The 144,179-nt window shown below is 34.4% G+C and overlaps 1 protein-coding gene across 1 annotated transcript; it reads right to left on the reverse strand.

The window, feature by feature from the left end:
- Positions 1 to 10,440: 10,440 nt before the first annotated feature.
- On the reverse strand, positions 10,441 to 100,131 carry LOC133326458 (dystonin). The gene is made up of 31 exons (XM_061535092.1): positions 99,707 to 100,131; positions 85,155 to 85,216; positions 82,165 to 82,254; positions 81,920 to 82,090; positions 61,003 to 61,282; positions 59,644 to 60,926; positions 58,076 to 58,994; positions 56,927 to 57,557; positions 55,977 to 56,112; positions 54,457 to 54,540; positions 53,575 to 53,796; positions 41,885 to 42,015; positions 31,525 to 41,803; positions 29,453 to 29,599; positions 21,866 to 29,346; positions 21,044 to 21,269; positions 19,020 to 20,973; positions 18,779 to 18,953; positions 18,567 to 18,626; positions 17,897 to 17,941; positions 17,408 to 17,482; positions 17,102 to 17,276; positions 16,918 to 17,035; positions 16,537 to 16,766; positions 16,244 to 16,361; positions 14,504 to 14,649; positions 13,053 to 13,317; positions 12,803 to 12,989; positions 12,245 to 12,307; positions 11,863 to 11,979; positions 10,441 to 10,586 (listed from the first exon to the last, which is right to left on the reverse strand). Exons 1-31 carry the CDS (start codon positions 100,128 to 100,130, stop codon positions 10,442 to 10,444), a joined length of 26,439 nt encoding a protein of 8,812 aa, XP_061391076.1. The 5' UTR covers position 100,131; the 3' UTR covers position 10,441.
- Between the last annotated feature and the right edge of the window lie 44,048 nt (positions 100,132 to 144,179).

Consider the following 144,179-nt stretch of genomic DNA (forward strand, 5'->3'; position numbering starts at 1 on the left):
AACATGATCTGTGATAGCTGCCATGCACTTCTGTTCAGTGTTTCCATCTAATTTAAACATGTTATTCTCAAGTGTGGCAGTGGCTATCACTTTTCTGCCTCTTTTTATCATACACTTGTCATTCTGGAACTGAACTGTATAACCTCTGCTTATAATTTGGCTAACTGATAGCAGGTTCACTGACAGATTCGGTACATAAAGGACGTCGTAAAAAGTTGTGTCCATCTTTTTCCCATTCACAAAGAGTTTGAACTTTATGTCACCAATACCTTCAACAGACAGTTTCTCTTTGTTGGCCACGAAAACTTCCTTCACAGTAGATTGCCGAATATCACTGAACCACTCTTTCCGCATACACATGTGCAAACTCGCTCCAGAATCAATGAACCACTCTTTGTCATTGGTTGCTTTGGCCACATACACTGTGCAAAAACCACTCTCCTTTTTGTCTGGTTGTTTTTTACTGTGACAATCCGCTGCAATGTGACCAATGCGGTTACAATTAAAACATCGCATTCTTTTCTTTTGTTGCTTCTTCTTCCTTGTAAAAAACGCCGCATCACCGCTCTCGTTGGCCTTTTTAACATCTTGAAGTAGTTTGGTCTTGATGGAGTCGCAAGTAATTTTAACACCGGAACTTTCGATACCCATTATCATCGGTGCGTACTCCTCAGGCAACCCTGCTAAAAGTAGTGTTCCTATCCATTCATCACTCACGGGCATGTCAACTTCTTTCAACTTATGCGCCGTAGATACGATTTGACTTACGTACTCCTCAACACTTGCGCATGTTGCAAAATTTGTTGTAATGAGATGACGCAACAACCCAACTCTACGCGTAAGTCCAGAATCTTGGAAGGCAGACTTCAGCTTGTCCCATACCTCTTTTGATGTCTCGGCATCCTCAATATGAACATAGTTCACCTTGTCCACCAACAAAATGATTTTTGTTTTCGCCTTCATATCCACTTTTGGATTTAAACCAGTTGCCGGGTAACTACCTTGGACGGTTTCCCACAATTCTTCATGCTGTAGCAGATTTTTTACAGCGAACGCCCACGTTGTGTAGTTTTCTCTCCCGAGCAACTTTTCAATCACGAAATTCGTTGAAGCCGACATTATTTTTTAAACAAACTTTCTTCTCAACAATGTGCAGTCTAAGATAAATTGATCTCACAGACTCTGGGCCCATAACCTGTTGTGATGGCGAAAATAAAACCCAGATACAATTTATCTTAGACAGAAGAGATCTTTATTTCACGGAGGTTATAACGAGAAGAAGGAAGTAGTGGATGTAAAAGAGGAACATAAAAATACAGTGTTGCATTTCTCGCATATCTGAAAATGCAACCTTCAGGATATCTCAACAGTATTGCCAGATTTTCATATCAACATGAACTCTGCGAAACAAAAGCTGTGGTGCAAATCCCATTTGACACAGAATTCACTGAAGAATTTCTATACGAAAACTTAATTATAAAGCATAAAGCGGAATATGGACCCATATATGACAACATTACCATAAATGAAGTCAAACGCTTTACCAAACCTGACTTGGATGACAAAGATAAAAGAATTAATTCCGATGCTGTCCTTCTGACCTTCAGTGGGGATAAACTGCCTTCACACGTATGTATAAATAAGGTATTTTTCTTGGTAAAACCGTTCATAGAACGGATTCTTCAGTGTAAAAAATGCTGGAAGTTTGGACACTCAACCAGAGTTTGCAGCCGCTCCCGACAAGTTTGCCCGCGCTGTGGCTCGGCTCATGAGGGTACTTGTTTAACTATACCAAAGTGCATCAACTGTGACAAACCACATGATGCCAGGTCGAACCAGTGTGAACTGCGTACAATGCTTAGGAATAAAGCCAAAAAAGAAGCTGAGGAAAAAACGCCAAAGATCATACACAGTTACAATAATTTAATCAACAAGCCTCCTCTGCGGGATTTTTTTAATTTATCACAAGAAGACTTCCCGGAAATCAACGCAAAGAGGCCAAAATTAAGATCAAAATCTAAAATCAACATAAAAAGGAAGAAAAATCCTGTTTCCGACTCATTTACTGAAAATATTGATGAGAATTCTCATCAAGAAAACATTCAACAAACCCCTTCCAGCGCTGAAGTTTTGTCAGCTGCCATTGATTTAACTGAAGCCGTTACAAATTTCGACATTCAATCACCCAATGCTTTGGATACTCCGTCCATGGATCTCAGTCCAAAATCTTTGATCAATTCCAAAAGCATTGAAACCAACCAAAATAACTCTCAACCAGAATATGCTGAAAGCAAAAATGACACTACAAAACTCAATCAACCTATAACTAACACATTGAAAAATATCATCCGAACATCCACAATATCCGATAACGTGATCCGCACACCCTTATATCTTTTTGAATCATTTCAAAAAGAAAAAATGAATGTTCTTGATCATGATGAAGGTCCTACAGATTAACTTGAGAAGCATCAGAAATAAAAAAACACAGCTATGCCAATTCCTGAAAGAATCGGGGATTGACATAGCATGCATATCGGAAACCTATTTGGATACTACGGATCATTTTTCTATACCTAATTATGACATTTTAAGAAAAGATAGATTATCATATGGTGGCGGCGTTGCCATCCTTATAAAGAATACTATAAAATACACCAGCTTTGACATTCAAATTATCAACCGTAATATAGAAATAATTGCGTGCTGTATAAATAACGATTCCGGCCCTACAATTATAATATCTACATATATTCCACCCAACGTGACATTCAACACCGCTGACTTAATGAGTATTACCACACGCATTCCACAAAATGCTAAAATAATAATGTGCGGTGACTTTAACTGCCATCACCAAATATGGGGCTGTAGTAACACAGATATTCGTGGAGAAAATATGCTTCAATTTATAGAAGATAACGATCTTGTCCTTCTAAATGACGGCTCGTCAACCTATTTTGGTAGCAGCTTTCCTTCGGCGTTGGACTTATCTATATGTAGCCCTTCCATTGCTCTTATAACAACGTGGTCCACTTTAAATGAGTGTCTTGGTTCAGACCATTGCGCTATAATTATGGAGATTGACTTATATACAACATATTGTAAAAATAGCTACGGTATACCAAAAAACATAGCTCAAGATCGAATTAACGAGTGCATAATTCAAATACTTAACGACGACCAATATTTACAATGCCCGGAGTCATCAAAATTTGAACTTCTTTCTCAAAAATTTTACGAAATATTCAAAGCACCTGTTGGCAAAAAAGAGTATCCGGATAACAGTTGGTGGAGCTTGAAATGCAAAAAGGTAAGAGCAACTCTTATTAAAGCGCTAGCTCGATACAAAAAAACACCAAACAGGATCAACAACGAAAAATTAAAAATATGCCAAAAAGAGTATTTCTATACTCTCAGAGAAGAAAAACGGAAAGGATGGCAAGAAATGTGCGAAGGTATTAGTGCTGACATATCTTCCACAGAACTTTGGAATATTGTCAAAAAATTTAGAGGCAGACATGCAACCAAAAGCAAATATATGCCAGAAATGTGCGCAGATAAATTCTGCGACATAATTTCTGGCCCAATCGGTCCTATCAACGTACCACCTACTCTGAGCAACATTTCAAATGACACTGATTTTACTATGGATGAATTAAACGCGGCAATTAACACTTCAAAGGACACAACTGCAGGTATTGATGGCATTCGACACGGTCATATGAAAGGATTTAATAACGAGGTAAGAGGAAAACTTTTATCATTATATAACCATATATGGAGATCCGGAGACATTCCGACCTCATGGTTAAAATACAAAATATGTCCTATTCATAAAAAAGGCAAACCGCCTGATGACCCTCACTCATACCGATCAATCGCTATAATATCATGTTGGCGTAAAATATTTGAGAGAATGATATTTTTCCGAATTGACCACCAACTTGAATCATGTGATAAATTACACAACGCACAGTCTGGATTTCGAAAGAATAGATCAACTAGAGACAATGTTACGAGCATATGGTCTGCGGTACAGCTAGCAAAAAGAGAAGGTAAATTTCTCTTGGCAACATTCCTCGACATCAAAGGAGCATTTGATAATGTAAACATTGATATACTAATACAAAAATATAAAGAACTCGGAGTAAGTGATCATACCTCCTCGATTGTACACCTTCTTTTTCAATACAAGGAACTCATTATCGACACAGATACTGGTACATCTCGAAGGTCTTTTACGGTAACTCCTCAAGGTTCTGTTATGAGCCCACTGAGTTTCAACATATACATCAATGATGTATTCAAAGACCTGGATGTAGACATTTTAGGATATGCAGATGACTTGGTTGTATTTTGCGCTGAAAGAGACCTTAATGTGGCAAAAAGAAAGATGCAGCACGCACTTAACTGCATAGTTAACAAATTGGACGATATACAGTTGGAACTGTCCCCACAGAAATCGAAAGGCATGCTCTTCAATCCATCCACCCGAAATTCCATTCAAAACCACCCTGATTTATACATTAACAGCGAACGTATCGAATTTGTAAGCACATTTATTTTTTTGGGTTTCACGCTGGACTCAAAGTTAAGTCTAGCACCACATATTGATTACATACACAAAACAACATTTCAATTTATGAATATTATCCGGGCCCTTTGTGGGGTATCCTGGGGAGGCAACCCACATCAACTCATCCGTCTATACATTGGCGTAGTAAGACCCAAAATAGAGTATATGGGACATTTACTGCTTGATGTATCGCTAAACAAACTGCTTAAAATTCAACGGATACAATTTCGAGCGCTGAGAGCTGCCCTCGGAGCAATGATCTCCACGCATACACAATCTCTAGAAGTGGAAGCCAATGTAATGCCCCTGCCGGAAAGATTCAGATTGCTTGCCAATAATTATATAAACAATATGATTACCGACTGCAGAAACCCTGCCAATAAATATATTTTGGAATATAATGAGAAATTTCATGCTAGACCCTCGCTTTTCCAACTATACCAGGATAAAAGAACGCAACACAATCTCATCAGACTCCCCCGACCCGTTCAATACACATTTTCTCTTCAAGCCAACCTACTAGTTCCAAATGTAACTTTCCTCAATGTTTGTAAAAGTCGCACAACAGCAGCGGACGCTACCAATGAATTCAATATTACTGTGGAAACTGAATTTAGCAATTATACAAAAGTATTTACAGACGGTTCTAAAACTTCCGAGAAAACTAGCTGCGCCCTTTGGTTGTCATCGTTAGACATTGAAGCATCCTTCTCTCTGGATCAAGAAAGTTCTATATTTACCGCTGAAGCACATGCTATCTTAGAAGCACTACTCCTGATCAGAACATGTGGCTCTGATAAATACCTTATAATCACAGATAGTAAATCAGTCCTTCAGGCCATTCAATCTCAAAACAGCAAAAACACCCATCCTTCTATTTATGAGGTGTATCTTATGTCCAGAGAGGCCTTTACAATACACTTTCTCTGGGTGCCAAGTCATTGTGGCATCGAGGGAAATGAGTATGTGGACTCCATTGCCACCAGCCATATCCCCGTCGATTCATATCCGGCACTATTTCCATCAGACATAAAACAAAAAGACAGATCCACAGCTCTTGCATCATGGCAACAAAAATGGAACACCAGCATCTTTGGCAGAAGATTTTACTCTTTCTCGCCTAAAGTTAACTGTCAGCCCTGGTTCCGGTACGTTAAAATACCCCGGAGTGTTGCAACAACCATCACAAGACTCAGATTTGGCCATAACCAAACAAAACATCACCTCCATAAAATAAATATCTCCAGCTCCGACAGATGTGACTGCGGCGACGTCCAAACTATGGATCATATTACGTTCAAATGCCCGAATATCAACATCAACACACGTCTTTTCTTATTGCAAAAACTACAAAATCTTGACATACACCAAACATCAATCGACATCATATTAAAATCGAACAACGTCAAAGCTTACTTCGCTTTATGGAAATATTACAAAGATGCAGACATCAAAATCTAAAAATTAAAAAAAAAAAAAATCATAACTACAATTTTACCCGTGAAAAAGACCAAATTTACAATATTCACAAAAAAATATACATCAATACCCGTGAAAGTGGCAATATAGACCTAGTGTCTCGTTGTTGTGAAGGGATACTCTCAATAATATGGAATAGACTACGAAGAAACTTTCTCTCCGGTGGTGATGTATTCCTCAATACGTCCAATTTTAAGCTTGGCAGTTCAGCATAATCTTGACATAGACCAAATGGATGTAGTAACAGCTTTCCTACAGAGTGAATTGAGAGAGGAAATATATATGAAAATTCCAGAAGTCGTTATATGGCCTTAAACAAGCCAGCCGGATGTGGAATAATAAATTAGATGAAACTTAAAAAAAAATGGGCTAACACAATCTAAAACAGAACCCTGTGTATATTACAAATTGAACGGAACAGAAATAACATATGTCGCTATATATGTGGATGACATATTGATTTTTTCAAATAATCTTGAATTCAAAAAACATATTAAGGATTGTTTGTCAAAAAATTGTGGTTGGACCAGGAATTATACATTAAAGGTGTATTGAAAAGATTTAATATGCAAAATTTTAATTCTGTTTTTACACCATTAGATGTCAATAAAAAATTGACAAAATATATGGCATCTTCGAAAATGGACCATAAATTACCTTATCAAGAAGCTGTTGGAAGTTTATCTTATGCTGCTCAGGTCAGTCGCCCCAATATATCATATGCAGTGGGGGTTCTGTCAAAGTATAACAATGAACATGGAAAACCACAGTGGGAAGCTGTCAAACGGGTGTCAAACGGATGACACCGAATTTATAGAATGTTTTTCTGATGCTGACTGGGCAGGTGACCTTGATGATAGAAAATCTACTTCTGGGTATATTTTCAAATTTCAAAATGGCTGCATTTCATGAAACTCGAAGAAATATCAACAACGGCATTGTCTACTACTGAAGCCGAGCCAATAAGTTTGAGACATAACAACACATACCATGCACGATCAAAACATATTAATATATGACACCATTTTATCAGGGAATTGGTTGAAGATAAGAAATTATGTATCGAATACCTAAAGAAAACGAGATGATCGCCGATATTTTTACAAAGCCTTTATCAAGATTGAAACACCAGTATTGCTGCGAACTGATGGGATTAGGAGTTCAATCTAGTGGGGGTGTTGAAAACAAAGAATGAACTACCTAATACTACTACTTTGCATATTATATTTGCAAAATATCTAGTTAACATAGTTTTGTGTAAAGGGCCCCATACACTATAAATCATGCCGACATGCCGATGAACCCCTTTTTGTATATGTGAGATTGACTAGTGTATGGCAAACTCTTCAATCACTATTCCAAAAAATCGATTTTTGCATTTTGAGTCGTAAATTCAGTTGTTGTTTTATCCCTTCACAATTTTATTAATTTTGTACACAAAATTATTTATTGACAACTTTCAAAATTAATATTATTCACCAGATTGATAGGGGTTCATTTTCAAAATTAAAACTATTTTGATTTTCTTCATGCATTGTGTGTGTCACACATACATAAATAAACTTTCAAAAAATAACACATACTATGATAAATGCTGTACGGCATGATGTATAGTGTATGGGGCACTTAATTGTCATGTTATACAGAAAATTATAAAATAAATTTTCATTTATTGATAGACCTTTAAAGGGTCCCATACACTATACATCATGTCGTACAGCATTTATAATAGTATGTGTTATTTTTTGAAAGTTTATTTATGTATGTGTGACACCATGGTACAATTATAAAAGGTAACAGCAAATCCCAGCTGATTTGATTCCAACGTAATACTAGTGTCAATATAAATTTGACAAATTATGTTTTTAAAAATCACCCAACAGGAAAATTGGGAACGCATACTATTTGAAATTGTTCTTTATTAATGTGCTCCCGTATTCAATTTACTCAATCTGCCTGCTGGGAAAGTTTGAGGAAGCAAATCTTTCTTGAAGGAATTACTCGCTATTCCCAGCATTGTCATATGTGTTACACACATATATGGCAATGGCTCAATTAAAGGAAAGATGTGGAAGCGATAGAAATATAAATTTGATAGATTTTCATTCATGTTTTTCAATTTTTATTTTGAGGATTCGAAAATATTCCATTTTCAAAATAAAAATAATTTGATGATAATTTGTTTGTTTGTTTACATTTTTCTGTCAAATGAGTTGACACTAGTAGAACTTACAACAACAAATTTCCATGTGGTTGTTGTATCGTTTTTTGTACAACAACACTTGCTGTTACCTTTTATTATTATACCATGGTGTGACACACACAATGCATGAAGAAAATCAAAATAGTTTTGATTTTGAAAATGAACCCCTATCAATCTGGTGAATAATATTCATTTTGAAAGTTGTCAGTAAATAATGTTGTGTACAAAAATAATAAAATTGTGACGGAATAAAAAACAACTGAATTTACGACTCAAAATGCAATTTTTGGGACAAAAATCGATTTTTTGGAATAGTGATTGAAGAGTTTGCCATACACTAGTCAATCTCACATATACAAAAAGGGGTTCATCGGCATGACGGCATGATTTATAGTGTATGGGGCCCTTAATATAATAACAGCCCGACTATCAATTGTAGTGACCAATATTTAAGTCTTCCCTTAACGGTTGTTATAATCGATTTCGATTGTATTTGGCGGAAAAATCTATTTTGAAAGCGTTTGGATTGTAAGCCTTTATACGCAAGAGTATTTTATATCTCGCATTCCAATGGTTATCATAGCTACGGACAAACAATCATCTCGGGTACAGTGACCACCACATGCTACATTTCATTAATCTACGTTTAACCGTTTTGTATGGCCTTTGATTAGGCTCTCAATACTCTAAAATAAAAAATACAATAAAATCAACTGCAATGAAAATAGTTTGCGAATACCAACTTTAAGAATTATGTTTTTTTATACCTCAATTAAAAAAATTTACGCAAACTCTGTGTTTTTTTTTTAATTTGGGGCAGTTCTAATCAAAATCCAATAGCAAAATTCTCAAAATTTTCTTTCGTAAAAAACTCCCTATTGCAATTACATATAATAATTACAACTGGTCCAGTCGTTCTTAATTTATAAGTTATTTTGTACACCAAATTTATATATAAGATACATATTCTTGTGAAATCGTCGCCAAACCAAATCTATTTTGAATTATTACCAAATTTAAAAAGAAAAGATATCAGCAAATTGTTGGTTATTCATTTTTTATTTCAAATTTTGTGATTTATAAAAAATAAAAAATCAATTATTCATTTTTTTAATCGACAACATAATAATTTAGTATTAGTAATTTACAAATATTTAATTTAAATATATTATTACATAAAAAAACAAAAAAATAAGTTGTTATTTCTTAAATAGTATTAATAATATTAAACTTACAATAATGACTTTTAGTAAATTGTTTTGTTTTTCTTTAAATTATTAATTAATGATAGTATTATTAAATAAAATTAATTGGTATCTTAACGGAAAATTAAACAAAAACATTATATTTTCTATTCATACTTATTTGGAGAATTTTTGTTTTTTTTTCGGCACACTCGAGCAGAGAATCAAATCTGATATGGCCTTATTTGAACTGGCGATTTCAAATAAAATCATATCAGATTTTGCTACAACATAGAGAATACCTTTAATTCGATTATTATGTTTTTGTTTTGGTTGTTTATGGTTTTCATTTCGCAAAATTTTTGACTTAAAGCACTTGGAGTGTTGATCTATAATAGTTGTTGTTTATGTACAAAAATATTTTTTTTTCAAAAAAAGTAAAAGTTTTAACACAAAAATAAAGTAGGTGATAGATAGATTCAATTAAATACAAAACTTAGTAGTGATTGCAAATTAAAAATAGAACATAGTTTAAGTTTTAGTTAAAGTTAAATTAAATTTAGTTTAAAGTAAATATGTATGGGTCTATATACGTTTGTATAAACCGTAAAAAGTAGCAATAGGATTTTGTAGTACAAATTATTGAGGTTGATGTCTTTTTTTTATGAATTTGTGTGTTGGTTGATTGGTTTTCATTTGTTTATGTCTAACTATTAACTAGTTATTTTGAATGTCTATTTGGAAACCATTAATGTTTGGGGAAACATCTGGCGAAAATGGTTTCACCATAGAAGTCATTTTTGTTTTTGCATACATTTTAGACAATGTACGGCGATTAATTCCGTGGTGTGTGTGTTTGTTTTATATATAATATTTATAAAGAGATTGTGTGCTCATAGTTAACATATTTGTGTTATAAATTGTTAGCAGATTTTTTAGAATTTTCACATATTAAGTTGTGTGGAAATAGATAGTTGTGTATTTAGAAATTCAAATTTAGAGCCTAAATGGTTCCCGTTTTTCCACTGGCGTTGTTCCTCTTGATGTTCTGCTACGCATTGTCGAGCTAAATGTAGGTTCAGCCGAACTTTTTCTTGGTGTTTGCATGCCAGAAGGTGTCGATGTGCCACTGACATTGCGCCTATAAATTGAGAGTTTCAAAACAGGTAAGAAAAAAGAAAACATATAAATTAATATGTTTTATAAAAGATAAACATATAGGAAAACAGACAAACATATATAAATGGAGTAAACATGCAACGAACAATAAAGAATAATGCATAAAAATATATAACAATAATTATAAATTCATCATTAAGCTCCATAAATTCATCATTAAGAGAAAAGTCATTTAAAAATCTTACAATGATAATTTATCTTACATGCAATAACTCATATAAAAACACATTTATAACAATAAAATCAATCAAGAAAATATAAGATTAAATATGTTAACATATATTTGAAAAATTGAAGCGAAACTTAAATTTTTTTTTTTAAATTTTTTAGATATTGTAATTACATAAACAAAATCAATCGTATAAATATGAAAATTCGATATGTGCTAATAATTCGATTAAGATTTCTTACATGACAAAATAATAATAATTAGAAAAACTAAAAAATAAAACTATATAAATTATTTTTCGATGTCAATCGACCCTGTACTGCATTATGCGATTTAGGCTAAAATTTATTTTATTTTTTATGGCTTCAAATTACAATCCTAATAACTAAAATTGAAACGCAAATGTATTTGTATCAATTGCAAATGATATAAATTTTCAATATAATTTGACTCATTGATGTGAAACTAAATTTGTATCGAATCCCCGTCTCTATTCTTATTTTATTTTACCGCATTAGCTAATTACTACTGAAACCGATCACATGTTTGATTTTATAATATTATTATTACAAGCTGTAACGCATGCATACACACCCTATTATTTAATGGTACTTGATATTCAAACCTAGATTTATACGCGGCAATTTTAGTTTGTAGATAAGTTGGTGTAAATAGAAATCTCCCACTAAACACTAAAAAAGAGAATAGGCCTGCTAGAGCTGCAATTTACCGCATGTAAGCAAGGGTGAAAAATTGAGTATCAGAATTTAATAAGCTTTAATTCAATCTTTTCATAAGGCAAGCATTGCAAATTTCAAAATCAATAAAAGAAAGCCAAGACATTTCGATAAAACACATGTATATCGGGCAATTTGACAAGACACAAAGGAAACAATAATAAAACAAATAATAATTACTTTTAGGTTTTAAACGGAAAATTACAACAATGATTTCAGCCAATAGTCATATTTGTAACTAGAGCGTGTGAGCATATTTATAGAAAAAATATAGAATGTTGCTACAAAACAAAAATATTTTTATTGTTGTGGAATTATGTTGTTGGCTTTACCCCAAGCTAACATTAGGATTTAGACTGTTTACTGTTGAATTTGTGGGCGAACTGTTAGCACTTAACGACTTATCAAATGAATTTGATACTTTGACCGGTATCTTGGATGGACGATGGCTTAAATTGTAGGAAAGATAAAGAGAAATGTAGAGAAATATATATTATAGAATACATAATAATTATTACTTTTACTATACGACTAAATATTAAAAGCATAAAACATAATTGTATTAGTTTACTTTAAAAGAACAACTACTAAATCAACTAAAATAGAAGACATGGTGAGAGAGCGAGTTCTTAGGCATACTTATGAATATTTTGTTTGTTTGTCTATGTTGTATTAATATATATATTTTTTGTTGTATTACTAATGTATTTTTACCTAGGTTTGTAACCATAGCCTGTTAGTGCTGGTATGCTGGATGATCTACTCATGCCTCCGTTTCTTTGGTTTGTCAATTTGTATTTGGATTAATGGTTTATAGTTTGAATTAAGATTGATTTGTTTCGCATGATTTGTTTAGTTGTTTGTATGTGTTGCAGGAAATTATGGTGTAGTAGCAGGTGTAGGTGGTGATTTTGTTTGTTTGTTGGAGAAGGGAAGGCAGGTCAGGTCAGGGCAATTCAATTCAAATCAAATTTTATGATTGATGATGTTTGATTGTTAAATTGGTTTAATACAAATGTTATTGGTTTCAACATAGAGAGGAAACATGCCATGATGTGTTGGATTAAAATGTTTGTTCATCGAATTTTGAAATAAAAAATATAATAAAAAAAACATATTAAATAAATACGTATAATAATTGAAATAATTTATTTAAATCGGATTTCAATTTCAGCGCTTTATTTTATGTTAGAATTGGCCGACTCGTGGCCAAATGCATTTATATTCTAATGTTGTTCTTCTAAAAAATAGCTTTGATTACTCTAAACATACCTTGTGGGTGCGGGACTGGCAGATCCGGAAGCTGTTTTCCTTGTTATTGTTGTTGTGCCATTTGTTCGAGTCGTTGTAGTTGTCGATGGCACCGATAGCCTAGAGGGCCTTGGAGTTGTGCCAGTGCCAGAGATTGTACTGGCTGCAGACTGTTTACGTTGTGGAATGCGTGAGGGAGTGTGTTCGTCTATAACATGATCAGCGGTTAATGTATGTCGATGTCAAAATGTCTTCAAAATGTTATACATACCAGTGCTATCCAAGGATAGTGTTGAACCATGTCGCGATGGTGGCTTGGAGCCTTGCCTACTAAGTGGTCTTGAATTTGGTTTAGAACCAGCGCGTGAGCCACCTGGTGTTAGACCGGTACGTGTACTTGTATATGTTACCTTGCGTGGTGTATAACGTCCAGAGGCATTTCCATGACTTCCCTCATTGTCACTCAAGGAGTCGGGTGTTGTGGCAGATAACGATGAACGTGTTTGTTTGTTCATTGGTATGGAACGTTCACGTACCTAGACAAATAAAGATGGGTTAACATTCGAGCATTTAAAGTCGAGAAAAATCGAATTAAATAATGAATTCATGAATCTACTGTGGTTACACCCCAAATATTTCAGACTTTATGTAGACATGTCCTTTCAGTTTGCATAAAATGCTTCTTCGGTTATGTATCATTGAATTCGTAGACAGGAAATAGTTTTTTTTTTTCTCTAAAAAAAAGTAACTTACCCAATGTGTTGTTGGATGGCAATGCATTACATGTGGACTTAATGGTACTGAACGACTACTATTGCAACGTACAAATACGGTGCCACCGGCGCCCATATGTATTGGAAAGGCGCAAGGTACTTGCTCTTGTGCACGAATACGCTCAAAAATTGGCATAAGTTCTGCCAAATGTTCATCAGCTGTTTGTAATAATAATTTCACAGAAAATATACAAATTTTGTTGTTTTATTTCTTTTTTTACATTTTAATGGATAAATATAGAATTTAAAAAATTGCTGTAATGATCATTTAAGAAAACAACTCCATTGTAGATTGTAGGGGTCTTTTTGAAAACTTTTTATGACTTTTTTCATCATTTCTTGTCGTTGAGATGTGGGTTTCCAGTGATAAGTGATAGCTGAGTTTTGTTTTGAAATTTAACATAAAAATAACAAATAGAACAATTCGTGATCTTCAAAAGAAAGTGTACATTGTACAGTGCATTCAAAAACATAAATTGCTTTGCTGTGATAACCTTTTGCTTAAGCTTGTTTGTTTATGATATAGCCGCTTGAAAACATAATTTTTAGAGCTTTATCTTTACAAAAAATGATAAAATTAAAAGAAGAAAAAAAAACACATGCTGCCAGGATACGAGTATAAGTAATAAAATATAACAATAGAAGAACACACACAGACGGCATCTTTGGTAAAAATAACAATTGAGCCTTTGTTGCAATTCGAGTGCAAGCTAGAGTGCTTGGGATACGTATATATGTTTATATTCAAAATTCTAAAACTTACCTTACGCAACACACACATAACGCACATGGGAACAACACATGTATTTATGTACTAACATTCTAACCAGGAAAATTTTGGGGTGGTGTTAATAAAATGAGTTGGTTTTTTTGTGTATATTAGGTTCATATGAAATTCACTTTGCTTAGAGTCATTATGCTTGAATTATTCATCTTGAAAACTATTTACCTTAATTATGGGACCTTGTGAGCTCATGTAGGGCGGCGTGTTGCTGTTATTGTTACCACGTTTAGGCGTAAAGGAAGCCATGCTTTGCGAGACACCATCGGCCAATATAAATTGTTCGCGTAATTCAATATTAGTACGTCCTTTAGCTGAATTTCCATAATTTTTTGTATTCAGTTTGATTATCAATTTGTTCGTTTTGGTTGTTTTTTATTTTTTTTTTTTTGGCGGACGAATAACCCATTGTCAGACAAAGGGACATAACACAAAATAACAACAACAACGATATTCAATTTCATTAGCAGTCATCATGGCATATTTATAAACATGCACGAAAGCATGTTTAGAGGCAAATGCAGTTTTTTAGTTTCGAAAATAGAATACAGCAATAAATATTGCAGAGTTCATATTAAAGATGTAATAGAAATGTTTAGGATCAACATTTCATATATTTGCGATAGCAAAACAAGGAACGAACACGGGATTTAGAAAAAAAATATAAACAAAGAAAAAAAGAAGCCAAAAAGAAAATAAAATTATAAAATTATTTTATAACATAATTGCAATAAAAACAATTAAAATAATATGTAAATTAATTGTATAAAATGAATATATAAGGGACTACAACATATCTTACTATGGCGATATTAGGCAACAGATATTGTTAATATAAAAGTATACTCTCTTCTCAAATGTGATCTGCATTTTTTAAGATCTCTGTTTCGGTTACATCTCCTATGAAATGTGTTAGAAATTTCTTGTTTGCTTTAGATACCACTGTCCCTGAATTGATTGATGCATTATCCATAACAATTTATTAAATAAGAGAGTGTACTTATATATTATGTATATATATTTTTTAAAGCAATGCAGAAATGTTGTTGGTTAAAATGAAAGAAACAAATATACATAAATAAAGATGCGGCGGCTATATTTTTGTGTGTATGTGTGTGGTTGGTTATACATGAATAATAAATGACACATTTAATGAGTATGAAACATAAAAGTAGCATGCACTTGACAGGGTTAATAATGCTGGTAAAAACTACAATTGATGACAATATATTTGTTTTATTAAAAACAAAAGGACAAACAAATAAAGCTTTTATTCGAATATTAAATGATCACGACATTGATACCAATTAGAAAATGGTTGGAATGTATTTTATTTTGTTATATAACTATAGTGTGTGTATTAATGAAGACAAACCCGGTCCATTTGTTTTATTTATTTCTTTTTATTGACATTTAGTATTGATGTTTTATTACTCCTCATTAGGGCCAAGGATTGAAACTGTATAATTGTTTTCAAAAATGTTTTGTTAAATGACCATTTCCGCATTTTTGTAATAATTATTTTGAAACATTAGACAAAATTAATATAAATGATAATAATGGATATGTGATGGTGGCTGGTGATAAAGGTGATATTAACTATGACAATGACTTCCATTTGAACAAATTTATCATCGCATTTTAAATAGACAAATCAGTTCAATGGAACAATCTCATGATAGATTTCATCACGTCACAATCATAAAGAAGGTGTCGGATGATGATTACTACTATAATGACAATGTAGATTAGACTGTTAAATGTATTTTTAAATGCATTTTGGCTAAAATTGATAATGAAGCAATAATGTATTTTTTTTTTGTTTTTTAATGAAATTTTGTTCTATGAATATGCGTATCACCATTTGGAATTGTTTAATATAAATATAAGTGTTCACGAATAACTTACCGCGACAGGGATCGTTCTTCTGCAGGAATTCATCTAAGGCGACCCAGCCGCCACCGACACGTACCATAACGGTACTACGTAAGATGCGAACCAAACGTAATTTTTGAGAGTCGCCAAACTGAAAGACAATAAAAGTGAATTAAAACAAGTACATACAGGTTTGTGTAATAGTTGTAATGAAAGGCCGTGTTAAATTAGTCACGCTTCATGGTGTGACCATCATTGAATGATGAAAAATAGTGCTGAGAATTAGTGAAAGAAAATTAAAAACAACAAAAATAAACACAACATACACGGTATTTGCCTTCACCCACTTGGAAGACGCGGAATTTTTGGCGACATGTACATAGCATAACCAAACGCTTGACTTCATCGTGTATTTTGTCAGAATCAGTTTGTGGTTTACGTTCTTGCCAATCGGGACGGAGAGCTGCGATAAACTCTTGCCAGTCAATCAGGCCCTCGCCATTGCGGTCAAATAGATCAGCAACAGCTCCCATTTCCATGCGTGAGGTATCGAATTCTGTACAAATGAAAATATTAAATTACAAAAACATTTCAAATTTTATGAAAAAATAATAGATCTGGAAGTCCACAAATTCAACTATTCTCTATATGGTTGATGATTAGTAGACAAATATTCCAAAATAATTATGCGTTTTTGATAAACTTACTGGTACTCAAAATGCCATCGATGAATTCGCCTCTTGGTACTAGACCATTGTTGTCTTTGTCCATTTTACGGAACAAGTCCGTCAAACGAGATTTTTTGTGATTCATGTGCTTCAAGAACTAGTTATTAAAAAAAGTGTGATATTTAATAAATAACTCAAACAAAATGTTAATATTTTAACTAACTCTCTTTCTCCAGTCATCCCAACTGAAGTTGCGAACTCGTTCCAAATCTTTCAAATACATTAAGTGGTCATTCAGGCGACGTTGACGTTCCCATGATAGCATCCATACATGACGCCATTTGTCCCATAACAATTTGGCTCGGGTGGAACGGAATTCAAGTTCAGGACCCACAGAACTGAAAAATAGATTTGAATAATAACATGAAAATAAAATCACCGTAATAATAATAGGATATGTTTGGACAAACACTAAACACTACAAAGTTTAGGCTACGACAAGAACATGGTTAGCAACATGCTTACTTACCTGGGTGAGAAACGGGGGCCGTAGTGAGGCAAGCGATCTCTATCAGGTGTATCACGACTTGGTGTCATGCGACTACTGTATGTTGGAAAACATAGCATGAGCGAGCGGTAGCCGAGCAGTACGAAAAATGAATGCATACAGAAACAGTCAGACAAATTAAAAGCATACAAGGAACAAATAAAAGACAAAAAATGAAAGAAGCAAAATTTAAGAAAACAAACATAGAGCGAAATAAACAAAACAAATAAATCACAAGACACTATACGAAATTCTTGCGAAAAAATATAAAATAATATAAAATGAAATGTAATATAGTAACGTCGTAAAATTACTATTGTTTAAATAAAAATAATGATTTATATTTTTCGAAAAAAAAATGTGCGAGACGGCGAAAAACAAGTTTCATGTGCCTCCTTAAAAAAATGCTTAAAACGACGTTACTATCGAACATGCAATTAATGTACACACATTACTTTTAACATTACATACCTTGATTTACGATTATTAAGACCATGATCACGAGAACCTTTGAAGCTGTTAAAAATAAAAGAAAAAATTATTAGCAATAAGTTTACACTATGTATATATGTATGAACGTAACATAACGAGGGAAAAGCAGCAAATGGGTTAAGCTAAGAACGATGTGAGTAGTTTGTTATGATTAACGTGGACGTGGTAATTAATCTGTTCGCAAAAATAAATGACAAATTAATGTATTTTTGTAATGTTTTCATAAGATTTCCAACTATGTTGATATGATTGAGATTATTACTATTATTAGACTACTATTTAACTTCTGAGTCTATTATTACATTTTAGTTTTGTTAAAATTAATTTCCACCCGCTTTAAAACAAAACACGTTTAGGCACCATGCCAAACGATGTTATTAGGTTTCAGTATACTTTACTAGTAATGTAGTAATGTTTTTTTGTTATATTATTTAGTATTTTAGAATTTCAGGTTTATGTCGACTAGGGATAGGAATTTCGGGGGAATTTTCTGTAATGTATTCATGCTAAATGCTGTAAATGAATTAATGTATTAATGATAAGCAACGTTTGCGGAATTGAAGGGACGATTAAATTTCTTTTTCGAATCAAGCATTATGAATGAGTTTTTGTTGTGTAATTTCTTTTTGTCAGAAATAATAGAACGAACCTTTGTCGTCTCAAAGTACCATCGGGTGACTGTTCACGTATATCATGACTTGAGCCACGACTTTTTTATTTGAAATTATGATATAGATTTGAATTGTAGGGGGGAACGAAAAAAAAAGAACAAAATAGAAAATAAAATAAAAATAAACAAAAACAAAAGAAAAAGGGCAAACAAAAGGGTGATTCATTCGCATATTCAGTGTCTCCACTTACACAGGGGTTTTGGCAGTTCTTGACATTTTACGAGCACCGGGTGGTAACTGCTTTGGTTTACAAGCCCGATCAACTTCGGTTTGTCGTCTAGCAGTGTTCTCCATGAATTCTTTGTGATCTTCAATAAGTTTTTCTAATACGGGGATTTCATCTGGCAGTGATTCACGTTCCAGGTCTATAAAAAATTACACAATACATCATGATATCTGCGTGATTGTAAAAAAGCTACACTTTTTCTTACTCAGTAAGGTTGCCTCTAATCCGCTCAACCAGGCAAGTAGTTCTTCAATGGTGTCATCCAAATCTTTGAGCGATTGTAAATGTTGTTCCAATTTAGCTTCACGGTTAATGGCCCATTGTTTAACTTCTTCCCAGCGTTCTTCAATAATACTCAACCAGTTCTTGATTATAGGTATGGCGTCGGGATATGCCTTGCCAATAATGTCCTCAGCGAACTCGAATGTTTCGTGTTTCTGTTGTTCTCGCACATGGAGATCTTTCATAAATTCAATGTGCATATCCATCATTTCACGGGATATTTTCTCGTCGTCCGGTGCATTCTTGGCGTAACGTAATTTGTGCTCGGCATGATCTAACCAATCGAAAAGTGCTTGAATGCTGCCATTCAGTTTTTCGGCATCTTTAAGGGCTATTTGCAAACGATCACCTCGCTTAGCTGTAGCACTTTTCACTTCATCCCATACGGTTTGTAATTCGTCCAATTGACGACCAACTTCAGGATTAGTACGTTCCAGATCACGGCCGGTCTTAAGCACGCCTTGCATTTGAGCGGCACGCTTTTGCAAGTCCTGTTCAATGTGTTTATGGTGTTCGCACAAACCTTGAACAGTTTCCAGATCACCGTGAACGGGACCATCTTCATTTAGACGTTGTTTGGCCTTCTTCAACCATTCCAAAAGTTCACCTAGGGCATCCGAGAACTGGCCAGATAATAACAGGGCCTCTTCTAATTTTCGCTGACGTTCGATGCTCTTCGACAATACACGAGTCCATTGATCTTTCAGTTCACATAACATTTTGCCGAGTACAGCTTCGTCCGTTTTGGGAGCACGTTCCATGAGATTCTTGCCATTACGCATTGTGGAATCGTACAGGGTTTGTTTGCCGGTCAACTGACGGTGGGTATCCTTTAACCTAGCAATGCATTTCTTGATCTTCTGAGGATCTTGGGACGATGTGGCTTCTTCGATTATTTGATCGAGCACGGTTTCCGTTTCTTGCAAATATTGCATCATATTGTTCCAGGCATCATTGAATTCGCGAGCCTCTTTGTATCCATGATCTAAGGCACGAGTACGTTCGGCAGCCTTGCTGACAATGCGCTCCCAGCGATGTTGTACTGATACTAGAAGATTTTTGATCAAGATCACATCTTGTTTCTGACTGAAGTATTTCAGATGAGTTCCCTTCTTGTCCAGAAGTAGCATAGCCTCACGGTGTGTACTGACGTCCTTTTGCAGTATCTTGTGTTCTTCCATTTGCGCTTGGATGGTTTCTAGTACCCTTGAAACTGGTTGGGCATTGGCCAATTGCTTTTCGGCTTGATTTAACCATTCAACAAAGGCCTGTAGAGTTTCGTGGAATTCAGTGGCTTCCTTCAGAGCGATTTCCAATTTAATTTTCTTGTCTGAAGCTCTCGATACTACAGCGTCCCAACGTTGTTTAAGGGTACGCAAAGTATGCTGCAAGTTACTGGACGAAACTTTCATTTGATTTTGACGTTTGATGTATTCTTGGCCCTGAGCTTGAATAGTTTCAACCTTTGGACGGTTTTCTTCTAGTTCATTATATACCTCCATGAAACGCTCTAATTGTTCGGTAGCCGTTTCTGGCAAACCACCAACTGGTTTACTAGCTCCAATTATTGCATCTACATCTCCCAACCATCCAAGAATATCCTGAACTTCGGCGATATAGCCTTGAGCCTCACGTAACGATTCTTCCAATTCGTGTTGCCTGTCCGATGCTTTCTGTAACAACATTTTCCATTCCTGGTTTAGCTTCCTCAGTTTTTCCTGTGTTGTTGAAGCTTCCAACGAACCCTTTTCGGATTCGATCAATTGACGACCTGCATCATTCAATGTGTCAACGGAGTTTTGATGTGCTTGGATATCATTGGCCAAGACCTTTAATTTTGCCAATTCAACTTCTAGTAGCTGAGGATCGCCAGGTATCTGTTGTAAAATAAAAATAAAATGTATTATATCTAACAGAACGGCGCATTTCCCCTTCGGCAATACTTACGGGCTTCAATTGATCCAAGGTACCATCTGTTTTGCTTATCCATACCAAAAGTTCATTGAGGGCATGTTGGAATTGACCCAAATGCAACAAAGCGTGCTCCAGTTGTTTTTGACGTTCGACCATGCCACGTAATAGAGCTTCCCATCGACGATTGACCACTGCTAATGGTTCGCGAATTGATGCCGCTTGTTCAGGAGAAGTTCTTTCCGTTAATTCAACAGCTTGTCTGTAAATATATTCAATTATTAGAAAATAAACACAAAAACAATGAAGTACAAGAAAAGCGGAAAATCATGCATAAGAATAACAGCAAATATAGCAACTATTTATTGGATATATTTTTTGGAGCCACAATTCGGAGAATAATAATTTCGCCAGCATAAGAAGTTGTACATGAAAAAATTATAAAAAATGTTTTTAATTTGCCCGTTTTTTGTTTTTGTTTTCAAATTCTTGGTTTACGCGTCGATACATCAGTGATCATTTTTAAGTATTTTCGATACGCTTTAAACTTTTTTTTGTTATGTTTAATGATATAGCGCCGAAAGTTTTTTTCACTTGCATGTATGTGGTAAAGATTAAAACGGATACTAAGCATTCTGGAATTGCAAAACAAAGAAACGTGATCATGCAGAAAAGAACAACAACTATAACGAACGAATTAATAAACAACAAAATTAATTTTTATTGAACGTATGTTTCTTGCCTTTCTAAACCTCTGCCAATTCAGAATTTATACCAAATAAATCGGAAATCGAAGATAGATTGTACGGTTAATTAAATTATTTCGGTCATTAATGATTTTATAGAGTACCAACATACCTGTTTAATGCTTCTACTTCCACCATGTGGGGGTCCACATCGTCCTTGAATGACTTCAACTGTTCGATTTGTTTCTTCACGGCGTCGATGTCTGAACCCACTGGTCCCAGATGGGCAAACTTGTCCTCGGCCTTTGTTAGGAATTTCAAGAGATTTTGTAATGTTTCATGGAATTCCATGGCCTTCTCCATGGCATCAATGAGATTCTCTTCCCGTTTGGCATACAGAGCGGTAATATTATCCCAGGCATTGTCTAAGTCTTCGATGTGCTTCTTGACTTCCGGTTTGTCGGGCTCTCCGCAAAGGTTCATCAGATTGCTACCATGACGTCTAACTTGCTCAACCTCGGGCTTCGTCTGATCGATTTCGTGACGAATTTCTTGCAAAGCTACTTGTTGCTTTTGGATTTCTTGAGGTTGTGCAGCTGGAGGTTCTTGTGAGGACAAGGTCTCTTCGAGATCCTTCAGCGTTTTCATGACACTTTGAAGCTGATTCCAGAATGGTTCGGCGACGTTGAGAATATCATCGAGCGAGCTGCCACGTTTCTTAGTTGCTTTTTGAACATCGTTCCAAAGGTTGTTCAGTTTCTCCAATTTGCTCTTGATATCCCGCACAGCAGGATCTGATTTATTGCCGGCCTTGGCAATGACATCACTGGCGGCACGTTGAACGGCACTGAATGCATCTGTACGTTTGTCCAAATCATCCATAATAGCATCATTGTCTTCGATTTGTTCACGTATTTTTTGTGGCAGGGCCGACAATGGATCCAATTGGTTGACTTGATCCACGGTATTGGCCAAGGCCCGTAACATACCCTCGAGTTTATCTGAAAATTGGCTAGATTCTTGTAGGGCATTGTCAAGAGCTTGCTGGCGCTCTCTCAACTCTAAGCGCAAGGCAGCATAGCGGGCGTTATCTGAGTCAAGGATCTCATTAATTCTTGCGCTATCGTCATCAGCCACCAACGCGCCCAAAGCTTCACCGGTCTTGTTCAGCTTATCGAGTAAAGGTTTGTGCTCTGCAATAGATTGCAATAACCGCTCGTTCTTATCCTGTTGTTGGGTTATTTGATCGGGCCGGAGGGCTGGCATGCTCAGTCTAGATATTTGTTGTTCCATATCATCTAACCAAGTGGTAAGGCCGGCATGTGAGTCAGCAAAATGTTCGGAAAGAGGCAATGCTTGCTCGAGAACTCCTAAGCGTTCGCTGCACAGTTGTGCAACAGTATCAACGATTTCCTTGAGATCATCCAATTTTTCACGCAATGTAGCTGTGTTTTCGCTCTGTGGAGATTCGCGCAAGACCTTCTTTGATGCGGCAGTTACGTCGCGCACCCTACCCTTCTGACTGGAAATTTCATCGTTGACTGAACGATGCTCTTGCAATTGGGCACGCACCAATTTTGGTTCTATGGCTGGTGGATCGGCCTCACGCAAACTAGCATCCATATCACGGAACCAATCCAGAAGTTCATCGATATCACCGGTTACTTCTTTAGCACGTTGATTGCTCAAATGAAGACGTTCTGCTTTGCGCTGAATTTGCTCCACAATCGCATCGAAGCGACGGTTGTCGCGTGTAACTATTGTTTCAATTGTGGAAGCACCTTCGCCGGGTGAAATCTGGCACAGTTTGGGTCCAACTAAATTAACACTGTCAAGCGTGGGACGCATTTCCACCAGTTCGGCTTCTAGGCGCAAAACGTCAGATTGACGTGGTTCACTTGTGGAAAGGGCGCTCTCCGCAACTTGCATCCATTCAATCAGACGATTGTGAGCTTCGTGGAATTGTTTAACCAGCGGAAGGGCATTTTGGGCACTGTTCAACAAGTCACCACCACGATTTGCCAATTCGCCATAGCGACGCTGCAAAGAGTCTAATTTATCCTTCAATTGAATAGCCTCGTCGTTTGATATGTGTTTCATGAGTTCGGCTCCGGAGTCCACGGTTGATTCAACATTGGGGGCATGGTTGGCAATATTTTCATTCAATTCAACCAAAACATCCATTTGTTCCAACAATTTTTCTGCAAAGACTGGAACTGATCGGAATCGTTTCAATTCGCTCTCCATGCGTTCCATCCAAGCCACCAATTCTTGATAAGTCAATACCAAATGTCTAAGGTCTTGGCGGGAGTCTGCCAATAGGGCACCGATTTTGTCGCTGGCATCCACCAATCCTGTATAGCGGTCTGTAATGGTGCGTACCTTTTCGCCCAAATTTACTGCTTCTTCGTCACTCACCAAGTGCATTAGCTGGCCAGCTACATCTGCCAAATCAGAGAAATCGGGTTTCTTTCCCAAAATTTCATCATGTAGTCTGCCGTGTTCCCGGATACGTTGCTGGATTTTCTCTTCGTCTGTTGGAATGAGTTCCATTCCCTTCACAGATCGCTCAGTGTTGTCCAACCACAACTCCAATGGCGTGATCTTGTCGTGGAAGCGTTTGGCAACTTCCATTGCTTCCTCCAGATCCTTTTCCCGTTGTTCGGCACCGTCAGTCAAGGCATCAAAGCGCTTCATGAGATCATGCAGTTGTTTCTCAATAGCGTTTCTTTCGGAGGGTTCACAGTGATTAGCAACCTCTTTACCCAAAGACGACAACGATGACATGGAATTCTGACGATCCAGAAGCATTCTCTTGAGGAATTTCTGTTCTTGTAATTGGGCCTTCACTACCTTGTAGTCAGAGCTTGGTGCTTTTTGATTGGCTACCATCTCTTCCGTATCGGACAGCCATTTGGAGAGACCGGCCAAAGCTTCTTGGAACTTGCCTGATTGCAAGAGGGCAACATCAAGGCGTCGGTCGCGCTCATTCATACGTTCTTTAAGATCGTTCCATCTATCATTCAACTTCTCAAGATCTTTTTCGATTTGAGTGGTGGACACGCCACTTGCAGCCGATCTGACCAAATCGCGTCCGGCCATGTTAACTTTCTCGATGTTTTGGGCCAATGGGTCAATTTTATTGTCCCTGAAATTTCGGAAGTCTTCCTGTTGGCGGCGGATTTGTTCAAGTTCGGAGCCCACAGGCTTCATGCGACGGAACTCTTCACTTATATCTTGGATGTCGTCCATAGTTTGCGATTCCATGTCATAGAATTCTTGTAGGGAGCGTAGTGTGTCTTCCAAAAGTTGACTGTGATCACGCACACGGTTGTCCAGGCGTGCCAATGTCTTGCGCAGTGTGGATATTTGTTCGCGGGTCTGAGCAGTATCTGGTGAGAATCCGGCATCAACTAAGGCATCAGCAGCTCGTTCGCCATCTTCAATCCGTTCGACAATTCGTTCAAGTTTTGTCTGAAGTTTGTAGGTATCGTCAATTTGACCTTGAACTCGTTTTATTTCACGTGCTGGCGGAGAAAGTTTCTCAACTTCGTTTTCAAGTTCGTTCAGATCAATTCCCAAATTCTTTATTTGTTCATTAAATTGCGAAACAGCGGTCGCTGCGGATTGTAATTCACCCAAACGGTCATCCAAACGACTTTGCAATTCGCCAATGCGGTCAGCAATACCATCGACATCATCGGTCAGATGATCTGCATCTCCACCGGCAGCACGAGCTTCGGCGCAAATATCCTTAGCCATTCCCTTGAGCGATTGCAGAGGTTTCTGCAAATTCGTTAATTCTTCGCGTATAGCTTTGACTCGATCCAACAGCTTTGGATCTTTGGCAGCTCCACCGAGCGCATCATGAGCGGCCAGCCGATCTTCGCATCTGCCTACAGCATGGTCTAAATTGCGAAGTTCATCATTGAAGTCACCCAGGCGACGAGAGCAGTTCTCAATTTCCTGAGCTCTTGCAATCAAGTCATTATTGAGACGTTCCCAGCGTTCACGGATATCTTGTAATTCGCTCTTGATGGGTTCCTTATCAACGTCACAGCTGCTTAGGAATGTTTCGCCTAATCCTTTAGTGTTCTCGTATTCACCCGAATGTTTCCACACCTCACTGCGGAATGTGTGCAGATCATGCAAACGTGTATCCAATTTGGATTTTGACAGTACGCCCGGGGTCAAATCCACCAGCTTATCCTCCGCAGTTCTTAGCCATGCCAAAAATACTTCGGATGTTGAGACATATTTCTTGCAGTGTTCCATGCATGTCTGAAGGCGAGTGTGACGATCAACAGCTTCACGGCGAAGTTTCTCCCACTGTTGTTGGATGCGTTCCAGATCGCGCTTAACACTACGATCTTGTTGGCGATCGGTAAGATCCTTGCCCTTGTTGATGAGCATGATGACTTCGTGTTCACGGGCCATAACTTCTCGGTAGATAGGTTCATGTGTGTCAATTTGATGTTGTAATGTCGGCTTATGAGCGGATACCAGCAAACGTTCGGCCAAATTGGAGAGCTCAGCAGAAAGCCAACCCAACGTTTTGGAACAGTTTTCGGCAAAGTGACGTCCATCTCTGAGTGTAGCTTCTGTTTCGGCTTTCTTGGTATCGAGTTTCTTTTGCAAGGCCTGATATTGTTTCTCTAAAGCAGCAACGCGAGAATTGACATCTGCACGAGATGCTGGGTCACCGAGAATATTACACAATGCTGCAGCAGATTGTTCCGCGTCAGCCAATAGTGGTCGCTGTCCTTCCAGTTGACGTTCCAAGTTTTCGATCTTTCTCAAATTCTCTTGATGATCTCCATCCGAAGGTAGGCCATCAAGATTATCGCTAATTTGCTGAAGGGCTTCACGAAGTCTGTTTACAGCAGCATCGAATTCCTTGCTGCTATCAGCTGCACCACCCAGGCTGTTTGCACGTTCATCCAGGCGACCAACTAAGTCTTCCCATTTGCTGTTGACATCCTGTAGTTTCTTGTTGACAGATGAGGCGTCGGGGGAGTCTGCTTCTAAATGATCAAGAACATCGTGGCCGATTTCTTGGAAGTGCTTGAGTTGCGGTTGTTGTGTGCGGAACTCTTCGCGCAGTACTTGAACTTGTTGTACTTGACTTTGAACCATACGAGGATCTGATGAAATTGGACCCAACACAGTTAGCATGCGTTCTTTGCTGTCTAACCAGTTCTTCAAGTTGTTATGGGTGTCCAGGAAGTCGCGTAATTTCTCAGAGAAATTAATACGATTCTTGCATATGTCGCTCAGTTGCTTCCACTTTTCGACAATGTTGTCGTTTTCTACGCGTAATTGATCAGCACCAGGAACGTCTGACTTACGTCTCAATATATCCTTAATTTGGGTTTTTGTCGTGTCCAACAGACTCTGTTTCTCGTACATGTCTTCAAGGATTTTGCGTGCCTGTTTGATGCAACGATCTGCCTCGTCCTTATTCGACACAGACTCCTTGGGCAATTGGCGTTGAATGCGCTCCAAGAAGGTAGCCAGATTCTTCAGGTTTTCAAATTGTTTGCGCACCTCTTCGTTCATGTTGTCGAGCTCGTTTTGACGATCGTTGATTCGGACGCCAATCAGAGTGTAACGGTTATTGATTTCGCTTAGTTGCTGCTGAACTGGAGATAGTTCTGAAAGTTGGAAACCATCTTGAGAGGATCTGCGGCTACCAAATCCACTGGAACCAGTCGATAGTGGCGACAGAATACCCCCCTTCGTGGGGCTAGGACTACGAGCATCTCCAGACATGCGGCGCAAAGGACTGACGCGTTTAATAGGACTGAATGTCGAGCGTTTACGTCCAGGACTTTCAGGGCGGATCAGAGCATCGTACTGCGAACCGATGTCGTTGATTTTATCAATGGTGGACGCATAATCTCTATAGTCTTTGTAAATGGGCTTGAGTTCGTCATTTTGTTGGCGTATTTTCTCCAAATCAACAGCCACTGGAGCTAGGCCTGTTATGCGAGCTTCCGTGCTTGCTAACCACGACAACACTTGGTCTTTAAGGCTCTCGTATGCCACTTGGTGTTCGGCCTTCTGTTTGGACAATTTTGCTTTTTCGTCCAAGCTGACATTGATGTTACGCCACTGCGACTCGAGGGCCTTAATGCGATCTCTCAATGCACTTGTATCCGTAACATCACGAATACTGATTAGATCCTTGCCATTGCGAATGCAATCTTCATAGGCCGGAGTTAGAGATTCTTTACGATTGGAAAGTTCTTGCATGCGACGTGCCAGTTCTTCGGCTGACAGTAGACTTGTGTCACGACTGTCGAGAGCATCTTGCAGCGTTACAATTTCCTGTTCGACTCCACTGATTTCGTCCAAATATTTGCACAAACGATTAAAAACATCGTCAAGGAATTCACCACGCTTAACGACCTTGTCGAACAATTTTTCAAATTTGCTTGTTACGTCATTGAGGTTTGTTTCAACCTTTTTGGCAATGCGAGCATTGGAAGCCGTGCTCATCAGATGCTTGGCGGACGATTCTACACTGTCGATACTGGCCTGGTGGGATTGCATGTCTGCCAACAACGCTTTGTGTTCTCTTATTTGTTCTTGCAGGCGTTCCTTAATCAATGAAGCTGGTCTCAACTGAAGTTTGTATTTATCTTCGGCCTGATTAACCCAATTGCCCAGATTGTCAAGAGCCTCTTGTACACCCTGAGACTGTACCAAAGTCTTGTCCAATGTTTTACAGTGTTCACCCAATGAATCGAGGAGCTTTTGATATTTATCCTTGAGATCTGCAATGGGAACTTCTAACTGATTTATTTCCATGGGACTAAGTTGTCCACCCAGGGTATATAGTAAACTTTCTAGGGCTTGTTGAGCATTGTCAACAAGACGGCCATTTGAGAGTAGTTCATTGTGCAAGGCCTTGGCTTCATTCATTTGTTCTTGGACCGATTTGGGATCACCAGCAATGGGTTCAGCAATAATACGACTCACACGAGGTTGGGTGCTTCGCAACCATTCATTAGCCTTATCTAAGGCATCTTGATATTCTCGTTGACGGCCACCGAGGCCAGATATACGATCTTGCAGAGCATTGACGCGATTCATGAGGTCCTTATATTGGGCCGAGACCAGAGATACTTCCTGGCGGATGGGACTTTCAGAACTTGCCAAAGGTTCAACATGAGGCAAGCGTTCAGGCAGCGATGTTCTGAAATCATTAAGAATGGCCAAGAATTCTTTGCCTTCGTCAACGAACTTTTGAGCAGCCATGGTAATGAAACGAAGATCTGCCTGATGGCCAATAACGTCGCTGACAAATTCTCTTACAGATTCAGCCTGGGACGAGAGACGTGTCAGATCAGATAATGCACGTTCCTTATCTTCCAAGGTGCGGCGTGCAGTTTGTAGCCATTCCGAGAAAATATCCAATTCGCTACGCAATTTTGTGAGTTCGTCACGGCCAGCTTCAAGGCGACGCAAAAGGCGAACTGTGCGATCGTTAACACGATCCACACGGGAACGCAATTCCCTGCCGGCATTTTCCAGTGTTGTAACTTCTGGTGCAGATAACACATCACCGCCAGTTAACACAATCTGACGAATCTGTTCAAGGCATGTTGCAACTGGACGCTGTTGGGTTTCGATTTCGTCCTTAATTTGCTGTTTAACAAGAAAAGAAGAAAATAATTATGTATTTTATGATATCGGTATGTGAACCAGTTTGCAGCAGAGAAGAATAAGGAGATAAGCGGTGTTAATTATTTACCTTCAGAGCATTGATTTGATTACGCAGTTCATCGATTTTCTCCCTGGGACCGCCAACAGTAGCAATTTTGTGTTCAATGTTGTAGACCCATTTGAGCAATTCATTGACGTTCTCTTCGCAAATGTTGAACTTTTCAAATACGGCTTGCTGTATATATGTATAAAAGTGTGATAATAATAATAGATTAGTAAAATCTCAATAAAATATCAGTATTACCTAGAGAGTGAAAAAATTATAAAAAAGTGTTTTTTTTTTAATGCAATAGGAAGAATAGCTAATAAATAAAATAACATATTGTCCTAAATATAATTTGCAAACTTTTGAACACAAAATATATATGTATGTAATATATTTGTATATAAAAGAAATGCGGAGTATGAAGCGCGTTTAAGCCAAAATGTATGTATGTACAAAAGCATTTATCTTCTCCCATTGGATATGCTAAGCACAGGCCTTCATTGCCAAAGTAAAATATAAAGCATTTAACACAAAATAAAATAAAAAAAAAACATTGAGTAAATCACCACAATAATAACAGCAATATATGAAATATACATTTAGACTATCAACTACAACAAAACCATTAAATATAATAACTACAACTACTTTACGTCATTTTACTAACTACATTTATGCTATGAGGTTAAGACACCAAACTACCATTTTTTGTTTTGGATTTGTTAAGTTAGAAGTTGCTTGGTTAGCTCGGTTGGAGTTATTATTAAGCACTTAAATTACAAAATAATAAAGAGAACAACAAATATTTGAAACTGGAAAATAAAATCTGAAAAATTAGAAAATCAATTTGAATGAAATTATATAGAGAATAGATATAAAAAATCAATATAAATGATGAATATACTTATGCTAGGATATTTCTTAACCAAAAATAGAATATGGAAAACTGTATTGAAAAAGATGAAGAAGTAGAAAACTTATGGGGGTGGGGTGGTCTAAATCTAAATATACCAAAACAATGCTAGTATGAAGATCTTCTTCTTTCAAGAAGAAAGTGGGATATTCCAGGATAGTGTTATAGCAAATTCCATTTCACATGCCAGGGGACCATATAGAGGAAGAGGAGACTTATTTGTTTTCAAAGAGAGATTATGTCTTCTCACATCGGGACCAAAAGATATCTTAGTTCAAGAAAGGGAATGTTGAGGGGGAAATATGAGAAAATACCTGGCCTGGTTACAATAAATATGTGTGGTTTTATATTACTTTTTGTTTATATACTATTCGTATATGCATGTTGTATGTATGTAGAACCAGAAATAGACACACTTTGTGTATTTTTATTCGATCAAATAAAAAACGACACAAAATGTTCCCGTATATATAATTGGTTTGGTTTTGTTCATCTTTGCCGACGACATTTATGTTGGAGAATGTATGATACGCACAGCATCCAAGGAGGCATATGACAATGATGTGATCAAATTTGTGTAAAGTATATAGAGTAGGTCTGATGCATGTGATTCTGATTGCTATACGGACGCTGATGTAGTAGTGATTGTTTGACTGATTTGTGTGATATTGGTTTCATCTTAATTAAAAAAAAGAAGAAATGCAGAGAAACACATTTTAAGAACACCATGCTCTGACATCAGTTGGTAAGGTAGGAAATGATACAAATCAAGAAAATCATGAAGTGATAGGGGAAATATTCCAAAATAATTTTGTAGTTTCCATTAAAACATAGGATCTTTTTTTGAATGAGCCAATTAATAATTGATTAATATTCAGTAGTAGATATAATAAATAAAAAACAAAAAAGATTGAAAGGGAGAAATAAACATCGAGAAAAAAAGAAATAGAAATAACAGTAAACATGCCAAAAATAAATAACAATATCAAATACAAGCTGAATACATTTAGAAAATTTCGACTTTTGTAGGTTTATGAAGAAAATGAAAATAATAAAAAATATATGTATATACTGAGCATACACGTAGTAAAAATAGCATAAAGACAGAAAGCATTTGTTTTTGGGAGCATGGTGGACATTGCTTAGAGAGTGAGAGAGAGAACGGGGGACTGAGAGCAAGAAAGCCCAACTCAAAACTTACCCTTTGCTCAGCGGCCAACAGAAAACCTTTTTCGGATGCCTTCACCAAATCCATATTATTTTTACTATCGGCTGGATCACATATACGTCCATCATGGGCGTCAATTAGACCATTTTGTATGGCCCCTGTTAATGGTATTATTTCACCGGTTGATGGATTTCTTACCACTGTCGACGAAGGATCAATGAGGCCAGCTGTTATTGCCTCGGCCAAAGTGAATTTTTTACGTTTTATAATATCCGGATTCATTTGGAAGGGATCAACGAAGCATCCATTAGTGGGATTGTATAGATTAAAAGCTATGGCTTCCAGTAAGCCAAATGAACGTTTCGGGGTAACAATCAATCCACTTTCATAGGCTTCTTTCAGAGTGCACAGTTTTGATGTTTTTGTATTCAAAACATTTGCCTTGTTGGCATCCATTAGTCCCTTGCGGAATGCCTCTGGCAATCGTACCAATTTGGATTTCACCAAATCCTTGACCAATGCTGAATCAGGATCAATTATGCCCAATGTGGTAGCATCTTTAAGAGTATATATTACAGATTCCGTGTCATTTGTTCCCTCACTATTCACATCCACATCGTTGTCAGGTGTTTGTAGCGTTTTGGTGGCTGGATCGTGGTATGTTAACATACCGGTTTCCAAATCGAGACATTTAACTTCGGCAGCATGCTCAAATTGTATAGGTTCTCTTACATATATCACCAAAGTGGGATCAAATACAAAGTACAAAGCTTTTGGATCTACTAAAGTACGTTTGTTCAAATCGACAATACCTTTCTGTTGTGCAACTTCGAAAGGTACAAATTTAAATGTGTCAAAATCGCGAACCAAGGCCGTTTTTGGATCGATTATATTATACTTGATGGCTTCCTCTAATGACATTTCACGTGGCTTACTAACGACAATGCTCACCGGCGTTTGGCCCAACAATTCTACACTCTCCTTAACTACGTCAGTAGTTCGTTCAGTCAACGGTTTCGCAACTGTAACTAAAATTCCACGAGCTAATGCTACGTCATAATTGTAAGCTGATTTAGATTTGGGATCAAAGACGCGACCCTTGGCTACGTCAACATCGCCATTGGCAATGGCCTCATTAAGTGGAGTTTCTTTGCCAGTCACGTGATTCTTGAAAACAGTTGTTGCGGGATCTATGAAACCATTTTGTATGGCATCGGCTAAATCGTAATATTCACCAGTGGTGGGATCGCAGAATTTACCAGTTTCTGGTCTAAACAATTGCATGCGCATAACTAGTTCTAAGCAAAGCAGACGGCGGTTTGAAACAATGAGACCACGAGCACGGGCCTCCTGTAAATCTATTTGTTCAATGGCGCTGAGGTTGTAGCTACCGTTTGTGTCGTCAATAATTTGTTCCTTGATGGCCTGTGCCAAACGAACATACTTTCCTGTTTTAACATTCTTTACTAGACTAGATGATAAACTAACTACATCTTCTACGCAGGCTTCATTCAAATTCAATTTTCGTCCGGTAACCGGATGTAAAACCTTTCCTGTACTCTTATCGTAGAAACCCATCGCTAGCAGTTCATACAGACCAAAGCTGGCATTTTCAATGTCGACTATTAGACCTAAATTCAAAGCTTCGTTTAATGAGACAAATGTATTACTGCCCGGCTCACGGAAAACCCCCTCGCGTCGATTTATGATGCCCATGCGACAGGTATCTGTCAAGCTGTGCATTTGTTCTTGAATTTCATTGAAATAGCAGGGCAATTGTGGGTTGATGACAAAGCTGCGAATGCTCTCGAGTAAAGTAATTTTGCGTCCACTCTTGGGGTCGATCAACTTGCCGGACTTTTCGTCGAAAAGCCCTTGATGTAAGGCTCTTTGTAAACTAATTGGAGCCTGGGTATCCATTAGGATGCCAACATCAAAAGCATGTTTAATGGTAATCTTTTGATTGTTGTAGACCAATTTGGCGTTGTTGCCATCAATGACACCGGTATCGGCGGCGTGGGCCAAGTTCAATTGCTTGTACAGGCCGGTATTGAAGTCTCTTATTTGAACACTGTCCTCATCGAGAAGATTACTATCAACCGCTTGGGCAAATGAGAGTTTTTGTCCCGTCTTGGGATCCATAAAGCTGCCATCAGCTTCGTCGTACACATTTTTAATGACCGCCTCGATAAGACGCAAAGGTTTCTTTGCTTCGAGCAGCACACCGCGATCAAAGGCTTCTTTGAAGTCGATTTCCTTGTCGTCGTCATCTTTTACCGTGCCTCTGTGACTATCCACGATGCCAACCTGAGCAGCTTTCTCGAATGGAATGACTTCGCCAGCTACACTGACAATGGTCGAGTCCGGATCTAAAATGCCTCTGCGAATAGCACGTTCAGTTGAGAGTTTTTCACGGGTTATGGTGTTGCTGAATTCACCAGTCTTGGGGTCATACAGGCCACGGTACACAGCATCGGGAAGACTGCGTTTACGTTTCGGTGGAATCAGTACTCGGTTTTCAAGTGCCTCATTCAGCGACAGTTTGGTGCCGGTGTATGGGTTAATAACGAATCCATTGATCGGATCAATGTAACCCTTCGAAATAGCTTCGGTAAGCGAAATGATCGACTCTGTTTTGGGATCGAGTAGCACCAGTTCATCGGAATTTATCAATTTCAAGGCAATAGCAGATTTCAAATCAACCTTCTTATTGTCGATTGTAAACTTAGCTGTTTCGGAATCGTACAGACCTCTTAGCAAACAATCGACTAGAGACAGCGGTTTCTTTGTGCTAATTAAATAGCCCTTGACAAAAGCTTCGTCCAACTTGATATTGGGACTGCTGAGACAGCCTCTGACAGTGTCAAGTAGACCTTCCTTGGCGGCTTGTTTGCCCGGAACAATGACATTCTTGTCATCATCCTTAACCAGACATGAATCTAACTCAACGAAACCCAATTCTATGGCTTGTTGTAGGAGAATTTCTTCACCGGTGGAAGGATTCAAAATTTTACCCGTCTTCGGAGAGTAATATTCACGTTGCAATACCTCAGGTAAGCTCCACGTAATGCTATCGGTTTTTACCAAATTTTTCTTTAAGCCAACATCGAATGGAACCAATGTATTGGTTTCGGTGTCCTTAATTTGGCCTGTCTCCGTTACAACCAGTTCATCTTCAATGGCGCAGTCCAATTTAATTGCCTTCTGCGATTTGGCATCAACGATCAGAGATATTTTCGGATCAACCAGACCAATTTCAATGGATTTCTGAACATCAACTTGATTGTCGGATTCGGAGTCGTAGAGTTTTCCCGTGTCGGGATCATAAAGTCCTTTGCGCACTGCAGCCTCCAATGAAATGGGCTTGCGCGAACCGGGCACAAGAAAACCGAGTTTAAAAGCATCTTCCATGGGAATTTCTTTCAATGTCTGAATGTCAATTACCGTACCAGCCTGCATGTCCACAACTCCCAACTCAATTGCCATACGCAGTGGAATCACCTCACCGCTAACGGGATCACGAACAGATATCGATTGGATATCCAGCATACCATTGTTGATGGCGTCAACAATGGAACAAACTCGACCATCGCCCAGTATAACTTTGCCACTTTCGGGGTCAATGACATTTTCAATAGCTGCTGGTTTCTCCTTTTCAGGATTGGCACGAATAATCCAATTGCGGGAAACACATTCGAAGAATGGAATCTTTTTACCAGTCTTTGGATCGACCATATGACCAGTGTGTCTGTCAAGTAGTGGTCGTTCCAGAGCATCGGTTAATGTTTCGTATTTACCACTGCTGAAATTCTTCACTAGTATTGTCTCCGGATTAAAGACATTCATGTCGAACACTAATGTCTGGAATGAAATCTTCAAACCGGTGGAGGGATCTGTGAAGTATTGATTTACGGGGTCGTATATATTCAATTCGCTCAAGTGTTCTGGAGTTAAGTCATCGTTGGCGTCAATAAGGTAGGTCATGGGTTGTAAAACGACCAGTTTGTCATCTAATACCTGTACTTCGTCCAGCGGACTTAGTTGTTCGTCTTTCAAGAGTTCGGTTACACTTTGATCTTGCTCCTCCCCGCCTACTAAAACCTTACATTCATCGGGTGATATAAGTTTTTGTGAAATAGCATCACCCAAGGCTAATGTTTTGGGTGGTGTTACACCTCTGTGTGTTTGATTTTCACCTGGAGTTTCTCCACCCTGCATTACCTTTATAGGTTTTGTAGTTATTATCGAGGTATTTAACGTTGCATTTGTAGTGGAATCTTTTGGCTTCTCGTCCTGTTTAAGGGCATCGACAATAGCTTTTCCAGCCAAAACGGGAGCGCCAACTATAGCAAGGGCTCCAAGTTTGGCAACATCTTTGACATTTTGCAAAATATTACTGCTCGATTCATTGGGTTGAACTTGATTGCCCTTTTCGGCTTGAATGAAATCAACCATGTTTTGGTGCTTCACTTGTTGGTCTGCGACTATACTATGTGGTTCGCTTAAGTCTGTGGTCACTTTGTCAATTGTTTTCCTTTCGGCAGGTATGGGTGCAACCGTTGCATCAGCTGCTTCGATTATTTCACCACTTGGTTCTTTAGAAAATTCAATTTGACTTTCCTTTACCAATGACAATTCATCAGTTTTGGGGGCTTTGCAACTATTTTCTACATTATCAACCATTGGTTTAGATTCTGATTCAATTGTTGTAGTTATTTCCGTTGTAGTCTGATTCAAGTATTCAGGCTCTGTTTGTTTAACGTTACTGTCATTCGACACATGGCTCGACTGGACTTGGCCAGCTGGTGACGATGATTCAATTACCTTGGGTTTAGCACTTTCGTTCATTTCATGTTTCATGAAATCTGTGATTACACTATATTTTTCAGATTGTTTGTCCTCTGTAACGGGTTGGCTTTCCTTGATATTGTTGAGTGCATTGGGGGTTTGTGGAGTTGGTTCCTCTGTTTCCGTGATATCTCCCAATGTTTTGGTTGTAACAAGTGTCGAAGTAGAAGTTGAAGTAACTGTTGTTGTTGCTGTAGCAGCAGTAGTTGTGGAAACTTCAGTATCTGAATCCTCAAAGCTAACAACATATTGAGGTTGATCACCTACTTCAGTTACCTCCATAATTTCATTTATAGGATCTGTTGTCTTTGTAGTCGTTTCAGTCGTTATAACCACCTGCGATGGAAGTTTATTTTTATTTGCACTGTCTATGCTAACATTCGGTACTGTTTCGATGGTAGGTTGTGTTTCCCGAGGGACGGTTGTAGCTGCAGTTACCTTTGTCGTTGTAATTTCCGTATTTACATTTTGTGGCTGTTTGGTACTCTCCGGATCTTGGGGCGGAGTTGTTGGCTGTGCATCAGCTGTCTTTTCTTGTTTAATAAAATTAGCTGTCGTTGTACTAATGAAATCCTCTGTTTCCCTGACAAGATTATCGACAAAGTCAACGCCTTGAGGTCCATTCTTTTTCTGGGCTTCATCTTTAGACTTCACCAAATTATCAAGAACTTGAGGTTCTGTATTTTTAGGTGGCACATCTTTAGGCAATGCAACATTTTCAGTTTCACTAGTTGGATGGGAATCGCCATCAGGTTTCACAACCACACTGTGAGTTTCAATTGTCTGATGTTGAGGTTCATCGGTTTTTGTCACAATTGTAGTAGTTTTTGTTGTGGTGGTAGTTGTGGATGTGGTGGTTAGTACATCAGGATACGTTTCCACGTTCGACACATTCACAGATAATTGAGGTTGAGTTTTCGCTGGCAATGTTTCACCAATTCCAATCGAGGTACTTAATGTTGGTTTTGGTTCTTCAGTGGGTGTAGTTGCTGATTTTACCAATTGTTTGATTCCACTAACAACGGCACTGCCAGCCAAAACTGGGGCAGCCACAATACCTATGGCACCCATTTTTGCTGCCTCTTTAGCAGTGTTCAATGCTGATGCCAGCTTATTATCCTTTGTGGGAACTTGTTGACTCGTCGTTGTCGAGTCGCATGTCTCCATTGGTGTTTGAATTTCGGTTGTGATAACTGATGTTTGTATTATTTGGCGTTGGCTTCCATCGGTTGGTGTGGGTGTTGTCGTTTGTGGCTGCGCAATGGGCTGCTGTGGCTGTATATCATCAATATGTTCCTTATTACCTGTTACGGAACGAGTTTCCTTGGATGTTTCCTCCTCCCTTAAAATACCCATAGCCTTTGCTTCTTCGACAGTGCAAACTTCACCTGTTTGTACATTTTGAACTTCGTTGTTCGAGATTAGGACATAACCCTGGATGAGCTCAATAGTCTTGGTGGTTACTGTATGTACAGCTGTGATTGTTTCCATGACCTCTGTTCGGGGCACTGGTTTTTGTGTAACAACAAAATCGCTCATGGGTTTAACAACTAAACGTCCATTTTCCAAGGCTTGGCGAATAGGCATTGATGGACCAACGTCCTTGGGATGTTTAAATGTTTGATCTACCACGTTTATTAGTCCTTGTTGTACGGCATGGTGAACGTCTAAGGCATCGGCTTGTGGTGGATATGGTATGGACATTATAAATCCTTCTTCAATTGCCTTCTGCAAAGGTATTTCTTTTCTATTTTCAGGATGCACAACCGATACCTTTTCAGGTTTTAGTAATCCCTTTTCAACAACTACTGGGAATGTCATACCAACGGGAGGAATTGTTATTACAGTACTCTCAGTATCGTACGTCTTATCAAATATGTCAGCCGTTAGGGCTTGAGACAATGTTAGCACCTTTCCATTCACCTTGAATGTGGACTCTTCTGGGTCTACAATATGTTTCTCAATGGCTTCCTCTAGAGTACAGTGAATGGGGAGTTTAATTTTCGAGTATGGATCCAAGACGTCACACACAATAGCCTCGCGAATATTTAATCCATAACCGCTTTCTGGGTGAATAATGGTTTGGCTTTGACTATCAATCAAACCTTGTTCCATTAATCGGGGAACTGACAGCGACTGAGCCAAAGGTATAAGAATGTGGTTGGTTTGTTCGGGATCTAGAATGCGTTCCCGGACAGCTTCATTAATATTCAAATAACGATTACGCTGTGGATCGGCAATTTTGCCTCGCTTGCCATCGATTAGACCTCGTTCTAGCGCCTCCGTAATATTTAGTACTTCATTATTTTCTCCCAAGAAGTTTTGTTTATTCTCCAGTATATCGCAGGTTTCTTCGTCTATGATACCCTTTTTGAGAGCATCACTGGGCTTTAGGATAATTTTGCGCATCTTTTGCAAAACCACCACCTTATCTTCACATGTGTCGCTCTCAAATGATTTTGATTTCTTTAATTGATCTCGGGACACAATACCCCGCTCGTACGCTACTTCGACAGGAATTTGTTCTCCAGTTCGCGGGTCGGTCACAAAGCGAATTGTGCGTAATGCACCTTCGGCTGCTACCAAGGGAGCTCCAGATACAATTATTAGACCCTTCTGGATTGCAGTAAGAATATCTACGGGATACCCTTCTTGTGTTACAATTGTCGCATTTTGCGGATCGTAGATTTTGCGAGACACAGCTTCATTTATTGTAATAGATTCACCAGTTTGAGGATCAACAATTCTAATGAGACTTTCGTCTATCAATCCATGTCGAGCGGCGTCGAAAATATTTTCAGTCTGTCCGTTATGTGTGAATATAACCAATGCTGTGGATGGATCATAAATGGCGCCTGGTGCAATTTGCAGAGGCTCCGGAGAAGTCAATTCCCTTTGTACAGTGTGCACTTCCACGAATTTCGGTGAAGCATCCGATGATAGTGGTGTGGATATCTCAATGATTTCGGCTAAATTATTTAGCTTACTAATGCGCAGTATACATTGTTCTCTGGCCGTGGTTTTTGTTATTGGCACGGGTTCCAAAATTATTTTGCCTTCGTTAATGGCCGATCGCATCGTTTCAACTTCACCGTTCTTGTTGGTATAGCTACCATACGAGTCTATTATGTCCCTTTCGAATGCATTGCGTGGTGACAGCTTGTCACCTGTTGTGGGATCTATGACCGACACTGACAAACTATTGATTATATACTTATTAATGCACTCTTCAAAGGTGACCACACGTTCCGTACCTTTGACTTGAAATACGCCGCTGTCAGGATTGAAAAACTGTTGTTCGATTGCGTCTTTTAGTGGCCAACCGCCGGGTGGCAATTCGATAATTTGCCTTTCTTGTACGTTATGTTCGATATATGTTGTTTTCTCGCTGTGGATGAAATCCGTATTGATTTTGCCGGACTTGATTACTTCCTCGGCTATGGGAATTTCCACCGACTTCTCTACATAATTTTGAGTATTCAGCTTTATGGGTTCCGATTCAGGCACTATTTGCTTCGTTACAATTGTTATGGTCGATTTGGTCTTTTTGCGATTCGTTGGTTCGGGAACCGTGTCATTTGCATCCGGCTGCAAAAGACCAAAGTTGAGGGCTTGTTGCACCGAATAAATTTTACCTGTCTTCGGGTCTTTAAACAACTGTCTTTCCTCGTCTATGAAACCTTGGCGAACAGCTTCGGTAAACGTAAGAACCACATGGTGCTCTTGTGGCTCCTGAGAGCCTGCACGTATTGTAACATAACGATTGATAGTTCTAGTTACCGTTTCTGTTGTCAGGGTTATGTTCAAGAGACTGCTCAGTAACAGAGCACCCTCTGGAGTTATGAATTTACGTTCGATGGCTAAGTCAAGGGGAACAGTCTCTTCAGTCTTGGGATCTAGGAGATAACCTGTCTTGGGGTCAATTAAATTATGATAACACAAATCAAATACACTCAATTCCTTGCCACTGGCATTGTGTACACCAATACCCTTGCTAAACATTTCATATACCTCGGGACGAATGAGTCCCTCCTTCATGGCTACTTCTAAAGGCACGTGTGAATCACGACTAGTTTCTAGGGCAAATCCAGTACTCTTTCTACGTAGAATGCCCCGAGATAAGGCTACGTTGAAACTAACAAAATCGTTACTGCGCATATCTTTGAAACCATCGATATCGAAGATGGACTTTTGAGCAACGCTGCTGATGAGGCCGCGTTCTACAGCCTCGGGTATTGAAAGAATCTCGCCAGTCATGAAGTCCCTATACTTGGATTCGGCTGGCAAGACAATACCATCGGCTATGGCCTCCTGCAGTGTTACCAGTTCACCTTTACGCTTCGTTATACACTTCAAATTATTGCCATCTAATACCCCCGATTCTATGGCCTGCATTATACTTAGCTTTTCACGTCGCATGGGACTTGTGATCTTCGATTGTTTGTCTAACAGATTCAAGTCACAAATATCCTTTAGGGTGTAGGGCTTAACGATGAGTTGTCGATTTTTGGCCTCGATAAATGTCAGTTTCTCTTTGGTAACTTCGTTCCAATAACGACCGGTTTTTGGATTTAATATACCCGCTTTAAGAGCTTCGGTTAGTGTAATCTTTGTATCTTTTTTGGCATCTACAACTTCGCGTACATTAGGATCAATTAGTTGATTTGCAATTGCCGAGTCAAGTCTAAATTTATCACCGGAATTACGATCAGCAATCCAGCCAGCAGTATCCACTAAGCCATGGGCAATGGCATCACTCAGACACAAGGCATTCGATTTTATAGTAACTGATTCATGTCGTATGAGGTAGCCACGTTCATAGGCCTCAGCTAAGGTTATAGTTTTGCCCGATTTTACTCTGTACAGGCCCGTTTTTGTATCAACATTTCCAGCAGAAATGGCATCGGCAATATTTTTGGGATTTTCAGCTTCGGGAGAATCGTCGACAGTTACCTTTATACGCTTCTCGGCCGTTTCATAGCCCGACTCGGCTTCGAATATTTCACGCTGAATCACTTCCAAAAGTGACAGTTCACGGCCACTGCCATCGCGTGCAGCTCCAGGCTGTAGTAGCTGATGTGCCAACTTGGCATCGATCAGACCCTGTTTAACAGCTTCCTCCAGAGAAATGCGCTTGTCGCCAATAAGCATTTCCCCAGTGCGCACATCAAGCAGGCGCATTTGTATGGCATCCCCGATTGTTAGCACACGCCCGGTTCGGGGATCTCTAATACCAGTAATATCCAACAAATGTTTGATACCTGTATCGCCGCCAGTTCCAACATTTTCGTTTCTTGTCTGAACTCTTTTCAGGCTGTGAATTTCGTTGAACTGTATTTGCGACTGTTTCGAGGTGCCGGGAATGCAACCACCACCAGCAGCAGCTCCATTCGTGGTAGTTGTCGTTGTGTGTACATAGTCGGTAGCGTCATAAACACTCTTTGTGGTCTTTGTTGTGCTAAATCTGAAATGTGAAAAAATGTGTAAGTTGCTTTCGTTTCTCACATGTGTACATACATCGATATCGTAAAACAAATTCACTTACTGTGTTGTGCTGTATGTTGTCGTAAAAAGATCTTCATCGCGTGCAACGTAGCCTTCGCCAGTCGGTACGTTGTTGGCGCTGAAATCTACGCGGAAGGTTTTCAGTGGTTTCTGCAAACTTTCAGCGTATTGCTATAAATGAAAACGAAAAAAAAAATCGAAAATTGAATGAGTTAACGAAAAAATACGACGACGACAAGTTATGAAATGCAAGTTGATGGTTGGTGTTTGCAATGTTCGAAAAATAAAATGCACGTTTACCTGAAATTCAAATGCAAAATCATATTCACGTTCTTCTGCCATTTGATTAGCAAACACTGTTAAAATACCAAAAGTGTTGGGCTTTGTTACGTTTTATTTTTCAATATTTTTTGTTTTTTATTTCTTTCGAGGCGTTTTGTGCTTTTCTAGGAATTTTTTTTTGTGCAGCTTAGCTTAACCAGTATTTTAAGCGTTACTCGCAGGTGATGATTTTCTTATAAAATCATATTAATCTAATGTTAATTATTGCCATATCGATGGCAAATCACATAAAAAATCTACAAATTCAAATATTTGAAATCGGGGTTTTATTTTACGGAATTGAGGTAGTTGGGAATTTAGTTTGCGTAGAATGTGTGTTTATGTTTATTTAAAATAGGCCCGCTAGAATGTCGATTATAGTCTCATTACTGAGACTAAAACTTTATGACTAAACCTGCTGTCGTCGTGATCAATAAGTTGGCTTTAGAAATAGTCTATTGAAAATAGGATATTTTCACTATAAATAAACCACATCACATAAACCAAAAAGGGGAGGGACGGGGGACGTTTTACTGTATGACATATTCATCTTAATTACAAACAGGGTATGCCATAAGTGAATGTCTGAATAAAAACAAAAATTAGCTAAACATATAAACAAAATAATTCTTGGGTAAACATCTTGCGATGTAAGGAATTTAGGCCGAGATAACAACTATGAGAACGAGGCTAATAAACTATGAGAAAAGGCTAATATATTTAAAAAATATGAAGCTAATTTCCAATTAAATTTGAAGTTAAATTTGAATCTAAGTTTCATTTACTGCAGTTTTATTTTTGGCGCCTTATTTCTATCCCAAGTAAATCTGCTGCAAAAAAAAAAAAAAAAAAAAAAAAAAACAAAAAATGACGTGATACTATTTAAAGACGTATGCAAACAATTTTGAACTTGCACTTCAGTAAATTGTTTTTCATTTGCTTTTTTTGTGGTGGCTAACTTAATTTCTGAGAAGTGACTTCATTTTTTGCTCAGGGCTCTATTTATAAAAAAAATGTTAATTAAAAAAACAAAAACGTGTTGATAAGACGAAAGACCCAAGATCTAAGCAAATGCCAATAGTTAATGAGTGAATGGAGTACAGGCAATAAAAAGTAAAAAAAAATCACACACACACATACTCAGAGAACAGCAAAAAAACCGGCATTTTTCAAGACTAATGATGAATGTTTTTTCTGATTTTTTTTCAATTACTAAAGCTTCAATTGTTTGCGATATGAAAGCAGGCAAACATCTAGAAATCTGGCAAAATGTTTTTTCTAAGATAATTTTGGTCTTTTACACAGTGAGTTAAGAAGATGAAATAGCAATTCCTTGCATTCTCCTGCATTGTGGACTAAAGAGTAACATTTTTTCGCGCAATTTTCCATAAATCGAATTTTAGAGCAACAATATGTGCACCATTGCGTCCCTGAAAAGGAAAAAATGCCTAAAAATATATTCCTTTCCTAATAAAAGATATCTTGCCTTTAATTATTTTAACAAAGAAAGCAAGAAACACCAGACGACATCAATCGAAAAGTTCTTTGTTGTTAAGTAGAAGAAGAAAGGCAATGGCGAACAATTGAAAGTTTACTATCAGTACAAGAAATTACATTTTACTATTTACCAGACCAGCAGACCGTACAGGTTTTTGAATCGATGAGGTCATCAAAGGCAAAACTCACTCATTGTTCGAGAGTTGTTGTTGTTGCATTAAACATGAAATTGATTATATTTTCCCATGAAATTATTATTTGTATATAACATTGTTTTATTTTTTTTTTTTTAATGAAAATCACAATAACAATAAAACATTAGCAACCAACAAGATAATAAGAAATATGCCATAAAAATAAAATGGTTAATTAAAAAAAATAAGGAATCATAAAATTCTGCTATCTAATTAAACATTTCTAAGATGAAGTTGATTGGGAATTAACAATTGATATTGAATATAAAAACATGATATCATTAAAAAAATTGTAATAATGTATTTTTGAGATAGATTCCACAGCGGGATGTCTTGCTACCGGTGGTGTCACAATGTTACAAAAAAAAAAAAATAAATAAAATAAATTGTTTCTCATGACCACAAATGTTACATTCCTCATATTATTTCTACTTGAAAAGAACAAATGAATTTGTGGAAAGAGTTGCATGCAAAATTTGGTCAAATAAAAGGTAATTAAAGAAATGTATTGTGCCAAAAACAGTCACGAAAATATTGATGAGCAATGGTAGAAGTCTAATGTTATAGATAAATTGCTTATAGCAGAATAAAATAATAAAAATGTTTACACTGGGTAGAAAATACTAATATTTTAACGGTTAAACATTAAAAAAAATAATAATAACAATAATCCCTTTAAGAACTCCAGAAAATAGCATGAATTTTGTACAATAAATTCTTCAAATTCTAGCCGTATATAAAATTTTAAAAATTAAGTTAATATCTTTAGACGACAACCAAGGGTAATATCAATGATAAATTTATGGAAAGACATATCAACAACAAAATTTATTGTCATAAAAAATACAAAAAAAAAAAAAAAAAAAAAAAAAAAAAAACAATAACAAACAGCAAAAGACAAAAAGCAATGTATTAAAAGTGGAACTTAAAGCAAAGGCAAACGAATACGAATAAAATATTTAAATATATTTGTTGGTGCGTAGGTACTATTCTGTTGTACCTTTGTATAAGTATAACAATATAACGAATACAGACAGTCAGACAACAAGTCAAAATAAAATAAAAAAAACCAGAACAACGACAAACAGTCAAAGCAAAACGTCGACGACAGGCAACGTAACAAATATTAAAAATAAAAGCAAATGATGTCATCGCATATTAATGATGATGTTGTTGCTGTTGTTGATGGTGGTGATGATGATTTTTTTAGAGAAGAACACATAACAACAATAACACAGCTGCTAAAAAAATATGAAATAAAATAAAACATGTTAAAAAATTAATAAATTTCAGGAAAACTCTTTCGGAGAAACATAAGGAAGGAAATGAAAAAAATCTAATTTATTTGTTGTTATTGCAACTGCTCTGAATACTTAGCCAAATCCATTATCAGTAGAATGAAGTAAATGTGCATAAATAGCTATCAAATGTTTGCAACAACATTGGATGGGGGTGCGAAATAAGAATAACATGAAATCACATTTTCTAACAAACATGTTGATAAAGAATTGGTCAACATTTTGCATGTCCCATACAAGGTTCCTCAACGTGTTTGATATAAACACTATACTAAAATATGTACAGGGGCATATATATTAAAAAAATTGTTTAGAGTAAGCAAATTTGTGATCATTTCAATAAAAGAATATTCAATGTTCCGTTGTCTAGTTTTTCTATTCCAAATATTCAGTTACACCCTTTCGGTAAAAAAATCCTTTAAAATATCTAAAATCGCGCGGAACAATTATATGGATGCCAACTGAGAAAATAATACTTTGTGATCTTCATTAACTTAAAATTGTTAAGTTTTCGGCAAATAATTTTGTAATATTTACAAAAAATATATATTATTAGCTGTAGACTAGTGTCTAATACCAAATCTTTTGTTAAGCTAGTGTGTGAAAACAAAAAAACTATTCAAAAATTTGGCAATCATAAATATATATTATTATTCACGCTATAATGTTAGGATGCTACAAACACAGGCAGAAGAAGAAACGAAAAAAAAAAAATAGAAAGGAAAAGTGACTAATTGCCTTGAAACGTGTGTGTTAAAAACGAACGATTTTTTTCACAATATTATGGAAAATGTATGGAAGGGAAATATCTAAAAGGGCTAGTGGCAAAATGGTAATTCATTTAACAAACGAATTCTGTTCTGTTCTTTGATATCGAAAATATATACACATGTTCTTTTTTTACTTGCAAAATGCTCATAAATAAAACAAATGTGGATCACAAGAAAGCCTACACCCGCCGCCATCACATGTTTTTTTCGTCGTCTTTCCGAATTGGTGAGTGAATGCAGTGTGTTTGAAATTTCAATTAAATCGTCAACACAACATTAACAAAAAAAAAATATTGTCTGACCGCATTTTGTGACAACAACAGTGACAAGAACAAGAAGAGAAGTAGTAAAAAAGATGGTATTAAATGTTGAGCAGAGAAAGAACGACAAGTATGTTGGGTTTGTTAAATCGATAGAAGAAATAAAAGTCTAACATTGCAATAAATCTATTCTCGCCATTGATACTGAACTAAGAATGATACTCATAAAAGAGAATGCACATGCAGCAACATATAACCATACAACAGAATGTGTCAGAACAGGAACAAAAACATGACTCTGTACAATTTTACTCCCTCTCTTAGAAATTTCCGTTTCGACCTTTCATCTCTAGCAATTGTAAAAAAAAATATGACACGTAATACCATATGGATGTTGAAATTTAGTTTTCTCTTGAAAATGTTGTTTTATATTTTGGGGGTAAAATGTACGTTGATCTCAAAATTGTCTATCATGAAAATTGTCATTTTTTATTTTGAGGAAACTTTTGCTTTAATTTTGTAATTGCTTTTTTTGGGAAGCATAAACTGTAATTAACTATTATGTGTGTGTGATGTTCACATAAATTATTTTAAAACTTGTATTTTATTTTTTTCTTTTCCTCCCATTTTTTTGTTTGTTACTTCTTTCTTTGTGGGAAAACATTAACCTACGAAGCGGATATATTTAATATTTCTTCAAGGTTATTTGTGTTCTTTCTTTTGTTTCTTAAGACTTAGAGGGCATTGCGAGTTTATAAGTGTGTATATAAACAATGAAAATGGTGGGAAATATAACAAAAATTATTTTTATAATTATAAACAACACTTTTTGTTTAATAAAAAATGGAATAAATAAAAATGCAACAATATTGGACCCCACAGAATCTGGTGAGAATGTTAGTGCAGATTTATCAACTAAACAAAATTCTCTATATACTTTTTGGCCAAATTGTACTGAACTATTTTTTTGTAAATATAAGTTCCATATTAAAAGGGATCACATACTTTGTAAAGGTATATTTAACGTGATTAGCATTTTTTTTTAACTTTGTGTGAAGTAATACGTCGTGCAGAAGCAAAGGTTTAAAAATGTAAATCTACAAATATACTTTAATTAGGACTAAAACATATCTAGTTATAAAATTTAAAATTTTTATTCGGAACTTTTTATTTCCAAATATATTTAGATATGATTTTTAACTTTAAAAATGTATACATTTTTGAAAATAAGTGGGTTGTAGTAGGTATTAAATATTTGTGGTGAATTCTACCGTCTAGGAGACCTTAATCAAGGTAAAATACCTCAATACTCTAATACATTGGACAAAATGATAACAATTTATATGAGATCAAAAGAATTCTAGTACTCAAAACTAGACTAGATAACGCTTTAGAATAAATATTGAGATTGTAGTGGACAAAAAGTACATTGTAAAATAAAGTTAACATTTCATGATTAATTCCATACGTATGCCAAGGACAACTCCCCTACAATATTTTAAAATAAAGAGGTGACCGATCAAAAAAGTCTAATTTTAATTAAGAAATTCATAAAAAAGTTAGTGCCAGAATTTGTGGTATTAATTTTTGCTAATATTCAGATTCGAAACTATTTTAAATTATAAATATAGGGAATGACTTTGTAACAACATATTCGAATTAATTTTGAAATTAGTTTTTAACAATATTCGCTCAATTACACTTAACAAAAAGCCTACAACAACATTTTTGTTTATTATTAATATTAATTTGGCCTTTCATTTACAGTTCAAGGTTGAAATCTATAAAAAAAACAACAACCAAACAAACCAATGACACTTTCCAAGAATTTAAATGAAACGCACCAACGTTTGGCTTTCGTCATGTTTGCTTGTGTTGTTCATTTTGTTATTTTTTCTTGACCACTTAAATTATTCATTCAGTCATTTAAGAACATATGGAAAGAAGGAAATTCTATGGCATTTTAAATATTTTTAAATAAATTGTATTGGTTGCTTACGCGCACAAAGCTGAATAAAAATTAAAAAAATATATTTTTTTAAGCGTCTGTGGTTTATCCTCACATTTCACGAATTTGAATTAGTTTCAATTTAGTTTTAGAATTCATTAACTCTTAAAAAACATGGTAAACAAAGGCACGTTGAAAGAATAACAACAATGACATCATATTGACATTTATAGCATCACATGGCGTATACGTAACAGAGGATGGTTGCTGCAAAGGACTCAACAATACGCATACGCCTACATAAACATAAACACACACACTTTAGGCTTGGCCAATTTGCAGTTTCACGCGTTCATTTATTTTTTTTTTGTTTAAACTAAATTCAGCTGTCAATTAAGACACACACGCACACATACACTTGTATTTGTTTATTTTTTTATTTAGCACTTCATTTTGTGTATCATTACACGTTAATTCACAATGTAGTCTTGCAACTTTTTTTCTGATTTCTTTTTGTTTCCCGTATACTATTTCTTTTGATTGTGATTACTTCTTCTTCTTCTTCTTCTTGTACTTTTTTCGATTTCTTGCAATACTAAAACTACACAAATATTTCTTTATTATTAAGTTAAGCCAAATTTTGTTTCTCGATTAGATTCTTTTTGTGATAGCAGTCATATTTTTTTATTATATTTCAAATTTCTCTCTCACACTACGTGGGGAGAGAGTAGACTATTAGAAAGCACACACAACAAATGACGATAGGCAGGCAAAAACGACAAATGTACACGTAGAGTGAGTGTCAGCAGACAAGAATAAAATAGAAAAATAAACGTCGTTACACAACCACGTCGATATGTAGACTGACTAAAAAATTGGCAATTTTGGGGTCTCTGTTAGTTTCCAAACAACTTTGCCATGCCATGCTAGCCAGCCAACACACACATGACAGTCTAACAGGGCCCCAACAACACAAGAGTACGAACAACGCACAGTGCTCTTATTGGAGTGTGAACGTGTTAAGAACCACCAAGCAATCTCACAAAGAGAAACAATAACAGAGAGAATAAAAGTTAACAGAGTTCTGTTAATAGGGCGACCTCATGAGAATCTGCTGCTTTTCATTCATCTGCCATGGTGAATGAGTGGCTGTGTGTGTGTACTAATTGGGGGGAAATAAACAATAACAACAACAAAAGCACCGAGAAAACAAATGCCGGTTGCTCTCTAAATGACTACGAGACATGTCATTGTCCTCCTCTTCTCTTGCATTAGTTGCTTGGTTATTAGCCGTATTTTCTAACAACATTTTGGCATTTGTTTCATAGAGTATTTAAAGAAAACAAATACAACAACAACACAATCAGCATTAAACAAGAAAAAATGAAGGAAGTTTAGTTGTTTTTGGTTGTCATGAGATACGTCATGCTTATTGTTATTGTGCTTCAGTAATAAACAATTATAATTTCGAAAAGCAGCTCAATGATGTACTAATGGCTGGCGGGTTGGCTGGCTTAGAACACCAAACAGGTTGGTTACTTTATCTTTAAACAAAAATAAAAACAACAACATTGTTTGTGGCAAATACCACACACACTCACAAACATTTAAACAAAAATTCAACCACAGGCCATGGCCACTGTTAAGCTTGAATTAAATTCGATGTCTTCATCAGAGTGAGAACGAACCTACATACCTAGGTATTTCAAAATGAAATAGAAATGTAATGATGTCATTTCGTGTGAAGTGAAACTAGCCGACAATAAAACAAACATGCGGGTTGGATTTACAAGTCGCTAACAAGTTTAAAGCCTACCGATTTTATTCTTTCTTCTTAGCCACATATCCATATAGCAGCATAGTAACTTGAGGCCACAGTAATTTGCCTTTTCGGCAATTTAATGAAATTAATTTTTTGTTATTTATTTGGAAATTGTAATAAAATGTGTCGAAATCGTTATGAAAGTAAAATTTGAGTGTGTGTTTGGTTATACACCATTAACCATAGATGGTAACCTGTTTTTGTTGTTGTTGAGTTCTAAAATAAAAGAGGTTTGTAAGGTTATACGCCTATGCAATATTAATAAGTCTAAGGTAAAAAAGAGGAATGTTTGACAATAGGGGTAATATAACCGTGTCACAGCTGTTGAAGTAAATTTACACCTACAGACATTTTTTTTATTGAAACCAGAGGTGTTAATAAAATGATTTTAAATTAAAGAATTTGTAACCAATTATCTTGGTAGAATACATTGAAAATTTATTTTAATGCTAAATGCGGCAAAAATTAACCTTTTGGTATAATATATTCGAAAGCAATATTGAAACTAATAGCGGCAAAAGGTATACTACAGCCGACTAAAGTGTATACAAATGAATTTTCAAGAAAAAAAAAATGTAGAATAATGGTGGTCACTATATAAAAAACAACTTGAAAATCAACATCCCGAAACATTACCAAACCCTTAAGGGGGTTTAGTAATGTTATAAATTTTGAATGAAAGTTGTCAGCCCTATTGTGCTTTTATTTACAAACTCAATCAACCAAATATTGAGTTTAAATATTTAATGCAAATTCTCTCATACCATTGCAAATACCAATAGCGGTATCTTATGAAATTAAAAAATACTAATAAAATAATATAAAAAATAAATTATATTGTTTACGATTATTAAATTAACCTTGAACAAAAATATAACAATAACAAACAAAAAATATGTAAATTAAGGAAATAACTCTCCTTTTCAATTGATGTTGTTCGTCTGTCGTCGTATTGTGTGTAAAAATAACAACAACAATAAAGCATTTATCAAACAAATGTGAGAACATTGAATCGAGGAGAATGAATGAAGGGTGTGTAAGAGAAGTATGTGTCATGACGTCGCCTAATACACCATGCATATGCGTGTGTGATGATGATCACTTGAATGACGACATCACAACAATATCACTTGGATCTGAGATCTTGGTACGTGCGAATAGCAAAATATTGTCATCGAATCGTAAACAAAAAGCAAACGAATCATTTTTTATATCTCTAACAAGCCGTAAGGCCATAAAGATTAATCTACTTCTTTTGAAGTTTATAACAAAAATGTGAATAATAAATTAAATAAAACACAACACCAGCAACCAGTGAAATATATAGTTTATAGTTTTAGAGTTATATTAATGAGATGCAAAAGATATGGCGCTTCAATATATAACAGATGTATCTCATATATGGAATATTAAATCAATAAATTTTGGGCGATCAAAAAATATATGTATTAGGGTGTCACGTAAAAGTGGTCTCATGTAGTATATTTTATATTAACTTATTTGGTCATTCAGATGTAAATTGTGTAAAAATTAATATACTCAAGTATTAAATATATATTTAGGTTTTAAAACCATCTATTAGTGTTGGAAAAAAATGAGCATTGATAATCTATGGTTTGATAAAACATCTTACTTATAGAAGAGGCAGATATTTTCTTGTTGTTGTTCTTTTTGGGATTGTGAAATGCTCTCATAGCTAAAATATTTCCATTTAATTCTATAGTTTAATTTAGAAATTACTTAAATAACATATCACATAGACAACGATGTGTCCAAAATTATTTAATTAATTAGAATTCTGACAAATATGATTTAGAATGAGGCGAGCATTTAAAGTATTTCTTTTTTGAACATGAAATCATAGCTTTGATAAAAAAAAATCAATCGCTATTTAGAATACAAAATCCGAATGGCAATGACAAATTCAAACTGAGTTCAATCGTGATTGTTATTGTTCCAAAAACAATAATTCATCAATTACAAAAATTTAATTTAAAATAATAAAACTATTTTGCATCATGATGTTATGTTATACTAAACATTTATGCGTAAACAACAATTTCAATACCCAATGAAATCATTGTCAACAAGATTTAGCTGAAGCTAAACAACATTCATAAACAATTAATATTCTAAAGTAGCAAACAGAGCTGCAAAATAAAAAAAATATGCTACTAATGGACGAGGCTTACTACTGTTGTGGGTATTTTTAACTCTGACATAAACAGATGTGAAAAAGTGGGTGACAAAGAATCAATACAAGTTTTCAATTCACAATCTATTTGTTAATACATAAAAGTATTCGATTGGAGGTGACAAATTAATCGCCTAAGAACGGAAACTATATAATTTGGATAAATTAATTTTAGACATTGCTACGAGGGATGATGATAAACGATCTCAGCCTTAAACTTTAGTTTTAAAATGCAGTCATAATTCGTTTTGTTTTCGATTTTGCACAGATATCACGTCATCATCTGAAAAGTTATTTTTTGTTTATTTTTTTAATTTATCGCTTGTATAAACAAATTTATTTGAAGATTGAAATTTATTGTTTCGTTAATGCAGTTGTACGGTTGTTGTGATCATTTACTCGCTTAAAACAGGTTTAAAGAAAAAATAATGGATAAAATAGATTGAATATAGCAGGTTGGTGGCAAAAATCTCCTCTATATTTGCTGTTGGTTTGCCTTCAGGACCCATACTCTGATTTCTTGTTTGGTCACAGAATATTTTCATGAATTGATTTATAAAATAAAAATCGTATTCTATTTCAAAAAAAAAAAAAATGTTTTTTTTTAAATTTTTGGCTAATTAGTTAGATATGTAAATAGAAAAATCTAATTTTGGAATTAATTCTATTCAAACTGCCCACACAGAAAATTAATGACACTGACTGACAGTGGCAACAAATAAAATAAAGATGTGAATTCACGTTTGGTAATTTTGTAACTCTTTTGAAGTTAAAACCAGTTGAAGTGTTTACAAATGGTCGAGATGTCTAGCTAAGTCAAATATTTAAATAATATCAGTATTGTTGTTCTTGTTGTTTTTTTTGTCGAGTTTTTTTTTAAACCAGTCTAAAAAAAATAATATTCAACATTTGTGTGCTGCCAAGAATAATGTTTTGTTTGCATTTAAATAAAAAACGAACTCACATCATAATAACAAAAATACCAAACTGATTAAAAAAAGCCAAAATTAATATTCACAGCCATTTAGGAAACGATTCTAAAGTTTAATTAATTTTCAAATACGATACGTTTTTTTAAGGAATGCAAAACAAATTTAAATAGCTGTCAGTGGTATATTGTTTATGGACATAAAAACGAGAAGTGGATTTTGTGAAAGCGAATTATAAAAAAAAATCTATTAAAAAATAGGAAATTGATTTATATTGGAGCATCAGACAAATAATAAAAATACATTACGAAAAATATGCTATAATGAAATTTGTAATTCACAATAAATACGCCCTTTTTATGTGGGATATCTGGAAAATTTCATTTTCAATAAATTCGTATTTAAAACATCAGCATTTTTTTTGCAAACACACAACTTGCTTATATATCGAATTAAAAATAAATGTAAAAAAAAGAATTTTTTTAATGAAAACTTACCAAACCATCGCTACCGTTCACTTCGATAGCCGTCTTAAGACGCTGTGATAATTGTTCCAATAATCGATCGTATTTCGTATTTAAAATATCCAAACGTTGGCTGTAATACTGTGTTGCTCCGGGATCACTATCCGCGGGACGTAAATCACGACGCGGCGGTGAAAACGAGGGACGTGCTTCCAATAGCCAATCGATGAAGCGCAGACATTTACCATCGTAAATCTTTACAATTTTAACGCCGAGGAATTTTGTTGTATATATTGGTAGTTTGTTTATTTGATTGTGGTTTATATTGTTTGTTTGTTCGTTTTTAAGGGGGTTGATTGGTTGGTTGAGGGGTTAAGGTTAAAAGTTAAATTGATTTGTTTTGGTTAGTAATTGTATTGTTGTTTTTTTTCATTGATAAGTAAAAAAAGTTACAAAAAATTGGTAAGGAATTAGAATTTCGGTACGAAAAATATTTAGTGCTTTTTTAATACAGTTGATTTTGGGTTTTAAAATTAAAATTGGTTGGTTTTAAAATTAATAAAAATAGAATTTTGTTGGTCAAATTCAAGTTATTTACACACCACCAAAACAAAATTATTAATACTTAAATTTTTAATACTTTATCCTTGAGTTATCTTTTGAAAAAGCAATAAATACGAGTATACCTTTGGAATTTGTTTCCGAACAAAAAATAATGTACACGCAGAACTAAATTGCATATATGTAGTAATTGAACATGGTCATTTTCGAAATACTCTTACCCGTAGAATTTCGAAATAAAACCAGTATTTTCTTTACAACAATAAAAAAAACAGACGCGATATAGATAGTATAGGACATGAATAGTGTATAGGAAAAGTGTGGAATGTTTCAAGTAATTTCATCATCATTTACCTTTGCTTCTCTTATAAGTTTGCCTCCAGCCAAGTTGACATTTTCGATTTTAGGTTTTCGTTCGATAGCAGCTCCCAGCAATTTCTTTTGTAATTTGATGGTAAAGGATATTTTTTTATAACAAATAGATGTGTATTTGTTTCCCGTTGGTCACGTTGTGTGTTTAACCGAACAACGACATTTATGGTCGGAAAGTTACATTATTTTGTGACAATTTTAGTTTGTTTAAATTGTGTTTTTGGTAAGATAGTACATAGTATTTATGTGTATTTTTTGGTATTGGTTTTTGTTTGTTTGTTTTTGGGTGAAAAATACAAAAAATTAGACAAAAATACAATTAGTTTCAAATTTTTCTACAATAGTATATATTGCGGGGTAATTTTAATTTATTTTCGACACAAACACTTTAGTAATTCATTGCTCCATTTTGTGTCATAATTTAATTAAAAGAACCCTTAATCATTTAGTGCAACAATATAACAAAATATAAAAAAAATAATCAAAACATTATTGTATACATTTCAAAAAACCACTACAAAATAAAATATTTCTACAACGTTAGGGGGAGAGAATATAACATTTGGATTATGAAAAGTAAATTGGGAGTGACAGTTGTGGTGTTGGTGTGACTTATTTATTTTGGAATTTCAATTTTGCGATTTACTTTTGATAAAATATTTTTGGTATGGGGGAGCGGGTAATGTGTGTGCCAGTGTGTATTTTTGTACATGACCAATTTAAAATTTGTCATATAAATGTGTATGTATGTGTGTGTGTGGATGTTTGATATTGATTTCTAAGTGAGCACAAAAATGTATCAATCACAGGTTTATCAAATTAATTTCTAAATATTTTGTTGTTTTTTGTATAAAAATTAATAATACATTAAACTACCACCCTTAACCCTAGAGAACAATTCAATTCTACTTTGGCTCTTATTGTTGTTGGCAATAGCTGCAATTCTACAAAATAATATGAATGTACACTTTGTTGTTGTACACAATAATGTAATAAAGGACAAAACAATGTGTAATTTTCAACGACATATTAACACACAATAAAAAAAACAACAACATTGAGATACGTACTATTATAATCATAAACTCTATGGGGAAAACAACACACATTTAATCCAAAAAATATATGGGAATGTATGGGAAACAGGTGGCAAGGACACAACAAGATATAATAACACAAGACAAAATAAATTTAACCAACACCAATAAAAAAATTCTCAAAAGATTGCAATTGCAAATTATTTAAAGGGGATTTTTCGACAAGAAAAATATATACTTTGTGTTTTCCTTCTTTTTTACTAAGAAAATTTGGATTTGGTATTCAGTGAAACTTACTTAAAAAAATAATAAAAAAATGCTTTTGAAATTCAAATAACCTACTCTAAATGAAAATAAACTGGAGAAAAAAAACTTGTCCTAACTGTAGACTAACTAAATTGATAATCATAATATATAATAAAAAATAATAAGACTAACAAATGTTCTTCGTTTTTCTATACTCACATCCAATTCATAAGCTGAGGTAGCTGTAGGCATGGCGGACAATCTTTCCGTTGTGCCATCTACCCATGATTCTTCGACTTGTACGCTTGATTGGAGATTCTTCATAAGGCCAATGGCGTTTTCGCATGAACGCATTCTGTAAAAGGGAGACACAAATCATTAAATTAACATTTAACAAATATTGTAAAACAAATGAGTACAAATGTCTACATTTGCGGTATCACACAAAATGTGTCTGATTGTCTTTAGTGACGTGTTAAGGTGTCAGGTAATTGGAAATGCTTTGAATGTACGTACAGGTGGTACAATTGGATGTCATTGAAGTATAACCAAGTAAGAAGGTGTGCTCGGTATCATTTAAGAACTGTAAAAGGGGGGTACCTTTAACATGGGAATAATTGTCAGCACTGTTAAACGTGTATAACAACACACGTAGGTTTTATTATCATAATATACAAGGCAATGTGGAGTAGTAAAATATTTAATAAAACTATAAATACTTATCTTCTATATAAGGAATATGTTCACCAAAAAATAGAGGGGATTTATGATGTAGTGAAATAAGACAGTAAGGCGTTTGGAATGTCACAAGTTCTACACGTTAACAGAGCAAAAATGTTGACAACTCTTAGTTACAACAGAAAAATATTTTAAAGAATTATTTTATTATTTAAATGATCACTATCCCGCTTCTGTTGATATAAACAGATGTTACATTTTAAAGTTTTCTCAAATAATTAAAGTCAGTTTTCCAAAAGCTTGAAATGTGTTGCGGATAATATCGCGAGAATATCATCTAATTTTAGTTAAAAACTACAGATATTAAAACAAAACATTTTTGAAATTTAACACAAACAATTCCTATTCAACCCAAAGACATTTCTCATTAGTCGGTACTATTATGTGACACCCGCAGTAGCATTGCTATCTTCCTCTTCTCTCATACATACCTCTCTGCCAATTGATTGCATATTGCACTCCAACGAGTATTTAAACGTTCAACATTTGCATGCAAACGTTTCAAATCACCCAATACTTGTGTTGGTACACCCATACGACCCAATTGATCAGCGGCATCGGTCATTTTATCCATTTGTGGCTGCTGTTGTGTGATCAAGTCTTGCATATGTGTCAATTGTTTGAACACCATTTCTAAACGTTCCGGTGTAGAGGGAAGATCTTGATGTTTGGCCAGTTGATTTTCAATTTCCGATATAAAATGTTCATTATCCTCTAGACCAGCCAGAGAAGCTTCCAATAGTTTTAGGCGATCCTTGTGCAAATTGCTAAGGGTATTCAATTCTTTCCACAACACCATCAAGTTGTCCAGACTCTTTTTGAGAGCTGGTGTTTTCAATGCAATGGTGCGGAAAGTTTCTTGCAGATGTTGTAATTCTGGTTCCAAGAGTTGTAGACGTCGCTCATAATCGGAATGGATTTCCAAAACATGTTCCAGGGAATCCAAATCACGTGGCAAGGGAGCACTGATAATTTGCTGCAATTCACGGGCCATATCTTCCAATTTACCCTTGATGGCAATGCATTCTTCGGTGAAGATGCGACTGGCTTGTTTGCTTTCCTCTGCAATAGACAAATTCGTTAGTAGTGTACTTAAAAAATTATTGAAAGGCAAAGGAATGAAAGGGGAAAAAGAAGAAAATCATGCTCCTTCATAGTACCCCTTGTTTTTCGGCTAGCGAATAAATTTTTCATTTTGATATTGAACTTTTTGCTTCCACTGCATTGGCAGAACTAACTTAGTATCGACAATAAAACACATTGATGACAAATGTTCAAAATTGCCCCAATGTTGTGGCCAGATGTTCTTAAGGCATCCAATTCTTCTTCAATTAAACGTTAATTGAAACGGCGTTTTCCAGACATAAAGACCCACGCGGTTACCTTCAAATTTATTACATTTCAAGTGCGTGGCGACAAATATATATTCAGGGGTATTCTGGATAGTAATCACGCCCACGGTTTTCAGTAACTTCCAACAAATTGTTTGTTTCAATTATCTTTGAGGCTTAGTATTGAGCAATTGTTGATCACTTTTTTTCCTTTACATTACCTTCATATAAATCGATCTATAAACCTACCTTCTGCTCTAGCTCTCTTCTCGAATTCATCAAATAGACGATTGACTTCATCCATTTCGCGTCTCAAACGCCTCAATTGTGGATCGTTGGGATCGCCTTCACTAAGTAGTTTGTCGGCATCATCATTCAATGCTCTACGTATAGCGGTACGCTGTTCCGGTCCCATGGCCAAGAATTGATCAAAGTCCCAATCCTTGACAACACGTATGGTGGCAAATATCATATTTTGTCTCAGACGTAAATGTTTCTTTTGCCACAGACTGACAGAACGATCGAACAAACGTTTTAGACGTTCAGCAGCATCAATAGCTTCTTTGTCTGGTGGAGGCATCAGTAGGCAAGCACTTGGTACCAAGCCTTCTTGACCCTTTGCGGTGCGAATGCGCCATTTGACACGTCCTGAATTATCAAGGAGGGTACATGTTTCTCCCTTTTCGACGGGTATTTGACCTTGCTGGTTGTAGGCACATATGGCCTGAACGGGACTTTGACGATTCACTGGTTGACGTCGCTTATTTAAAGGTACAATAGTTTGGGCTCGGTGTTGCAGTTGGGCAACAGTCTCACCAAAGGCATTCAATTCTTCGCGCAAATCTTGCATGCCACGCAACAATGCTTCGCCTTGATCTAGGCCAAATTCTGATTTGGAATATTCACTGTTGAGAATTTCATCTCGCTTGGTAAGCCACTGTTCGGCATCTTTGATTTCGTCAAAGAATTGGTGATATTCTGTGGAATGCTTCAAGTGTACCTCCAAACAGAGCGTCAGTTGTAAAAGCCATGCCCATTGTTGCTGCAAGGCTGTTAGATGGGCTTCAATACACTTGGAGGCGGGATGTTGCTGTCTGAGGAGCGTCTCACCACGATCCAATATGGTACCAAAGTGTAATTCACGTTTTTCCAATTCGGACATTAGATTCTGTGGAAACAAAGATTTGCGATTAGTAAAATCAAGTCGATAATATGAAAAATAGAAAAAAAGCCAATATCAAAGAACAAAAAATAAAAGAAAGTAAAAGAAAATATTAATAAGCGATTGGAGAAAATTAAAAAAGAACACAAATACGTCTGCAAAATAATATTTAGTAAGGACCGTATAAATAAGCTTTGGCCTCAATTAAAAAGCTTAAAAGGCATATTGATTGAGAATAAAATTCGAGAAACACTCTTGCCAACGAATAATTTCAAAATATGAAACTCTTTAAAATATTGGTTCAATAAATTAATGCACTTGGTAAGAGATACAAACATAATCTAATTAAACAAAAAATCGAATTGAAAAGATAACATTTTCATTAAAAAATTAAGATGAAAAATACAACAATAATAAATATCTAATCAAATTACAAACTCAATTGAAGAATCGTCATTTCTCTATCTCACCTCTTCTCCATTACCAAATGCACGCTTGTTATGAAAATTGCAAGAATTAAATAAATATGAATAGAAAAAAGCTATGTGATTAGCATTGTTGTTTGAATAAATTTACATTTGGGATCAAGCGATATTTTAGTACAGCACAATTTATTTTTTTAGAGGATACTAATTATTAAATAATTCTAACTTACCTCGTAATATCTGTGCACAGAGGCCAAATCTAAATTCTTATCGGCCCAATCACGTGTTATTTCAATTTGTTCCTTTTCATTGAGCCACTGCAATTCAGCCGATGCCTGGGCCAGGAAATTCTCCAACGTATCCAAGTCGGATAGACGTTTTGTGGATGTGCTCAGTAGTTCGGCATACACCTTTTGCAATTGATTCAAGCGTTGTTGATAGAGGTTCAGTTCATCGCCAGAGAACTTGCTCTGTTGACGTTCGTCGTTGAGTATTTTAGCATGGAATTGATCGATAGCCTTGTGGGCATGTTGTTGGCGATCGCGTTCCTCCTTCACCGAGGGCAAATCGGAGCCATAATCGGCGGCAAGCATTTGTTTCAATTTGTTTTGGCACCATTCGATGTGTTCCAACAGGTCTTTGAAGAGGGGATTTGTTTCGATTTGGCGTGATTCGACTACAGTGCGATGTTGGCGTATTGTAGATTTTTCAAGGACGGGGTATTTCAGTTCGGTCAATTTTTGTACCAGAACTGTATGGAATGTAGTTTGCAGCTGAACCCAGCGTTGGTGCAGCTTAGTGACCTTTTTGTGTAGCTCAGCGGCGTGTGGATAGCGTCCTTCGTTGAGAACATGGCAATCCTGATTCATATCTTGTAGAGGCTCCTCGAGAAGACGGATTTCCGTTTCCAAAGATTCTACAATATTTTTAGCATTGACAGGATGCAGAGTTTCAATGTGCCTTGCCTCCTCGATGATGCGTGTTTCCAAATCGGTAATTTTCATGTCAACGTGTTTAATTTCACGCTGTACCTTATCGGCAAGACGTTGCAAACGTTCCAAACGTTCGATTTCTTGTTGCAGAATCATATCACGATCCTGCATGGCGGTTTGCATGCGATACCATGCTTTTTCGATGGCCTCGGGACGCAAATCGGCTTCTACATCAATTTCGCCGATACTTTCAAAGTAACGTTCGAGCTCTTTGTAGATTTGTATCAATTTCGACTTTTCACGTTTGCGAGCCGATACCTCCTCATTGCGGAAGGTATGTAGGTCATTCAACAAACGTTTCAGCTCAATTAGAGAGGGCGGGAAGGAGCGATCTTGCAAGTATGCGGTCTTTTCCCGGCACCAATAGATAAACTGTTGGGCCAGATCACGATATTCATGGACACGTCGTTGTGATTCCATATCAAAGAGTGGATGGATGGCAGGTGGTTCTGGGAATACATCATACAATGATGATATATAGGTAATTAAAGATTTCTCATCGGGTTCGTTGGTGTCAACATCTAGGGGAGGAGTAAAAAAAAAGAAAATTAATTTTATTTCAAAGCTTATGTGCATATATAGTTCGATGGTACTTACCCTCAGGATCTAATAGACGTGTAACACCATATTCTTTTTCGACAATATGGAATGCATTCTCCAAACGTTCTCTTGGTCGATCGTTTCTTGCCTTTCGCCAGTCAAGCAAGTCCGGTCGATTACGATGAACCAGGGCTGAGAATGCCAAACCATCGCGCCATGACGATGTAAAATCGTTGACACGAACTCCCGGATACCGAGCAGTAGAGCGACGGGCCCAACGCAAAAGTGCCTCACGTGCTGATACATTGTCTTCTTTGCCAACAACAATATCGGAGATCTGTGCAGGAATACATAAGGGAATTATTGTTTAAATGTAATTAATAAAAGGTGTTGTTATTTTTTAGGGAAAAGGGAGTTTTTTTTAATATAGGTTGGTATGTATTTCTGTAGTTGTCCCATGAGCGCTGCACAATAATATTTCCAAAAAGGCAAAGGGCAGTTTAATAAATATTCGTAATTGGGTTGTATTAACCCCACATTTGGAGAAGAAAGAAATGTAAATATACAAATATATTTTGGCCGCTAAATTATTGTAATTGTTAGAAATAAAATGTCAAAAGTTTTTCGAATTTCTAAGATAATTTCCTTGACTTGGTTCGAATTTAAAGTAATTTAAATACTGTGCAGCATCATGCATTTTCAAGAATCATAAGACCCATTTATAAGCTTAGAATTACGCTGACATATTCTGAAATATGCTCGGCTTGTTACACTTTTGCGTGTTTCTCAATTGGTTTTGCTTTGATTTCCTTCTATTCGTTCTTCATCTACATCCGCCTAATTACCTTTGTGCGTCGAATGGTTGTGCTTGTCGATGATGCGGGCTCTATTGCCGGCATAGCAGTGGTTCTGGGCAATGTATGACGATATTCCAATTCACTGCTGCGCACCATTTTCGCTGGCGGCAACAAATCTTCTGGTGGTAATTGCTGCTCTTCCGCCCGACTTAGTGTGGTCACCTTACGCACAATGTGTGTTGTTATACGTCGATGGCCACTCGGACCCCGTTGCGAAGTTTTCGTACTCTCCACACTTGAACCTAATATTTCTGTGGAAATTCGCTTATTGCGTGTCACCTGTTGATATGATTCCTGCAGCTGATGGCGTTCATTGGCCGGACTAGAGGTGGTCATGGCCACAACCGTTTGTGTCACTGGCAAAGGATCACCGCCACCGTTACGAAAAGATTTACGCACAACCAGCGAACGATCATAAGACATGCGCTCATGGGGTGTGGCTGAGTCGGGAGCAACACCCGGATAATCTGTAATTACAGCTTCAATGGTTTTCTCATGTTTGAATTGATGCTGATATTGGGCACTTCTTTCATCGATATTGGTGGTAATGGGCGGACCACGAGATGGTACAATAGCCGTTGCAGAATTTCCATAACCTGCCGAGCCACGCTTTTTCATCAACGATGAAGAAGCGGTGGAGGTTGTAGTCGAATGCATATCTGTCCCTCGATTGTGATTGTGTGAAGCAGTGGTGTTGGCTATAGTACCTCCTCTAAGAGAAAATCGTTTATTGTGGCCCGTTCCAAATTCCTTGTCTATTCTATACATACAATATGTTGAATGTGTTGTGTTGATTTGGATGTTTGTGTTCGTTTTTTTTTTGTTTGTTCGTTGATTTCGCCTAAAAATCGTTTCGTCGTATGTATGTATGTATTTTGTTGTTACATTCGTAGCATATTTTAAATTTGTTTCGCCGGATCGGCTTTTAGTATTTTAAATTAAAAAAAACATCCGTCCATTCTGTAAAAATGGAGTAACAAAATCATTTCAGAATAGCAGTTTTTTGGAACCACTTTTTGTTGTTGCCGGTGATGAGGTTTTTTGTGCTTTTGATTTCCTCTTTGCATTGGTGTTGTGTTGAAGTGTTGCTACTGTTCCCGCAAACATTAACCGGATGTACTGGCTACTAATCAAGCCAAGGGGTTTATAATTCAATGCGCTAGGCCCATTGTGTGGTGACTGACTGAGAGAGAAGAAGAGCGACCGAGCGCGCACATGCGCATTGAAAGCGTTGCTGCTACCGTTAACGTCAACATCAACGGCGCTTGAACGATGATCAATGGAATGATGTCTGCGGTTCCGTTTAGTTAAAACCGTAAAATACCATGAACAATTTGTTGTTTTTGTTTATTTTTGGGGGGAACAAGTGATGTGTGTTGTTGAAGATTCCCTTATGCGGTGGTCTTGTGCCACCGCCAATGGGAGAATGTTTTTGTTCTTTTTTTTATAAATTTTGCAAAGACGATCATGACAAATGAATGAATGGATGAAGAGGAGCAGTGCAAAGAAAATAATTATGATTTTAATTCAAGGCAAAAGTTGTTACACGCAAGTGTACATACGCTAAGGTTCGACAAGTGCTTTAGTCATTCATATATATCTACATACAAAAGCAACAATATCAAGTACCCAACACAATATATTTTCAGCAGATAGATGTACATACAAAATGAGGGAATCTGTGTTTTTTTGCTATTATCATCAACAACAATGACTTAATTTTAAATTTTACATTTTCAGGGTAGAAGGAAATTCAAAAGAAAATGTGGAATTGGTAATGAATATGAAATTATGAATATGCTTGGAAAAACATGACATTCGATATTGGGTGACAATAGGGAAGATTGTCTATGAGGAGTAGGAAATCTTTAAATAGAAACGAAAGTTGTTTTTTTGGTTTGGAAGTTGAATATCCCAGACTTAATAATCGACACTTTTGCATTGTACGTCTTATGTATGCCCTGATTTTAAAGAATTTTTTGTAACTATCTTTGAATTATTTTATATTATGCTCTTGTTTTCCCACACAACAAAACAAACTAATTCGGTTTAATTAAATTTCTTGCTCAGCATGGCACAATTTCGGACTTGAAAAAAGGCCATTAACATCCAGTCCAAAAATGAAGAAATAGTAAACATTGTTAGTTTTTTAGAAAACAACAAAAACCCAACTCAAACGCAAAAACAACATTTCAAAATTCTGAAGATAAAAAACATGAAATTTTAAGCCATTAAAGCCTCTGATGTGCTGTGTAAGACTGATGCCACCGGCTTGCCTATTACCTGCCTGCCTGCCTGTTTCTCCAAAAATAGTCAAACAATGTAGATACGCATAGGTACGTATGTGTGTGACAAAAACATTAGTCATTTGGAGCAACAAACGCCGACGAACAAGTAACTCGCCAATATGAAATAACAATAGAGAGCCGGCAGAACCATCGGCCAGAGTTTTTTTTATGGTCAAAACAATCTAACAAAAAAACAAAGTAGTCAGCGCTATATTGCCCACAGCAGAACCGCGAACATCGAATATCGTACAAAAAAGTCATTTATGCGTTCATCGACATTATGAGAGTTGTTGGGCGCTCTTTAATCGAAAAGTTTACTCTCTCGGTCAGTAGACCGCGAAGAACTTTTTATTGCCCAGAAATGCATGCAGGTCTATGTTCTCATTTGTAATCAAAAAAAAAAATTATTGTTGTATGAAAGTTGTTAGAAATTTTCGAACTACAAAGGAAATACTGAATTCGGATTTAGCTGGACACAATTTTTTAGAAAAAAATAAATATTTAGGAATATATATACAGACGACGTATAAACATTCATGGGCTGCTGATAAATTTAAAGGATCATATGTTGAAATAGAGTTTAGCTATCTCGTTTATGGAACGGTTCGCTCCACAAAAGGTGCAAGGCAGTTCCTTTATTTCCTTCTAGTTCAATCGTTCATTGGTATACCTCATTTTATTCGAAAAATCTGGATTAACCTATTGGACCAAGAGGAACCAGGTAAAAGCAAGCGGATCTAGTCCCGATCGTTCCTTTTGTAGAATAGTTTCTTTGAACTAGTTCCTTCCGGAACAACTGAACTCTAGTTTGAATACTTGAATGAATATTAAAAAATTATATATGTAGAGATCCTAAATCTTTATTTTTCCGGTTTCTTCAATTTATGTTTTGGAATATTGTGTTATAATTTATTGAGGAAAAATTCAATAAAATATGACATTTGAAACATAGATTTGCAGAATTAGGACTTTTTCATGTTGAGGTTCTCGTTTCGTATTCTAACCTAAATATTGCAAATAATACAGCAGTGAAATTTTCTCACCCTAAAAGAGAGTGGGACAGAGAGACATCTAATGCTACATGAACTAATGGAGCCATAAGAGCTGGTGGAACGAGCGGGCAAAATGAACCAATTGACCGAGAGTCAAAGGGACTAATTTATTTTTCGGAATAGTTCATTTGAACTATTTCCTTTCGAAAAGACACTATTCTAGCCAATTAAGGTAACACCATTTAAAAATATAGAAAATATTTTCAAATGAGGACAATGATGTATTATTTACATCTTTTTTTGAATTTGTAAATAGAAATTTTTAAAAGAAATATATACAAAAACTTCGTATTTGATTTGAAAAGAGATTATCATCACGATCTCTGTTTATTTGTCGAATATTCTGAAATATTCTAAAATTTCAAAATGGCACACAACAACATCAACAAAAATATCAATAAAAATCCATATGACCATAAATGGTAAAAACTTGTATTCAAATGAGATAAATAGAGATTGAGCTCAGTGTGAACAACAACAACAATAAATTTCCAATTGCAACACCTACTCTTAAAAGTTATCGACAAGAATTTTGAAATATGAATTTTGTGAAAAAAATCATCAAAATCTTAGCTACAAAATTATATTCAATCTATGGAATCATGATAAAAATCGAACGAACTCAAATCAACGAGTTTTACATTGGACATTATTAAAGTCTAATTAAATTTAATGATCGTACAGATATACCGAGAAAAGTGTTAATATTTTGTTTTTTTCATCGCACAAAAATTTACATATCAAATGATAAGTACAACAGTAAAAAACAGTTGTGGGTAGCATCGTTAAATCCCTCAATTCATTCATCTTCAGTAGAATAGAATTCCAATACCCCTCATTTATCCCCCAATAAAAATATTCCTTTGGAATTTTAATTATTGTGCGGGCGGACATTACTCTTTTCAATACAATTCAATTGAATAGAATTCAAGTGCATGTATACAACGTACACACTACTCGGCCGCAGTAATTTATTGATAGTCATTTTAATGGAGCAGTAAATCAGAAACAACTGAACAAAAGGCAATGTCATTGCAAATTACAAAATAATATTGAACAAAAAAAATAAGAAAAAAATTAAAAAGAGACAAAGCCGCCAACAATTTGGAATGTCGGCCGCCTATCTCACTCGCTCATCTTTGAAACATTATTGTTGAAGAATTTTAATTGATTTCTAAATAAAAAATAGACTTCTTTTTGTGAAAATATCAATACAATATATGTAAATAAAGGTATAAGGTGTAAATTATTAGAAAATAATTTTAATATTTTTTACAAGAATATTTTACAATCAAACAAGAATATTGTATAATCCTTTTATAGGACTACAAAAACGTACAAGGTACCATTGGAGCGTATGACAATTGACAATAGTCATACGCACCCCAAAACATGTAAAAATATTTATATATTACGCCCTGAGAGATGTAAATTTTATTATTAAAATATTTCAAAAAATGTAATTTTTTAACAATTAAAATCCATATTTTTGAATATTGGTTTTACCCAAAATTGGTTAGTAGAATATTGTACGATCCTTTTATAGAACTACAAAAACGTTAAGGTATCATTGGAGCGTATGACAATTGACAATAGTCATACGCACCCGAAAATATGTAAAACAAATTTTTAAATTGCGCCATGAGAGATCTAAATTCTTAGAAAGTACTTTATTATTAAAATATTTAAAAAAGCGCATGCATTGTAACAATTAAAAAAAAAAAAATAATCATTTTTAATATTTTTACATGTTAGTTCAGTAAGTCCTAATTGTCAGGGCATGGTATATTATAACTTTGGTTTATTTATATGATTTAAAGATGTGCTGTATTTCATTTTCAATAAATTTCAAGTGAACAAAAACTGCTATTAGCCAATTTTAGATTTTTTTTGCTTGGCCATAATTAGGGGAATGATTAATGATGGATTTTATTGAAATTTTCTAAAACCTGATTAAAAAATATAAAGACTTGTGAAATAAGTATCACATCATTTCCATATTAAGGTAGATTATCAAATCCAAAATTCTCCCCGCTAATTCTCTTAAATTTCCAACAAAAATGAACAGTGAAAAATATTTTTTGTAGGACTAAAGGGACATGTTGTCTCTAATAAAAAATTTCTATGCTGTTTATTAGTTACGAAATTGAAGGTAGCGAATGATTTCAATTAGTATGAAGAATAATTTAAAAATTGAGGATTAATTTCAGTAGGGCGTTGATTAGCAAACGAGAAGATTTTTTTTCTTTCATTGGCCAATTCGGCCAAGGGAAGATCTAAATAAACGATTGGATCACCAGAAACGAGGAGACTGAGAGCAAAGTGGATCGACTGGTACAAAACGAATGTAACGGAACTCTCCAACTATAAAGGAGATCATACATCTACCAATATGCGACAAGTTTCGACATTCGCTAGAAATCTTCTTGCCTTTTCAAAAGGATGAACATTTGAAAAGAGACTTCTCCAATATGTCCCAATATAATTCTCCAAAGCCTATCCAGTATTTGCTTTAAACAAAAATTACTCTCAATTGTTCACGATCAATTCGTCCGGCTTATCGCAAGAGATACAAATACAGATTTTAATCTATTTTTTTTTAATTGAAACAAATTGAAATGATTTGAGCAATAAACAATAAAGCTGGCTGTTTAAAACTTAAAAGGGCAGATGACAAAGGAGTCATAGAGAAAATAAAACGAAGCAAAGATGAAAGAAATCATGTGGCATAAAGTAAATTTCTCAGACAATAACAACAACAAAAACATCACAAAAAAATGGAAATTGCATAAGTGCCTGCTCAATTGGTAGATCCCGGAATGGTGATGATCACATTTGTGTTGTGGTGCAATGTTTAAGTACTGCTGGTGGTGGTAGCACACTTCAATTACAGTTGGCGAGCAGAAAATGAAAAAACCCAACAACAACAACAAATGAAAATTGCACCACTTGCCATTCAAAGGCATTTCTACTGGGTGTGGGGGAGCTTTGCAGACAATGGAGCGAGCAACAACAGCTATGTCGACAACAATAACAGACGACTTCACAGTGACAATAGAGCGTAACAAGAAACAGCAACAAAAACAACAAAGAGCAGGCATAAATAAAAACAAAACTCGATGTTTATCTGACTGACATCACCAGCACTTTAATGACGTTTTCCAGGCCGGCAGGCAGGCAGACAGACAGGGAGACTAAATGAATACTCAGCTGTTAGGGTATTTTTCGGGCAGGGGAATTCAAAAGAAGTCACTTTGTTTTCTGGAATTAACATTAGAAGATCAGCAACTGGGGGAATCATCATCAGCAGCAACAACACCATACACAAGAGGAGATGATCATGAACCGAGATCCATTGATGAAAATCGTAAGCACTCAAAACTTATTCACACACACACACGTACAATCAGAATCTTTGTTCTTGGATTTCTTTCTATTTGGTAAGGATTTTTCTTTGATGGCTTTCCAAAATATACCAATATTTGCACTAACGATATTAATTTTTTGTGTGATTGTTTTTACAAAATAAATAAAAATTTTATTTTTTAAATTAGCACAACAACAATAATAAACAAAAAAGAGCGCGAGCGACTTGAATTATTATTTCCACCAAAATAGACGGCTTCTCGACAACGACTAACAATGATCGCTTCCACTGGCAACGCTTAAACTCTGTTGGCAAGACAAAGTGTTAACGTTGTGGACGTTAACGTTTGTCGTTTGTCATAGCCGTCGACGTCGTCTGACGTTGGCTGTCAACGCCAAAAGCTAGACCGTGAGTCTAATAGACCGGGAGAGAGCGAGAGCCATCGTCGTCATCGCCATCATAGCCATATAGTTGTTGGCCATATTATTACACAGGCGGAGAACCGAGATCTGACTTCAGACTTTTTACAGAGAGACCGGCGTTGGCGGTAGTCTTTCTTTTTGGCATTTTTGGTTTGGAACAACATTCAGCAGCATGGCCAACAACATACGCCACCACCGAAAACAACAAATCACAGGGGCAGCAACATTTCCCCAACCCTCTGCGCAGCAGCAGAGCAACAAATTCAAGTCTGGCATAAAACAACACCATCAACCCAACATTGCCGGTTATGGATTGTTGATTTTCAGCCACTGAGGCGGCCGACAAAAGAAAATATATTCTAAAATAACAGCGTTATCATCAGCAACATCGTCATAATCAAACCAGCCAACAAAAAATACAAATGGCCACAGGTTGCAGTTACAACAAAAAACACGGAATGTCTAATAAAATAAAAATTACAATAGCAACAAGTGCATAAAACGGCATTAAAAACGCTCACGCTATTCACAACACTCAAACAACAAACAAATGAAACACGAGTAACAAAAGAGCAGCATTTGGAGATGCGACAACGACGAGGAAACTCCAAATAAAAAAAAAACAACCCATAAACATTTCAATTAAGAATTCTAATGGCCCTACATTTTTCTTGTTGTTGTTATCGAGAAAAATGGCAACACTGTTAACATCATTATTAACGCCAACACTATTTTGGCTTAGTAAAATTCAGGCCAACAACAAAAAGTAACAGCAGCAAGTTATAATGTTCGCATGATGGATCGTAGCGTTACACATTTCGAAATTCTAAAACAAAACAACAACAAAAATAGTTTTGACATTGAATTTGTAATTTTGGTCTTAATAGAAACAAAAGTATGACAAACAATGTAATAAAGAAGAAGAAAAAAAGAAGAGGAAAACGCCTTGGCATTAGTCATGACGTTGTAACTGTGAAGAAGAAGTTCACCTGAGAAGTGGGTGAACAAAAATAAGTCATAAATATTTGGAAGAGAAGGTCATAGTTATTTTTTCTTCTTGTCTATGATCATGAAGGTAAGAAGTTGTAAAGTTTGTTATAATTTATTATTAATTATAATTTTTTGTTAAAGAAATGGTTTACATGAGGGTTGGGTATAGTGTCGAAATATATGTATGTGGGTTGGTGGTCTTAAAAAATCGTAATTCTTGTCATATTTGTGGAATACTTTTTTTCTTAATGAGTTTGAAGTTCCACGCTGTAAGATTTTTTTGTTGATCAGTAAAATATACAAATTAATTTGGTGGTTCAATGATACGATGGTTACTATGGCATATTTAATATTTGAATATTTTAAAATAAAAAAAATTTATTGTTTTTCAAAATATTCTCCAGCATTAATTATGCAAATACAGTCAAAAACATATCGGTTATAACGACTGTATGCAAAAGTTCCGAGAAGAGTTTTGCGCTTTATTTGATATCGTTTATAGCGATCGATCTTGCCGCTCCCTTGACTGTCGTTATAAGCGACCCATTGTCGAAGCACTTTTTATACTCCTATTGAGGCATTTCCAAATCTTGGTTATTGAACGCTTCACCAGTATTTGTATTTCCAGGTTTTGGCCGCTCAAAAGGCGCTGGTTTCAGTCTGGTCATTTTTTTTATTCGAATTTCGTCAGAGAGCTCAAGAAAATAAATTATGGTCAAATAACAAACAACTCTCGTAGAATTTGGCTCATGTTGTTTTGGACTCATGCGCGTAGATCCATGAATTCGTCACCTGAGCGTCTTAGCACCAATCGTCAGGAACCTTTTTTTGTCGCAAAACTTTGATGTCGTTTTTTTCTTTGAAATCGCAAATTATTAGAAATTCTTCACATTTTTGTTTACATTTTCGATTTGAACATTATCATGCATAGCGAAGACTAAAACAAGTTTGTATTATTAAAAAAATCGCTTTCTTTCACCTTCGAAATTCCAAGTAAAGTAAAACATTTCACAAATAATTATTGGTATTTGAAATAAATCATAAAGAATATCGTTTAAGCGAGGTCATCACAGTGGATGCTAATTACTTTAAAGACAACCGATTTGTTTAACCAGTTCGACAGTCATTGAAGGATAAAAAATAAATACACAAGAATATTGCCAAATGTTCTATGGCGCCTGACTAATTTCTCTCGCATGAAAGAGTGCAAACCGTTTTAATATAAGCTCAATAATGTAACACCTACAAATAACGTTTACAGGTTTATATTTTGCTTACACAAAAATGTCGTCAGCATTATTGAGAGGTATATCCACTGAAGAATATGTGATATGTTCGGATCAGGGTTTAATCCCATGACATTTTTCTGCTTGGTTACATTTTTATATTCATTAATTTAGTGATATTTACGACAAAATCTAATATAGACTAGAAACAAATTAAAGAAGTGCATAATGAAAATATTCTAGCATACTTTTAGGCGTTTGTTAGAAATCATTGACAAACATGTTTTCAAGGACATATCACTAATTATTTGACCTTTTAATATTCCAATTGACCCCATAAAATTAAACTGTTAATAAACAATCATCTCGTTTTTGTTTCACAAACCTATAAATCCCGCCTTTTTAATACTTCTGCTTACACCCTCACCCTCCAACATAAAATATGACAACATAACTAACACCATCACCAACACAAGACAACGATTGTTATGATTTAATATTAGACATCGTGGTGCTCTTTATCATTTATTTTATGAGCACGCCCGTCCATCTTAAATTACCACAAATACCAGAAATCTTTGTTTTATTTTTATGATGATTTTCTGGTTTTGCCTTTTTTTCTCTCTCTCCCCATATTATAACAATGTTGTTATTGTTGCTGCGGCCATTGTTATTTTTCATGTTTGGGCAATTTATTATGTGGCTATTGTTTTATGTTTCTTGGTCAAGAAAAAAACATATCTAGAGGTTATTAACTGGGTCTCTTTCTATGTAAATTTGTAGTATTCAATTCGGTTTTGCATAATGAAATGACAAACTGTTTTCAAATTGGAGTGTGAGAATTTCTTTCACTATTTGTTTATTTTTGATTTGAAATAGGGTTAATTTTATTTTTTTGAAATGAAATGTAAATAAAAAAAATTGTCTAAGTAATGCAAAAAAATTAACGAATTTCAAAAATTTATATAAAATATATAGTAACTTATCAACGGCTGATCGATTTGACTCAAAATTTCTTTCCATTTATTGTAACTGCAGTAGGAAATTTTTTGCAAATTTTGAGAAAAGTCGAAATATCGAAAATAGTTTTTTTGATATGGACTTATGTATAGAGTTATTCTGAAATGGATATTCGAATAAAAAAGAAGAAAATTCGTAGTGTTGCGGCACGAAGTTCGCCGGGCCCGTTACTATTTCTATTAATTTCATAATGAATCTTGTAAATCCCTTATTTTACTTATTTGTAATTATATTCATATTATTCCTTATATAACATAAATAGGGTACACTAAAAAAATTCAGATGAAAAAGGGGAAATTAAACCCAAATTTGCGTAAAAGAGTAAATTTTTCCAGAGGCCTTTTTATTTCAAATGGGGTTTCCCATAAGTTAGCCTTAAATGGTGCTACATAAATTGTATTTTTGGCATTGATTCGATTTTTTGTATTAAAATATTTATTATTGAAAAAATCTCAATATTAATTTAAATATTTTCACGGTAATTAAAAATTGTATCACTTCCAACGCACCCATTGTGAAATATCACAAATAACAACAAAAACAAGAACACATTAACAATGTCAATTAATAAAATGGTCATTAATAGACCACCACCACGCTCTAAAGTAGCTAGCTGGCTAACATTCATTATTGTCATTACAGGAATGCATTAGTAATGGGGTAAGTGGAAGGGCGGGGCGACAAGGGCAAACCGAACAAGGTAAAGTAAAAACAAAGGAAGGATGTTTCAAAGCTCAATAGCAAATGGATAGATTAGATGTTTGTACATCATCGTCTTTGTTCAAAAAAATATACTTATATATAGATCAAAGCAATAAAATGCTGTGTGTATGTCTGTGTGAGTTTCTCTCCCTTTGTGTTCTGATCCGATCAGATGGTATCTTGATTCGTTATATATACCGACAAATAATTAACATGTTGTTAGTTATTGTTGTTGTTGTCATTTTATTTAGAGGGAAATACCGATAAACTGTAACACAATTGCAATTATACAGCAGATCACAAAATAGTTGCAATTGAAATATGTGACACGAGTATTAAAATCCATTAAAAAGAGCATTTCAGTTAAGTGGAACTGCCGCCGGAGGGAGAGTGGTAAAATTAAAGTCGTGATCTATGGCAAGTATTCAATACCACAATGATGAATGCAAATTATGTGTAAACAGTTGCAAAACGTCGTCAACGCCAAAAGGTAAACACTCAATTCTAATTATTGTTATTAAAACAAAAACTATTCAGGGGTTTGAGTTGGTTTTTTGTTGTCGTTTGAGTGGAATGTCAGTAAGTGTTTGTGTGAAACAATTTAAAAGAAAAAAATATAAAATTTAATAAATAGAATTTAGTTCCAATGAAATGAATAAGAAATAGTTTACTTTGGAAAATATTTAAATTTGAACAAGAAAAAAATTGTATATTTCAAAAAATATTGTGGGAGAGGATATATAACTACTACCGGCTACTTTCTTCCATTTTCCCACAAGCTATTTCTTTGAAGAAATAATCTGTCTTTGTTAAAAAATCAATTTTAATTTTTGTAACTTCGAAGGACCAAAGTATATAATTGTATTGATTTAAAAATGCATGCATACTATTAGGCGTTCAATTTAAATATATGGAAATGTTTACTTGTGGTGGTTGTTATTCATTTCAATATATCCTAAAATAAGCATTTATTCCATGTGCCACCAAATTTGAAAAAAAGAAATATTTCAATACATTGTCAAAATATTCTTTTTTCATAACATTTTAAACTATAAATATATATAGCTCGAAGGACCAAAGTATTTTTTAATAATTTAAAAACACAAAAATGTTAGGCATTCAATTTAAATAAAGAAAAAGTATGGCCTCTTTTTATTTTATTTTATATTAATTTCAACATATCCAAAAATCGCTAAAATTTAAAATATATTTGAATACATTTTTAAAATATAGTTCTAATCTATTGTAAAATGCTATGGAAGGGCGAAATATTTAGATTCGTTTTAAAAATATAGAAATCAATACAGGTTCTAATTTTCATTTTAAAAAATATATGGCATTCTTTTAGGCGGATACAAAAAAGTGATTGATGGAAAATTGTCGGCTATTGTGTTCATTGTTGTTACGACTTTCTTCGTAAAAAAATTAAATCAATTGTTCAGTTTTATGGGAAGGTATTGTCATCTGAATTAATGAAGAAAAAACAAAATCAATTTTTATGAAAAAAAAAAAAATAATTAAATAAATTATTTGTGTGGGTTGAACATTTTAAAACCTATCAATACTGATAATACTGGTTGAGTTTGTTTATCGATCAACAATATGACATTTATTAGAATGGCATATTTTGTTTAAAAATTGTTTTTTTTTTAATTTATTTATGTGGAATTTAAAATAATGTCTCCATATAAATGTATATCATGTTTTTGTTTGTTTATTTAAAATGCATTCATTGATGAGAATGAGCCACAGCCCACACAAAATTTTGTTAATTCATAAAAAAGTGTCAGTTAAATAAATTCTGTATTCTCAACTGCATTCGAATCACGTTGGGCGTTATTCTCTAAATAGTTTTACATAGTGTGTTATTTGCGATATGTCGTTTTTAATTTTGTTTTTTTGGAATTCATTCACAAAAATTTAATTGGTCACAAATGAAATATATTGAAAACGAAATTAAACATGACGCACTACCAACACACACACATTCACCTGTATCTAAGTTAAAATTTCAATCAATATTTACTAAAAGAAAAAAATTAGCATATAAGCAAATAGAGAGGTGCGAAGGAAGGAAGAATAAAAAACAGTAACGTAACACTACTAATAATAATCGTGGTGGTGGTGTTGTTATTTCATGATTTAATTCAATTTAATTTGCGTGGAAGAAATATCAAAGTCAGACTATGCAAATAATAGCAAACTTTTTATTGCATCATCATCAGTTGTTGCTGTTGTTTTTTTTTATCCAATTAATTCGGTATTTGTTCTATTTAAATCAAAATAAAAACAAAAATGTTGAAAGTAACATTGGTATAATTTCAATAGTAAAATATATAAATTACCATTTAGATATCAGATTGAGAATTTGTATTTTTTGTTGTTGGCTACCATTTTTAGTCATAATGATGACGATATTTTTGATTGTCATCAACATCACATGTATTGCAGCCCACACACAACAACTTCTCTAAGCTGTGGATTTTAACACCTGACCTTAACATCACATCACAGTGTTTTGAATAATACAGGCTAGTAGGTGGGGAGAGAGAGCAGCGGGATCAATGTCATTAAAAGTGATCGTTATTTTTTCAAATAATAAATATGCATAATTTATCAAAAAACAACAACAACAACGTTGATTTCTGCAACTGTTTATTGCTTTGTTATTCGTCAAATAAGGAAAAGACTGCATTCCAAGGAAATAATTGAGAGACGTAGGTGGTTGCTTGTTTTTTTATTTCATTGAATAAAAACATTGTTAATAGGTTTTACATTTCCGGTAAAGGGCGCCGTAAAATTGACATTGATTTGATACTGCACCTACACAAAAGTTTATTGAATTAAAATCATATGGACATATGGAGCAAACGACCTTTACACCTTCAAAAATACTTGTTTTTTGAATGGGAAGCAATTTTTTCGAATAGGTTATAATTATAAAAAAAATCCGAGGTAATATGTAACAGCATGTTTTACAAATTTGTATTTATTAATTATTGTATTTTTCTTTTGAGACATTTTAAGCAAAATCTTTGGTTCAGCAATTTTTATATAAAATATATTTTTGACTAAAAGTATGCAATATTTTTCTCATAAATACATTTTTTTAAAATAATGAGAAATAAATACAATTTTTAAATCTTTTTTATTTTTATCACAGAGAACATATTGGATTACATTTTGCTGTAATTCTTCTCATTGTTTTTTGTTTTACTTCTTAATCGGTATAATAAAAGGAATGAAGTTCTTACGTCATTTATAAGAAATAAAGAAGTATGCATTAATTCATTAGGTCGCCTGATGTTAGGGATTTGAACATGAAAATCGCAATAGGTTTAATATTTGCTGACAACTTCCTATAGGAAAGGAATTAAAAAGTTGTATTGCATACTTTTAGGATTCAAAAAAGAATACGATTTTTTTAGCCCTTTATATGGAGAATATATACAAGTAGATGTCGAACAAGGACTACCAGCTTTGATCATTGTTAATCATTTTCTATGTGGAGGGAATTCCACCCCGTATCGTATACCTCATGAAAGCTATTATATTTCGTAAAATTGCAAAACATCTCAGGACTATACATTGAATATACACAAATGTGTATGTGTTTCGGACGAAACATGAAAATCTGCATTATAACCACTATTGATATAAGGTTCCAAGATAAGGAAAGGGGGTTTAAATTGTTTTCAAATTGCATACTTTGAGGGGTCAAAGTGAATGGAATTTGTTAATAACTCATTCACACCCAATGTGAAGATTATTCAGGAACTATCACCTTTGAAATTAATTAACTGTTTAGCGTCAGTATCCAAAAACAACATTATGTGTAACAAATTCCACTTTCTGTGAGGCCACTTAATGCAAATTTGAAAAAAAAACTACAAAGCCAGTCATTTAGTCGACAGGAAGATAGTAGGTAGGTAGATAAGTTATTTTAGCTAAGTAGATAGCTAAGTAGAATTAATACGCACACACACACACACACAAAATGTATGGAGTTTCATCCCATATAGAAAATATTACACACAATCCACCAGTCAGTCAGTCTTAGCAATAGTTGTTGTTTTCTTTTTCTGTTAACTTTATTTCTAATATTTTTGCTTTGGTTTTCTGTTTAGTTAGCCAATGTATTAGACGTGTTTTTTGTTTTGGGTTTTTTTCTTGCTGTTTTTGTTCTTGGCTTAAAACATGGCAAAACGACGATGATGTCATAACGACAACGGTGAGTTTTAGTTTCAAGTTTTTGTCATTTTGTTGTTGTTATTGTGATTTGCTGTTTTTTTCTTGTTAAAGATAAACAATTCAAGATCCCAATATCACTCGAATGGGCAGAATAACAAAAAATGATTCAATTGAAGGTTTTCAGATATATGTACATATGTATGTACATAGACAATAAAAGCCCTTTCCAAAACAATCCCAAAAATAATATTTTTCTGGTATTGTTTTTGTAGCAATCAAAAACAAAAAATATGATAAAAATACAACAAAGAAAAAAAACTAAAACAAACTATCAGATTCAGTAGTCACCATCATCAAGCAGCAACACCTGAAGTTATCAATCAGAAATAAATAAAACAATGACGACTACCAACCAACGAACTAGACGACAACAAACGATTGGCACAAATGTAATTTGAGAGTCAGACAAGGGAGGGTACAGCTACTTTAGATATTTTTTTCTGTTGTTAAGGAATTTTAATCAGCTTCAGCTTGGCTGACAGAACCCCACCAAAAATAATAACATTGTGTGAAATCGAGGAGGTAAAAAACGATTTTAAAGTTTACAAAAAATTTGAAAAACGAAAATCACAAACACACACAAATGTCAATAACAATGACTTTTCATATCGCCAGTCGTCTTTACTATTGGTCTGATATTAATTGCCAGTGGAAGATAAACGTTTAACCATAAAACTTGTATAAATCAAGTCATGTTTTTTTTTTGTGAGTGTGACGCGAAGCCGCCAAAAGCCACAATACTAAATCATTTTGAGAATAAATTGCTTACAATTAGAAAACAATAACATGCAATTATAATTTTTTTTTGTACTGGCTGGCGACCTTTTCAGAATATTAATTGTGATTTTTTTTCAATCCAACTCACAATATTACAGGGGTGGGGACCAGACAATGTAGCAATTTTCGTAATTATTTGCCCTTGAAAGTTTGTTTTTTTTTTTCAAATTCTCAACGACACTAATGAAATGAAAGACAGTCAAAAGTATTAGAATCACAAAAAGCACACATACATATATAATTAAAATTAAAATCTAACCAAATCTGGGAGAATTTTTTGCTCAAGATTTTCCGCAAATGTAGAAGCCAGTCTATGGTTACTACTGACAAAGTCATCATTTGAAGCGCATAATACCGGTATCGGTATTTGCAACCAATTTCCATTTCCCCTAAAATCCTAATGATTAAATTACATTAAATTCGTTAAAGAATGTGTAATGTCAGAGGGGCTAAACAAAGTTGTGGATCAGGTTATCCAAAAATATATATTATCTATTTAGTCGACGATTTACAAATTTAAATTGTAATCAAATTTGTTTTTATAGATAGCTACTTTCAGGCATAGGAAACAATAAGTTTTGTCTTATAGATAAATTCGGGTCAGAATTCGACGATGAAAAGGAGTATGCACAAACCACTGAGCTTAAATAGGATATATTGTAATTTTATCGCACTTCTTCTCAACTAACTATTTAATTACAAGAATTAACAGCCAAACTTTTTTTGCACTGCCTTAAAATTGATGAAACCTTAAATGAAATCCTTCATTGATTGAGAAATTAATGTACTTATTCTCTCTCTCTCCTTCAATTTAATTACTAAATTAAACTCTGTTGAAATCAAAATTCCCTAAATATTTTCACAACTATTGAATGTGGGTCAGTGGTGATTGAGGTCCAGTGTTGGGTTTTACATTGCAATACCATATTGGGAATTGTGAAACAAAATGAAAAAAAACACAAAATACAATAACCAAGGTTTTGAAATACTCAATTCCACCATTAAAACAAAACAATCAAGAGCAGTGTTGTCCTTTCCTTCAACGACTAACTGACTGTTACTGCTGCTGTCATCAACAATAACGGATGACACTTTTGTTGTGTAGCACACACAAAAAGTGATTTTAATGGGTAATTTGTTGTTATAATTTAAATTGAAGTGGAGATTGGAGACAATGCAGCAGACACACACACACACACCGCACAAAACAAAAGAAAACAAAAAATTAATTGAAGTCGAATAATCATAAATTTTGCAGTTTATACAAACCATACATATCTACAGCACAACAAACAAACAATTGATACAATGACATCATCGTTGTGTCTCACGTATGTGACAGCGGTGGCGGCGTTAAAATATGATCACAATCTTGTTGCCAACAACGTCCGTCCGTCATTGCCCATTGACATCAAAGATCAGCCAACAATTCACCCGCAATATTTATGCATTCATTCAATTGTTGTGTGGCGGCTGTCTTGTTTGTAATTCCCCATCAGCTGGCTAGCTAGCTACTACCTTGTCATATAACATGGAGGAACTGAAGGGGACTAAAACACACAAACTGATCGCCCGCCATACATTGATCATGTGTAACTAACAACAATTATAGTCTTAATAATTGTAATAAATCCTTGAGACAATGGAAGGCAAGCCTGTTACTGGATGATTATTGTTTTTTTTTTTTTTGATGTTTTTGTTATTTCAATGATGAAATGCCTGATGATGACACATTTCCAACTCCAGTTTCAACAAAGTTTCCATATTTCATGGCAACACGTTACCAACAGCAGCCAACCATATGGCATCATGTCGGGTAAATGCGGTGGCGTTGTTGAAGTCAGTATCACTACCCTCACTCTCCAACACAACCACCGCCTCACCGTTTTGTATCATTGCAAATCATTAAAACATTTTACGAATTGAAAAACAAACATAAAATATGTAAATTATCAAGAAATAAAAAGGCCAACAACAACATAAGCAGCAACAGCGGCAGCAGCAACAACAATATATGTTGGTATGATGCAATTCTTGAGATTTCAATCGAGTGCGTTTCTCGATATAATTGTCTGGCAATAACAAGACAAGTCAAGAAGTCAATGTGTGATCACAAGAGTTTGTGTAGGTGTATTGTTGCGCAGGCGCATTTCAATAGACGCCAACACTTAGAAAAAAAAACTATAAGTGCCATAAAAATTATAAAGTTAATTGATATATAGAGTTAATTGATCATTTTTAATTTGATGCCTTTTGCACCACTATACTTAATTTTAGCGGGATGATGTGAATGGAAAAACTATTCTAAATCAAATTTCACTATAGGCCACCGAAGAAAAGGCATCTCTACATATAACACATACACTTAAAATATTGGCAAACATATGGAAAATTAAATAAATAAACCGAAATTGGGTAATTTCGTTTCTTTTTTCAATTTGTTCCTTTTTCTTCCATAAGATATCATTTTAGGGGGTTGATGTCAATGGAAAAAATGGTCTTCCAAAAATGTCACTAGGGGTCACCGAACAAAATATTAACAAACAAAATAGGATAGCAACGAATTAAAATTAAATCAGCAAATTTCAATCATTTTCCAATTTTCACCAGGGGATTGATGTCATTAGGGGATTGATGTCAATGGAAAAAATATTCTACACTAAATTTCACTATAGGTCCCCAAATACACTAATCGCTGGTGATTACATTTACCATAAAAAAATGCATCAACAAATAAAATTTAATAATTTTTTGTTAATCTTCTTCAGGACTTTTGGATGCATTCGCAGTCTAGAAACTCTAAATTTTATAAAATCCTAAATACTGAAATTTATAGAATACTTTTAGGTGTTATTAATATTGAAGAGCAATAGGATCTTTTTTCACAAAAGTTTATCAAAAAAGGGAGTTTCAGAAGTGGACTTGTCAATTTTGAATTTGCAACTGCATAGCGAATTTCGCGGAGGCTTATACCATCAAATTGACCCGTATGAGAATTATTTGCAACCTCTATCGTAATCTTAAAATTCAATTTTTACTTCACTTTCTCATAACTTTTTAAATCTTTCAATTGGTCAAGTCTAATTTGAAAGTTGTTCTAATTTAACCACATTGAAATCATAACTATTCAGTGGGCGCATGATCAGAACAAGATATCCCGCGCTGTTGAAAATATCCGGTGGTGGTCAGAGCGTAGTTTTTTTTCAGTGTACAGGCAATCCAATCGATCATTGCAATCCACGCAAATATGTATGTCAGCAGAGCATAACGTCGTCGTTTAACTGTCGTCTTATTCTGTTAACTTCTGTTTGCTGTGCGAAGAGTGTGTGGCTGGCTGGCTGGCTGGGCCACCTACCTGCCATATTTGGCATTAGTTGTATGACAACAATCGATACTCGATATAGCACTTTTTCCATTTGTTGTTGGTATTATTGCTGACAAGACTTGTGCGAGATCAATGAAAACAAAATCTTAAGTTTCGTCAAAGCCAGGCATATTTCAGTTGGAGGCTGTATTACTAAAGTGGTTGGATGGATGGTTGACTGGCTGGCTGGCTGGATGTATGTTTTGGCGTCTGCGGCGGCATAATACATCACAAATGTGTGGGCAGCAGGCATCAAACAGCAACATCAGCAAGTGATAAGTGCTCCTGCTCTACTCAGCAAAATCGTTGCCATGGAACGAACAACGAATAGCACACGTCATCCATGGCTATGCATTGTAATAAACACCAGATATTATGTATCAAACTAGACGCGACACAGCAATCGGTATCTATGTATCTATTGCGATTGAATGCCAACATATTATCAAAATAATTTAGAAATCGAAAGTCTTGTAGGTTGTATTTCGAGAACAACATGAATGTTGTTTTAAACTAGAATTTCCAAATCCAAACAACTTCCACTTTTTGTGGGTGTATGGAAATGTCAAAGGAAAACTGCCGCAGAGCTACTCAGTGGGACAACATTTGAAGGAGTTTATTTTTTGTTCTTAGCTAAATCTACTCTTGATGGACTTACCTGGAAGTGTAAAATAATTGTCCAGATCAAACCGAGTGTCAATTTGGGATTTCCATCGACAATATCCTCTGCTCTAATGTTAACCAATTTAATTTTTTTGTAGCGTAGAAAATCCAATGCCATTTGGGCATTTTGCAGCATATGGAAACGCATTTTACCCTTTTCTCTGGGCTATAGAAAAATTGAGAAAAAAGGGGAAATAAATAAAATTGAAATACTCAAGAAAATTGAATTGCAAAACTTACCAAGTGTTCGCCAGAAAGCACTTCCAGAAGAGAGAGTAAATTGTGTCCATCACGTAAATCTTCAAATAAATCCTCAACACGTCGATTGGCCTGTGGGATTTTGGAAAAAGGCAAGAAAACAAAAAAATTAAATACATATGTATGTATGTGAAGATAATGAAAAATAGTTGAAAGGTTTTTAACAAAAAATGACATGCAAAATAAAAAAATAAACAAGAATGGAAAAATGAAAACATAAATATAAATGCCAGCAAAAATCAGGTATCAAACACGAAAAGTGTTATTTCACAAACTAAAGGAGTAGGATGGAATATTTGCTTATTGATTGCCTCTCCTCCTCTCTTTATCTTTCGGTGCCTGATTTCTAATTCCAAAGAACACAAAAATATTAAAATCTTCAATATCGGGTTAGGTTTTTGATTGTAGTTGCAATAGAGGTTTTTTAGCGCACAGTGGTCTATGTGTAGCAATAAATAAATGAATGTGTATCTTTTGGTATAATCATGAAAAGTAATGTTGAAAATTGCAAAATTCTCAATATTTTCAATTAAAAAAAAAAATATCATGCAACTCTTGCTTTGTACAAAAACTAACGTAAAAAAATTAGGCTGTATTCAATCTTTATCCCAAAACGGCTCATTTTAAGTGGACAACAAAGGAATAAGTGTATTCAAAACGGTTTGACGTACGAGCATGTGTTGTGTTGTTTAGAGTGACATGAAAAATCAAACTGCAAAAAAACTAAATGCATTAACCCGTGAACATTTTCGTTGGACCATTTTTCAAAACTTTCGACTTGGATTAGTACGATAAGAAATTTAAATATTTGTATTAGGATGAATGAATTGATATTGGGATAGCATTGTGAGAAGAGCTTTTTTCGATTTGTTAGAAAACAATTTTGAAAAAAAGATAGTCACTTTGCTTTAGCCGGAAACCCACCAATCGACTTTGGGCGGTGTGTAAAATCCAATGAAAATGGTTCAAGGAAGAAGCCCTTAGAATCAAGTAGTAGTAGAATCATTGCACAAAACGTGGAATCATCCACCATACAGCCCAGACTTCATTTTATTCCCGCACATCGTCAGAAAATGCTGCTGAAGAGTTCAAACTCCATGTTTTGGAGGCACCTCAATCGGAGTGAAATTTATGTTTCGACAATTGGTTAGAGAGCATTCAAGAAGTGTACAAATCGTGGTGTGTATATATATATATATATATATATATGACATTTTTGGATTGAGAGGGTTTGTGAGAGGGTTTCAAGAATTTAACTGATTTAAATGCCAAATATATTCTTGCAATATTACTCAACACAAAATTTGGTCTAAGAGTGCTCAGGTGGCTATAAAAGGTTTGAAAAAATAGATTTTATTTTTATAAAAACGGTGCTGATTGCGGAAGAATTTCTAAGCCGTGCTTGAACAGTAAAAACGTAGCTAAATCAGGTCAAGGTTATTAAAAAAATAAGCCGCTAAAAGTTCCAGGCGGGCGATTTGCTGATTTTTTAGAGAATTGATTCATAAATTAAAATAAAAAATTACGATAAACAACAAAATAGCGTTTGCAGTGCAAAATCGGAATTAGCTACTCAATTTAACTAAAAAATATTAAATTATAAAAAACAAAAACAATAATTTGAAAAAAATATATTAGCAGCCATTACAGACTAGCCTGGATATGAGGGAGAAAAGAAACTTACGGCCGACAGTGGACAACAGGGTACCCCATTTGTGTACACACAAACATGTAACATTGTGTATGTCTGGAATTTTAAGGGTGAATTGATGTTGGTTTTTATTTAAATTTCGATTAGATGTGTTTGATCAAAATAAATAATTAAAAACAGATAACCAATAAAATAAGAACTCAAAAAAGACATCTGACATTAAAATAACACATAACGCCTGCTAGAAGTTAAAAAATTGCCAAGTCCACTTATTAAAAATTTTCAGACACGAATTGTAATTGCTGTTTCACTGTTTCCATTTCCAGGGTTTTTTATTCACCAATTCCAGCGTCATTCAAAATACCTCTTGAAATTGTGTTGATATGGCTTTGGATTTTTAAACATATCATATTGAATACTCCATATCCATTTCTAGGGCCATTGATTATCCGATGAAACGTTGGTTAGTCCCTTCCCTTCAACATCCATTTCCAGGGCCATTGATTTTGTTGCTACGTCTTAATTTTGATCGAATTTAAATTTTCTTAATCGAATTCTAATAAAAAAGTGGACTTGCTGCCCTTTTCCCTTCAACATGGCGTTATATATTGTTAATCAGAAAAAACAGACAGACAGTAAATAACAACAATACCTTTGCATATTTCCAATGCTGCATGAAAAAGAATGTTTTGAGAAAAAAAGAAGAAGAAGAAGAAGACGAGAGATGAGAAGAAAAATATGAGATGAAAATGAAATAAACATGACTTTCTTTTTATCAGGTGCTCTACAATACTAAGTGTGATTTTTTTTTGTAATAGTAAAAGTTGGGTTCGTTGTTTGTGTCATTGTTTAGCATTTCTTTTAAAGGAAACAAAATGCTCAATGACATGACAGACAAACGGGCAGACAGTCGTACTTTACACCAACACCATAGACAACAGACATTGTTGGTGATGGCGGTGGTGTGATAGTGAAAGTCTAACAACAATTCCAACTAAGGCCCTAATAATCTTGCAACCATTTCTTTATCGCACTTCTCTTGGCCGGCAAGAAAATTGCCTTTCCTTTGTTTCCTTCTTTGTCTAGCTGGCATTTGTAAAGAGCTTGGTGATATCTGCTGAATAAAGTATGTTTTCACAATTATGACCATGATTTTGATGATGAGATGACAACCACAATTATTGTGAAGATGATGGGGTGCCAGTACCACCACCACCTTATAATAATTATTACCGATCTCCTTCGTGGCTTCCTCAGAGACTGAGGACTTTGTCTGTCTAAAAAAGAAATTTGATTTTCGCAATAATATTTTTTACATTACCTTTTTGAGATGTTTATTGACCCATTTTGTGAATGTCTTCTTTTGAATGGCATCGCGTTCATCTAGAAGCAGGGAAAAAATGGAAAGAAAAGAAAGAAGAAAAATATTTCATTAAAGCATTTCATGTTCAATTTATGTTGATTAATAAACAAAAATCATTGCAAAATTAATTTAACGAAAGAAAAAAACATGCAATCTAGATCTATGGCAGTATGTCATCCTATGTGGTGACCCCGTCACCACCACCCAATTTCCCAGAAGAAACATAAATCTTCATTTTTTTTTTAAATTTCGTTTATTAACAGCGACCCCGAAAAAACAACATTTTGGTAATGAACGTAAATTAATCAATTTGATTTTTAGAGAACCCCTCAATTTTCTTTAATGAAATAAACGAATTTTGTAGTTATTTTATTGGAACAAATGAAATCATGTTTATGATTTTCTTTGACCATGACATAATAAAATAGAGCTGGCAGATCAATAATGACGTGATTTTTTTCAGAATATTTTGTAGTTTTGAGAAATGCAATATTTTTCTCATAAAATACCCCCATTGGGATCATGAAAATTCATAGGTATCGTTGACATATTTTCAGCTAAAGGGAACAACTTTGAAGGCCTACTTAGGCTGAAATTGTATTTTATTTATTTTTTTTTCTAAAAAAAATACTTTATCCCAAAAATCCAATGAAATCCCATAATTATTAATCTGCCATCGTAAAAGAAAAAATTGAATTGACATTTCCATGAACTTGAACAAATTTTGGTTAAATTTGCAAAATGTTTGATTTTATTGACTTGACAGTTAACAAACAATGAAATAATACCGTCATGATGCATCACGAATGATGGCTAAGAGCGAACAGTAGATAAATGAGTCAGCAAACTGTATTCTAAGAAAAAAACATTTAAAATATCCGAAATGGGGTATATTGGGAATGCAAAAAAGATTAATTTTATTTTCAAAGAATTTTGGAATAAGCTTAATCGTACTCAGTACGTTCACCATGTGTTGTGTTGTTTACAGTGCGTTCACTTTGAATCACCATCCTATAGCACTGTGAAACCCAGAGATTTAATGGTGATCGTCTCTCGTTCGAAGAGGATGTAGTAGAATGATATAGGGACATCAGTTCAAACCAGAGAATTTTTCACAGATCAAAGAAATTAATTGATGAGTCAATCGCAATGAGTGATTAAAGATTTTCATAGCTCAAGATGCTGTCAAAGCGTAAAAAGTCTATGTTTTGAAGGTGTAAAAATTTTAGTGAAAAAAGTGCTTTGACAGTTGGTTCCGCTTTGAAAATCAATGAGACTATTTTTGATGAGAAATATTTCCATAATGGCAATTTTTTGTGAAGTTCAATATAAAAATGTTTCACTGTATTTTGCATTAATAATTAGTACACAAAAGTGAAATCCTGGCCATGCAAGTATTTTCGCCAATGGCTTTGCATTTCTCATGATGGCAAAGCCTATTACGAATTAATGTGGAACAATTTGTGTCAACTGAAAGAAATAATTGTGTAAACAAAAAATACAAACACTTAATGACTAATTGAGCATCATTACGGTTCAAAAGTCACATAGCACATACGTCACCCATCTACGAGTAGATGTTTGTAATAAATAATTTGATCTTCATCATCATGAAAATATGTGACTGAATTCCAATAGGGAGAGAGTGGAAACAATATGGCATAAAATTCATGCACTCATACACATTCCCCTCCCCAGCTGATTTATGACATTACACAAACGACATGTCCTATTTAAATATATTTCAATATTATTTTTAATTTTCAATAAATGAAATTATAAAAAATAATAAAAAAAAATGAAATAAATTTCATTACTATTTTTAATTTTAAATATATAAATTTATAAAAAAAAAAAATAAAATAAAAAATCGAGAAGTTTTTTCTCCATAAAAATTGTGCGTCAGCTATTTTGAAAACCGCAAAAAATATGTTTTTATTATTATTTGTTGGAAATTATTATTGTTATTGGTTTACAATGTTATTTATGATTAATTTTTTAACCATATAAACCAATTTGATAAGCTGTATATATAAATAAAAATAATGAATAAAGATCAATTTTTGCAATAAATAAAGTTGATCAAAAGTCAATGTCAATAAAAGTAAAACAAAAACACAAAAAAATCATTTTTTGTCCCTGATTTTACTTTTCTTTGTATAGCCACATAATTTCTGTTTTCAATTGAGTGCAGAAAAAAGTGAGATATAAATAAATATTAAAAATTTCTATTTAAGGGAACCCCCCATTTTCAATTTTTTATTTTTAAGGTTTTAAATGGGCTGGTAAATGAATACCAATGCTTGTTAAGGTTTGTAACTTTGCACATATATATTTGAAGATTTAAAAAGGAAGAAAAATAATTTACAAAAAATGTTTGTTGTTGTCTTGTTCTTGTTTTTTGTAATTAAAGAAAAGTCCTTATTTTTGATGGCGGGCATGATAACTCCTCACTGGAACATGCCCGCGTTTAAAGTTTGAGAAGCCCTTTAGCCGTCACTTGATGCTGACACAATAAATCGGCTATATCTTCAAGAGTTCTTGAGATTTTCACTTGAAACTTTTGAACTAGTGTAAATTCGAATTAAATCAAAAAATTTTTGAAAACAAAATGGTAAGAAATTTCATTAAAAAAAAAAAGCTGTAGATTACTAAACTGTTTGCTGAGTAATATTTCGTGGCGTTTAAAACGCTTAAAATATTTTATTGCGGTTTGTGGCAACATCGTCATCGGTGTAGTCTACTCAGTGAACGTAAACACACACGCAAGTTATGTTCGAACACAGTCATTTGTTGCAAAATTCAACATTTTGTTATCGATTTGCCGGCCGGTCGGTCGGCCAAACGATAGTGTCATCATCATCGTAACAAATATTTATATATGTAGATGGGTTGCATACCAAACGTGTACACATTGTGTACGATAAATTTAAATAAATAATGAAAACAAAATGATAAGAAATTTCATTGAAAAAAAAAACGGATGGGAAAATATTCAAAGAATTTCTTGTATGGATTATGGTGATATATAGGGGGAAAGAGCGAAATGGAAATAATCAGAAAAATATTTTTAAAGATAGGGGACTTAAATTTCTCCCTTACGAAAATAATAAGCAAAACCAATTACGAAAAGTCATGACCTTTGAAATTTGTCAACTTCAACGCTTTTTTTGAAGAGAGCTATTGATGTAAATGATTAATTAATGGTGCAATCGTAATTACTGGCACGGAAGTGCTCTATTTCATTATAATAACCAGTCAAAGCCTTAATGAAAAAATGCGTGGTCCATGACTCTCATCACTAGAAGATGCTGTTGAAGCATTCGTATACATGGTAAGCATATGAAAACCCAAGAAGGAAAAAATTAGCTGTAGGTCAAAGTTCGGAGATATGACGTGATTATTTTATTGCTATCGATCCTACTATATACATTAGAGATAGCTTCATATCTTGATTTGAAACTATTGTATGTATTTTTTTTTGATTACATTTCTTCAGTAAAATCGAATGAGGAATTGGAATATTCTAAAAAATTTTGCTCACAATATTTTAGAATATTGTCACTAAAACTATATATGTACATATTAAGTAGAACTGTCGGATTCGTCTGAATTATTTAAAAAAAAAAGTAATAATAAATTTCGAGGAAAAAGCCGGGCTTCTATTTTTTTGAACCGGATATTGAGATAATATAAAAAGTCCGTAACCTGCTCAATAAATGAGTAAAATATTCGTGTGTGTGCTCTTGAATCCAACAAAAGATAAAAACAAAAATATGGATCATACTACTCTCCGTGCTTATCTTCAATGAGAATAATATTTACTTTTGAAATTATGGCAAAAAAATAAAAATAGAAAAACAAAAATAAATATTTACAAACAATATGTTACGAACAATTTACACCAGACGTTTTATAAGTAGTTATAACTACTACCTCGCGCGCAATTATAATCGATTGTTTAGTTGTCAAAGTGCGAGAAGGAGAATAGAATGACAATGACAATAAAAATTACAAAAAAAAAAAAAGAAAAAAATACAGCCATGAGTTATGTGTGAACAAAAAAGCCAACAATGGGTCATTTACAGAAAAAATTAAAATTTTGTTCAAATTAAAAATATAGAAATTATCCACTAAACCTCATTGAAGGTGCATAATTAAATTATGCAATATTCAAATTAATTCAAATAAACTCAATAATATTTTAATACTTCCGGCACTGAAATTACCCCTAATTAGCAAAGTTTTACTATAAACGCTGAGGAGAAATAGTTTTTGTTGCCTATCTTTACCAGTGTCAAAACAAATTAGCAAAGTAGTTGTATGAAAACTTTGTTTTACTTAGCGGAAAACGAGCCCAATAACACCGTCTAATTTATCAGTTAACACAAATCTTTTAGACAAGCCAAAACAATTACCATCCAAATAAGATTGTTGTTGTTTACAATCACCCACCACAATATGTGACGCATGTTTTGAAAAACCCACTTTGAGGTGGGGGCGTTAAATGGAGCTTCAGCTGTTTAGACGATAATCATGATGTGTTTGAAGGAAATAATATGGTTCAAGGTTATCAACAATAAGTGGTTAGCTCACTTTCATGATTGGTTGGCATAATTGGCATGATGTAATAAAACAATCATAACACATGCATGTCTAGCGGATAAATCAACTTCCGGAGACAGAAATAAATAAAAATAATTATAAAAATGAAGAAAATCTTTTTTAAATGCTGACAAATTTAAACCTATCTTTACTATTAATAAAAGTTTTTTTTATTTCTCTCAAATAAAATATATATGATTGAATATGTGATGACTAACTTCTAAATATAACACTGACAAAAAAAAACACTAGCATATTTAATTAAATAATTATAACAAAAAAATGCATAACATAACACAACAAAATTAATGAAGGTCAAATAACGTTCCACATATTGAACGCAACACAAAAGGTCACTCATGCATCCATTGACATCATCATCGTCAGGAACTTAGAACGAACATCATCTAATTATTAATACAACAGCATTTATGGTGTTAAGAAAAAACGAGATTATCACTTCCCCTTCAAGAGCAACAACAAGGCATACGTTTTAGCCATATATACTAACCATAAACCTCCTCTAACCACCACTAATCGCCTTTTTTTGTATGTTTTTTAAAGAGTTTCACATGTTCTACACCTCGTCTTTAAAGAGGAAGAAATTAATTGCACACCAAAAAAAAGGTGATAACAAACTTGCTTTTATTGTTGCTATTATGACATAACAAGACCCATTGCAAAATGCTTGTTAAATAAATAAAAAAAACTCATTATGAAAATTTTTTGTTGTTTCTTGTGGGGGTAAATAAAAAAGCGAGTATATATCGTCCGTCGATCTAAACAAATTTATTCTATCATTGAAAATTTTGACTTGACTTCTATCCGCAATTAACAAAGAAAACATTCACAACAAGTAAATAGATGACAAATTATTGTTTATTATGGAGAGAAAAAGAAGCAAAACGAAAGAAAATTGCAATCAGCTGAAAAGAGAGGTACTGCCATCGATCAATAACCCCCTCTCTCTTCATTAACTTTGCGTTTCTCAGACATTGACTTTTAGTTTATAGTTCCGATCAATCACCTGTTAAACAATATTTTTAAATTGTTTCTTTTTTAACTCTTTTTGTTATCAATTTGTTCAAATAGAGAGAAAGAGTGGGAGAGAGTGAGCAATGTGTATACATTTATTCTCTTTCAATGCAAACATTGTGTGAATGTGTTACATGAACTTGGACTTGGATCACCTTTCTATTGCATTGAATAATATATAGATAAAACAATTGAATGAGACAAGAAGGCTTCTAAAACACCATTAAGCGGGAAAATCATACTCTCGTCTTTACAGATGTTTAATTACTATAAAATTAGATTCTAAAGCGATTAAGGAGTTAAATTCCCAGGGATTTTTACTGAAACAATAAAAAATAACACTAAAAATAGCTTGAGAGATCATTCTTACATTTTACGGATATGTATTGATTTATCCATCCCTGATATTTATATATTTGCAATACACTAGAGCCCCGATTTGCGTGGTTTACATTGACAATGGACTTCACCTTTGAAATGTCAATTCATAGATCAATTGAAATTGCAAAGAAGCAAATAGAAGTTCTTTGCAATTTCTAGTTGTATCGTTGCATTTGGTATAGAAAATGGTGATTCGATTTGCATCGATCTTCATTAAAGACGCAAGTCGGGGCTTCAGTGTATTGCTCTATAGAGTAAGCGACACAATATGAAGAACTATTTAAACAAAGGCAATAGCAATTAAAATAAAAGCGGTAAATATTGAATAAACAGAAATTAGTCATACAAACTATATATATATGAGGGTCGATAAATAAATCAGCGATATTTTCAACATCCCTATTTAATATATGAAATGCAACACTGCTTATATTCGTTATTGAAACGTGTCAAATGTTGTATTATACATTAGGGATTAGGGATAAGTAAATCTACTTTCGATTAATCGACTTTTTGCATTGAAAAGTCAAAATGTCGAAGTCGACTTTTGATCTCTGAGGAAATCGCAAAGTCGACTTTTCAAGATTGACTATCGATTTTCTTTATACAACAATTACACATTCCATTGCGAAGTCAACATTTAATCGTGAAACAAATTGCAATGTTGTCTTTTCATGGTAAATTTTCGGTTTTCTTTATATATTCTTTATTATCGCAAGAAGAGAATGAGAAATAATTTTCTTTAATTAGATTTGGGAAATGTCGTTATTCCTGAAGTGATTCTATCCATTTCGGTTTGCTTCACAAAACGAACTAGGTCATTAATTTAGTTCTATAGTTACTTTTAGTTCACATCTGTACGATTGTACGATTGGATCAAAAGGAACTAGGTGAACGAGGTCATTAAGATTTACGTGATTTACTTAACAAATATTCCAGGGAACTGGTGCTATTTAGATTTGGGAACGATTGGAACTAGTTGCTGCTATTTAATTTATATAATTCCTTTTTCTGATCTCCTTCATTGCACTCGTTAGATAGATAAAAAATAAACAAATATTTTGCGCTTATCGTTCTGCAGATTCAAAGGAACTATATTGAACAAAAACTATATGGAACAAGGAAACTATATTAAGCAATTAGTTCCTTTTTTAAAAAGGAAGAGAAAGATCGATCAGTTACGTGAACTAGATTGTCCACTCCAGTGCTATTACAATTGTCAATTTGGGTTTCTTTATAATGTCATTTAATTAGTATTGGGCAAAACTAAATATGTACGATTAAATCCTGCTGATTCTGAAAAAAGTCAGTTAATGTCGAAAATCGATTTTTGATTTGTTGAGTTAATCAGTGAAATTGGGAAATCGATTTTCAACAAACTTCAGTTTTAAAATTGTATCATTTCTCTCAAACATAAAAAGCATATGGAATACCTTTATCATAATTTACTTTGCATGATGTCACTATAAATTAAGTTTTTTGCAACTATTTTTAGGTTCTATTTTTTTTGTGCGTTCATTTTGAGTCAGCAATTTCAGATAATTGTATGCTACTGATAACCGATATTGTTTACCTATGTACTCGTATAAATATTATATATGTAAGTTTTGTGTATATATTGGTTGGTAGCATGTTCCTATGCCACGGTTATTAATAGATATAAGAACATATTGGATATTTAATAAACATTTTTTTTTTGGTGCAGGATATCAATTTAAAGGCTGAGTGTTAAGCAATTATTATGAAATTTTTTAATAAAATTTTAAAAAAATTATTTTACAATTAATTTTAATCGAGGACTTTATTCCAATATTTTTATTTTTAATTCCAAAACGCTTTAATCTTCCAGACAAACATATTTATTGCTAATTAAGACATGAGTTACTCGTATTATAATTGTAAAGGTATTTCAGTTTTTTGTCAAATAAAAATTAATTAAAATCTATTACCGTGAAAGTTGTTTGCATACTTTTATTTGGAGTTAGTTTAAAGAATTCACCCACAAACTGGTTTAGACAATAATGCCAAGAGCCATTTAAATGTGAAAGTAAAATCAAAAATTTATTTGTTTTCTTTTCTTCTTAAAAACAACGAAAAAATGAATTTAATTCCATTCATTTTAAATGAGTAATCAATTAAGTGATCGAAATCAAGATAAACTGAATCATTGAGGGGAATGTTTTGCATAGAAACTTTATTACCTCAAATTTAGACAATTATATTGAATGGTTAACATTTCCCAGTCTTAAGATAGACAACACATGTTACAAGAACTAAATGAACTATTGGAACGAGGGGAAAAATGAACGTCTGGAGCAAAAGGAAATACGTGAACCAGAAGAAATTTGAACGATTGGAGCAAAAGGAACGATCTTACCTAGTACCGATCGTTCCTTTTGCGGAATATTTTCTATGGAACTATTTCGTTCCGGAACAATGCAACTCTATTTTGAGAGAAATAGTAGGTCGAATTGCAAGCAGTTTTTGAAAAAAAGTACAAGAACGTCTGGAGCAAAAAGGAATTAGGTGAACTAGAGGAAATTGTAACGATTGGAGTAAAATGAACGACCAGACATAGTACAGTTCGTTCCTTTTCGGAACGATGCAAATTGAGTTTGTAAACAGTAGTAGGTCGAATTGCAAGCAGTTGAGTTCCGAAAAGTACATTATAAATCCAGTATTTGATACTGAGATATCAATAGTTAATATTATTGTTTGACAAAAATTAAAAAAGGAATCTAAAGATTGAAAAATTAAAATTGTTTTCTGAATTGAATTACAATTGTTTTCTAATCTTTTCTTTTTATTGATTACTTGTAATTCTATGCCCTATTGTGTTTCTGAATAAATGCATTCTAATTCCAATTATAGATTACCTATATTTCTATTTTTATATTGTTGGCATCATTTGTGACTTCCGGCAATTGGCTGCTTGCTATCATATAAAATATAAAAAATATATTTGCATTTTTAATTCAATGTTTGCAGGGCACCCACTCCCTTCCACTTTTGTTTGTCATCACACAAAAAAGAATTTAAATATTCAGCTAACGGAAGTATTACAGCGTGGTGTCTACGAAAATTTTATGGTGGGTTTTTTCTCAAATTAAACCGACAAAAAATTCTAGTAACTTGGTGTCAAGTCTTTACTGATTATTATCGAAAATCATTAAGACAATAGACGAAAAAAATTCGGAATTATTTTTCGTATTTATTCGTGATGTATTGAACAAATATTCCAGGGAGCTGGTGCTATTTTAATTTAAAATTCTATAGAAAATCTTATGAATCATTTATATGCAAATTATTTATTGTATTGTCATCACTTTGTCATACACCACCACCACCACCAACAACAATAACAACAAAGCGTGTAATAATAACAGTTAATCATATTTTTTGCTTAAATGGGGATTTAAATAGCCATAGTCATAATGAGCATGCGCAGCTGGCTGTTGTCTGTCTCTCTTTATATGGAAATTAATTTAGAAGGGCCTTGTAGGCCACCAGGGAAATAAAAAAAATGCCTAAATATTTCTATTGGCTAATTAATTATCCAAGAATGTTGTTGTTGTTTATTCTCAAATTAGTAGACATAAGAAATATGAAAAATTCAAAATTCAACAAATTAAAAACTAGTTACCAGCTCACGTAGCGTAAGCGGCATTTTTTGTTTTATGACCCTCTCCCTGTATGAATGTCCCCCAACCTCCCGTACTACCACCCATCTAGTCATAAAAAAATTATCATATATATTTGTTTATTGTTAACAAATTATTTATGGCTTATTCACCGATATTTTTAACTAACAAAACAAGACAAAAAATAAATATTTACCTATCGATCGATTATAACGCCATTTAATTAATGCAAAAAATGAAACCCACCACTTGTATAATTAAAAAAAAATACAAAATGACAATTTTTCTCATAACTCAACGAACTAGTGGCACAGTGGCTTGATGCGCAACAAAGTGTGAAAGGGGAGTCTTTGCAAAATTGCAATTAAAATGAAAATCAATCTTCGTTTTAAAAAAGGCGTGGCTTTCAGGATAGCCAACATGTCAGTTGTTAGGGATATATAAGTCGACTTTTGCCTGATCGACTTATTGTATTGAAAGGTCAAAAAGACAAGTTAGACTTTATTATAATTTCCTATATTTTCTTTTAACCGTTGAAAATTCATATAAACCCCTAGATCGATTCGATCTCTTTGAATATAAAAAATATACTTTTTAGTCGATTTGCGTTATTCATTAAAAGTCGAAAAGAGATTTTTAACAGATAGGACAAGATCGAAAAGTCGACTTTTTCAAAAATCTAAAAGTTGACTAATGTAATATAATAACAAATTACCAATTTATTCCATTGACAAGAGGATAGGTAAGTTGACTTTGGACTAATGAAATTTTTGTGGATTATTTGGTACTACGGGTTTCTACCATTGACAATGCAGAATATATTAGGTGCGTAATGTTTTACAAATTCATAGATACGAATATGAGTATAATTTAAGTGACCTAGGAAATCGCGTTAGCATTGAAGTAGTCTTTGAATTCCTAAGCTTACAATTCAGTTAATTAGTAATGAGTTGTTTTTTATTTTTTTGTAGACGAGGCCACTGTGTCTCTTCTAATCCCTTTTCAATTGAAGGGTAGTTGGTAATAAAATTTAGGTGTTTATTGATTACTAGTTCCATTGTTGTTCTTTTAAATATTTATTAACAACAAAAAAGTAGGAAAAAACAATTAATAATTAACATTGTCATTGGCGTGTATATTGAACTTTGGTGTATTGTTGTTGTTTTGGTTCGAGGGAACTAGACCCTAAATATGGATAACAATATCGATCGGTCATATTTCAACCATTTTTAAGGTAGTAGGTATATATGTGTTACTGTAAAATATTAACATATTGTCATGCAAATTTTTTTTTTATTTTATTCATAATTTTTTTCTTTCTCGTTTTTTGTTGCTATTTTGTCATATTTAAGTTGTTGGTGCTGTTGATACCTAATTTCGGTCCGCCGCCATTCATATTCAGGGTCAATGTTAATAACGGTTTAAGTGGCAATATATTTATAAAAAAAATGAGACAAGTCGTTCAAACACTTATCTGGCTATTTGCTAGGTATAGGGAGGTTTATTGATTGCTTCGTTCGTGAGTTCGTTCGTTGGACAGATGACCGAATAAGGAAATGCCAAAAATAAATTTGTTAAATCACAATTTATGACAAAAATTGATATGTGTGCGGGTTCATGTCAAATTTATTCAAATTAATTAACTAACTCTGAGCGTGTTTCAATATTAAGTCATAACTCGAAGCTTAGCATTTTAAACTCATAGATCAAAATATTGAATCAATCGATACACCCTGTCAAAAAGTAAAATTTTAGTATTTAATATTTTTTTATTAATATTCAAAATCTGTTATTTTCCCTAAGAGAATGACAGAAAAACAAATGCCTTTTGTTTCTTTCTAAAATGACGGCTGTTAGTTGAAATGGCTAATTAAAATGCATATGGTATGGAGCTCATAAAAATTATTAAAAGCAAAAAACCCACATTTTCCCATTCATCATTGCAGGGATTCTTTACAAATAACAGCTGTGGTTTGGTTTTTGATTCATTATACATTCTGTCCTCAAAATATGGGAATAAATTTTTTGAGTCACCACTAGGAGACATTTAATATTAAAACAATATTCCAAATTATAAATGAAATATCATTTATTATATTGCAATGGCAGGGTAGTTCGGCCTCTGGAGCGACCAGAAAAACCGACAAAATTAGGAATTTGATCGATGTCATCCACTAAATATTAACCGATCTTTACCAACACAATAGGGGTCTTCTCTGGCCAGAACCCATCCAACAACACATGCAAAATTTCGTGAAGATTAGTCCATAACTGTGGCCTGGACAGACGGACGGGCACACATGTCTAGATGGGCTCAGCTAGTCGAGATATGATATCGATATACTAGGACAATATTTCGCGGCGTTACAAACTCTAGGGGCTGCACAAAACCATAATACCCTAACAACAAAGTTGTGAGGGTATAATAATATACAAAAAATTGTTTATGCCCAAAACTGAAATATTATTTTATGAGTATCCGCGATTCGGTCTTTTTTCAAATTTTATAAAAAAAACAAAAATTAAAATATAAATCCAATTTATAAAAAATAATCAACAACATATTTGATAATGATATTTAATATTTCCGACTGGCCCAATGGCCATCGTCAAGCCAATTAAGCCTATATTTTGTAGAAAAAAAAAACAAAAATTCCAGAAATGCTTGTTCGCATAATATTCAAAGAAATTCAAAACGGTAATTAATTAACATAATTGTGATTTTATTTTTAAATTATACAAATCTACAGAGAAACTGACATTTTGGCTTTTCAAAAAAACATTTGTCAAGTGAAAAAAAACTGTTGAAGGAATCGTTGAAAACTATGAAATTCTAGCACATTTAAGCTTCTTAGTTAGTTTTTTATTTTAAATAAAATATTTCTAATTTTTTATTTTCATGTGATATTTATTCGACAGTCAAACGAGTTATTTAGCATAGATTTGTGATAAAAAAGGTAAATTAGTTATTTTTCATGTTTGTATGTATGTAGCGGTGTAGATTGTTTGTTTGTGTAAAATTATAAATAACAAACGTAAATATTATTTTCAATCGTAGAGTAGTAGAGTAACATAGCGCAAGGTCGTATCTCAAAAAAAAAAATTGACTACTGAGTGCGGTAACTTCCTCGTTTTCTACCTCCCCAACCCAGACGAGGAGTTGTACACATTCAGTCAAGTCACACATTCTCTCTATTAAAAAAAAAAAACATTTTCAATTCAATCAATCCGAAACTTTCGTTCGTTACCACCACTCTGATTGATAAGCGTTAACGTAACATAAAGTGTTGTAGTAGCGTTTCTATCAGTATCTCCTCCTGCTGTATAAATGTGTGAATGCCGATTTTTTTTATCATTTTTTTTTTGTTGTTTAGTGCAAATAAATTAAAACGTGCAGAAAGCAAAATAAAAACGAAAAAGAAAGAAAGCAAACAATAGTAACAAAAGTAAAAAAGGCAACAAAAACATTTAAAAAGGATTGAACGTTGTTAAATAATTTCATTTGAACCACAAAAACGAAATGAAATTAAATTAAATCAAGAGGCGGTAGCTGGCGCCGCAGCACGTACGTCGTCACCATCGTCATCAAGCGAACGAACGTACGCGGCGTTTGAATTAGTTGAGCGCGATAAGTGAAACATTCATTACAACTGGAGCAATATTATGGCACAGTGGAAAGTCGCTTCTGATTTCTATTAAAACAAAAATAAATAAAAACAAACAAATTAACGCCCCCAAAAAGACTACCAAAAACAACGTGAGAAAACTCTAAAAAAAGCTTCAAGGTGTTTGGAATGGATGATTGTGTGGAAATACAAACTAGACAAAAATATGAAAAATACTTTCAATTGGCAATAGAAATTTATTGAGAAATTTTCGGAACACATTAATTTATGATAGTGTGGTTAAATACATCGGTATAGATCAGTGTTTGGCCACTAAGATTGGGTTTTATGAAAAAAAAACCCGAAGGACAAACTGTTAAAAATTTATTTGCTATTTGCAAATTAAATTTAAATACATATCTTTGAATCGGATTAAATTTTGAGCATTAAAAAAATAATTTCCAGTCGCTCCGATTCGAATATGCCACATAGCAGGATAAAGGGGTTTAAATCCTTTAATATTGCCAGGTATTGATCAAAAGTGAGACCTATTCTAAAAACAAATTCAAACTATGGATAAGTAAATCGACTTTTGCGTTCGACTAAGTATCCATACTTTATTTTCACTTTATATTTTGAGACTGATTCCTTCTAAATTGGCGGATATTTTGAGGTCTGTTGCAAAGCGTGTAGGAAATGCGGGTGGTTTATACCACCAAAAACCCCGACGAATATTTCTCAAACTGAATGAACGTAGGTCAATTAAGAGGTCTGTGGTCAAAATTTTCATATTTGGCGATCCTGAAGCGATTCCATGAAGTATCCTTTCCTAAACCAAATACCCAAAAACGTCAATTAGCATGCAATTTCCACTGTGCTACAGTTGTAATTATAATTCAATAATATTGCGCAAACATTTAACATCGAAGCTTAAACTCTTTCCGCAAAGCTCTCTAGCCAATTTTAGTTTTTGGTTACAGACAAAGAGAGCGAGCGATCGAAAGAATGCGTTGAGAGTTGCGAGAGCATTTCATGCAGCAAATTGCACAGCAATGCAAAAACAACAACTCAAATAAATTTGAAGCAAAAAAGGGAAGGGGCCGACATTATTCCCCCGAAATCATTCCGCTTGGGGGTGTCAAGGCTCGGCCGCCCCACTTTTTCTTTTGTGGGGGCTGGCTCTAAAACCACTTACGTATTATATCCCAATTTTCTATAAAATATTCCCATATAGACATGGTACCTTTGAATTGTGTCAATGCATCTTCATAGCCACCCTGGGGCTGTTGCAGCGCTGATGCTGATGTATGTTTCGGTTTCTTGGCCGGACTAATGTCGGCATATTGATCTAGTGAAGCACCACCGGGTGATATCGAGATTCGGGCTGGTGAAGCCGAGGATTGATGATGATGATGGGTCAATGTCGATGAGCCGCCAACATGGTGATGGTGGGGATGGTGGCTGCTGCGTGGATAAGTATGATTTTGATGCTCCCGCTGCTGCGTATGATGATGGTGGCCGCTGCTGCTGGTGGTGCTATTCAGCTGCGTATGATGATTACTGCTGCTGCTGCGACTGGCATTGCGACGCGTAGTTGTTGAAGATTCGTATTGTGCTTCGTTGGGGTCAAACCCCAAACGATCCTTATAGTAGGAGTGCGATGTCATGGTGACGCCGTTTGTGTCGCCAGCCAACTAAATCGCAATCCACAAATTATGGTGACAACGTTGTTTGTTGTTGTTTGCGTTTAAACAATTTGAAGATTTTTTTGGGGGGTTGTCAAGGTGGAGTTTATCTTTTTGGTTACACCAACATAAGAACAGTTGTGATTTTGGAATGTTTTATTTAAAATTGAGATTGGCAAAATGTTTTTCTTTTTCGTTGTTTTGTAAGAACACTTTTCTTTGTATAAAATTAAATTTAAAGCGGCTATATTTGTTTTCTCTTTCTTCTGTGGAATGGCACTTGTTTTCTTTACTTTTTTTGATATTCGTTGTAAAGTTTTTTTCTTGGTTTCAGATTTTTTTCGGTTTCCTTTATTTGGAAGGATTACTTTTTGGCAATAATCACTTTTTTAAATTCCAAAACTACAACAAATCAAAGACAATTAAACATTTTTCATCCGATTAGTTATTTCTTTTGTAACAATTTCGTTAAAAGCAAAATTCCGAACAACCAAACCCAACTGTTGGAATAAATGGCTACACCGGCTACAAATGCCGGGCGGGCCTCGTCGTCGTGCTAGTTTTACTCGAAATGGCACACTTTTCGTTGCATCTAAGGAATTTTTACAAAACAATTTTTTTAGGCTGTCATAGCTGTGGGAATAGAAATAGAAATGACACTCTGTGTGTGTGTGAGTGTGAGTATTGGTGTGTGGTGGCAGGCAGCATTCACGACATATTTTATTTCGATTTTTATTATTTTACTGCAATTCACCAGCAGTTCACTTTTATTGCAAAACCGAATGAGTTCACTAATTTGTCATAGATATTTGGTTGTTATGTTGTTGCTGTTGGGATATTGTTGTTGTTGTTATAACGCAATATGTAAAACAAACAACGAGAGGGGTGAAATGTTGTTGATGATGATGATGAGGTGCTGGCTAAGTGGAGAAACGTTTCGTTAAGCATGTGGCCGGTCAGCCGGCCAACTAAACCGAAGCCAACAAAATGAAAACTGTTGTTGTTTTTGTATTTCTCTTTTCAATAAATAGTCCGCCAGAGAGTCATTGGTCTCAAAACAATAGCACCAGCAAATGATTGTATTTTCCCATTTAATATCTGTCCGTCTGTCTGTTTGTTGTGTTTATTTTTATTTCTATTTCTCGCCATCTACATCCGATTATGTGCATGTATGTGAGTTTGAGTGTTTGTCCGGTTGGTCATAAGTCCCACTATCCCGCAATCATTGTGTGTGTGTTTTATACCGGCTAAAAAGCCTTCACGGCGATGACATCGGGGAATATTTGTGGCCCACAAGTACCGGTAGTTCGGTCGTCGTTTAACAACAAATAGAGAGCGACAAGATAACACGATTTTTGTACCAATTGGCCACCTGCCAAATTATTTTGACCAAGAGCAAGGAAATACAACCAACCCAACAACAGAGTCACACGCACAATAATCATATAAATCACATAGAGAGCGTTTTTTGTTTAGTTTTCCGATTTTTTTTTTTTTCAATTTTTGTTATGTGCAACCCACTAATCAGCAAAGTTTTGAACTACAACTTACATGGGAAAGTTTAATGAAGTAAAAAAATGAAAAAAAAAACAACAACATTGCCACATTTTCAAATTTATGTTGTTGTTGCTGTTTTGTAAACGATTGCAATAGACGACTTTGTTTATACAAAAAATTGGGAGAAGAAAATAAAAATAAATCAAGGGAAGAGATTCCGCTCCAATTGCAGATTTAGAAGGCGGAATCAAGTCAATATTTATTTATGGGATTTTTTTCTCAAAAATAAAATAACTAGGGCAGTATCAATATTTTCGCTTATTTCTTGATATTTGCTGGGGAATTTGGGTATATCCACAATCAGAAGACCCTTAAAATATTTGCATCTATTCATATGAACTCGAAAGAAAAAAAATCAATTGTGTGGATCTACAAAGTCGAGCCAAAACCAATGAATGTTGTTCGTGGTCGGCCCCGTCAGACTCTTCTGGTTATATATCCACATTTCCCTTGAAAGACAGAAATATAAATGGTAGCCCTCGGATATAAATATAAATAGTACATCTCGGACATTTGGGAATGGGATATATTTCTATGAACCTTCACTATGTAATTTGAACATAATTAAAAAAATAAAACATCTTAGGAACATTTAAAACAATACACTGAAACAAATGGAAATTTGTTTCAGTGTATTGGATGAACTCCCTGTTAAACAACACTTTTCGAATACGATTACTTTTCAGCATACATCCTGCGTAACTATATAAGTTAATTGTTTATAATTTATATGAATTTCAATATATCTCCACCACTATTTTCCATTGCAATTGCACTCTCTTGCCTCACCTCAGTCACCACCAAGCCGAACAACACCCAGCAACATTATCTGTCACCCCACCTTCATTTGTTTATTTCAATGAATTATGATGGATTTTTATTAACAACTGCAACGAGAGAAGTACATACTTCAGTTTATTGCATGATCATATGTTGCAGCAAAATAACATCGGCAACGGCAGCAAATGTCTGCTGCACACGCGCTTATTTTGCTGCTTGCTGAGGATGCGGCGAGTGGCAGGCAAGTTTGTTTGGAAATCCAATTTAAAGCAATTGTCAATTCAAGTCAATTTACACAATGGTACACCGTTGCCACAACAATGGGGACCCCAATTGACCCCCTCCTTCCCCTCTCAAAAGGCAAAAGGTTCGGTGGATGGATGGAGAGCTGACGCCCCAAACAGATAAATGTTAAATTATGTCAATCATCATCAACCAGAGCTTGCCCCCAAGTCTAATAAAGAAGAAAAATATTTTTGTGATTGCAGGCAACTAAGTAAGATTGATGATCTAAGAAAACTGATGGAGAATAAGATCAACTCTTGGAATATGGGTGTCGTCATCATCATCGTCAGCCATTGTGCAGGTGCTCATCAAAACATTCTAACTGGAAGATGATGATGGTGGCGGCCCATTTGCTTGCTTGAGGTTTTTGCCATTTATGGTAATTGCTTAAATTGAAAGAAGCCACACACACACACTTTATGGCAAAATTGGAATTCATTGACATTTTTCCATTTGATTTGCCAAACAATATTTTGGAATCTTGTATGTCCATAAGTGAAGAAAAGAAAAAAAACATCGCCCACATTCGAACGATCTCAGCCCACCACATTATGGAATTTTTAATTCTTTCTTCGATCAAACACCACCAATGTTGGAATATCAATTTTTTTTTAGAATGATGACAAAATCATGTTGATCGTCTTTGGTTATTCTTTGGTGACGATGAAGTGCAACCAAAAAAAAATTGTGGCCTTGTTGCAGAGTTGTGTCTATATTTATTGGGCGAAAATTTGAATTTATGTTTCTTCTCAGTAATATGGACAGCTGCACAAATATTGACATACGACTCATGATTTTTTTTTGGGGAGGGGGAATTTAATGTCACCATTAGTTATAAAAATAAATAACAAAAAATTAATTGAATTCTATGGATTGGTAAAATATTTTATTGGATAATTTCTCTTGATGGACAAATTAAAAATTTTTCCGAATGGGGTCTGTAGGTCAATTGGTATTTTGGAGTTTCTTTTGCCATAAAAAATAATGTAATGTTTTCAAAAACTCCAGCACCTTTTCTTATAACAAACAAATTATTGGCCTTTAAAAATAGTCTTTTGTTATTTATTTTCAAAAGCCTCGGAAATGTCTAAAGCAAATCAAATCATTTTGAAAGATCCAATATTGCTAATATATATGACTTGATAACATCATCGCCAACAACAATCAGCACCACCACCTGGCCAGAAAATCTACAAATCAAACAAGTTTACCCCGTTGAACTACGAAAAAAAAATAATTAACATAGATTTTTTCGTGGAATCGCATTACGTCGTCTGTTAACACGAAAGCACATATAGCATTACGTCGTTTTCAAAATATTTGATTGTTTGTTGGAATTTGACAAAATATTAAAAATGTTTTTATAGACTATTGACGATAATAATCTTTACATTTCTCTTTTTTTTCTGGGCTCTCTTCATCATGGTTTATTTTTAAAGGCCATTATCAATAACAATTGGCAAAGAACTACGTCATCATCACAATAGTATATTATCACCATGTTTTGTAGTTGTTGTTTTTTCTAGTTCGATTCCATTACGATCATCGTTCGTTCATTGAATCATATGGTAACAACCATATAGAAACCCTGACTGAATCTACAATCGGAATATGATCGGTGAAGAAATAAAAAGAAACAAATTAAAAAAGATGCAAAAAACATCGCAACCACGATTAGATATGATAAATTATATTTATTAACAGCAGATATGCGTGAGCGTCGAAAAAAACCCTACAACAACAACAAATAGCTATCATTGATAAAGAAGCAGAAAAATACTCCATAAAGAGAGCGAGTCATAACGATGATTTCACGGTCAGATCGAAGAGAGTTCAAGTGAAGTGAATGTTGCCATTATTTCCATAAAAGATTTCATGATGCAAATTTAGTTTTTAATATTTATTGTATTTTTTTATTATTCAAAATCGAGGTAAAATAATTCTAAAAAAAAACAAAAAATGATCACCACAAAGAAAAGGTGAAATCATACTCCTCCCCAGCACCCAACCCATTGGGCCCATTGTTGCTTGTCGAACGAGCGAGGGAGCGAATGAATGAAAGAAAAGTGTTGAATGAAATCAACAAAGATGTGGGCAAAACAAAGCCAAAAGGAGAAAAATGTTGCATGGCGAAAGGTAAATAAAGAAAAAAACTGAACGAAAGGCCAGTCAAACAACAATTTCCACAACAACCAATAACAATGGCAAAGTTTATTACATGCAACAGTGTTGCATGTCTGAAAAACTTGTTTTGTTGTTGTTGTTTTTATCTTTTCTATTGTATTTTGTTTGAGGGTCTAGAATTGTGACCATAACTGTTGTTGGTGTTTACACATTCCATAAATTCCAATAAGAAAAATTTCTTAGCTTAAATAGGTCAGGATTTGAGAAAATGGTTCAATGAAAAAGAGAAATATTTCCCTTAGTTAAGGAAAGTAATAGAAAAAAATGTGGGCTTTGAGATTTGTCGACTTTGTGTTCTAACAAAGTATTTTTTGATATTTTATCAGTTAATAATCGATTTTCGCATTTTACCCACTTTCGTTGATTAAAAATCATATTTCGACTATTTTTGACTAACCAATTTTTTAAGATGTATTCCCCCACATGATACTTAACACAACTACCCCTGAACTTTCGTTTGGTACAATTGTACTAACATTGGCGACGTAAGTGCGAAAATGTCCAACTATTTAGCAACCATCACCAACTTCTTCCGTGAGCGCAATCTAAAAAGATCAACTGCAAAGTCTATTGTGTCACTTTTCACTTCTTGGACGCGAAAAGTCAGTTTAGAACTCCTTCCATAATCCGAAAATTATTGGGGTTGTCCTCGATAACATCCTTCATTTCTCCTCGCATTCTAACTACATTCTAACCAGAAGGTGAAAGCAAGGAATAAAGTTCGGAAATCTTTTGGTTGGCACCTCCTGGGGCAAGGATAAAGAAACGTTGGTAACGACATAAAAGGCCATAGGCCGTTCCAAACATAATTCTTCTGCCCCAGTCTGGTCTTCCTTCCTGAGCGGAACACAATGGAGATCTTTGCGAAAAACACAAAATAATGCACTCCGAATTGCAGATAACGAGCTGTGTCCAGATGACGAGCTTCGATCACCGCCATGAGGAGACCAGTATGCTGTCAGTCAAGCAATATAATGTGTTGTTGACTATACAGTTATTGCTGGCGGCATGCTATCTGCCGCGTCATCCCAACCATCACACAGTGATGGCAAATCCACATCCGTCAGGACTTCAGGGGCTATCAAGACGTAATTCCATCGGACGTCAACAGATTGTCGATAGCGAATGCAATGAAATCCTGTCATCAATATTTTCAGGAAAGAACTTTCACCAACAGCAATCACTGAACTTTCTTTCGGCTGAGCTACTCTACTATTCTACTGCGGAGTCTGGGCTACATTTCGCGATATTTGCGTTTTCTAGTGTGATAATAGTACATATTAATATGTACAGAATTACCACTATCACACTAGAGGTCTTAGGGATACCATTATCAAAGGAAATCAGGCAACATCCAGAGTATATATATACGACATTAATAAAATAATCTTCGTCGACTAAATAAATAAAATAAATATATAGGTGTCGCCTTTGGCCAGATTCGAACCTACATGCAAAATTTCGTGACTATTGATTCATAATTGCGGTATGTAGTTAGATTACAAAATATACTAATCAGGTGGTAGGCCTGGGTCAAAAATATATAGCTTTATCTTTATGCATTATAGGGACGAATTTGCCCTAATGGATTCTTTCACCTCCAAAACCAACACTCCATCCCTCAAGATGGTGATCCCAATTTTGTTGCATTATGTTATAAATACATTATGATGTCTCTGACAAATATTTACAAATATTCAAAATACAAAAAAATTAATATTCATTGCAGGAAAATAAACAAATCCCGTTAGGTATCTCTATTTCAAGTCCTTTGTGAACATAAAATTATGCCGATCACTGAAGAAATAATATGAATTTCGAATTGGGAAACTGAAGGCTGTTGCCAAAAACCAATAAACATTGGAATTTGTCAAAAATAATAACAGCAACAAAAAAGTTGTTTCCCATGAAAAAAGGAATGATTAGAGTTTGCAATTCATGGAAGAAATTTACAAAAGGCTGGAATGGGTTGGGCGTCCAAAAAACTCCGTGTAGCTCTGTGTTGGCTGGCTTGTATGCCGTTTTTTATTTTTTGTTTTCTTGGTCTGTCGCAATTCGTTATTCTTTGCTTTGGTCAAAAAAAAGCTACACATTAGAAAATGAAAAAAGGTAGGGACAGGTAGAATGAATAAACAAAAATATTCAAAAAAGTGGCACAGCCAGCAGAAGAAACATACAAACTAAACAACAACAAGAAAAGACAAAAGGGACAATACGACTACGAAGAAGAAACATTTGGATTTTTATGTCTCGCGATACCGACAGACAGACTTACAAATAACCAAACAGTCACACACACACTCTCAGCAGGAACACCAAATTCTTTAGATACTTGTTTGGATTTTTTTGGGAAGTGTTTGTTTTTGTTTTTGTATTCTTCAGATAACTTTGAGAGCGCCATTACAAAGAGCAAACAAAAATATATGGGTGCGTGAATGCGTGTTGCTGATGTGAAAAACCAAATCCAAAACACATTCACAAAAGCTCAAAGATCATCACAGACGTGTAAACTTGGCCCATACATTTATTAGGCTTTCACAGAGATCACCTATGTGGTGGTTTGTGGGGGTAGGCCTTTCTGGCCGATTATCCATCCATCCATTTGTTGGCTGGCTGGCATTAATTTCTACCAGTTGACAGATACAAAAGTTGTTGGCTTGGACAGAGTTGAGGAGAGTGAATTGGACACCCATTAGGTGGTAGGTAGGTGGTGGTTGCTGCGTTCCATGCTGTTGCTGCTGCTGATGATGTTGTTGTTGATGACGATGATGATGTTTTTGTATGGTTTGCATTGTTGTTATTCGTCGACCCAGTCTCAAGAGTCTCCAAAGTTGTATAAAATTACAACAACAACGAAAATCAAATAAACAAAACTGGTTGTTAACTCAATGAATTGAAATTAAGCCACACAAAAAGGCAAATCGCCCGTCAGTCAGTATCTTGAAGACAGCCAGCTGGCTAGTCAGTCAGTTACACAGTCATCGTCACTAAGCTAAACATAGACGGCCGAGTCATACCCGCCGCCGTCATCGTCGTCGTGGTTTCAATGATCGTTTGGGCCAGTGGCTGACAAAGTCATACCCATACACGCACACACACTCATAAACACACCGCTAGCTGAGCCATTCAACCAGCGAGCCAGCAAGATACAACAGCTATGACGACGACCAAGATCTAAACTTGGCTCAAACCAATATAATTTTTTTTTTCATTTTATTTTATTTTTTTGTATTTGCCAATGTTGTTATTTTCAGTGGATTTTGTATCTTTCTTTCTTTTCACATGATTTTTGTCGTTGTTTGTTGTTGTCGCCGTCGTTCGATATTCGCAGCAATGGCCAAAGGTATTCCAACAATTCCAAACGAATGAAACTGAAATCTTGCCATGTATGCCAGAGTAAACAGCCTTCTCAAATATTTCTTTCAAGTTGGGTTTTAGTTGTATGCATGTCGATGTTGTTGTTTTTTTTTTTTTTAATTGCTCATTTTCTTATCCTTTTCGGTTAGATTTTGTATTTTTTCTCAATATTTTATTTTTTTATAAAATTTTACTTTTAACGAAATTGTTTTCTTTTGTTCTGGGTTTTTTTATTTTTATTTTAGTAATAAAAAATTGTATAGTTTTCACATTCACACACACAACAATATCACTGTAAACACCGCACACAGATACACCAGCGACACTTGTAGGGACACAAAGGCAACAACAATAATAGCAATCAATTAATAAATAACAACAACAATTTAACACGACTCTGTTGCCGTAACGTAACGTAACAATTTTAACAATTCGTGTGGTGTATCTCTGCCAACAAACTACTCCAGGTGCATAACAACAACAAAAAATTTGTTTTTCTTTTTATTTTTCAAATAGTTTTTCTCGTTTACGTTGTCGTTTGCATTTATTAAAAAATCAAATCACATACAAATTTTCCAAAAAAAAAAAAAATCACACAACTGCTAAAATTTTGTTCTTTCTTTTTGTGTGTGTTTGTTTCTTTATTTTATTTTTTTTTGTTTTGCTCGTTTCTATCGTTTACTGTAGCTTCAATTCAAATTTCAGAAGAAGAGACTACCGCTCGGTACCGTAGTTCAAATTGGACTAAACTCAAAATCGATACGAAATTGCCACAAAAGTACTCATAACTTAATAATAAACACAACGAAAGAAACCCACAACTAACAACAAAACCACACACACTTACTCAAACGAACAGCAGAGCACAGCAGCAGCGACGTCAATGACGGCGACGACAACGATTGCCCCCAACCAACCAACGTGTGTGCGTGTGTTTGATTGTTTGTGGTAAAATGCATTGCCCATTATTTTTATTACGGCAACGACTGCGACTAATGTATCCACCGACACTCACACACACACACAGTGGGGAATGTGTGTAGGCAGACAGAGAGGTTGGTTAAGCAATAGAAGTAGTTTTGGGAGACGATTAAGTCGCCCCCAGTCAAACAAGAGAATCACTCAATTCTCTGGCACGTTCGTTCGTTTACTCACTCTCAATCCCCATCGTTCGTCCCACATACAAAACAAACCACAATCTTCTCTCACACACATAAAAATGTTGACATAATAATAATAACGAACCCGCGTAAAGTTGTTTGTAATGAGTGGGAGAGTAAAGATCGTACATTTTGGAGGTGGAGAGTACAACGTACTGTGGTCATCAATGACTCAAAAAGATTGCAAATGAATTTTTTTGCATTAGAATATTTTACTTTTTAAGTCCAAGTTATGTTGTCGTATTGGATAAAATCGTAATTCAAGTTTTTATTGAGAGAACAAACATTAACTTAAGTATAATAAATACTCTCATCACCAGATTTCTCACATAATTCAATTGAGTTTTGACTCTCCCTCTTTTTTAATTTAATTTATGAATATTAGGGTTGTCATTGCGGTGATTTAATACTTGGATACAATACTCTTCCCCCTCTCCTTCATTGTATATACAACAAAAACTCAATAGAGGACAACTTTCATTAATGCAGGAATTTTATTATAGATTGTTTACTGATGATAATAAACAAGGATGGATATTCGATTACATTTAGGGGGAAATCGGATAATATTTATACAAATATAAAGAAGTGGTGAGTCACTTGAATTTTTAATATGACAGTAAACCGCAAGCAATCGTGGTAATGTAATAAATAATATATTGAGGGTGGGGGTCCTCATTAAACGAAAATGCACAACAAAAATTCAAAATTGAATATTTAGAGGAAAAATACAATACAGATAATTCGTAATCCTATAAATCGAACAACTCGATATGTACTTGTAATAAACATTCAGCTACTTGAAATCATTTTATACATAAAACACAAGTATTATCAAAAGCCTAAAAAAAAAAGATTAAAAAAAATGATTGGTCCGAGGACAAAGGCTGAAGCTCCTGAAACGATTTCTTATTTGAAAGTCAAATAATCTCGTCATATGGTATTAAGTTTACAATTCAAGAAAATAAATTCGAGAACGAAGCATGAGGAATGGAGCTAGAACGAGGATATCTTATTAAAAAATATATTCTTTATTCGATTTGACTGAAGATACATCATCTCAAAAATAACTTTTGGAGTTAACAGCAACAACTTTATCATGCCATATCTGAAAAATTTGATCTATGGGGAATTTGTCATTTTGGGGTCTTAATAAACCCACCATAGGCTTTCATACCCATAAGTTATTTTCAACTACCCAAATTCTTGTTAACAGTATCGGAACCATAGAGAACAATACATGGGATTTTTTTCTGCAGATAAAGATCACTGAAATTCGGTCAATATTTTCCAATTTTGCAATATGACATTTCCATTTGAAGGTTGACATTTTTTGCAAAAACTTGAAAAATCAATTTTCCAAAAAAAAAAAAGGTCATAGTAAGAGTACATCGATGAACTTGAAATTTTGTACGGGTATGAGAGGATAAATAATGCTAGAAAATATTTTGAGAAATATAGTAACACAATTGTTGACGATAAATATTCGCATTCTCATTTTAGCCCTGAAATATATTGTATATTAATCCCCATATTGTAAGAAAGGGTTTAAAGTATATTTGAGATATTAACATAATTTCTGGAACCAATATGCTTAGATAGGTGCATCATAATTACTTTTACAGTACTAAATACGATCACTCATAATTTTTCAAAACATAATTCAATACACACTGGAATGACTTTCACACCCTAGCAATGCACATTTTTTATTTAATGGATTCATTAAAATGACCTTGATATTCACGTGATTTGCCCAGTTAAAAACAACAGCATCAAACATCCCTGTGCTGCCTCAAACACAGATCTATTGTCTGGCATTCACTCTCCCATTCATGCCATCTTCATTCAGTAATGATATCGAGATACAAATGAGAACAACACAAATCATTTGAGTTGAAATCGGTGAGCATCGTCAGCAGCAGCAACAGCAACATTACAACTCAAACCCTTTTGTGTAAACACAAACATGAGGATGGTATATCTGTGTGTTGAAGTTGAGTTAAAACTTTGAGTTGCTTTTGTGTTGGGTCTTCTTCTTCGATTTCAACTTTCCAAGAGACGAAGAAGAAGACCACAAAGTGTCTTCAACAAAGTTTGGTCATGTAAACAAACCATAATAATAACAACATCAGCAATTGTTGTTGTTATTGCTACGTCTTCTTATTCTTCTGTTATTCCACGGATATTTTGCGAACTGTTTGTTGCTGCTGGTTCTGCTGAGATGGTGGTGGCAAATCTCCCAACAAAGTCTTTCAGAAGCAAATATAAAAGATGAAGAAAATGGGAAGAAGAGGGAAAGCATAAAAAAACAATCCACTAAGTGAAATGGAAAAGAAGTCAGTCGAACGCTGCGGCAGAGATATTAAGGCGATTAAGTTATTAAAGTGGCGCAATACCCGCAGATTTCAGTTCTTTTATTGACTACTTTTGCATTGTGTTGCTTTGGTTTAATGGCAGTAGCGCAAGCTGCCGTTCTCTTTTCCTTTTTCTTTAATGAAGATTGAAATTTCCATACAAATCTCCACAAGCCGTTCGCTCTTTTCATATGCAAATAAAAGCGAAAAAACTGCAAATGCCAATAACCTGTGGATTGAATATTTGCTGGTGTTGTTGTTTTTTTTTCTCAAAGACATTCCTCAATGTAAGAATGAATGACACATCATACTCTACCCATCATCCACACACATCCATGTATCCATCCACACACATCCATGTGAGGAAGAGGTGAGGCTTCTTTATTGCTGCTACGTTTTCTTGAGACTACAACAAGTTTGATGCAAACACAGAAAAAATAGTGGAAATCGTGTGAAGACCATCAAATGTGCTTTGTAAGACACTTTCCATCACATTGTATGCCTCACAAGTGGACCCCGTCGTCATGCTGATTGACTAGTAATAGGGTGCGGGTGACACAATGAGTTTGTTTGTAAGTGGCAGCCAATATCATCTATCGACAGTCAACAACAACAACAACCGGTAGCAAGAATCCATTCAACAACATTGCAACAATACAACAACAACACAACCTAACACATATATCCCACCCATGCCATACCAGGCCAGTAATGGCAAATTTCCTGTATCAGGTGTGTTTGATGATTATTTTTACGACCATAATTTGTGGAGAGAAGTAAATTACGTGGTAAGGTGAGAAAATTATAGAAGAGGGAAATGATGATGATGATTGGGTTAAGATATATGTGACCCATATTGGGTAAGTTATTCTCATCGGCTTTTATGTAAGTACTGAAATATTTGTAAAAGAAAAGGTTATTGGTATTGATTTTATTGCTGAAATTGTACTAATTAATGTAGGTAACTTTGGAAAATATTTTTCAATCCGGCTGAATATAATAATTTTTTCTTGTATTCAGCCCGACTGGATAATTTTCTTTTGGAAAACTTCTATTCAACCTGGCTGGGTAAGGTTTCCTTTAAGAAAACTTCTATTCAGCTCGGCTGAATAAGGTTTTTTAGGGAAAAATTTAATTCAGCCCAGTTGGATAAGGTTTTCTTTATTGGAACTGAAGTGGAACTGTATAAGATTTTCTTTAGGAATTCTTCTATTCAACCCGGCTAAATAATAGTTTCGTTAGAGAAAACATCAATTCAGCCCGGCTGAATAAAGTTTACTTTAGTAAAACTTCTATTCAGTCGGGCTGAATAAGGTTTTCCTTAGGAAAACTTGTATTCAGCGCGGCTTAATAAGGGTTTCTTTAGAAAAAAACAATATTCAGCCCGGCTGAATAAGGTTATCGCTAGGAAAACTTCTATTCAGCCCGGCGGAAAAAGTGTTCCTATAGAAAAACTTCTATTTAGCCAAGCGGAAAAAGTTTTTCTAAAAGAAAACTTATATTCAGTCAAACGGCAAAAGTTTTTCTATAGGAAAACTTCTATTCAGTCCGGCTGAATAAGGTTTTCTTTATGAAAACTTCTATTCAGCCAGGCGGAAAAAGTTTTTCTATAGGAAAACTTCTATTCAGTCCGGGTGAATAAGTTATTCTTTAGCAAAATTTCTATTCAGTCCGGCTGAATAAGGCTTTCTTTAGGAAAATTTCTATTCAGTACGGCTTAATAAGGTTTTCTTTAGGAAAACATCTATTCAGTCCGGCTGAATAAGGTTTTCTTTAGGAAAACTTCTATTCAGCCCATCTGAATATGGATTTCTTTAGGAAGACTAAAATTCAGCACGGTCGAATATGATTTTCTTCGGGATAACATGTACAGAATACGAATTTCTTTAGGAAAACTTATATTCAACCCGTCTGAATATATAGTTCTTTAAGAAAATTTCTCTGACTGATTATATAGAGGTTTAATTTAAGAAACCTTTTCTTCAGCCCGGCTGATGATGAGTTTCATTAAGAAAACTTATTCTATTCATCCTGCCTGAATACGGATTTCTTTAATAAAACTTCTATTCAGCCGGGCTGAATATGGATTTCTTTGGGTAAACTTCTACTCAGCACGGCCGAATATGAATTTCTTTAGAAAAAAACTTTTATTCAGCACTGCAGAATATGATTTTCTTTAGGAAAACTTCTATTCAATCCATCTGAATATGTTGTTCTGTAATAAAACTTTTCTGACTGGTTAAAAAGAGGTTTCATTTGAGAAATTTCTATTCCGCGTGGCTGATTAAAAAACCTTCACTTGACTAAAGAAAAGTGAAGTAATGAAAGTATATCATGATCAATTATCAAATGTTTGTGATAAGTAGCATTCAATATAGTCCACATCTAATACGTTGCTTCTGCTTAAATCTGTTCCACATCTAAAGACGAATTCAATTTAAAGATAATCTTAACAATAGAGGAAGTAGTTTACGATTGACCCCAATTTCCAAAATACCATTGTCATTGTTTTCAATCTAATCCTTAGTCTTGTTGTTGTTGCTTCTCAAAAACCTCCCAAATCCACGACAAAAACAAAATTAACAACTGCAACAAATTAAATCTCCAATTTAATGTTCTTAACAACCCGGCCACTCAGTCAGCCAGCACACTGAACAGAACAATGACATTCGGTAGCATTGGTTCGCAAGCCGACAACAAGGTTAGCAAAAATTAAATGTTTCCATGCTAAACATGGCTTAGACAAATGAATCATTCGAAATAGTCGAAATTATCAGCGTACTTTGTGTCTAATTAAATGGCAAATGGCAGAACGAAACAAAAGCCAAGTAAAGTTGAAGTTTGCCAAAAAAATAAAGAAACTCGACAACAACAAATTATCATTCAGAGAATTCAACGCAGCAACAAAGTGATCAGCAAACGACAACAACAATTCCAGACAATGACTCAGAAGTAATGCTGAGTCGGCTTTGGTTTTTGTTGCAGATGTGATTTTGACTGTTTTTTTCGACTTCGACTACTTTTCGGCTCTAACAATTGTTGGCGTTGCTTAAAATTGATGCGTACACACACATACACAAATTGGCAATCGCAGCTAAAGAAAATATCCGCTTAACACATACACACGCACACACACAAATATTTTTACAATGTGGGATATTTTTGGTTATCTACACTTGTTTAATTTTAATTTTATTCAAATTTACCTTGTAAAACACCAACGCAACAATTTGCATATGAGAACGCCGAACGACAGACCGATCGACCAACTAAACAGATACCGGCTGTACTCATAAAGGCTGGGGGCGTAGGAACAGACAGCTTCAGTCAACTGAGAGTGAATGTCCAAGAGTGATTGAATTCAAGTAAGGCTTCAACGAATGTTGCTGCCTGCCTGCCGGCCGGACAGGCCTTACAGGTTGGTTCGACTTACGCAGTTCTATTACAACATGCTGACATCACACAAACACGAACATGCCAAGACACGCATTCTCATACGCAAATTACGCGAATCAAGTTGGTCGGGCATGCGTCCGTCCGTCCGTCATGTATAAATCTTGTGAACAATAATTTCCACCACACAACTATTTGTGTTGACCAACTGTATATTTTTTTCCTCAGTTGTTGTTTCTTCTTTTTCCAAATCGGTTTCCTTAATTCATTCATGTGTGTGTGTGTCTAGCTTAATTAAAACAGCAACAAAAATGAATAACAACAATTTTTACAAGCCGTTATGCCCATACCTTTTTTGATTTACAATGCTATGGGCAGACAGACTTTTAGTCTAATACACAACCCTCGGATCGAATCGACCCACATATTACCAAATACACAGTAAGAAATTCCATAGTGGGATTACGACTTTGTTACTTTTTTAGCGATTAGGTAATAGAGATGTTTTTTTTTTTGTTGGTATACGAGGGTAGCTAACAATAACAAAGTAATTAAAATAGAAAATATGGAACGGTTCTGGAAGATTCTCATTCGAAATTAACAATCCAAAAAGAGTTGTTGTTGTATGAACCCAATTAAATTGATAAACTGAATTGTTTTCAGCAGAGGCTTGCGATTGAGAGGCTGAGCTCCGTCGTTCAATACCCGAAGTCCCAAGAGCGAGGGAACTCCTAAAGTCAACAGGTGTGGAATCTCAATAACAGATAAAAATGGAGTACAGAATTTTACAGTTGTACTCAACCTGTCAACCACTTAGATGGTTCCTAAAACCTGAAAATTAGGCTTGTTGGGTCCGATACTGAATTTAGACAATGATGCCATCAGAGGTGAATTGTGCAGGCCAATTTCACTTCAACTGCCTGTAACAAAGATCCTTGAGGATCTTTGATGCATACATTTCCACACCAAACATTTGGGGTGCAAGATTCGGAAATTTGTTAAGTCATCCGCCTCTATTTCAGACAAAATTAGAGGAACAAGGACATTAAGTCACTTTCTGACAGATCATGGGAGCTGAGAAAGAAGTCATGTTGATCTCATATAAAGCAATAGACCAGTAGGTGGTAAGCTATGCAGCGCCAGTATGGGTATGAGTCCCCGGAATTATCCATGACATTACCCCATTGATAGACACAACCTAGATCTCTACCTAGATACAATGTAGAGATCTTCAATGATCAACAGGTCAATCCAGCACAGATGAATGATATTCACACCGAACCAGTCAACTTACTAGGGAACGGCCGACCATACGATACGCTCTTTAGTTAAATCAATAAACAATCCCTAAGAATATATTCAACCAAAATATATACTTTGTACGATAATACAGCTATACATCTATAGTTTCCTATAGTAAATTCAATACTTAGAATATGAGTTTTCTTTAATAAAACCAATATTTAAGGCAGCTGAATATAACCTTTCTTTAATAATGCCACTATTCTGCTCAGGTGAATATAGTTTTTCTTATGTAAATCACTATTTCATTACTTAAAATTCTTTTTTTTCGCAGCCAAGTAAGGATTTCGTTATTAGTAGTGCTATTCAGCCTGACGGAATAAGGGGTACTTTAGTAAAATTATTTTTCAGCGCGGTTGAGTATGGATTTCCTTAGAAAAACTACCGTTTGCATCATGAAACTTCTAACAACAAAACTACCTTATCCCGACATCCTAATAGCCCACCTTCGTATTGTCCATTTTGCATAAACAAAATGTTGTAATAAAAATAATGGCCTGAGCTGCAACTACCACACATTGTACATTCCTTAAATGTTGTTTGACATAATCTGCTGGTTCAAGAAATAGCAACAACACCAACAAAAAACTGCAACAAAACTTTACCAACCACTCAGTCGTCATCCAGCCACGCAACAGCAAATTAAACTTCCATGAAAAAAATGACAAGCGAAACAACAATCAGCGAGATAATTTATTTAATAAACTTCAGCTCCACCAACAACAACAAAAATAGATTCTTTGTTGTTGGTGTTGTGTAATTGCATAAGAACATAACGCCAACAAATGCTCAATTAATGCATTAACATTTGACACAAATTTTCCGGCAATAAAGAGGTGCCACCACTACCGTCGTTTCAAACTCCTACCGTTATTGACAGAGAACTGAATGTAAATGACGGTATATGCAAAGGTTGTGTCTCTAGCACTGAAAATAATTACGAAGTTAATGGGCGATTTTGGGAGGAAATTGCTGTCAAATTCGTAAAACATTTGATTTATTTCGAAATGGGAACAATTAGTTTCAATTATGGGTTTCGTTAAAATATGAAATTCAACTCAAAATGTAAAAAAAAATCTGATATATTTGCCACACAATTTTATTGGGAAATCAATGACTTACTAAAACAAATATTTGTAAGACATTATCCTACATAGAAATTGGATTTTGAAATTTCCATCCATTAATGATAACGTCCATTGTGATGTGTATGTAGGTCTCATCACTTCCCCTGTCAGAGATAGGGCAATTTTAATGAGAAACTTAATTTCCTACAGCAAAAACACTGACAAACTTGTATTCAGTTTCTAGAGCGTGAGAGATACATGTCTGCCGCTGCACACACAATCATTTACATTTACAGATCAACAAATTTGCAAATCATATTTATTCAATAAGCAAGCATATCGTGTAGAGACGTTGCTGTAGGAGCACTGTGTTTCCATGCTATTCGAATCTGAATAAATAAAAGTGCACAGAAAAAAAGGGTAATCATAATTAAAAATGAAACCAGTAAGGAAAGTAGTAAAGTCGGACTGGCCCGACTAGACTTCATTCAGTACGCTATGCCAAATTTCGTACAAATCGAAGGATATATAAGGACTTTGGTGCACCATTTACATAAAATCGGTCGATAATGTATATGGGAGCTATGTCTAAATCAGAACCGATTTTACCGAAACTCACCACTCATCATTCTAGACTCAATTCAGTACGCTAGGCCAAATTTCGTGCAAAACGAAGGATATAAATGGACTTTGGTGCACCATTTACATAAAATCGGAGGAAAATATAAATGGGAGTTATATCTAAATCTGAAGCGATTTTTCAATAGGGTTCGTCTTTGGGCCAAATAAATGAGCTGTGCCAAATTTCATCCAATTCGAATTAAAAATTCGACCTGTACTTTGTTCACAATTTAACTTGGACAGACAGACGGACGGACATGCATAAATCGCCTTAAAAAGTGATTCTATTCATATTCTCAAAAGGAACCATGTGTCTATTTCGTTTCCTTTTGCCTGTTACAAACATATGCACAAGGTATAAAAATATTTTTTGAAGGAGTAACGAATGTTTTACCAGCTGGTATATATCGGCTTTGTTTTTAGTTTTCTTCACTTCGATTTTGTACTTTTTTGTTGCAACTAAAAGCTCTATTGTGAATAGATTTCATGTATTATGAGGAAATTTTAAATATGGTCCTACTTTTGGGAAAAGGGATCCTAGATAAAAACCGTGGAATTGATAGATCCAAACCAATAATTTCAGTTTATTTACGCAAAGCAATTTTTCAAGTTTCAAAAAAAAAAAAAAAATTATCAGAAATATATAAACATATGTACATAAATATATAGTAAAACTTGTATTTACCCACTTAAGTCATTTTATACGATCCTCATACGTTTACCTGACCATTGTGGTTAGCAGCCCTGTTTAAACTTCTTTAATTGCCAATGACGATAATCAAACAAACAACAATCACTTTACAAAAGGTGTTAAAATTTCACATGCCATAATTTAATTAAATTGTGGATGATGTCTATCACCACAAGGAGTAAAAGAGAATAATATAAAAAACACTAAGACAATCACATAACTTGGTTTGGATATTTTTTTTATTTGCATCGCGTTCTAAAAAGAATTTCTTAGTCATAATTATTTAAAGACATGCAAATTTTGTTCGTGGAACAGAGAGGAGTTGAGTAGTGTGTAGGTGGCACAGTTATAATTTTTTTTTTCGAAAAAAACCTATAACACTAACATAAATAAAATCATAAGATTATTTTGCAAAAATATAAATAAATAAAAACAGTTTGGGAATCTAATATCGTAGACAGACGAGGGCGTTAATTTGCATTAAAAAGTCTTAATTTCAATTAATTTTTTACCCGGACAGATTCTGCATTTATAGTTACGAACAAATATTAGATTTTTTCTAATATTTTTTGCAATTACATCTGAATAAATTCGATATATGTTCGAATGCAAGAATAGCAGATAGTCTGTGCGAAAAAACAACTAAAACTGGAAAGGCATCTGAAATTTCCCTTTTTTACACATTTTGATTTTCGACGGCAATGCCATATTGAAGTTGTAGAATACAGTTGCAGTATAAATTCAGTTTGAATTTTTGCATAAGCAACACATAAAAATGTCGTCTGTCTAGGCTAAAAAGTCTATATAAGATGTCATAATATACATTTTATATAGATTATCGGGCAGGTCAAATCTTCAACATTTTACAAATTATTCATTAGTTTATATCATCTACTCTGTTATTTTTTATAAATAAAATTCTCAAATAATTTCCCATTTGATTTTTTATATCTAAAATTGCAGGGTATTTTTTTAATTTTAATTTTAAATATAATTACCGTTATTTGCGCACACTTTTCATAATATCCATAAAAACTTACCTAAAAAGATGAAATAAAAAACATGTTATTAAGAAATAATATTTATATACAAATATGTACAAGTTAGCCAAAGGTAATAGTAGGGTTAAATAAAATATATTTTCAAATTGGGCGCCAAAAGGTTAAAGTTAGAAGGGCTTCCCATGGAAACACTTTGAATGTACGTAAAACCCAGTGATCTTACACCCTACCATGTGATATGCATTCAAAAAATCGGGGGCCTTTGTAAACCATTGGCTACTATGTAATTTATAACTGTAAGCGATTATAGATAATCTGCACAGAAAACAGGGTTAGGTCCTTCAACATACAGAAAATTAAAAAAAAAAAATTAAGGGAAGAATTTTTTCGCAACGAATCTGAAAAGGTCCATGTATGTTCATGAATGTCTCTTTAAAATTTCAAGTGAAAATCTCAAAAACTTTTTTAAGATATAACCGATTTATTGTGTTAGCATCAAGTAACGGCAAGAGTAGATCTTAAATTAATTGCAATAATTTTCTTATGTGACCATGGGATGTGCACTCAAAATTCATCAATAAATTGTTAACCATTTCATGGAGGCTCTGCCTTAAGAAAACTGGGCAACGAATTCCGACATACTTAAATTTCCTAGGAAGTATATTTTGGGCGGAACCTTTACCCTCTTGGGCGGAACCTTTACCTTCTGAATGAGTAATTTCTTAAAATAACGTTATTTTGCAACAGATAAAATATCAGATCTAAGCTGCAATAACCCGGAATGCCAAATTACAGTCACGAAAATATGTCAAAACATGGACATATATCGATAATTTTATGCAACAATGCGACGTCTGCACCCTCCAAGAACCGGGATCCCAAACTACAGTTATTTCTATAAGAAAAAGCGGGTTAAACTTCAAAAAACATGGACAATATCATACCAATAAAAATGTACTTAATATCGACCCAGTCAAACTTTTTATACCATCTACCATGAGTATTTTAATATATATCGCGTTGGTGCCACGGTACATTTCTGGTAGGATAATATGACACCAAATCACAACCAATTCTGGTTGTAATTTGCACTGTATGTTCAAAAAAGGTCTATATTAAATATTGCGAGCTCTAGCGTGACGGGCATACATAAAATGACTACATTGGTCTCCGGTTAATATTTCAACGTGTTGCAAACGGAAGAAGGTGGCGGAGGGTATAACAATGGACCCATATCAATTTTTTCTGCAAATATTTTGTTTCCCTTTTAAAACCCGGAATGTAAAATTACGGCCACTTTGTTGGGCAAACTTTATAATTACCGAAAATGGGTCGGGTACATAACTCTTCGAGAACATTAATATATAGCTTATTGGATCTCAGACTAATGGATCACACAACCTCAAAAGATCCACTTTTGCAATTCATTTACGTCAAGCCGTTGTTGATAGAATACTACACAATAACTCCAAAGGAAATGAATTAATTATTTGAATGTATTTGCGATTAGCAAGTTCCGGTAATAACACATATTTTCTTTACACATTTGTTGGTCTAGGTCTAGGTTCATGTCTATTACAAAATATGTATTTAACCAACAAATCTAAATCAAATATAGGTTAATTTATGAAACAATAACGAACAATCATTATTATAATGAAGATGATGATGATGTTGTAGTTGTCTAAAACCAACAAAAACATATGTTATAGTGGTTTGTTGAACACACCTATAGCGTCAAGTACATGGACATAAACATTGAACATGCCATTATTTAACAAAAAACATAACGACAGACAGGCAGACTGGCGGACGGACATACTAATACAGGGACAGAGCCTCAAGCATGTTGGTTGGTTGTATGTATGAGGATGATGATGCGACCGAGTGAACCACTCCAGTTAACAAATAATTACAGGCCAAGAAATGTACAACAAAAATGTAAACAATGGACATAGAAAAGTAAACAATAATAAAAGAGCAACATCAACAACAACAATAACACCAGCCAAGCTATGCAGCAGCAAAAGAACCTTGCAAACGCAATGGATATTTCATGTATTTTTGAAGTTTGCTTCAAATGTGTTGGCGCTTACTACACAAAACAAAACACGATTGTACAAATGTTTATTTTTTCTGGTTGAGTGTGTGTGTTAGTGTTTGCAACGACATTTGTTATTGCTGTTGTTAAATCGTGGGAGTATGACTTATATTTTTGGTGAACAACATCATCATCATAGTCACACACACACATAGGCAGGAACAGACACACTGAACGCAATACAAGGCAGTTGGTGGATTTCGTGTCTTAAGTCTTTTGTCGACGTCTTCGTTCAGTCATCAGCAACAAACAACAACAAGTGACGTCATCCTGAATTTTTTTACTCAGTTTTCGTTTTTGCTCAAAGCCATGTTTTGTTGTCCCTGTGCTGAGTTTTTTTTTCAAGATCGTATTCAATAATTTATTTTTAGCATATGTTGTAGTAATGGCTCCTTATGATGAAAAAAGAAAGAAACAAACAAGGCAATTGATCCATAAAGCGCAGAAAATAGCCACACTCATCTCTTTAAGTGAGTGGCAATGATATCATGCATTTCTGAGAAAAACAAAAAACAGAATACTGTATAACATTCCCTTTTAATGATTAACCATTTGAAGACAAAGTCATCGCAGTGACCAATTTCAGTGGACAGTGGGGCAAAGATGGTAAAAGTAAGGGAATCTTGAAATTTTTATTTTTTGGTAAATATATATATATATAAATCTGCTGGTGTCTAATACTTGATCCAACTTACATCAAGTTGGAAAATCACACATAGATCCACTTACAAAATGTCATTAATATAAATCGTATATAAAGCAAAATAACCCCCCGATTTCGTCCGAATTCTGTTCATAAAAAATATCCATTTCAAGCATAGATCAAGTCCAAAATATTAACTGTATTGTACCTTACCACGAATATATGCACATATAAAAGAAATAAAAATGCGTTAAGTCAAACATGTTACACTGAAAGAAAAAGCTTCATAACATAAATGAAATCTTACGTTCCTTCCATCAATGAAATTTGTCATTTGAACCAACGGAGAGCTTCATTGAATTAATGAAAAAGTTTCATAGAATTTCATTAAGGTAAAATTTACGAAATGATCATTAATATAATGAAATAAATAGTTGTTTTTTATAAAAACAACAAACTGTGATTCAGCCTGACTATTTTGCAAAAACAAAATATAATGAAACTTAATCATTAATATAATGAAACTTATTCATTGATGCAGTGAAACATGCAATTAAACATCTTTATTAAGGCAATGAACAACGTTCAATGCAACTTCTACATAAATAAAATGACAAACTTTCCTTCATTAATGCAAGGAAACTTTTTCATCAATACTGTGAAAAACATTCATTACATAAAGTAAAACTTCTTCATTAAGGCAATGAAAGCATTCATAAAAAACTTTCATGAATGCAATGAAACTTCTACATTAATAAAATGACAAATTTTCATTAATGCTGTAAACTTTCTACATTAATGAATGGGGAGGGTGGGTTATCGTTGGAAATAACCTCAAGAACAGAGCGTGGATGAAACTATTGAGAAAGTTCTTTTATTTCGGTAAAGAATAGGAAACCCAGATTGTCTTTCGCAAAAGCTCATACTAATTGGAATCGGACTACGTGGTTAAATATTATGCTCTCGAATGAATTATAGTTAAATATTAAAGACTCAGACATCCAAAAAAATTGACGTGAAATATCCAAAAATGAACGGCTCTTGCCGCTACAGTATTGCAAGGGTACTGCTAAGCATGGAGGAGGGTCAATAATGGCATTTGGCCATTTTTAATGGAATTCGATATATTTACGAGATTTACACAAATGTGTTAGAAAACGCAATGGTTCCCTTCGTTGAAGAAAATATGCCGCTTGTTTGTCAAATTTCAGCATGACAATAATTTTAAACATACATCGAAGCATGTCGAAGATTGTTTGCGGGAGTCAAAAATCAGGGTTTTATAATATCCAACACAATCATCAGATCTTAACTCTATTGAAAAATCTTTGGGGTATCGTAGATAGCCAAATCAAAAGAGTTTCACAAACAAACAGACATAACCTCTTCCGAAAGGTTCAGGATGCATGGAATAGTATACCCAAGGATCAAATTGAGTATTTTATTGATTCAATGCCACGTAGGTGTGCTGGCGTAATGAATAAAAATGTTAATGCGGTCGATAACTAGCAAAATTAGCTTATTTATGAGAAAAAGTCAAAAAGTTGCTTTAGTTTTGACCATGCAACCACCACCAGTGTATATTAAACATTTTCTACTTTTTTTCTGGAAAATTCTTTTATGACTACTAAAATACTTAAAAATTGGTTGAAATCTGTATTGTATTTGTATTTTTCCTTCAAGAACCCGGAATATCAAATAACAGACACTCTTTACAAAGAAAATACAGATAAAACTTTTAAAATGTGGAGCTACACTAAACAAATTCTGAGACAAAGTTAGGTACCTCCCAAAAAGGATACTTCGTTGAAAATGTGTTTAAGACGATAAAAAATTTAAAAATGGGTGAAAATGGGTTCCTAACTTTTTTCTATACAATATTAAATTTTCTGTTAAATTTCTTATCTACATGAGCCACTGTGCTAATGTGAACATCGATAAATAAATAAAACTGCAGTAATAAACTTTAAATGTTTATTGCAACAAAATTAAACAAACGAACCAACACCAAATTTAGTTAAGCGATTTTATGTTGGATCAAACGGAAGACAAACACCTCCATCAAACAATCAAGCAAGCCCAATCAGCATAAATATTTTGTATTGCGATATCAGCGCTGCAATAAATGTTTTAGCTGCGAATCAATTAAGTTCAGAATTTAGAAAACGCTCAGCGTTTGTCTTTGAATCAAGTCAAAATGCTTTTGGTTTCCCTTTTTTGGGGTCTTGGCGAACTTTATTTCGCTCAATTCATTGCTGTTGATTGTAGGTGGTGGTGTTTTTGTCGCATAGAAGGAAAACAAACATCTGTTGCTAACATGTTTCTTTGGAAGAAATTCCAATTGGGCGGGCGAGAGAGAGAAATAAAAAGAGAAGGACGGATTTGAATCTGTAGCAAACTATTGCATTTGAAGGCGATTAATTTCAATAAAAAAAACTTTAATTAACAACAGTTAACGGCAAATGTAGACACCGTATGAAATGTGACAAAACGCGTTCATACCACGCGCTTTTGTCTCATTTAGCCTCAATTCCATTGCAAAAGGCAATTTAATTGCACTGGTTCTGGGGGCGTTGACGTGGATCATTTACAACAACTACTGTTAGGTGGGACAGTCAATAAATATATTTGTAAAATGTACAACCACAAACTTCCATAAATTTTGATGGTGAAAATGTAAATTTAAAATTAAAATTTAATGTTTGCAAAATAAACCTTTTTTTAAAAGTTTATAAAATTGCACCGTTTCATTTTGAATATGGAACATTTAAGAATTTGCAAACGTTGAAACATCTTATAAACGGTTTATTTTTCCCCCACTAAAAATCATATAAAATCATATTTTGAGCCAACTTTCCTTAAAAAGCCGATTAAAATTTTGATAAATTCTGCAACATTTTTTTTGATTTATAATCATCTGAAATTCCTTCTCTTTATTGCATCACCGAATATTCACAAACTATTAATATTTTATTAATACAATATTTGAGTTTATAAATTAAAATTTTACAACAATGTCTAGCGTTATATTGGCTAATAGTACGATTTTAAAGGTTTTTTTTATAAATAATATGTGTTAACCTCTTTGGTATCTTCTTCAAAATATTAAACCGGCTGTGATAGAATTACAAGATTCCCTCATTCGCTGCTTAATTAATTGAACGAATCTTTCTAAATATAAATTTTGAAAACAAATTTCCCAATCCTTCGAGTTAATCAGCGAACAAAGAAATCACACACACACACACAGAAAAAAAAGAAGCTTAACAATTTAGCTGTCATATTCATTGTTATTGTTCGAATAGATATGTCAGTGAAGTGTCTATCACACAGTCAGACTAATGAATTGGTAATACTCGTAATTAAAATCTCACCTTACACATTTGTTGTTGCTGTTGTTTGTGTTATCATCCTTCAATGTGTCAAACGCAACACCACTTTTTGGATGTTGAAGCTAACAACAATTTAAAAATTAATTATCGAAAAACAAAATTCAATTTTGTTTAAAGCAAAAGATATACTTTTGATGAGCTACAGAGACGGAGAGACAATCGAATTGGGGGCAAATCGAAATGACATTGAATTTAAATTTGAAAATAAACAATAAAAGACAATCAGAACGATGCAGGGTCTTTTTGAAAGGGTGTGGTAATATGAATACATAGCATCAGACAAACAAGGATAATCATTCAACTTCGAGCACCAATTACATGGTCGAACAATGGTTTAATACCTGTTGTTAGGCGAGGGACTTGCTGTACTCCTCGCCGTGTATGATGATGATGAATACTGCGGGGTGATCGACTGGCCTAGGGAAGCTAAAGGCGTATCAAACTTATACACCCGGGTTCTAACAAAAATGTGATTGAATGTTTGAAAAACGAACAATCCATACATCCATGACTTTTTGATATAAAAAGAAAGTGCTGTTAAATCAAATAAAAAAGACGGAAACTTTTTTGTCTTTAATAGCTCTTCAACCTCGTGGATATTCAATTTCAACACCTCAATCGACCCCAACCAAGCGGCGTTTCCAACATATAATCGAAAAAAGAACGGATAAACAAACATAGCTAGATCGATTCTGATACAGGACATATGACGGCCAGTTGGACCTAAAACCAATAATACGATGGCTACAACATATATTTCAGGCCTAGGAAACACCAAGGGTATGACGCCATCTGTCAGTCTTTTCTTTGAAAAGTTTGTCGTCTTTTAATATATACGACCTTAGTACGATTTGACGTACCACAATGTGTTGTGTTGTTTGCAGCGACCTAGACAACATCAAGTGTAGCCTGACGTCATCTGGCAATCTTTTCTTTGGAAAGTTGGGCATTTTTTAATAAAAACGACCTCAGTATGTTTCGACGTACCCTCTAAATATTGACTATATAGAAACTGGCATGCCTATTCCCCCTTCTCCATGTGAAATTTCGTGATGTTCGGACAAAAATAAAGTTTTTGTGTAGGGTAAACAAATACGATCGCGGTTTATAAGATCTCGAAATAAAACAGTAATCAGTTGTGTGGGTCTTCGAAGACGAGCCAAATCCTACAAAATGTATTCGTTGAAGAAGCACTTCGAATCAAAGACTTTATGGCTTCTTTGGCAAAATCGAATACGTGGTGAATTGACCGTTTGAACAAAGTAGGAATAAAAAACAAAAATATTTTGAGTTCTCAGGGCAAAGCAGATTAGTTGTCTCCATATACCCACTTTGGGTGAAAGTATCCCACTTGTCATTGAAATCATTATCAGAAATACATAATACGAGCAACAACAACAAAAATATATAAGAAAAAATTTAATATTATTTTGCCAAATAATCGTTTCATTCACCTCACAAGATTCTTTTTGAAATTAAAAGCAAAAAACGAATTCAAATCATGTTTAGAGGTGTTGAATCGGCACACATCGATCAAATCAAATCATGGCACAAATTGAAAAACCACTTGTTGTTGATTTCGCTAATGGCAGCAAAAGAAAAAATAACTTAGCCGGCTGGATGGTTCTTAAATTATGGAATTACACAGGAATGTTGTTGTTTCACGCCCTCAGCAAACATACAAACGCCGATATTCTATGCTGTAGACACACACACTTTTCAAAACACCATTTATAATCGATCGACCCCAGCCAGCAAACTGATGAAGAAAAATGCTATGATGTCTGGCACCTTGGATGTATGGAGTGTGCAAGTGAGTATATATTGGAGGGAGACCGCAACACCAAACAAATCCGAAAGCCAATTAATTTCACATTTACGTAAATATTTACACCAAAAGTACCCAGACTCACATCACATAAAATATTAAGAACTAACGATCGAATCGACACGCTGCTCGCTTTCGTATTCTTTTTACATTGAATATTTTACTTTGAATATTGAGTTGATTGTTTGCTGTTTTATTCTGTATGGTAACACAGGGGAGGAGGGGGTTTTGGTCTCCTCCTACTCCTCAACCGGCCTATCCAACATTTTTTGCTGTCTGGCTGGCTGACTGAGGCTTTTGATTGCGTTTCCGGTTAGTTTGCTTGGAAACTTAATTGCAAAATTATCGCTGTGAAATTCTCAAATCAACCTATCCACCTCTTCGTCCCTTTTATTCATTGGGGAAGAAGCAATGCTAAAGTATTAAGAAGGAAAAAAACTATTAACCTTAATGCATCACCTACATATTTGGAAGGGTAATTTCTCAACTCCATTTTACAAGATTGGACTAATGGGGTCAATAATTTTCAACATATAATTTTTGAGCTGCATAAAATATGCCCGACATTAATACGTAAAACGTTCGTATAGTTCGATTTGATGTATCACCATGTGTAGTGTTGTTTATCATCAAGGGAAGTCTGATGCCACCGGCCAATCTTTTCTTTGGAAAGTTGGCCATTTTTTAATATAAACGACCTCAGTATGGTTCGACGTACCAACAAGTGTTGTGTTCTTTACAGCGAAGTAGAAATTTAATTTATCCAAATATAATATGTAAAACGTTCGTATAGTTTGATTTGACGTACTACCATGTGTTATGTTGTTTATATACCGCTTTTGGGAATTTCATCCACCAGCCTATTTTTGATATTGCACGATCACCTGGAGAAATTCGAAAACAAAGAACAAGAGAATACCATGATGGACTGCTATGCGATGTAAGCTCTCACTCTCATTGGCTTATAACTATTTGTATTAGTAGCCCTGGTAATTGCATATAAATACAATTAATAAGAATTCTGAAAAAAATATTAAAATGTCGAAGAAAACATTTGACACTTCAAACAGTTTTCAACATATAAAGTCTGCATGTCCAAACACAGTATTTATTTGAATAAGAATTAATAAATTTAATTATAACGGTTTTGTAGTTCACATTAAAAGAAACAAAATTAAAAGGGGAGTCAAAGGGGAATATACACCCATTCATATGTTTTTATTACTTCGATATATTTATTCCTTTTGAAAAAACATTAATTTTTATTGAATTTTCCAAAAGAAAAAATCCAAAAACGTTTATATTCTCAAAAGGGAGGGAGAGAGAGAATCAAAATTGTTTGACGCCGCCGTGAATGATTAATAAGTTTATAGCTTGTGTTCACGTTTGATTGTTTGCTTGTCATACACATCGTCGTCGCCGTTTCAATGAATTTGATTAATAAATATTTCCGAGCTTTCGATGCATTTTAAATATCCCCTAGACATGCTGCTGTACTCAGACGCGTATCGCAGTTCAATTGACGAGAAATGTAAAAAAAAAGTTTTTTTTTTCGATTTTATTTTTTTATTTCTTTCATCCGCTTATAGGCTAACAAATGTGGGCGATATGTAGTTCCACACTCAAATGTAGTTGATTGATTTTGAAAAAAGGCAACAATGAGGCATACAAAATAATTGTTATGAATTTAATCGGAAATATGTAAATGTTGTGCTGATGTTTCATTGAAAATGAAACTTGTTTCGGTTTTGGCGACAAAAAATGGATTGCTGCTGATCTAATTATAGAGAATTTAATCACAAAGTCTCGCTTTTTGTTATGCAGAGAAATATTTATTCAGATATCAAACATTGAAATTGTATTTGAAAATGAACCAATCGAAATCAATTTTTAATCACTTTCACACAGCTTCAGCTTATTGTTATTGGCAATTAATTTGGTGCTTCAAATATCATTACCGATTATTAAAAGAGAATAAATTAAACGACACAAAGGCATTGTTCATTATTTCTAATTAAAAGATCTATAAAGGAAAATGTATAAAAATATGCAATCATTTATATTGTTGTCATTTTATGCCTCATGCAATGTATATGATTCAATTTCATCTATTTCTATCATTCTATCGCTCTCCACAGTTAGAAGTTTATGAACTTTTTTCATAAGTTGAAGAAGTTCTCGTTCTGCTCGTATTAAAATGCAGAATTAACCCTTAATGACTTCATATTGGAATGAATTTTTGCAACGTAGTAATTTGATTTAAAATAAACCTCCTCGATGTCATTGTCATTGTATACTGTATAAAGTGACCATGTTTACACTCTCTTTGGCTCTCTCACACTTTATGAACTCTGTTCATAAATTACAGAATTTCAAATACTTTCAATGCACAGTTCTTAAAATGCACAATTACACTTTTATGATTTCATATTAGTAAGCATTTTTGAAGCTATTTTTTTTACTTTAAAGAAACTTCCACAATAAGTATTTTAAATGCTCTCTGTCATTGTATACTTTATAAAGTGACCACGTTTGGCTCTCTCACAATTTATGAACTCTGTTCTTAAATTACAGCATTTCAAATAATTTTAATGCACAGTTCTTAAAATGCAGAATTCCTCCTTCATGATATCATAGTAGTAAGCATTTTTTAAAGGAAATTTATCTACTTAAAAGGAAACTCCAAAATAAACATTTTAGATGTTCTGTATATTTGAATCCAAATAATACTACCTTTACATTTGTTTTGTTGCCACAAATGATGATGTTGTTCTTTCTTCAATCTAATGGCTATCTTATAAAATAGAAAAAGTATGAAAAAACGAGAAATGATAACAACAACCAACAACTATTATACAATGCTAATTTTTTTCAACGGGCGTGTCATAAATTTAAACCGTAACGACCATATACGGGTATGCGGCAACTACCCGGTTATTCGCATTCTCTCCCTACTCACTCTGCTGGTACGAAAAGAAAAGCAAAAACTCTGAAACAAATCAATGAAATAGACCGTAGGAATGAATGAATGACTGACCAAATGGATTAGGGATGTCCTGCAATGAAATTATGGGGAAAGTAAAATATGCGAAAAATAAAAACCACTTCGAATAATCAAAATGGGGTTTCCTTATACCATATCCCAAAACACAGGCTTTTCCTAAATGTGGATATCATAAGACTATCGTGATTTTCAAAGACAAACGAATCAGTACCTTCAATTATACGCACCATTAGTGGATGGATGAATGAATGTCTTTAAAACGGCTCAAACAAATATTTTGAGAGCTTTCCCTTTTGTAAGTCCTCACAAAATTTGTCGGAATGTACTATTGTTGATACCACATTGTACATTTTATGGTACTTAAATAAAATATACGAACGAAGTTTTTATTTTTTGAAACGGGTACTATTTTTAGTTCTAAAAAATTCACTTCGGGACCCTTCTGAATATTAAATATTGGTACATTCGCCAAAAAGTATGCAAATGTTTATAAAAATTCAATTTTAGAATTTTAGTTTTAACCTTCTGCTAGATAGTAGACACCAAATTTTGTATTTTTATTCCTAAAAAATTCAAATTATTGGTCAATTTATGCGCTTTTCAATGTAAAGTTGAAGCAAAAAAAAAAAAATCGTGTACAGTACCAATTTGGTATACAGTCCAAATTATTTAAATCGATTTATATGCGAATTGTACGAATTTTACCCTCAGAATTATTTTTGATTCTCTTTTCGTCGATAATGATATTCGATTTTATTTTTCAGAAATTATGTAATATATCTTCCCGACATCAAATTAAGGATAGTTGCATAAAATATGAGCATAGAAAATATTTCTTTAGTTACGAAAAAAATCAGAGCTCAAAGGGTTAAACAGATTTTTTACAATAACCCCCATATAACTGTGTAGCACTCAAGGCACATTTTCTAAAGGAAATGGCTGGTTCCTGGGGGTTGAACGACATCTTTGAGAAAATATTCAATATTGGTCCATGATTTGAAAAATATATTTGCAGAAAAAAGTCGACTTTAATGCAAGTCATCAATACCACCACCATTCATTTGTCGTCCCTCTCTCGCCTCACTCGGTGGTTGTTAATTTTGCAACCGTTTATTTGACTGTTGCTAACAACCGCCGACTTGCCACTCACTAGATTGTGTCTTGTTCTGTATTCCATTGTTTCTTTATTTTAGACAATCTGACTGACTTCTGCATTCGTGTTACAAAATTCGCATATGTATTTTCCAAATTATTTCGATATAAATGCCAAATATAATATATAAAAACGTGTTGATACAAGCAAGCTCAAACGAAAGGCTAACATTTTATATGTATAAAAATTTTCCCAATTAAGTACCCAAAATCCCCATAACATCGACAACTCTACCCCACATTTGAGACTTGTCTATAAATGGTGATTAAAATCAACATTTCATTCATGAAACAAACAGCGTACAACAGTATTCATATTTGTTTGTTCCGATAAGCAACAGCAGCAGCAGCAACAGGAACAAAACAATAAGATACAAAAACGCCAAAACCAAAGCAATTTCTGCCCACATCCATTTGAAATTGTTATTCGCCCCTTTTGTATAATTTTTTGGTAATGAGAAAACTACATTTTTTTCTCGCTACTAATTTAAGACACGTTATGAATGTTTAACGGCGAATGTTGTTGTTGTTTCGGTTTTTGGTAACAACATTGGAAACCTACATGAAATCTGACAGCACTTTGAAATGTGTGAGTGCGTACGTGTGAGTCTGGATCAAAATGTGCTCAAAGCAAAAGTGGCCAAGAGATCACTGCTCAACATTGAATGAGTTCGTTTTTTTAATTTTTGTGATGACTGACTGTTATCAAATGTCAAAAATAGCCGTCACCAAGTTTGGGGTCGATCGGTAACAAAAACACAAATAAGGGTGGGCGTCAGATGTGTGAATATAGACAGCTTTGAAATGGCAAATAGCTGCCGTCGATGGTCGATCGGTATTAATTCATAGATCATTATCACCATACCACCTAGTTTATCAATTGATGATTATTTCAGATGAACATTTGATCTTCAAGTATTCGCCCCAAAGGGGTATAATATTTGAAAAAAAAAGAGTAGACAAATATTTTCAAGACGAGTATTTTCAATTGATAATAAAAACTCGGCATATTCTTGAAATCGGCAATGTTCATTTAAAAACAAACACAGACTGCAATGTATTGTGATTTATGAGCTCGTACTGTCATGGTCAATTGGAATCTAAACTCAACATTGTGATATTTAAATTTGAAAACAAATCTACGGTTAAAAAAACAGTGAAATCCCCATCATATGCATTCCAATATGCAATATGGCTAGTTGAGATATTTTCCTTTGTAAACAATCTCCCACACCTTGTGGGTCGTAGCCTAATTTATGTGAAGCCCACTTTTTGTGTGATTTCCTAACAGTTTTCGCTGTCTTGGTGTGTGGAGGTGCACAATACAGGTTGCAAATGCAGGCCGACCGTCAGTATCGTATCCCACATCAACAATAAATTGGTGCAGGCGTTGATATCAATTCTGTTTTGAATATTACAAGTTTCTCAATCTAGATTTCAGTGTTTTTAAATTTTCTATTTTTTTTATACATTCATTTGGGCGAATATGTATGTGTGTAAGTTTGAATAGTCGTTGTCAGTTGCTCAATAACACAGCTGCCACAATCGAACCCAGTTTCTGACGTCTCATGTCAATTAGTGCAATTTAGAACTGAATCAAAGTTTAAACTGTTTTTCCACAATTGCCCTAAGTTGCAATCAAACGGAATAAGGTTCAATCAACGGGCATCAACGGTTATGTTAATTTGCAAAAAAAAAAAAAAAAAAAAAAAAAGTGTGAGGAAATCGGTTGCTAGCTCAGATTAGCATCTGACACTAAATGGCAATGTTAATGCAAGTGGATGAAGCAAATATGAGTAAAGTACTGAACCAAGGACATCAAGTTGTCGTTAACCACCCTAATAGTTCCGGACGCCTGGAATATAGACAAAATGGCCTCGCTACTGAAGTCAGGCAAGAATGCCACTAATAGTGAATATAACGGATCGATTTCAATTTTGTCGACAAAAGCTAAGACCATGTCTGTATGCTATCCCGTTGCAGATCATAAACACGGACTTCGGAAGCATCTTAGTACGAAAAAGGTTTAAAATTTGGACTGTGAACTTTATGTCCGGACGCCAGAAATTCAGAAAGAAGAAATCAAAGAAACGTAGACTGAAACAGAAAGTTTCTAGGGTGGGGTTATATCTCCAGAACCTTTACCCTTTTGCTATTACACGTCCACATATAACGTACACAAATGGTGTGGAGAAGACACTCCGTTGGCGTTCTGAGAACTGCAACAGAGTGCCTTATCCTCTTAACTCCCATAGATCACTTACATGAGGAGACGAAATATGAAATTATCCGCCACCATATCAACAGGCACACTGTTCACCACATGGACGACTGAAATAAAGCTCCCGCTGAATATAATGACCGATAGATAACCAATTAACTGTGAGTAACGTTCGATTGCCTTCTCAAATCGTGTGCGCAAGCCACTGCTTTTTGCAATTAGCTGAGACTAAGGTCAGCTCAACTAAGGTCATGATGGTGCAACGCCCTCAATTCCTATTGGGCAATTTGATTGGAGCTGAGAGCTTTGGAACGGCGTGACTAGCACAGTAAAATACGTAAGTCATCAAATTTTAGAGGCAAACGAAAATATTGGCCACAAACTGCTTTAACTTTTCTTTGTGGCACTTCATTAGAGCAACGAACCGATGTCAAAATTAGTAACAGACTATATGTGGAAAAGGAATATATATTAAAACATTTGAATCGCATACTGAAAAATAAGTTTGGTAGATTTCTCGATTGTGTTCTGGTAGCACATTAAAATGTATGGATTTGAAATGTTTCAGAGGGTATATGTTTAGAATATGATGGATTAATAGTCTAAACTTTTTCAGGACGGTCCGACTGTGTTGAGACCGATCACTCACTATATAAATAGCCTATAGGCAACACAAATTTAACAAAGTGGAATAATCCTCATTTACTAATTAATTTGAATGCCTTATCAAGATATTGCAATTCCACTGATCATCATGACAAATTGGAATTTAATTAAAATCGACTTTGCTCCACACCTGCGTTCAATGGAGTAGTAGCGGAATATTTAGCTCGTGTTTCCTATATTTATGCAAATTATTTCTTTCAGATTAAAAAAATATATGAAAATTCAAATAAATTGAAAATTTTATTTTATGGAAAAGCTATTTAAATTAATTCCTTATATGCCACAACAGATACGAACAAGATAAAATATTGCCCAACTAATTTTCAAAAGCCGTAAAATGTGAATGATTTTTCCAACGCAAACATTTCTAAACATACCAATTATGGTATAAAGACCCCACAAAGTACCACCTCTCAATGGAACTCTCCACTACATGCAATAACTGAACAACAATAACAAAATAAAAAAAATCATATTCTATAATAATAAATATTATAGATATTATGCATGCAAACATTATTACTTTATACACTTAAGATGTTATCGTTGACATCCAATACAGTATGCCAGTCAGCCTGCCAACCAGCCCGGCAGAAAGACAGGCAGGTCTGTGCGGACAGACTGACTTGCAGTAAAACAAGCAGACAAGTGTCTGCAATATACACCCATTGTCATATTGTTGCTATTATTGCATATTATTAAAAAAAAACTTTTTGATATTTCAATTCATTTCAATTAACAGAAATTAATTGCAATCTTCATTTTGATTTCAATCTTAATATGATATGTATATTTATCATTTTTTTATATATAAAGAAATAAAATAAAATAATAATTTCAAGTGGTTTTTGTCATTGTGAAAACAAAAGATGTGATTTATTTCCTTAAAGACAATGCAGATTTAAGAAGTTTTGAAAAAATAATTATACAAATGAGAATGTTTATTCAATTGCACATTTATAATAAACAAAACGACAACTTTGGATGGGATTAAAAAACTGAGGAATACAGCACAAATGATGATATGCGTGGGGGCTTGTGTGTGTGTGTGTGTCAAGAAATTCAACAGAATTAGTAATGCACACAGCCATTTTTTATTCACCACAGTTCTGCCAAGACACAAACCAAATGTATTTCATATTTATTAGGATGAACCGACACATAAAGTTTAACTAACTAAAATTTTAGTTGTTTTGTATAAGAGTCTTTATGTTTAGATCGGCACCTCTATGCAGAAAATTTTTAAATATGAAGAAGGAAACACAATCGAAGCTACTAAGAATGAATAGCATTTACATTGATATCTGCTGGCAAACAACAGATGGCGCTAGATGGATGCAGTGTTGCATTTCACAAATATAGAACTAAATGGTAACAGGGTTGTATTTTATGTAGTCACATGTATCGGGCGTGGCTTGATGACAAGAATTTCGCATGATTGAAAAACAGGTACCAATTATAAGGAAATCTGAATTTTTTCTAACATTTAAAATTCATATGAAATTCTCCTAAATCATTTGCAGGAGAATGGTCCAACATGACCAACCATCAGACTAATTTCAAAATTTATTATTTTTGGGATGCCCAAAACGGCAACACTGCTGTAAACGGTCTTAACATGTGTCGAAATAAGAGTAATTAGCCAAGTAAGAAGGTACTATCAGAAATGGGTTGAGGATGTTAAAAACGTAGAATATCCAGAAATTTGTATCATATTTAATTGCCTTCACAGGAGGAGACTTTTGTGACTTTACTCCTGGATTAAGCCTTCTCAGTAAAGTATGAGGCGTGCAAAGTTTATCGGGAAATATAAGGGGGATATTTATGATCAACTTCTCTCGTACAGGATGCAAAGAAACCTAAAGTGGGAATTTGAGGTAATATGATGCGTATTGTAATAGAAATATCTGCTGATAGATTTGAAAATTGAGAAAAGATTTTCACCGTGTGTCCAATTTTAAATTCAGGTTGGGAATATGGTTCCGCAAATTTAGTCTTCATTTCACCTTATTTACACCTATAATGTTACTGTTTTCATGTTATCGTCCAACAGGAGATTAAAACCTCATTCATGGACATAATATACTTTAAATCGGTTGGAGATCAATTATCTTCTCAGTTAATAATACAATTTTTAAATATCTCATAACACTCAATTTGTTTTATGACGTTTTAACCGGGTTTTGCAACCAAGTACCTGTTGTTAACAATTCCATGAACATATTTCCCAAGAATCAGCAATGATTATTATTTTTTTATTTTTAGAATCAGTATCCATACCTATCATCCATTACACTTGTTGTTCGCTATGACTCCATATTTATTACAAATCCACAAACATATGGTTTTACAGATTCCGAATTACTTCATCGCCATATAAATCATATATTAAAAGAAACAATTGCATTCCATTTGCAAAATTACACTTAAATAAATAAATAAATTTACAATACAATGCAAAAAAACAACAACAAATCTTGACAACAAAACACTCAGGCTGTCTGTTGGCTCTTTAGTTCGTACATACTAACAAAGAGTGGGTGGCTATTGAATTGGAGTCTTGGAACAGCATGTGCATGGACGGAAATGCCACACATCCAAAGACAACAGACAGAGGAATTGAATAGTTTTAGATATTGGACAAGATAAATACTCATGGCGGCTCTAGCCACATAATTACAATTAATAAAAGTTTCAAGTGCCGCAGAGTTGGCTGTCAGGTCATAAGCTGCGACTCATTATTACAGGCTACTTGAATACATGGCATTGATTAAGCAGAGTTGTTATATTGGAAAATGACGTCAATTTAGCAAAATATTTGCATTCCATAGTAAAATAACACATGACTTACCTGCTATACGCAGAACAGCACGATCTGCTGGATCCAATTGTAATATGCTCAACGGTTTATCCTTAGCCCATTCGCTAAGGCTCTCCCGGTCCATGGTAATGTTGGCTGCACTTCCCGTTGAGGCATAGATGCGTCTTCGTTTACTCAGCTGTTGGGCACTACCGCCATAGCATCCCGACGCTGCCAGTGAATAGTTTATTTCTCGGTCCGCCAGTTTGAATAAATATTTGTACAAGTGATTTAAATATGATTGCACACACACAGACAGCTGCTCGGAGCAACTGGAGCAAATTCTACTAAGGACGTGTAGTGAGAGGTAGGTTGCTAGGTAGGTATGTAAAGGTAGCTAAGGTGGCTGCTATGTAGGTAGTTAGAGATTTTATCAACAACAAGTACACCACAGCGCACAGCACAGTTGTAGCGCGGTGTTACTTGTGTTTTGAATTCCCTCCTGTTGGCTAATAAGGCGTATTTAGGAAAAACATATTTTTGTTGTTTCCAAAGACTCCGACGACGATCATCATTTGAAATTTAGAGTTTTACACATTTGTTCTAAGAATCTTTTTTCTAGTCTTCGTTTAATTGGTTCGGTCGGTTTGGCCTTGAAATTTAATTTCTTTTAAATTTGATTCATATGCCGAACAGAGAAGTGTTAAATTTTTTGTCTTTTGATCTCCCTTTTCGATGTTGCTGTTGTTCCTCTAGTTGTCGTTACGGCTGATAGATTTCCTCAGTCAAATTCAAATGTTGCTTATTTGCTTGGTTGTTGTGCTGATTCTGCCATCAACTGAAATAGAAAACAAAGAAACAGAAACAAATATTAGTTAATTAAATGTCATTCAGAATAAGGGGAGGAGGATAGATGGATCGCTCGTTATGTGATCTTTTCTAAATATATTAAAAATTTTAAAGATACAATTGGTTTATTTGTTTGTTTATATTTGCACACATTTTAAATACGCATACACAATATTTGTCCAACTTTGAAAAAGAGTTAAATGGTTCGATGGAGGTGGTGAGGGTCGGTCTTATTTCTTTTAAATTTTGCCGACACGAAGTAGTGCAGGAGGGTTAAATAAGCAAATAATTATTTAAATATAGAATTCAATATAAAGGGAGTCAAACATCAATATCAGAGAGTGGAAATAAAAATAATAATAAAACAAGTTTTAATGTTTCAGCCAGATATATACCCTCAGCCTATGGTTTGCGGAGGTCTTCAGAATTACACACAGATTTTATTATTCGCTTTATATAAGGTATACATTTTTTATCTAAAAAGTTTCGGATTTATTCCATAATTCAATTAGCTTCAAATTAAATTTTCAAGAATATGAAATATTAAACCTTTATGGGGATCACAAAATCGGAGACGAGAGAAGATATAAGGATCGGATCCTGTTTCAGTTTCTTCCATCAGAAGGAATATACAAATATACGACACTAGGTCTACAAAAATCACCGTTTGTACGGATGAAAAGAAGCTCTCAACGAATTAAATGATCGATAGAGAGCAGATTCCGGACATCAGTTACCCCAAAAGAGGACTGTAGCAGGTTGTCCCCTCTTGACACCGCATCGACGCAACCAAATCTTGTTCATACAGCACCTTCTTGGCTGTTATCATCAGGAGCACTCCGCGTATAACCATATGGATAGGATTCCGCCAACCATGTACGTCAGTAGAGATCTCTATTATGTAGATAAACAGATCCCAAATTACAAGTGTGTCAAGAGGTTAAAACTATTATGAACTGATTGGTTTTTTGCCTCAGTAAGTAAGCAGGAATGTGCTAAAATAGATAATAAATTTCAGAATACTGTTGTATTTAAAATAAATCCAAAAAATTAAGGAGTCCGCTTAAAAAATTTAAAAAGCAGCATATATATCGGAATAGTTATTCTGGACAAAATGACATATTTTTTAATGACTCACAAAATAAATTTCAAAAATTTAATTGCTTTATAAAAAAACAGATTTATTGATTTCATTGACTTCAATTGACTCCACCATGGCCATCGATTGTATGCGGTGAGTATGATTTTATTGATTTTAATTTGTTGTCGTTTCGATTTCAATATCCTCACAAAACAAACAAACATTTGTGAATCTGTTCTCTGTACGAGTGAAATTGTGACAAAACAAATTAATCAAAATATCGGTGTCACCAAATGACATTCAGCAGAGATGTTGGTGAGTAATAATGAAGTCTGGAAGTGTAATAAAAACAAAGAGAGAAAAAACACAAATTGCGAAACAAAAAATGGAAAGTTATTTAGGTTTATTTTTCTAAATGATGTCACTTCAATATTGATTAAAGTTCACATTAATATGGGGAATGAAGTAATATTTTATTGCCAATTGGAATAGAGTTTCACACACTTAAATAAATTCTTTTAGATATGTTAATACCATGGGAAAGTGAAAAAAAAAAAACAATTGGACATGAGTGAATTTCAATCTATTAATCCATCACACGAAATAAAAAATTCCATTAAAATAGGCCTGAGGTAATAATTAAGTAGCACAGATCAATAATATGTTATTGTTACTTTTTCAAAAAGTAATGTTGAAAAGTCATTTGAAAATAATTCACATACTTTGAGACAAAAACCAGTAGAGTTCATTACACATAATCCATAATAAAAAAATCACTTTTAAGAGCTATTGTAGATGACACAGCAAATTATTTCACAGATTATTATAAATTTTTTTTTTCAATTGTCTGTAATTACTTAAATATAGAAAAAACGCACTATTTTTAAATCAACGTTATGAATTTCAGTTAAATATTTTTTTTAAAAAATATAACAAAAAAATTCACTATTGAAACAACATATTTTCTTCAATACTAAATTTTGCTTTCTTGGATTATTAACCTTTTTGAAACATTTCAATACATTTTTGTTAAAATAATTACTATATATTATTCATTGAATGCACTTGATTATAATTTTTTTATTTATATTCCACACTACTTTTACGGTATAAATGACGTCAAGTACTACCTTCGTTACTGGGGTGGTATCTTGTAGCACGCACTGTATGAGAGATGAAAAAAAAAAACGGGGAGAAGAGGAAAAATATTCAATACTCTCTCGCTCTCTTTTGCAAATATAAACAGAGATGCCAGATCTATAGAAATAGTCACAACAAATGGGAAAAAATACCCACCCAAATAAAGGTCCTAATCAGAATAAAATCCGATGTCGATTTAGCTATGTGTGTTTTTTGGAACTCGCAATATTTAAGATAGAGCTTTGTTATTTTGCCCGTACTACTTCTATACTGATTGATATGGTCCACGGATGGGATATACCGGTCCAAGTTTTGGCGTATGGTGGCTACACCAAAACTTGGACGGTAACGATACCATCCAATTTGAAGATTTCACATTGTTCAGCAGAGCCAGTTCCAATTTTATAATTATGGTTATATTTGGGTGTCAAATATTTTTACTAAAAATTTGCAATATCGTTTCAGATTAAATCTTTTCAGGCAAATCTTTCACAAAAAATGATCAATATCAAACCACGTTACCGCCAACTTTTGGTATTTTTGAACAAGTTTTTGGTATAAATTGGCTGTAATTTGATATTTTGGGTTCACATCGGGTGCAAATGAACCTACTAAAAATCTGTGGATATAGAGGCTACATCAACAAGTTCAGCTTCATTATAGTTATTTTGATGTTCCTAAGCGAATTTTCTGATCGAGGTGACTATATTTTGGGTTAGCAACTTTCTCGCCGCAAATGTTTAGAATGGTCATGAACATTCATGATCCTAGGCGATGTTTCAAATCTATATGGCTGTAATTCAGTATTCTGGGTTTTTAATTAGTAAAAAAAATTCTTCTTCTTGTGGGGGAAGCCCCAAGAACCCAATTTTTAAAATTTAAAAATATATGAACCTTTATTATATCGTAAAGTAGACAGAATGAGATTTTGTATGAAACAATATTACATTCAGATTGCCGCACAAGTTTTGCTTGCACTCACGCTCTTTTTTGATGAAATTTTCAATGACCGTTTTGCATATATGCTTCGATATTTCATTAATGCATCATCCAATTTCCTCTTTTAAGGATTGAGTCGTCAATACAAAAAGTTGATTAACCGATTAGTCGAAAGTCGACTTACATGTCTCTATTGTTGACCAGTCCATTATTATTTGGCACTTTGTCATGGAAATACTTACGTCTGAACACCGTTTACAAGTCGTTCAAGTTCTTAAGGAAAAATGTGTTGAATATTGAAAATAATTTCATGTTTCGGGCCGGTATACCACACCGTTATGTAGTTTTTTTTTTTCTTTTGATTCTTTAAAATAAGTGGGGAATCTCCGAATAGATGTTCTAAAGTTTACATTTTCATGAACATTTCCCAAAATCCCCTCGTTTTCCCCTGTTTGTCAATAAACAATCTGGCATCGCCAAAAGAGTAATTTCAGAGAGTAAAAAACATAAACGCTGAATTTGTTTACATTGCGTAAAATGAGAGAGGAATAGAGAGCGAGCACCAACAACAAAGATAATCCATTGTAGTGCAAACAAATGGGCAGACAACGAACTGGGCAAACAAAAGAAACACTCGTAACGTTTTATCAGCCGGTATTACCGGCTGACGCAAACAACAATGTTTATTTTTTTCCAACTGAGAGAGAAAGATTAATGCCGGTGGTTGGGATGGCGGCAAATGGGGTGTTGTTGAGAAAGAACTAAACCACCCCTACTACTCATAAAAAGAGCAGGCACATGTTTTCTCAGATAAGTGAGCAGACATGGCAGACGAAATGCTAGCTAGAGCAGGCAGACAGGTTAAATATTGCTACAAAAAATATGAAGTGAAGAATATTGGCTTGCACAATGTCGTGCCTTCCATGGTATCTTTCGTGGTGTTTATGCCGATACTCCTTTTCGTTTAAAAGGAAAGAACAATAGATCTTATTTTTTAAATAAATGTAGGACTCTGTGTTACCGGTTTGCAGTTTGCATGCCGACAATGGCAATTATGTTGTCTGTGGCTGGAGAATGGCCGGGATGGGTTAATTACACTACACGTCTGAGAGAGAGACAATGGTGGCTCTGTGCGGCAGTAGACAAAGATGACACCGGAAGCTTTGCTGGAATGGCAGCGGACAAGAAACAAAAGAATTCGATTGTCCATTATTGGAGTTTAAGAAGCTAAACGGCTGTTGAGGCTTCTTTGTGGCAGTCTTTGTTGTACCAGTTCGAAGCACAGAAAGCTAAATGTGCGAAAATATGCAAGCAAGTCAATGATTGACACAATGAAAGCCGGTTGGTTGAATGTGTGTCGAGTCGTTCGTTGTCGTTCACCATCCATTGATGACAGGTGGTGTTTGTCGTTATGGCTGGTGTTCGCTACGATTCTTGGCTAATACGTTTTTTTTTTCTTGGATAGCCTAGCCACATGTAATGCGATTATATTCTTTGCAGCTGTTGTTGTTGCTGTTATTTTTTTCTTTATCATCGATGGCCTACTGAAAGAATCGAAAGACCGTGTTGTGTATGGCCAAATTTGGTCGAAACGTGCGTTTACCGGCTTTTTCGTCTTTTATTTAACCATTATCGTTAGATAATGTTTTGTGGTTGTATGTGTGTGCTCACATGTACTTAAGGTATATTTTTATATTGTTGTTGTGACAATTGCCGTTAATTTGTTAATGAACCTGGCCAAAACGGTAACAACCTAAAGAAATGTCCCACTACGCCAGCAGCACTTACGCATCAGCATTTGTCATGTGCTCGGAATGCATAATTAGTAATCGAACAGCAGGTACTTTCTAAGAAGTTATATAGAGAGTAAGAGAGACCAGACAGTTGTCATTGTTGGTTAATTCGCAATTCTGTTTTCGAAACTTGTCTACATGATTGCAATATGAGTAGCTGTTAACGAAGTAAATCCTAAGAATATTGCGGAAAATAATTTAGTTATTAAAGTCTTTGAACATTTTTAAGATCTCATGTGGTCCTTTTCGACAACCAGTGTTTTGAGGTTTCGAGGATATGTTGAAATTTGGAAAAAAAATATGATTAGCTTTTGGTGATTGCCACCTAGTTTTTGTTCCCAAACAGTTTGTGTATATTTTTTCTTATCCCCAAATCACTTTCCGAACTGTAATTGCCTAATAAGGTGTATTTTTCCTACTAAGTTGAGAACATTTACTGGCATTAATTGAGGCAATTAAAGCGTTAAGCAATCAATGCTTGAATTTATTTATTAAAAATTACGTGTCAATGCATTAATGAATGATGCAAACTGCAATCAAAAAATTAAACTTTCTCACACAGACATGTTTGGACCATGATGAAAAAGAAATTCAGTCCGATTAAATGATTTTAGATAACAAATCGAACTCGGAAACCCTTTCAATATTTCGAGCACCTCGGTATATT

The sequence above is a fragment of the Musca vetustissima genome, unplaced genomic scaffold (genome assembly GCF_032173495.1).
Source record: "Musca vetustissima isolate MV318-11 ecotype Yass unplaced genomic scaffold, APGP_CSIRO_Mvet_v1 utg6680, whole genome shotgun sequence".
Taxonomy (NCBI): Eukaryota; Metazoa; Arthropoda; class Insecta; order Diptera; family Muscidae; genus Musca; species Musca vetustissima.

What these genes read in the sequence shown, in the direction of transcription:
- LOC133326458 (XM_061535092.1), bottom strand. Translation starts at nt 100,130, where the DNA reads ATGACATCGCACTCCTACTATAAGGATCGTTTGGGGTTTGACCCCAAC. An exon ending in ACGTCTATTAGATCCTGAGG is followed by an intron (nt 60,927 to 61,002) that starts GTAAGTACCATC and finishes CTCCTCCCCTAG; the next exon opens with ATGTTGACACCAACGAACCC. An exon ending in ATTAGAGGCAACCTTACTGA is followed by an intron (nt 18,954 to 19,019) that starts GTAAGAAAAAGT and finishes AATTTTTTATAG; the next exon opens with ACCTGGAACGTGAATCACTG.